The sequence below is a fragment of the Rhinopithecus roxellana genome, chromosome 17, assembly GCF_007565055.1.
Source record: "Rhinopithecus roxellana isolate Shanxi Qingling chromosome 17, ASM756505v1, whole genome shotgun sequence".
NCBI classification, from domain to species: domain Eukaryota; kingdom Metazoa; phylum Chordata; class Mammalia; order Primates; family Cercopithecidae; genus Rhinopithecus; species Rhinopithecus roxellana.
In genome coordinates, this window is record NC_044565.1 from 23,522,825 (window position 1) to 23,666,055 (window position 143,231).

At 43.4% G+C, this 143,231-nt stretch overlaps 4 protein-coding genes, 1 long non-coding RNA gene and 1 other non-coding gene across 21 annotated transcripts in view; 2 read left to right on the forward strand and 4 right to left on the reverse strand.

Annotated features, from left to right (window-relative positions):
- Positions 1-11,660: 11,660 nt before the first annotated feature.
- On the reverse strand, positions 11,661-47,567 carry TIA1 (TIA1 cytotoxic granule associated RNA binding protein). 14 transcript variants are annotated; one of them, XM_030920960.1, is made up of 14 exons: positions 47,260-47,522; positions 34,565-34,661; positions 30,622-30,720; positions 29,162-29,216; positions 28,957-28,989; positions 28,239-28,357; positions 27,630-27,717; positions 24,407-24,482; positions 17,413-17,521; positions 16,936-17,031; positions 16,743-16,827; positions 15,902-16,025; positions 14,902-15,047; positions 11,661-13,065 (listed from the first exon to the last, which is right to left on the reverse strand). In XM_030920960.1, exons 6-14 carry the CDS (start codon positions 28,243-28,245, stop codon positions 12,939-12,941), a joined length of 858 nt encoding a protein of 285 aa, XP_030776820.1. In that variant the 5' UTR covers positions 28,246-28,357; positions 28,957-28,989; positions 29,162-29,216; positions 30,622-30,720; positions 34,565-34,661; positions 47,260-47,522; the 3' UTR covers positions 11,661-12,938. The 14 variants fall into 14 exon arrangements, 11 of the variants coding, with proteins under 11 accessions (XP_030776820.1, XP_010360195.1, XP_010360194.1 ...); XM_010361893.2 differs by lacking the exon at positions 28,239-28,357 and having other exon boundaries at positions 14,902-15,044; positions 47,260-47,531; XM_010361892.2 differs by lacking the exon at positions 28,239-28,357 and having other exon boundaries at positions 47,260-47,529.
- A 307-nt stretch (positions 47,568-47,874) lies between these two features.
- TRNAG-CCC lies at positions 47,875-47,945 on the reverse strand. The gene has a single exon. It is a non-coding gene; the product is annotated as a tRNA-Gly (tRNA).
- An 8,691-nt stretch (positions 47,946-56,636) lies between these two features.
- PCYOX1 (prenylcysteine oxidase 1) lies at positions 56,637-75,578 on the forward strand. The gene is made up of 6 exons (XM_010361896.2): positions 56,637-56,820; positions 57,890-58,096; positions 59,739-59,913; positions 73,114-73,325; positions 73,667-73,819; positions 74,536-75,578. The coding sequence occupies exons 1-6, from the start codon at positions 56,703-56,705 to the stop codon at positions 75,192-75,194; spliced, it is 1,524 nt and encodes a 507-aa protein (XP_010360198.1). The 5' UTR covers positions 56,637-56,702; the 3' UTR covers positions 75,195-75,578.
- A 4,180-nt stretch (positions 75,579-79,758) lies between these two features.
- SNRPG (small nuclear ribonucleoprotein polypeptide G) lies at positions 79,759-92,985 on the reverse strand. Of its 3 annotated transcripts, XM_010361897.2 has the most exons (5): positions 92,849-92,950; positions 91,101-91,248; positions 88,310-88,332; positions 87,332-87,456; positions 79,770-80,081 (listed from the first exon to the last, which is right to left on the reverse strand). In XM_010361897.2, the coding sequence occupies exons 2-5, from the start codon at positions 91,145-91,147 to the stop codon at positions 80,031-80,033; spliced, it is 246 nt and encodes an 81-aa protein (XP_010360199.1). In that variant the 5' UTR covers positions 91,148-91,248; positions 92,849-92,950; the 3' UTR covers positions 79,770-80,030. The 3 variants fall into 3 exon arrangements, with proteins under 3 accessions (XP_010360201.1, XP_010360199.1, XP_030776832.1); XM_010361899.2 differs by lacking the exon at positions 91,101-91,248 and having other exon boundaries at positions 79,759-80,081; positions 92,849-92,985; XM_030920972.1 differs by lacking the exons at positions 91,101-91,248; positions 92,849-92,950 and adding an exon at positions 91,073-91,095.
- Positions 92,986-94,938: 1,953 nt separating this feature from the next.
- Positions 94,939-101,188, reverse strand: FAM136A (family with sequence similarity 136 member A). The gene is given in 4 exon segments (XM_030920973.1): positions 94,939-96,434; positions 99,833-99,973; positions 100,596-100,823; positions 100,825-101,188. Coding segments are annotated over 4 exon segments (879 nt in total). The 5' UTR covers positions 101,146-101,188; the 3' UTR covers positions 94,939-96,245.
- Positions 101,189-138,019: 36,831 nt separating this feature from the next.
- LOC104661321 overlaps positions 138,020-143,231 on the forward strand; it is a 5,421-nt gene continuing 209 nt past the window's right edge. Inside the window, exons 1-3 of the long non-coding RNA XR_747834.2 lie at positions 138,020-138,198; positions 142,249-142,375; positions 142,571-143,231. The exon at positions 142,571-143,231 is cut by the window's right edge and continues 209 nt beyond it. This is a non-coding gene — a long non-coding RNA (uncharacterized LOC104661321). The remainder of the gene's footprint in view (positions 138,199-142,248; positions 142,376-142,570) is intronic.

Sequence of the window (143,231 nt, forward strand, 5' to 3'; positions counted from 1 at the left end):
GCTTGAGCCACCGCACCCGGCCTTCTTTTGGTAATTTTCAAAGGCATCTTGAGATTAATGGAAGTACTTACTTAAGGGCACTTGACTACTTTTTGAGAAACCTATCTAAAGATGTTTCATCTTTTTCAAGTAGCAGTTTCCTGCAAGCACAGGAAGGAAAGCTGTGGACTACTGTGTTCCTTCCAAAGCAAAGTCCATTTCTTGAGCTGCCATCATCAGTACTAGAAGCTTCTATTTGTTATGCAAAATTTATATGCCATTTATTTCTGTATTTTCATCTTTTGATCCCTTACCAAATTGTCTCATATAAAAAACAACTTGGCTGGGGGCGGTGACTCACACCTGTAATCCCAGCATGTTGGGTGAGGCAGGATTGCTTGAACCCAGGAGTTTGAAACCAGCTTGGGCCTTTTTTAGAGACCCTGTCTCAAAATAAAAATAAAAATAAAAATAAAAATAAACAACAACAACAACAAAACTCAGACCAAAACTGAGCATAAGATAGAATGCACAAAATCAAATTTTCTTTTTTTCTCAACTTTTATTTTAGATTGGGAGTACACATGCAGCTTTGTTACCTGGTATATTGCACATTGCTGAGGTTTGGGGTATGAATGATTCCATCATCCAGGTACTGAGCATAGTACCTAATGGTTAGTCTCTCAAACTTCCCCCAGTAGTTCCCAGTTTCTATTGTTGCCGTCATTATTTCCATGAGTACCCAATGTTTCGCTCCCACTTATAAGTGAGAACATGGAGTGTTTGGTTTTCTGTTTCTACATTAATTCACTTCAGATAGTGACCTCCAGCTTCATCCATGTTGCTGCAAAGGACATGATTTCATTCTTTTTTATGGCTGCATAGTATTCCATGGTATATATATGCAAGGAAAATGGCTGCAGGGCAGTCAAGAGTAGGCTTAGGTAAACATCTGGTGCAGCATGACACAGCGGGATTGGAGTGCAGGTGCACAATCCTGTGCATTATATAATCACAGTTATGTAACCATGTTATAAGTGAGCTCATCACCTGGCTCTGAGGTGCATAAATGTATCACTGACACTGTGAGAGGGGGCACATAATAAAGCCATGTCCCACCTGCCTCCAGACCCCCAAGTGTTCTTTCAACTACTTGCCACCCATCCACCAACTCCCCTCAGACCCCAGCTCGGGTTGGACCCTGACAATTGGCGTAACTGGCAGGATACTGAAGTGAGTGAGTTCTCAGCACCTGATGATCCCTGGTTGGCCATGTGGCTCCAACATGGGTTGTGGTACCTAGTGGCAGCTGTGTTGCTCAGATGGGCCCTGGTAGAAACAGGGGTGGAGGTGGACATGTCCCCCGTGAGCATGGAGAAGGCGCTGAAGCACCTGGAAGCATACAGCACCAAGAAGGAGCGTGCCTTTGCTAGCAGAGTCGGATGGGCATTTTTGACTATGCTGTGGAAAGTGCATGCCCAGTCCCCGCGGGATGCAGCACAGGTAAGGAACCTCCAGGTGCTAGCTGAGTGCCTGGAGGCCCAGATACACAGCTTGGAACGAGAATTGGGAACTGCCATAAGTGCAGGCTTGAGCCTGCCTTCCTGGCCAGAAACTCCCATTCGATCTGATACCCAGGAGGAAGAACCCCTGCTGCAGGCTCACCCTGTTGTCTGCCAGAAAATAGAGCATGAACAGCCACTTGGGCCCCAAGGGCGGGCCCAGGGACCCCCTACTGTGGTGGAGCACACTTCATATAGTGCCTACACCCCCACTGAGTTGCGGGAGTTAGGCAAGTAGCAGGACCCCCTATCTGCCTGGATGCTCCACCTCTGGGACAAAGGAGCTGACAGTATTTCCCGTTCCACTGCTGAGATGGAAAAGTTGGCTTCTGTCACAGCTCACCCCTCCCTCTGTCAGTGGTTGCAGGTGAGCAGGCAGTTGGCACAAGGGAAAGGTGACCGCATCCTGATTGAATGGCTGATGGCAGCCATATGGACAGGGTGGAACGATGCCAGAGAAATATCAAAAACTGTGAGTAAATGGCAACCACATGCAGAGCTGGTGGAGGTAATTCGGAAGATGGGTATGTGGCAGGCTATGTTTGATTTGAATACCCAAGGGCCAGATGATGAACGCTTTACCTCCCACATGAGGGACCTTGTGTTGGGCTCTGCATCCTTGAGTGGTTTTAGCTCTCTGGCTGTTGTCCTTCTCTGTACATGGGGCATAAGGTGACCACCATACCTAAGGTGATACTGCCATGGCAGCCCTTGGGGAAGCAGAAAGCCAGCAGTGTGAGCAGGGAGTCTGTGCCATAAAGAAGGGGAAGGTATCCCTCCCATAGGGAGCCACCCGACAGGACAAAAAGGGGCCCCAGCGGGTGACCCCCATGCAGATGTGAATTGATCTGTTATTGGCTGGGGTTGCCTGAGACAAAATTGACAGGCAACCCAATGAGGTGCTGTTAACTTTGTGGAAGCAATTGTCCCTGGAGCAGCAATTCCAGAAAATGCCCAAGGCGGGCAGGATGATGCTGCTCGACCCAGTCCTGCCGGACACTCCAGCTCAAAGATTACTTGCAGATGGATGGAGGAATAAAGCCTTTTGTGTTTGATTAGGGAACTGGCCACGGTGCCCGGCTTGGCAGGACACCAGAGATTGGAGGCCACATGTGGAATTGGCAATCCACTGGTACTCCACCAATGTACGGAAGGTGTTGGTGCTGGTAGATACTGGCACAAATTGTAGCCTCATCTATGGGAACCGGGATAAGTGTTTAGGCAAGGCTGCATACGTAGGTGGTTACGGAGGCCAGTCAGTGAAAGTAACACCTGTATCTTTGCACCTCGGCATTGGCTGCTTGGCTCCCCGTTTATACACTGTGTATATGTCTCCCATACTGGAATACACTCTGGGGATGGATATTTTGCACGGTCTTAACTTACACACCACAGCCGGAGAATTCAGACTCCGAGTACATGTAGGAAAGCCGGTACTATTGGGACATACACATCACCTGCCCAGGTTCTGCCACAACCCCGATGGGTTACCTCCACTTATCAATACTGCTTGCCAGGAGGGCATACGGAGATAACCGAGACTATTAAGAAGCTAGAGGAGGGCCAGTTGTGGTGGTTCATGCCTGTAATCCCAGCACTTTGGGAGGCCAAGGTGGGCAAATCACGAGGTCAGGAGATTGAGACCATCCTGGCTAGCACGGTGCAACCCCGTCTCTACTAAAAATACAAAAAATTAGCTGGGCGTGGTGGCGGGCGCCTACAGTCCCAGTTACTCGGGAGCCTGAGGCAGGAGAATAGCGTGAACCCAGGAGGCAGAGCTTGTAGTGAGCCGAGATCGCGCCACTGCACTCCAGCCTGGGCGACAGAGCCAGACTCCGTCTCAAAAAAAAAAAAAAAAAAAAAAAAAAAGCTAGAGGAGGTGCAGATAGTGCATGGCACCCACAGCCCCTACAATTCTCTGGTATGGCCAGTCAGAAGGCCTGTTGGGACTTGGCAGATGACAGTGGACTATCGAGAACTAAATAAAGTAACAACCCCTTTACATGCAGCTGTCCCGTCAATCACGGATTTGACAGACCACTTGACAATGGAATTGGGACAATACCATTATGCAGTGGACTTGGCTAATGCATTCTTTTCAAATGATATTGCTCCAGAGAGCCAGGAACAGTTTGGTTTCACATGGGAAGGGCGACAATGGACTTTCAGTGTTGCCACAGGGCTATGTGCGTAGTTCTACCATGTCATGGTCTCGTTGCTATGGATTTAGCCGACTGGAAATGACCAAAGGGGATCCGCCTACTCCATTACATTGATATTATGTTAACCTCTGATTCTCTTGCAGATTTAGAAGCGGTGGTGCCCCTCTTGCAACATTTGGCAGCATGAGGTTGGGCTGTCAATGAATCCAAGGTCCAAGGACCTGGACTGTCTGCCAAATTCTTGGGAGTTATCTGGTCGGGTAAGACAAAAGCCATACCAGAGGTCGTCATAGACAAAATTCAGGCATATCCCAGCCCACTATGGTGAGGCAGCTGCAGACCTTTGTGGGCCTCCTGGGGTATTGGCGGGCGTTCATGCCCCATTTAGCTCAAATGACAAAACCGTTGTACTGGTCAATGTAAATGGGGGCTACCTGGGATTGGGATGATAAGGTTAAGACAGCCCTTCTGGCAGCCATGGGGGGTATTCAATGAGAACAGACCCTACAAATGATTGACTAGGGGCGCCATTTAAACTCTTCCTGCCTTGGCCTTCTAAAGTGTGGGAGTTACAGGCCTGAACCACTGCACCTGGCTGATGTTGAGAATCTAAGGCTAATATTAATTTCAATCCTTTTCCGTTTGGTAACTTTTAGAATATTGTCTGGTGTCCTAAAATTTCATGGTGGTATAACTTCGTATGGGTCTTTTTATTACTGTGCTAACTCAGTAATAGCCATTTTCCAGTCTTGAAGCTCATCATTTTCATATATATATATATATATATATATATATATATATATATATTTTTTTTTTTTTTTTTTTTTTTTTTTTTTTTTGAGACGGAGTCTCGCTCTGTCGCCCGGGCTGGAGTGCAGTGGCCGGATCTCAGCTCACTGCAAGCTCCGCCTCCCGGGCTCATGCCATTCTCCTGCCTCAGCCTCCCGAGTAGCTGGGAATACAGGCGCCTGCCACCTCGCCCGGCTAGTTTTCTGTATTTTTTAGTAGAGACGGGGTTTCACCATGTTAGCCAGGATGGTCTTGATCTCCTGACCTCGTGATCCGCCCGTCTCGGCCTCCCAAAGTGCTAGGATTACAGGCTTGAGCCACCGCGCCCGGCCCATTTTCTTATATTTTAAAGTAAACTCTAGGCCGGGTGTGGTGGCTCATGCCTGTAATCCCAGCACTTTGGGAGGCCGAGGCGGGCGGATCACGGGGTCAGGAGATCGAGACCATCCTGGCTAACACAGTGAAACCCTGTCTCTACTAAAAATACGAAAAAAAAAAATCAGCTGGGTGTGGTGGCAGGCGCCTGTAGTCCCAGCTACTCAGGAGGCTGAGGCAGGGGAATGGTGTGAACCCGAGGGGTGGAGCTTGCAGTGAGCCGAGATTGTGCCACTGCACTCCAGCCTGGGCGACAGAGCAAGACTGTATCTCAAAAATAAATAAATAAATAAAAATAAAATAAAATAAAATAAATTCTAGGCCAGGAATGGTGACTCACACCTGTAATCCAAGCCGTTTGGGAAGCCAAGGCAGACAAATCACCTGAAGTCAAGAGTTCAAGACCAGCCTGGCCAACATGGTGAAAACCAGTCTCTATGAAAAATACAAAAATTAGTAGGGCGTGGTGGCAGGCACCTGTAGTCCCAACTACTCAGGAGGCTGAGGCAGGAGAATCGCTTGAACCCAGGAGGCAGAGGGTGCAGTGAACCGAGATCGCGCCACTGCACTCCAGCCTGGGCAACGGAGCAAGAGCAAGACTCTGTCTCAAAAAAATAAATTCTACCCGCTCGATTTTCTCAGTTCTTTTCCTGGGATTCCTGTTGGTTGCTTATTAAACCTCCTGTATTGAGCCAACTTTATTTTTTCCCTTCACTTTTAATTTCTGTTCTAAAACTCTTCCTTGTCTTTTAATATTCTCACTGAATTCATTCATATTTTAAATTTCTTTTTCTGCTATTTTACTACTATCCTGCTCTAATGTTTTTTGTTTGTTTTTTGAGGCTGGAGCGCAGTAGCACGATCTTAGCTCACTGCAAACTCCGCCTCCTGGGTTCAAGTGATTCGCATGCCTCAGCCTCCTGAATAGCTGCAATTACAGGCACATGCCACCACATCTGGCTAATTTTTGTATTTTTAGTAGAGACAGGATTTCCCCATGTTGGCCAGGCTGGTCTTGGACTCCTGGCCTCAAGTGGGTGATCCACCCGCCTCAGCCTCCCAAAGTGCTGAGATAACAGGAGTGAGCCATAGTGCCCTCCCATATTTTATTTAATTATTTATTTTTTTGAGACAGAGCTTCACTCTGTTGCCCAGGTTAGAATGCACTGGGATGATCTCTGCTCTCGGCACTCCCAGCCTCCTGAGTTAAAGTGATTCTTGTGCCTCAGCCTCTGAATAGCTAGGATTACAGGAACGTGCCACCATGCCTAGATAATTTTTGTATTTTTGGTAGAAATGGAGTTTCGCCATGTTGACCAGGTTGGTCTCGAACTCCTGACCTTAGGTGATCTACCCACCTCGCTCTCCCAAAATGCTGGGATTACAGGTGTGAGCCACCACACCCAGGCCCTAATTTTATTTTTTGTAGACATGAGGTCTTGCTACGTTGCCCAGAATGGTCTCAAACTCCTGGGCTCAAGCAATCCTCCCACCTTGGCCTCCCAAATTGTTGGGATTACAGGACCGAGTCACTGTGTCTTGCCTTCTAATTTCTTTTTGTTTGTTGGTTTGTTTTTTGAGACAGTAGCGCTCTGTTGCCCAGGCTAGAGTGCAGTGGTGCCATCTTGGCTCACTGCAACCACTGCCTCCTAGGTTCAAGCGATTCTCCTGCCTCAGCCTCTTGAGTAGCTGCAATTACGCACAGCAAATTTTGTATTTTGTTTGTTTGAGATGGAGTTTCGCCTCTTGTTGCCTAGGCTGGAATGCAGTGGTGCGATCTTGGCTCCCTGCAACCTCTACCTCCCAGGTTCAAGTGATTCTCCTGCCTCAGCCTCCTGAGTAGCTGGGATTACACACATACGCCACCATGCTTGGCTAATTCTTTTTTTTTTTTTTGAGACGAAATCTCGCTCTGTCGCCCAGGCTGGAGTGCAGTGGCGTGATCACGGCTTACTGCAATCTCCTTCTCCTGGATTCATGCCATTCTCCTGCCTCAGCCTCCCGAGTAGCTGGGACTACAGGCGCCCGCCACCATGCCTGGCTAATATTTTACATTTTTAGTAGAGACGGGGCTTCACTGTATTAGCCAGGATGGTCTCAATCTCCTGACCTCGTGATCTGCCCACCTCAATTTTGTATTTTTAGTAGAGATGGGATTTCACCATGTTGGCCAGGCTGGTCTCAAACTCCTGACCTCAGGTGACCCACCCACCTTGGCCTCCGAAAGTGCTAGGATTACAGGCGTGAGCCATTGTGCCCCGTCTAGTTTTGTATTTTTAGTAGAGATGGGGTTTCACCATGTTGGCCAGGTTGGTCTTGAACTCCCGACCTCAGGTGATCCGCCCGCCTCAGCCACCCAAAGTGCTGGGATCACAGGCGTGAATCACTGAGCCCAGGCCGTAATTTCTTGAGTACACCATCTTCTCTTATCTGGGGATATTCCAGTTCCTGGAAATTTTCTGATTGAGAGTTGCTTTATGTTTGGAGGTACCTTTCACAATCAAAGTTTTCCTCAAATTTCTAGTGGTACTCTCCCATCCCTATGTAAAAGTGAAGCACTAAAAACCTGTCTGGAAGATTTGTGCACATTGGCAGGCCATTGACTGGCTGTAGAGGGAATGGTGGCCAGTTGGCGTTTTTGGTGGGTGCTCTTAAATGTCAGTGACTGTTGTCTCTCAAGAATCACTTAGTTTTACCACAGGATACTCCAACATCCTGCCTGGTGGGCATGTCTGGCTTTTGGCATTCTAGAGCTCAACAAGGATAAATAGCAAAGGATCTCATTTATCCAGTATACAAAATTGTGCTTAATCTCTCTTTTCTGAACACCATCACCTAGTAAAGAAGTTTGTTGGCCGGGCGCGGTGGCTCAAGCCTGTAATCCCAGCACTTTGGGAGACCGAGATGGGTGGATCACGAGGTCAGGAGATTGAGACCATCCTGGGTAACACGGTGAAACCTCGTCTCTACTAAAAATACAAAAAACTAGCCGGGCGAGGTGGTGGGTGCTTGTAGTCCCAGCTACTCGGGAGGCTGAGCCAGGAGAATGGCGTAAACCCGGGAGGCGGAGCTTGCAGTGAGCTGAGATCTGGCCACTGCACTCCAGCCTGGGCGACAGAGCCAGACTCCGTCTCAAAAAAAAAAAAAAAAAAAAAGAAGTTTGTTTTTTCCTTTTTAAAGTTGAATTTACTCTCTCAGTAACTTCACCCTCCAACTTTAGGAGCCATAGTATAATTAATTACTGGTCAATCTTGGGAATATCTCATCTCTGAAGCTAGTGCTGCAAACAGCCATTTGACTGAGCAGACATTTCAAATAACTGTAAGACACTTAAGAAATGCTACCATTGACTGGGCGCTGTGGCTCACTCCTGTAATCCCAGCACTTTAGGAGGCTGAGGCAGGGGGATCACCTGAGGTCAGGAGTTTGAGACCAGCCTGTCCAACATGGCAAAACCCTATCTCTACTAAAAATACAAAAATTAGGCTGGGTGAGGTGGCACATGCCTGTAGTCCTAGCTACTCAGGAGGCTGAGGCAAGACAATCACTTGAACCCAGGAGGCAGAGGCTGCAGTGAGCTAAGATTGTGCCACCGCACAATCTCTGTTGCCTGGGCAACAGAGAAATACTTCGTCTCAAAAAAAAAAAGAGGTTTTATACCAGAAAAATAAAGTGATTTAATCCTGTTAAAAAAAAAAAAAAAAAAAGCTGGACACGGTGGCTCACACCTGTAATCCCAGCACTTTGGGAGATCAAGGCAGGTGGATCACCTGAGGTCAGGAGTTCAAGACCAGCCTGGCCAATATGGTGAAACCCCGTCTCTGCTAAAATTACAAAAATTAACCGGGCATGGTGGCAGGTGCCTGTAATCCCAGTTACTCAGGTGGCTGAGGCAAGATAATGTCTTGAACCCAGGAGGTGGAGGTTGCAGTGAGCCGAGATCGCACCATTGCACTCCAGCCTAGGGGACAAGAGTGAGACATCATCTCAAAAAAAAAAAAAAAAAGTTAAAAAAAATCCCGTTACCATTGACACCTGTTGGTTTCCTGTTTGGCTAATACCTTAATTCATATTCTTATTCATATGAATTAATTCATACGAATTAAGGTCTCCAAATGAAGGTAGAAAAAGCTATTCAATTGAGACACACACATTTTATTAAGGCTCTAAATTGAAACTCATCATTTTGGATGTACGTTCAAATTCTAAACACAACAGTCACAATGCAATGACTGTAATAAAATATAATAACCTCGTATAAAGAAACGATTGGGGACTATCATTTTTGTGATTTAATAACACAGTGAAAATCCAGGAAGAATGAATTGAGGTCCTTCTAGGAGTTGTTTATCCCTACTCATGCTTAAGATTGATGATTTCGCCGGGCGCAGTGGCTCCGGCCTGTAATCCCAGCACTTTGGGAGGCTGAGATGGGCGGATCACGAGGTCAGGAGATCGAGACCATCCTGGCTAACACAGTTAAACGCCATCTCTACTGAAAATGCAAAAAATTAGCTGGGCGTGGTGGTGGACGCCTGTAGTCCCAGCTACTCCGGAGGCTGAGGCAGGAGAACGGTGTGAACCCGGGAGGCAGAGCTTGCAGTGAGCCAAGATGGCGCCACTGCACTCCAGCCTGGGCGACAAAGTGAGACTCCATCTCAAAAAAAAAAAACCAAAAAACCCCCCAAAACACCAAAAAGATTTCGTGAAATAAAGAACATTATTTAAGAGAGAAAAAAATATTTTTGTTTTTTTTTAAAGAAATCATCACTCTCATTTGAAAGGTTTGCTTTCTTATTTCCTATAAGTACATTTTGTTTTTCTAATTCAACTGTAACCTCAGGACCACTGTACAGCACTTAGTAAACCTGTCTTTGTACATGGACTCTAGTTCTTACCAACTGCCTTCTCAAATGGAATAGAACTATAACACACAAATAAAAGGAAGATGAGCAAGCACAAGGACAAAACAGGAGGAAAATAAAGACTAGAATGTGAATCTCATTTTCAACAAGTATCAGCAAGGAAAATGAGACCCTGGTTTCATAATTAATTAAATCTGCAGAATGTCAATTCTGTTTGGTGTTAAACAGTAACCCAATGTAAACCACTGATTCTAGAACAAGATTTAAAAAAAATTAACAAATACCTGAGTGAATATAACAATATGGCTAGACCAAAATGAAAAAAAATCTCACACACAATAATCACTGCAAGAAGATCCCACAGGTTATAGAAAACATAAAGGAACTTTAATATCCAAACATTCAGGGTAAAGAATACTGGATTAATGACCCATTAAGTGTGAATCACTTCAGGTTCTTTACAGTACCAGAAAGTAAAATCTAAATTTTGCATATTGCAGAGAATGAAACCATTTAAAAAACTTTTAATTTCCTTACCTGATACTAATACCAGTATGATTTTTAGACTGAAAAACTAAGAGTAAGATTTAAACCAAAGATAGATAGGTGTTCCTGAAATGTGAATTTGTTCAGTAGTAACCTTTTCATCATGTGTACTGATACCACTTTATTCTCAAAAAGTAGTCAATGTACATTTTAAGATTTGTGCAATAAGCCAATATGCTGGCTAATAAAAACTGTTGTTACTGGAGATAGTCAAAATGAAAGAAAACTATTTAAATTATTTATGCCCAAATAATTTACCCTGCAGTCTATGAGATGTACAGGAAATAATTTTTTTTAATAGGAGAAAAATGAGGGTCCTAAAATAGAAACATAAGCCAGAAGAAATCTAAAAATAGCTTCCTGATATTTTATTGTTTTAAATATTTCATTTAAGCTGCTTTTGGTTGCATGCCCTGATCTGTAGAAGTTAACAAGGAAATAAAATTTCCAAGTATTTAAAAAATTTACTCATCTTCCATAAAGCGACTTTTAATGTATCAACACTTAAAAATACACAGTGACGGCTGGGCGCGGTGGCTCAAGCCTGTAATCCCAGCACTTTGGGAGGCCGAGACGGGCGGATCACGAAGTCAGGAGATCGAGACCATCCTGGCTAACACGGTGAAACCCCATCTCTACTAAAAAATACAAAAAACTAGCCGGGCGATGTGGCGGGCGCCTGTAGTCCCAGCTACTCGGGAGGCTGAGGCAGGAGAATGACGTAAACCCAGGAGGCAGAGCTTGCAGTGAGCTGAGATCCGGCCACAGTACTCCAGCCCCGGCGACAGAGCGAGACTCCGCCTCAAAAAAAAAAAAAAAAAAAAAAAAAAAAAAAACACAGTGACTTAATGAAATAGCACAACTGCATAGAATTGAGCTCCAGAGAATTACACACTTGAGCTGTCTTTCCTGGACTCTGGTTTACAAGGGTATCGGCTTAGAGACCAGCTTGGAGTCATCTGCCCCTACCTGGGAAATGCAGGCCAGGAAACTTAAGATTTTGCAGGCCTTTTCTGTTTCTAGGTAAAATGCAGGGAGCTCTCTGAAGGTCTTGAAAACCACTGACCATTCAAATATATATACTGGGACCTTTCCTCTCTGAGTCAAGGAAGAAGGAGGTTTGTGACCTTCACCAAAAACAAAATGAAACTTCCCATACAAGTTTTCTAAGAGACTCTGAAATACAATAGAAATTTCAAAACTAGAACAATGCCATCAAAGATTAAACCTCTTAATGCTTGGAGCCACTCCAAAATAATAAAATTGGGAACTCCAGGAAAACAGGTACCAAAAGAATCAAAATAATGATTGCACTGAGGATTCTCTTATTTGAAGGCTGTTTAAAGAGGTAGGATTTTAAGTTTTTTGTTTGTTTGTTTATCTTTTGGCCTCTGAACATTTAAAAAAATGCTTTGCCCAGCTGGTCCTTCAGGCAAAATTTGGAGGTCACAATGAACTCCAAGCCTGACACATAGATATTCTACAGTTTCACAGCTATCATTTGTACATGTTAAGTTGATTCACTCTTTTTGAGCAAATCTACCTATAAAACGGCAAATTAATATATTCCTTTACATACAACTTTGTGTCTCAAAATTCTTGAAAAACAAGAGCAGATGACTTTGTATTCAAAGACTACCAAAGTATGTATTTGATTTTCACATGCAAACAACTTAAAACCTTATAAATTTCATGTAAACTCTGCATGATACCTTGAAGGAAATGACATACAAAGTTTGCTAACTGTGCAAAATATTAAATTGCTAAAACATTTTACATAATGAAATAATACATGTAAATGTTGAAGTTGACACATGAAATTAACATGGCATAAGAACTTATCACATTTCAGATATTTTCTTTAGTAACAAGTTTTTGTTTTTATAGTTCCTGGTACACAGCAAAGTTTATCACAGAAGATAAAAATTCTTTTAAACAAATCCAACAGGGAATTCTTGAGGCACCTTCTCATATAAAACACAAGATGAATGCAATTATCAATCCATCTGAGAAAAGTTTTCAATCTAAATGAACATCATTTTTTCCATTTAAGTATATTTTACAGAACTTTAATAAGGCAAGACAAATTTGTGAAAAAAGATGTAGATACAAAAACGACATAAACTAATAATTTATATTAAAAAACCCCAAAGGGTAACAGTGGAGATGGGACAGCTCAAACAATGCCTTTTTTTTTTTAACCTAAAACAGAATTGTGCACAAGCTGAAGATGACAGAGAACTTCTAGACTCTGCACTTTTGTTTTTTTTTTTTAACATCTTTAGATTACGTTTTAAATCATATCAGGAATGCAAACTATAACTGCACACTACTTTAGTGGAAAAAAGTTCAATATTGTGCAATTTTCTGCCTCTTAATAGTTAAAAAGTGGCAGCAATCCCTGCATTTGTGTTTGAAACAAGGATCTGAGAAACTTTATCAAAAAAGGTAATGAAGGCAAAAATTGGCAGACATCCAGCATCTTGTTTCTTTTTAAAACAATGTGGATAAGTAATTTTATGATTAAAAATGAATCTTTTAAATAAATACATTGTATCTGACATTTGCACTGACTGATTTGATAAATCTTTAAGTAAACAACGGCTTTACTACACTCCCTGTAGCCTCAAGCCACTGGCTTTAGATTCTGGAGTCCTTTTTCACTGGGTTTCATACCCTGCCACTCGATACCCAGAAGGCTGACTGGGCAACATGCTGCCATTTTGCCCTTGAGGCGGTTGCACTCCATAATTTGGTCCCATCCATGGTGCAGAAGACTGTGTCTGACTGGTGGAGAATGTGAAAGAAGCAGAGGGGAGAGGAAATCCACTGATTAAAATAAAGTATTGGCAAGAACAAATAACAAATATGGGAAATGGGAAACATACTTTTTCTTAAACCCAAATAGAATAACTTACACCAGGGAAAATGAAAGCTTTTACTAAAGTTTTTTTCTCTTAAAAACAAGCATCCCTGTATGTTTAATTTGGACAGTTTACTTTTGTTAGAAATTAAAGCTAAGAAAATACCCTGAACTTATCAACATTCATCTCCTCTGAATACAGAAAAACTTAACCCCATTTTTGGAAAAGAAAACTGTCCATCTCGGCCGGGCGCGGTGGCTCAAGCCTGTAATCCCAGCACTTTGGGAGGCCGAGACGGGCGGATCACGAGGTCAGGAGATCGAGACCATCCTGGCTAACACAGTGAAACCCCGTCTCTACTAAAAATACAAAAAATTAGCCGGACGAGGTGGCGGGCGCCTGTGGTCCCAGCTACTCGGGAGGCTGAGGCAGGAGAATGGCGTGAACCCGGGAGGCGGAGCTTGCAGTGAGCTGAGATCCGGCCACTGCACTCTAGCCTGGGCGACAGAGCAAGACTCCGTCTCAAAAAAAAAAAAAAAAAAAAAAAAAAAAAAAAAAAAAAGAAAACTGTCCATCTCATCTCTGTATCTTGGCTGAACATATTTGCTGAGGAAGCCACTATCTGAAAGAGTCAGGTAGGTTCCCCACAATGAAAAAAGGACTAATATTATACTACTCAAAGAAGAAATCAAAACAATTAACAAATATAAGCTCTTAAAAATTCATAACATTACAATATTTTTTCTTTTTTGAAACAGGTTTTCATTCTGTCACCCAGGCTGGAGTACAGTGGTATGATCTCAGCTCACTGCAACCTACATCTCCCCAGGCTCAAGCGATTCTCCCACCTCAGTCTCCTGAACAGCTGGGATTATAGGCACACACCACCATGCCTGGCTAATTTTTTTTGTACTTTTTTGTAGAGACGAGATTTCGCCATGTTGCCCAGACTGATCTTAAACTCCTGGACTCAAGTGATCCACCTGCCCTGGCCTTCCAAAGTGCTAGGATTACAGGCATGAGCCACTGTGCCCAACCACAAAATTCCCACCACAAATTTTTTTTTTTTTTTTTTTTTTTTGAGACAGAGTCTTGCTCTGTTGCCCAGGCTGGAGTGTAGTGGCATGGTCTCAGCTCACTGCAACCTCCACCTCCCAGGGTGAAGTGATTCTCCTACCTCAGCCTCCCAAATAGCTCGAACCTATTGGTAGTGTGTACCACTATACCTGTCTAATTTTTGTATTTTTAGCAGAGGTGGGGTTTCACCATGTTGGCCAGGCTGGTCTCAAACTCCTAGCCTCAAGTGATCTGCCTACTTCAGCCTCCCAAAATGCTGGGATTGCAGGCATGAACCACCACGCCCGGCCCACTAAATTCCTTTTTAACTTCCCAAGTATTTTTATTTTCAGTGTGTTTTTCAGAAATGTAAGTAAAATAATGTAATTTAGGGTGTATAAGGAAACTTGCAATATAACAATGCATGAAAAAACCCTTTGCACAGAAAAAAACATAATGAATACAACAACTAGCATCAAAGTCAGTGTATATAAGAATGACTAAGTGACCATTAGTCATGTGAAAACCTTAACAACTATTAAGCTCCTATTTTCTTACTAAAAAACAATTAAGTTCTTTGAAGGCTATAGTTACGCTTTACATAAGAGGCCCTATTATCTACTAATTCTTAAAATTTCTTCCTACATAAAATATCTTTAGACATTTTCAAAGGTTAGTAAAGGAAGAGATCAGATATGCTTACTTAAATCCTTGCTGGTTCCATGCCTGGCCATACATTCCATATGCAGGAACTTGCCAACCATTAGGCATATACTGGCCAATTTGTTGTGCATTTCCATACCACTGGCCCCACTGGCCATAAGGTTGTGGATATCCAATTTGATTCTGCTATTAAATAAAATTTAGTATTACTTGAAGTTAACTGTAAATATACAATCCTAATATGCTGATACCACAAATTCTTAGCAAAAACACACAGGGCCATCATTACAATTAAAATGACAGGATAAACAAGAGTTGACAGCTAAAAAAAAAAAACAAAAAAAACTGAGGTTATACTGCTGTAACTCTACATGATACTCTGAATGGCACAGTTTTTGGAAGGCATCAGTTGATACCCTAGTAATAAATGTTAAACTTAGTAGAATGTCTAAGTGTTTGGTATACTATCCACATGATTGTTTCCTTTAGATAGGGAAGATGTGATTAGTTATTTCTATATTCAGCTTACTTAAGAAACATATATAGTTTAGGATTTGCTTACTCCCATCTCTGTGCTCCGTTTACAGTTTCCTCATAGAAATCTTTGTGGAATCAAGTCTGAACCACTAAAGCTGCCTGGAAAAAAAAAAAAGGCAGCAAAATCTGGAAGAAAAATGCCAAGGCCCTAACTATATTTACAGCTTTATTTTTGTTTCAGTTGAGTCAAGCATGCTTGTGAGTTCTCCAAATAGTATGTGAATAAATCTACCAAGTATTAAAAAAAGATTTAATACCCTTTTAGGTTTCTCGGAGCATTTTAAAATCCACTCTGTGAGCATGAGTCAACTGAGGCGGTCACATTCATCATGTCACCACTGCAATCCATGAAACACCATTCTGGAACTATAATACATGTAGGAAAAGCCCTTACATACTATCATTTTAGCTAGAAACTTATTAACAAGGATTATCAACAATCTTCACTTTAAAATAACATTATTAGCCCAACAATTACTTCTCAAAGTTAAGAACCCTCTCACCTGTTGCACGGGATTTATCATATCAAGAGTTTCTTTGCCCCAATAGCATTTCACAACATGACCTTCAATGGTAGTACCATTAACAGAAACAATTGCATGTGCTGCACTTTCATGGGAATTGAACCTATTGAAAACAATATTAAGAATCACCAATACAAATTCTTTTAAATATTTATGAATAAAACGATTTTTTAAAAATCAAGGTGAGTCTGAGGTAAAAGTTTGCATAACATGGTGTATTTTCTTTGCTATTTTTTTCAAAGATCTTGTAGTTCTGGGGAAACCCGTGTTAATTGAGAATGTGTGTTTCACTGGCCTTGTGTTAGGGAGGGGGCTATAAAATCACAGAGGCAAATATGGTAGATGCTAGAGAAATGTCAAATTTTTTTTTTTTTTTTTTGAGATGGAGTCTGGCTCTGTTGCCCATGCTGGAGTGCAGTGATTATGATCTCAGCTCACTGCAACCTCCACCTCCTGGGTTCAAATGATTCTCCTGCCTCAGCCTCCCGAGTAGCTGTGATTACAGGCATGTGCCACCACGCCCGGCTAATTTTTGTATTTTTAGTAGAGAAGGGGTTTCACTATGTTGGCCAGGCTGGTCTCAAACTCATGACGGTGATCCACCCGTCTCGGCCTCCCAAAGTGCTGGGAATACAGGCAAGAGCCACCGCACCTGGCCGAAATTTCAACTTCTTTATAACCAAGGTAAATTTTTAAGAAAACAAGGTAAATATCCAAAAAATATTTTGGAGGAAAAAGTTTATTTTTTATTTTTATTTATTTTCTGGTTTTCCAGTTACATTACCAAGAAAAAAGCTTTTTTTAAAAAAACCATCCCTACCGAACAAACGAATATCCTTTATCTGGAAAGACTCGAATTTCCATTATTTGTCCAAATGGTGAAAAAGTCTGACGCATTAGTTGTTCTGTTAGACAAAAAAACAAAAACAAATCACACTAAGTTATATAAAAATCCTACAAATATTAAGCTTTGCACTTTAAAAATTAATGCCACACAGGGAAGGCTCCCATACCTGTTAGCCCAGAAGTAACACCTCCACAGTATACAGTACAGTTGCTTGGACTAGACTGATTTACAACCTCATCATATGATAGCTGTTTGGTATTTGCTGGTGAGAGAAAAGGTTTATGTCTTTAATTCATTAAATAAAATGTACAGAAAGAGAAAAGCAGTATTCACTACACTACTGTAAAGGTAACATTAACCTTGATCAAAATGCTTATATTATACATATTATACTTCGGGATTAAACCTCCCCCACGGATGTCTAAAAAATTACCCAGTATTTTCTACTTAATAGGAGACTTGACATTAGAAATAATATCATTTATAATTACAAAAATGAAAACTAAGTACATTTTTGAACAGTAGTCTTGATTTGCTTCTCATCTATTTTTGCAATAAGTCTCCGGGAACAGCTCTAACATTTAAAATCTAGTGTATTTTTCTCCAAAATTCCACATTTCCTTTTCTTCTCCAATACACCTACACTCATATGTACTCTTTGGAGCGGGAGGCTTTCGGGTTGCCCAGTTAGTTCTGATTTGTCTTCCACCAAGCCACTGGCCACCCATCTGTTGAATGGCGTTTTCAGCATCCTGTTCCGCACATTAGAAACAATAAAGAAGTCACTATTAGTTGATGTTAAACAACTTTTAGCAGTAGAGAAAACTTGGTGCTTTTCACAAATGTTTAAGTGAAAATGCTTTACAAAATACACAATATATGATAACTTTCCTAAAATGCAATGGTGCTTTTCATATTTTTAAATTATTTATTTTATTTACTTTTTGAGATGGAGTCTCACTCTCTCACCCAAGCTGATCTTGGCTCACTGCAACCTCTGCCAACTGGGTTCAAGTGATTCTCCTGCCTCAGCCTCCTGAGTAGCTGGGATTACAGGCGTCCGCCACCATGCCTGGCTAATTTTTGTATTTGTAGTAGAGATGGGGTTTTGCCATATTGGCCAGGCTGGTCTTCAACTACTTTTTTTTTTTTTTAAAGTCTCGCTCTGTGGCCAAGGCTGGAGGGCAGTGGTGCAATCTCAGCTTACTACAAGCTCCACCTCCTGGGTTCATGCCATTCTCCTGTCTCAGTCTCCCAAGTAGCTGGGACTACAGGCGCTCGCCACCACGCCCAGCTAATTTTTTGTATTTTTAGTAGAGATGGGGTTTCACCGTGTTAGCCAGGATGGTCTCGATCTCCTGACCTCGTGATCCTCCCACCTTGGCCTCCCAAAGTGCTGGGATTACAGGAGTGAGCCACTGCGCCCGGCCCTGGTCTTGAACTTCTGATCTCAAGTGATCCGTCCACCTCAGCTTCCCAAAGTGCTAGGATTATAGGCCAGCGTGCCCAACCCAATGGTGCTTTTAAATTATTTTTCTCTTATTTGAATATTAAACTTTGGGAACATTAATCATCTGAAAAGGTCCTGAGTCCAAAAGCCCTAATGAGGTAGACATCATAAAGTTCATGCAACTCAGACTATCATAGAAGAAAATCTTACTTTAAACAATCTAACAAGCTTGTTAACAATATTTGGTTTCTCACTCATCCAACAAATAAATATTGAACAGTTATGTTCCAGGCACGCAGTTAAGAGCTAGGGACACACTGGGAAACAAGCATACATGGTCTCTTACATTCTTTTGTGGGGAACAAATAAAGCAATTACAAATTGTGGTAAGACCTATGACAGAAACAAAAGGCTGAGATACGAGAATATGGGCACAAGAATCTACTACAGACAGCATAAATAAGAAAGGTCTTTCTGAAATGACATTTAAATTGAGCCTGAGAGCAATAGGAGATAGCCAAGTCAAAACAATGGAGAAGAAAGCTCCAGTGGAGAGAAAACTATTGCAAAGTGTGTTAAGGCATGAAAGAGTTTGGTATGCATCTGAAAGAAGCATGTGAAAGACTAGTTTCAGTGGAATCTAGTGAGCAAAAAAGAATGTCAGAGAATGAAACTGAAAGATTTTAAGCAAGGAATCATCATGACCTATGTTTTAAGAAGGCCATTCTTAGTGCTAAGAGGAGAATGGCTTCGGGTAATGGATAGTAAGGGGATAAAGATACTTTACGAAACTTGTGCAATATTCTAGATTTTTAAAAAGTGTTGGTGGCCAGGAGCATTGCAGTAACAGTGAATGTAACCTAAACTCAGGGCCAAAATAATGGGGGCTGGAGGGGACACCACAAGCAAAAGGAGAGAAATCGAAGGTAACTCTTAGGTTCCTCTAGAGAAATTGGAAAGACAGCATTTATTGAAATGGGGAGAAAGACTAGTAAAGAAAAGGGGAACAGGTCTGAGGAAGAATCAAAAAGCTCCATTAAGAAAAAACTTTGAGATGCCTGTGAGACATATAAATGACCATGTGTGAGTAAGTGTGGAACATAGGGAAGTAGACTGAAGACACAAAATTCATGCAGACTAGAGAAGGAGCCTAGGACAGAGCCCTGAAAAACAGCAAAACTTGAAAAATGGGTAAAGGAATAATCACTAGCTAAGGTGACTAGGGAAGAGTAGCCAGTGATGAAGGAAGAAACCACAAACGTGTACGGTCAAGGGAGCCAAGAAAACAGAGGTTAAGAGGTGACCTTGAAAATACAGTAGCATTGGTAGAAAGTGAGAGTGAAACCAGCTTAGAGTAGACTAAAAAGTAAATGGGGTATAACTTTTGTGTGCACACATCAAAGGTAAGTTTAACCTACTACTGAAGGAACAGGCAAATTCAAGGCCCTTCTTGAGATACGAAAAGGAAACGCTTTAAAAAAAAAATTAAACAGGGTCTTATTCTGTCATCCAGGCATGATCATAGCTTACTGTAGCCTTGAACTCCTTGGGCTCAAGTGATACTCCCACCTCAGTCTCCTAGTAGCTAGGACTATAAGCATGCACCGACACGGCTGGCTATTTTTTTTTACTATGGTAAGAACGGCCTTTACTGGCTGCAACAGGCAATGGGAGGGGATTCGGTGTCCACATACTAGGTTACCAGGCATTTTTTTTTTTTTTTAATTTAATGGAGACAGGGTATTGCTATGTTGCCCAGGCTGGTTGGTCTCTAACTCCTGGGATCAAGCAGTCCTCCTGCCTTGGCCTCCCAAAGTTCTGTTATTATAGGCATGAGCCACTGTGCCTGGCAGGAAATGTACATTCTTAACAAGAAACAATTATCATACTAACCTGTCTGAACTCCATGAGATGCTTAACTAACGTTATGTGTTGAATTGTGTCCCTCAAAATGATATGAAGTCCTACACCCTGGTATCTGTGAAATGTGGCCTTATTTGGAAACAGGGTCTTTGCAGAAGTAATTAAGATGAGGTTATATTGGATTAAGGTAGGCCCAAATCCAAGTCCTTACAAAAAGTAAAGATTAGACTGGGCACAGTGGCTCACATCTATAATCCCAGCACTTTGGGAGGCTGAGGCAGGTGGATCACTTGAGCCCAGGAGTTCAAGACCAGCCTGGACAACATGACGAAATCCTGTCTCTACAAAAAATAGAAAAATTAGCTGGGCATGGTGGTGCACACCTGCAGTCCCAGCTACTTAGGAGGTTGAGATGGGAAGATCACCTAAGCCTGGGAGGTTGAGGCTGCAGTGAGTTGTGATTATGCCACCACACTCCAGCCTGGGTGACAGACAGAGTGAGGCCCTGTCTCAAAAGAAAAAAAAAAAAAAAGGTATTATATGGATACACAAAGAGAGAAGATGGTCATGTGAAGATGAAGGCAGAGATTGGAGTTATACAGCTACAAGCCAACGAATGCCAAGGATTACCAGCAACCACCAGAAGCTTGGGAGAAGCAACAAAGGATTCTTCCACAGAGCCTTCAAGAGAGCATGGACATGCTGACACCTTAATTGTGAATTTCATGCCTCCAAAACATTGAGAAAATAAATTTGCGTCGCTTTAAGTCATCCAGTTTATGATACTTTGATACAGCTCCTCAGGAAAAAAATAAAACTTACTCACTCAAAAAAGTGGAGAAAAAACATAGATGTATCTATGTTGGTGGTTGTGAATGGGAGATAAAGGGGAAGCATATGCAAACAACTCTTGAGAATTACAGCCGAGAAATGGGGATATAGGTAGGGAAGGGATGTGAGGATAAACAGTGGTTTTGATTAAGAGATCCTAGATGGCCGGGAACGGTGCCTCATGCCTATAACTCCACCACTTTGGGAGGCCGAGGTGGGGGTACTGGTGGAAGCCAGGAGTTCGAGGACAGCCCGGGCAACAAAGGGAGACTGTTACTACAAAAAAAAATTTTTTTTTTTTTTGAGACGGAGTCTCGCTCTGTCGCCCAGGCTGGAGTGCTGTGGCGTAATCTCGGCTCACTGCAACCTCTGCCTCCTGGGTTCAAGCGATTCTCCTGCCTCAGCCTCCCAAGCAGCTGGGATTACAGGTGCATGCCAACATGCCTGGCTAATTTTTCTATTTTTAGTAGAGATGGGGTTTCACCATGTTGGTCAGGCTGGTCTTGAACTCCTGATCTCATGAGTTGCTCACCTTGGACTCCCAAAGTGCTGGGATTACAGGTGTAAGCCACTGCACCAGGCCTTTTTTTAGCTGGGCATGGTGGTGTACACCTGTGTTCCCAGCTACTCTGGAGGCTGAGGCAGGAGGATGGCTTGCGCCCAGGAGTTCAAAGATGCAGTGAGCTATGATCACACCACTGCACTCCAGCGTGAGTGACAGAGTGAGACCCTGTCCAAAAAAAAAAAAAGAGAGAGAGAGATCCTAGGTGTTTTTTGGTTGATGAGAATGATCCAGTAGAGAAGGAATAGAGTGATGACACAGGATAATAGTAATAACAAGAACAGCACATATTATGATTCCATTTATAGGAAATGTTGAGATCAGGGAAATCTAGAGACAGAAAGTAGATTGACAATTGTTCAGGGCTGGCAGGAGGGGCATGAAAGGAAAAGGATAGTGACTGCTAATGAGTCATGTAGCTTCTTTTTGGGGTGGTAAAAATATTCTAAAATTTATTTTGGTGATAGTTGCACAATTCTGTGAATTACCTAGAAACCACTGAATTGTATATTTAAAAAAAATATATATATATATTTTTTGAGACAGGGTCTCTGTTGCCCAGGCTGGAGTGCAGTGGCGCAATCTCAGCTCACTGGATCCTCAACTTCCTGGGGTCAGGTGATCCCCCACCTATGCTTCTCAAGTAACTGGGATTATAGGTGTGCACCACCATGTCTGGCTCATTTTTTGTAGAGAAGGGGTTTTGCCATTTTGCCTAGGCTGCTCTCAAACTCTTGGGCTCAAGTAATCTGCCCGCCTTAGTCTCCCAAAGTACTGGCATTACAGGTGTGAGCCACTGCACCCGACCACACTGTATACTTGAATTATATCTCAATAAAGCTGCTGTTTAAAAAAAAAAAATGAGGCAGTGGCAGCTCAAAGTCCTTGAAAAGGCAAGAGAGGTGGGGACACAATCATAAGTGATTTTGCCTTTGACAGCAAGGGCCTTTCCTGTACTATAATAGGAGGAAGAATGGGAAGGTGGACGAATTTTATGTAAATTTGGTGGTTGAAAGATGAGAAACATATGTTTGCCAAGACAGTACCCTGTACTCATCTAAAGTGTGTGACCATTAAATTAGGAGCAAAACCACTTGAACTCAAGTTTTTTTCCAGCAACATTCAGTTATTTTGGGGTAGGCAGAGAAGCTAAGCTCAATCAGTATTGTGGTTTTTCTAGCACGTAGAACACAGGATGAGAGGCTGAGGGTAACTGCAATCAGGGCTGTAGCACTGCATAACACAGCCAAGCACATATCACAAATTTTACATAAGTTGAAATTTATAGAAGATTTTATAGAAGATTATATTATTTGCTCAAAGTTATAAACATCTGTTTTAAAATGGTTGTCAGAATTTGTATACACAGGTATCAATAGACACCCTTTGCTATTTGACTCTAGTTCATACAACATACACATTCAATAGTGATTTTTATATAGCAGAACCCTATAGTCCACAATCTTGAAAATGTGAAAAACGAGTTCCTAGCCCACCAAACCCCCAATTTATTTCCCTAAGTTGCACTAAAACATCCTAAAACCTATGAATCAATCCTCTAAGGAACTCAAATTAATCATGGCTATTAATCTATTATAGAAGGTATTTTTCTACCTTTCTAAAATATTATGCTATGATTAATAGTAAAATTTTCAGAACCAAATAAATTCTCTTAATTTTTATTTTCTCATCCTACAGGAAAAAAAAAAAAATCTTTGGTAGATGGGACATGTACATGATTGACCTTGTATTGTTTTCACCTCTCAATATACTTTACCATTTTCAACTGTTCTTTTTTTTCTTGAGACAGGGTCTCACTTTGTCACCCAGGCTGGAGTGCAGTGGCTTCATCACGACTCACTGCAGCTTTGACCTCCTGGGTTTAAGTGATCCTCCCGCCTCAGCCCCGCAAGTAGCTGGGACTACAGGCATGCGTCGCCATGCCCGGCTAATTTTTTGTAGAGATGGGGTTTCGCCATGTTGTCCAGGTTGGTCTTTTGAACTCCTGACCTCAAGTGATCCACCCACCTTGGCCTCCCAAAGTGCTGGGATTATAGGCGTGAGCCACTGGGCTCGGCGGAATTTTCGGAATTTCCGGAAAAAAAAATGATAATAAATAAATTAAATTAAGTAAAATAAAAAAATACATATATTTTGTAGAGATAGGGTCTCACTATATTGCCAGGGTTTATCTCAAACTCCTCAGCCTCCCAAAGTGCTGAGGTTATAGGCATAAACCACTATACCCGGGTAATATATAATTTTTTAAAAAGTTCCTACCCATCACAGTATTTTATTTTATTTACTTATTTTTTGAGACAGGGTCTCACTCTGTCACCCAGGCTGTGCTGTGGCATGATCTCAGCTCACTGCAACCTCTGCCTCCTGGGTTCAAGTGATCCTCCTGCCTCAGCTTCCTGAGTAGCTAGGACTACAGGCGCCCGCTACCACACCCGGATAATTTTTGTATTTTTAGTAGAGGCAGAGTTTCACCATATTGACCGGCTGGTCTCAAAGTCCTGACCTCAGGTGATCCACCCACCTCAGTCTCCCAAAGTGCTGGGATTACAGGTGTGAGCCACCGCGCCCGGCCTCCTCACAGTATTTTATTAGCTACTTCTAAACTACCATGGGAATATAAACTAGGGAGATAATGAATTAAATCCATAAATGAGATTTTCAACATCTACCTTTGGCTGATAGTTTAAACAACTTTACTTTCTACATTCTGAAAACATCAGTACTCTGCATGCCAGCACTCATGTGCCAACAAATGTTAAATAGACAAAACAGAAGAAGATATTTTCTAGTGAGGGTTTATTTTAATTATCAGTAAAATAAACAACAGATTTAAAAAGATTAATAATTAAAACTGAGCATTTCCATTCTTTACTCTTTAAGCATTGTCCATGCACTTCTGATTGAGCTCACCCATTTGTTGAAAAAGGAGACAAAGCCATATCCCTTAGACTTTCCTGTTGCCATGTCTTTTACCACTCGGGCATCTCTGAAATCAGAAACAATCAGAAGTTTAGGTTTGCAAACTGTCCTCTGGATATCAAATGAGAATTTCACACACATCTCATTCTCATGTTTCGCCTTCATTAAAGTGAACCTTTAATGCAAATTCACCTTTTATTCTACAAAATTTATCATGTATTAGGAAATGAGGCTTAATTTTATAGACATGCAAATCAATAACTTAAGTATATATGTATATTTATATTGTACAGAAATTGCCTCTCTCTTCAAAACACTTTTTAAACTTTTAAATATTAAGCATGGTGAAAGTAGCTACTCACATGAACTACTGAACCACTTATAAAGTTCACAGGACATTAGATGAATGGCTTTCTTTAACCATGCAATTTATAACTTATTTGACACTATATTCTACCTAATCATTAAAAAAAAAAAAAAAAAACTGGAAACCAAAAGAATGAAAAAGTTGTATATTCCCTAAACTAAACTATTTCATTTTTTCAGATCAATTTATACCCCCCTTTTTGTCTAAATTCTGAGAACTTGACATTTTCAGAAATGTTAAATCATTGAAGAAAAATACTACACACACACACGTTTTAAGCTAGACAAGAAAAGATTTTACACTGAATTTTAAAATAGCATTCATATAAAATTGATTGGAACTACAAGATATAAAAGCAAAATTTTAAAAAGTCAGAAAGTAAAAAAGCACGCCAACATTTATCCACTGTGAACCGTAGCTTGTAGTTAGCCAGGGCAATTCTGTCCATTCTTCAGAGACACTCTGCAAAATAACCAGAGCCCTATTATTTGAGATTGAGTAAAAACCCAGCCATGATAGCTAAAACTCCATACCTCAAAAAATTGGACTCAAATTGTGCTTCACAGGCAATCTGCTTTTAAGTTAGTCAGGTATGTCACAATGCTTGCTCTCTCAGGACACATGAACAAAACAGGCACTTTTATAACAAAAACCCAAGTCAGAAAGCCATGCAATGTAATTTTCTATTGAAGTATACATAAGCATATTTTAGATCAATCTGAGTGATTTATTAAGTGTTCAGGGTCAAAATGACAAAGATGTGGTGGTGAAAAGGGAAAACTAATGTAAGTCAATGCTCAATAAGTAAAAATACTTAATAAATTATCTGTATGGTATGCATGCATTTAATTTGGTAGCTGACTCTCTTCTACACTGTAATTTGTTAGTCTACCCTTAAACTCAAGGAACAGGAAAGTTTATAGGCTGTATATAAGGGAAAGCACCATATTTTTTATACTAAATGCTTTTACAGACCACTGTTTATTACACATCTATAAATCAAGCACTGATATTTGCACTTTTTAGAGAATATCATGAGAACCCTTCAACATATAGTTATCAACTTATCTCCTTTAACAACAAAAAATCAGGAAAATATGCTACTGACTGCCAAAAGATTCCTTTAAATGTAGGAAAGCTAACTCCTTATATAGCCTAAAACTCAAACATTATACATTATCTCAATTGAAAATCATGAAACTTAAAGGTCTTACCAAGAAAAAAAAAAGCATACACCAATAATCATGGGACCATAAGAAAATCTACACACTAAAAATGTGATACAGAAATATATTTAAGAGAAAAAATTATAACCCATGATTTGTAAATCATGAAATTGCTAAAATTTGAAGGTCACTTAACTTAAACTCACCAACTGTTAAACAATCTTTGCCTAATTCCAAACTAAAATTCCCATGTTTTCAAAAAACTACCTCAATCAAAATCAAAGCATTTAATAAAATAGCTACTTAATCTGTTCACAATGTCAGAAAATTTTTTCTTGTTAAAGTTTCAGAAAATGTTTACCTTGAAAAATATTCAACTCATATTTATTTCTCTCTGAAAAGATTCTCTAGAGAAGCAGCAACAAAGATCTAGATCAGGCTTCTTTATCCTTTTATGGTCCTGTGACTACTCTGACAATAGGATAAAATTTACAAAGATTTTCCACACCAAAATGAAAACACAAAATTTTGCATAGAGATTTAGAGCCCTTGAGAGGCCAAAGGCTAAGACTGTCTAAGTCCAGATATTCAAAAGCAAGCTAATTATTATTAAAACTCTAAGATATTATTAGGAGGGATAATCAAGAAATGAAAGCTGTAGTTATTTTCCTCATCAGGTCTCACAAAGAAAAATTTCATCTGAAAGAAGTCCATTTATAAGCCCTAATTCTGTGACCACCTTTAAAGCTGGTAATCCCCTGGTCACATGCACTGTCATCCCCTAATCAACAAACTGTAACACTTCAAATGAAAGCTCCCAAAACTAATCACCAATACTACTGGCATTTACTTTCCATTCTCCTCATCTTATCTCTGCTGTTGGTCTATTTAAACCAAACCACAGCTAGCATTGCCTTTTTACTATTCTTCTAGGTGGAAAATAATAAAGCAACTGGAAATCCTGAAGAAGTTTTCTAAACTATTTACTCTAAAGTACTATAAACAACTTGTTATTCTTACTCTAATATGGCATGCTTTTCAAAATTTTAAAGTTCTTCTATGATTAATGCTATCTTAAGTAAGTATTTATTCATAAGGGCCTAAGTAAGGTATTTATTCATAAGGGCCTAAAATGTATGATTAATAACAAGTGCAAGCAAGGCAGTGCTTCATAAAATATTATTAAGGCACTATTATTGCTAGCAGTTTTTTTAAAAGGGTATAAATATCTAGGAAATAATATTCAACAACTGCTTTTTAAGTTGAATTGTTAAGGTTTCTTTTTGTTAAAATATATTAACACAAAATGCATGGTATCATAGAAGTGCCCAACAGATCTAAATTCCTTAGTTACAGCACAATTTTACTAAAGACTGTCACCAAGCTAGCTTGATACCTATATAATAAACTATAAAATGTACAATGGCAAATTTGTCTCTTAAGAGCTATGCTAATTGAAAAAGGATTTTAAGATAATTGAAAACCAAAGGTTTATTCATCAATGGGAAAACAATCTTTGGCTGTTAACTTCTTGAATGATCTCTAAACAATGTAATACATTATATTCAAGTGATAAAATTAATGTTTTATCACTCTTATCAAAATTCACAATTATTTTCAAGTTATGTCTACATATAATTGTTTCTAATTAAAAGGATTTTATTTATCTTCTGTTACTTACGATATTCTTCCAAATGGTGCAAAAGCAGCTTTTATATCTTCAGTTGTAATTTCTGGACTGAGATCACCAACAAAGACATGGAAATGATCTTATAAGGGGAAGGAAGGGGAAGTGAAAAGAAAAATAGAACTTTAGAATTTAAAAAGTACTAAAATCTATCCAATAAAATATTCTTAAAATGATTATGACTTATGATAAAGTATAAATAAAACACTATCCTATATCTATACAAATCCTATCAATTTTAAACAATGAATCAAGGTAACAATATAGGAAAAATTCTCCTGAAACGACTGTGATACATCTAACTGTAAAGTGACATTTATATTTCTATTTACAGTCAATTATTATACTGGTCTAAGAAAATAAACTAATAATATACAAGTTTCAGTTCTGCAAAAAAATTTAATGACTTAGTTACCATTCTAATAATAATTATTTACTTTTATTCAGTTTACCACTATATTAAGGCTTTACAAATTAAAATAAAATAGTGGTACTGTGAATTATGTAGACTAGATTTGCCTCAGTTAACACAATTTACTGAAGCTAGCTACATGATATACACTTGGTTTAACCATATTTTGTGAAGAACAATCAAAGAAATACCTTGCATTGCAACAGTTTGATGTTAAAGTATTTGACAGTTTTCTCAAAAGCCAACAGTTTTGGTTGCCCAGACATTACACCATTCAGTTTATGTGAATCCATGTGCAAGTGAACTAAGACTGAAGGCAACAGAATGAAAACAGTAATCCCTTCACTTTATATCAGAACCATTAAAAAAGCATTGGAGAGAAATAACCATCCCATATCTGAAGTTTTTAAGAAAGACAATTATCAAAAAAAGAAACACTTTAAAAATGCGAAATTGTTGGACCAACACTTTAAAATGAACATATACATCAATTTGACAAAGCATATTTGGAAAGAAAAATTACCCATATTTGACAGGCCTTAAACAACATTTTGGATTGCTCTTTGGGAAACAAAATTTGAGGAGCAACTCAAGCATTTGGAAGATCTGGGTATGAAGCCCAGATGGTGACCTCAAGAAAGGAGGGTATATTTTGCCCCTTAGTTGGTGAAAGTAGTTCTAAGGCATCAGCTGCTACCAAAGGGATCAGAAAGCTTGAACTAGCACCAAAGTAGCAGACAAGCTATACTTGATCAATACCGAGAAAGGAGAAAAATACTGCTAGAGAGACAAATAGAAATAATATCTCCTCCCACCCCCCCTCCCCCAAATATCAAACAAAAAAACCTCAGGTGGTTAGTGAATACCCTTTCAAGAGATTTCATTTTATGTTTAAGAAGATACAATTACCTTGTGAACGCTGTGTGCTGACAACGGTACTACCTGATGACAAAGATTAGATTTGTTCTTAAATTTATTAACACAAACACATTCAATCATATCTTAGGATAACGATCAAAACATTACTGCAAACATGTATGATGTTTATAGGCTTTACAATAAAACTACTGGGTATAATAAAAACAAATGTTCAAAGAGCATAAAATATACTTACTGCTTGTATCTTTCTTTTGACTGCTGGGGGTTGTTGCCCAATTCACTTTGACTTCCTAAAAAAAATTTCTACATTTATACTTCACAAAAATAAAACCCAAAATCACATTTACGTCTATAAAAAGATAGGAAGATATCTGTTTAAGATGAAACACTGAAGGAGATACCAGCTCTGGTCAAGTTTCAATACTTAATCTTCTGACCTACATTTAGGGAAATAATGTTGACAAATCCTAATCTTTATATGTCTATTAACATTCAATTAACCTTTCTTACCTAAAGTACACATATTTTTTTCCCTTTCATTCTTTTCCATTAGCATCCAAGCTTGAGTTATTCAGCAAATATTTTGGTATTTACCATGTACAAGCCACCATGGAAAACACTAATATAGGCTGCTGGCTCATGCCTGTAATCTCAGCACTTTGGGAGACCAAGACAGGTGGATCACCTGAGGTCAGGAGTTCAAGACCAACCTGGCCATCATAGTGAAACCCTATCTCTACAAAAATACAAAAATTAGCTGGGCATGATGGTGGGTGCCTGTAATCTCAGCTACCCAGGAGGAGGCTAAAGCAGAACTGCTTGAACCCAGGAGGCGGAGGTTGCAGTGAACAAAGATTGTGCCACTGCACTCCAGCCTGGGTGACAGAGCAAGATTCCATCTCAAAAAAAAGCCAGGCACAGTAGCTTATGCCACCGTGAGGCCGAGATAGGCAGATCATGCGGTCAGGCGATTAAGACCATCTTGGCCAACAAGATGAAACCCTGTCTCTACTAAAAATGCAAAAAATTAGCTGGGCGTGGTGGCAGGTGCCTGTAGTCCCAGCCATTCGGGAGGCCAAGGCAGAATGGCGTGAACCCAGGAGGCAGAGCTTGCAGTGAGCCGAAATCGTGCCACTGCACTCCAGCCTAGGCAACAGAGTGAGACTCTCCCTCAAAAAAAAAAAAAAAAAAAAAAAAAAAAAGAAAACACTAACATAAACACAGGCCTCTGGCCTCTAAAAGCTTTATCTCACCTTTTTAATATTATATGTGAATAACTGACCTTTTGCTATAAAGTGTTTAATGTCTCAGCCAGGCGCAATGGCTCACACCTGTAATCCCAACATTTTGGGAGGCCAAGGCAGGCAGATCACCTGAGGTCAGCAGTTTGAGACCAGTCTGGCTAACATGGTGAAACCCCGCTTCTATTAAAAATACAAAAAATTAGCCAGGTGTGTTGGTGCGCGCCTGTAATCCCAACTACTAGGGAGGCTGAGGCAGGAGAATCACTTGAACCTGGGAGGCAAAGGTTGCAGTGAGCTGAGATTGTGCCACTGCACTCCAGATTGGGCAACAAGGGCAAACTTCCGTTTCAAAAAAAAAAAAAGGTGTTTACTGTTTCCAAAAAGTAAACAAAATCATATGTAACTTAAATTTTGTCAGTGCAAGTCACCTTCTTTAATTACGACAGCTTACCTTACCCATTATCTTCCGTCCATTCATAGCAGCTAATGCTGCGGCTGCATGACGATGCTCATGAAACTCCACAAAACAATAGGGATCATTTCCAGCTGTCTGTGGGAGAAGAAACACAAAAGCCAATTTTAAGCTTTATTCACCCATTACCTTAAAATTATGTAAAGAAAAAAAAAATCTTAAACCAAGTTTTATACATCTAAGTTATCAGGCCATGGAGAATGAATGGTCCATTCCACAAGTAAATTTTAGATTTAAAAAGTAGGCCAGGTGAGGTGGCTCACGCCTGTAATTCTAGCACTTTGGGAGGCCAAGGCAGGCAGATCATGAGGTCAGCAGTTTGAGACCACCCTGGCCAACATGGTGAAACCCCATCTCTACCAAAAAAAAAAATACAAAAATTAGCCAGGCGTGGTGGCAGGCTTCTGTAATCCCACCTACTTGGGAGGCTGAGGCAGGAGAATTGCTTGAACCCAGGAGGTGGAGGTTGCAGTGAGCGGAGACCACACCATTGCACTCCAGCCTGGGCAACAGAGCAAGACTCCATCTCAAAAAAACAAAACAAAACAAAACAAACAGTAAACAGCCAGGCCTGGTGGAGAGCTCCTGTAGTCCCAGCTACTTTAGGAGGCTGAGGTGGGAGGAATGCTTGAGCCCAGGAGTTTGAATCCAGCCTGGGCAACACAGCAAGATCCTGTCTCTAAAATAATTAAAAAGCAAAAAAAAAAAAAAAAAAGCAAACACTTAAAATCACACTGCTTTTATACGTAGCTATTTTCTTCAACAGTACTATAATTAAATTATAGTACTATAATTTAATATTAATGACTAGGTATCCTAACTGGACATATAGCTATAAATACCCCATCATCATAAAACCATTTGTTCAAGCTACACAGATTAAGTTTGACTGAACTCCTAGGTTCTGAAGTCTCGCTTCAGCTTTTTATGATTTTCTATCCCCTCCCTGTTACATGTTACTTTCTACTGCTACAAATGTACATAGCTCCTTGCTGCTACTAGCCTGCTGAGCAGCAGAAAATCTTAGCCAGCCTTCTTAAACCTGTTTTAAAATACAGGTAAATAGGCTCTGAAAACTGAAGAGATTCTCTGGTAAGTAAAATTTTAGAATAGGTTTTAGAACATGAACTTTCTGACATCAATTTTTTGCTTGTTCAAAAGTCTTTAAAAAATTATCTTCCTAGCCAGGCATGATGGCTCACACCTGTAATCCCAGCACTTTAGGAGGCCAAGGTGGGTGGATCACCTGAGGTCCAGGAGTTCAAGACCAGCCTGACCAACATGGAGAAACCCTGTCTCTACTAAAAATACAAAATTAGCCAGGCGTGGTGGTGCATGCCTGTAATCCCAACTACTTGGGAGGCTGAGGCAGGAGAATCGCTTGAACCCAGGAGGTGGAGGCTGCAGTGAGCCAAGATGTTGCCACTGCACCCCAGCCTGGGCAAGAGTGAAACTCCGTCTAAAAAAAAAAAAAACTTCCCTTGGCCAAGCACAGTAGCTCATGCCTGTAATCTCTGCACTTCGGGAGGATGAGGCAGGCGGATCACCTGAGGTCAGGAGTTCAAGACCAGCCTGGCCAAAATAGTGAAACCCCATCTCTAAAAATACAAAAATTAGCTGGGTGTGGTGGCGTGCACTTGTAATCCCAGCTACTCAGAAGGCTAAGGCAGAGATTCACTTGAACCCAGGAGGTGGACGTTGCAGTGAGCCGAGATCGTGCCACTGGATTCCAGTCTGGGCACACAGCGAGATTTCATCTCAAAAAGAAAGAAAAAAAGTATCTTCCCTTTTCTGCTGGTGTTCCAGGTAGGTGAGGCTACGTGATAAATAGAATCTGGATGTTTAATTATAAATTAAAGTAGCAGGCCGGGCGTGGTGGCTCAAGCCTGTAATCCCAGCACTTTGGGAGGCCGAGACGGGCGGATCACGAGTTCAGGAGATCGAAACCATCCTGGCTAATCCAGTGAAACCCCGTCTCTACTAAAAAATACAAAAAACTAGCCGGGCGAGGTGGCGGGCGCCTGTAGTCCTAGCTACACAGGAGGCTGAGGCAGGAGAATGGCATAAACCCGGGAGGTGGAGCTTGCAGTGAGCTGAGATCTGGCCACTGCACTCCAGCCTGGGCGAGAGTGAGACTCCGCTTCAAAAATAAATAAATAAATAAAAATAAAATAAAATAAATTAAAGTAGCAGAAAAAAATTCCAATTTTTAAATCTATAGTGCAAAATACCAAATGACATTATAGGCCATTTTAAAATTCTTTCCATAACCTCCTAAACAGATTTTTTTTTTTTTTTTTTTTGAGGCGGAGTCTCGCTCTGTCGCCTGGAATGGAGTGCAGTGGCCGGATCTCAGTTCACTGCAAGCTCCGCCTCCCGGGTTTACACCATTCTCCTGCCTCAGCCTCCCGAGTAGCTGGGACTACAGGCGCCCACCACCTCGCCCGGCTAGTTTTTGTATTTTTAGTAGAGAAGGGGGTTTCACCATGTTAGCCAGGATGGTCTCGATCTCCTGACCTCGTGATCCGCCCGTCTCGGCCTCCCAAAGTGCTGGGATTACAGGCTTGAGCCACCGCGCCCGGCCAACAGATTTGTTAAAATAAAAAACTAATTCAAAAGACTAGAAAGCTACCAAAATAGAGGAATATACAATTTTATTTCAAGTACAATTAATACTTTTTACTTAATTTTTTTTTTAGAGATGTGGTCTCAGGTGTGAGCCACTGCACCTGGCTAAATAATTACTTTTAAAAATACCAAGTAAAAAAAAGTTTAGCTGGTATACAACAGGAAAGAAGGTAACAGATACACATACACATTGTCTTTTCTGGAGAAAAGAAAACTGAAAGTTTATAGCAGGCTGGGTGCAGTGGCTATTACCAAGACCCCGTCTTTCAAGACAAACAAACAAACAAACAAACAAAAACCCAAAAGTTTTCAGAAAGGAGAGACCATGGGACAAAAGGTTTCTCTTTAACATTGCCTTTCCAATCAAAAAATTTAGGCCGGGTGCGGTGGCTCATGCCTGTAATCCTAGCACTTTGGGAGGCCAAGACAGGTGGATCACCTGAAGTCGGGAGTTTGAGACCAGCCTGACCAACATGGAGAAACCCCATCTCTACTAAAAATACAAAATTAGCCAGGTGTGGCGGCACATGCCTGTAATCCAAGCTACTTGGGAGGCTGAGACAGAAGAATTACTTGAACCTGGGAGGCGGAGGTTGTAGTGAGCCAAGATCATGCCGTTTCACTCCAGCCTGGGCAACGAGAGCAAAACTCCATCTCACAAAAAAAAAAAAAAAAAAAAAAAGTGTTTTTCCTCCCCAGGAGACAAAGACTCCAGGGAAATAGGGTAACTGTTTCCTAAATGTCTTTTTATACATATTATGAATCAGGGTTAACACCAATTGGATGAATGAGTTCAATGTGTGTGTTTTTTTAATACATTAAGGTCTCATAAATAAGAATTGCCTAAATACAAGAAAAACTTGAATCATGACCTTTACTTTCACTGTATCAAATGCCTATTATTTTTAAACCTGTTTCCCAATTTAATTGTAAGAGCTGAATTTATTAGCCAACCAATTGACACCACATATAAACATTTCTGATGCCTCAATGCACCTGAAAGAGCCCACATATATACAGTTCCCATCTGATCTACAAATAACTAGTTCTATTCTCATCTTCCATCATTTAGTAAAACAAATTAAATTCAGCTGTCAAAACAAGTTCATTACAAATTCACTAAAATTCCTATTAATTTAGAATACAGTAAACTAAGACTATATTTAGACTACAGTAAACTAAGAATTTATACTATATTTAGACTATGGTAAATTAAGAATTCCTTCCAAGCAATTGCTTTAAGTATCGTCTTAAAAAAAAAAAGAATAAAGTTAACTAAGTAAAATACCCTTACATCCATAATCATTTTGCAGTTTTTACAAGGTCCAATCTGGCTAAAGAGTTGCAGAATTAAAGCTTCTGTCACATCTCTGGAAAGGTTACCGACGTATCTGAAACACAAAGAAAAACAATTGACCTTTTTTTTTTTGAGATGGAGTTTCGCTCTTGTTGCCCAGGATAGAGTGCAGTGGCGCGATCTCGGCTCACCGCAACCTCCACCTCCAGGGTTCAAGTGAGTCTCCTGCCTCAGCCTCCCCGAGTAGCTGGGATTACAGGCATGCGCAACCACACTCAGCTAATTTTACACTTTTAGTAGAGACAGGGTTTCTCCATGTTGGTCAGGCTGGTCTCCAACTCCTGACCTCAGGTGATCCACCCACTTCAGCCTCCCAAAGTGCTGGGATTACAGGTGTGAGCCACTGCACCTGGCCTTTTTTTTTTTTTTTTTTTTTTTAAGAGAAATGGTCTGGCTATATTGCTCAGGCTGCTCTCAAACTCCTGGCCTCAAGCAAACCTCCTGCCTCGGCCTCCTGAGTAACGGACTACAGGAACCACCACATCCAGCTCAATTTACCTCAATTTATTTATTTTTTTTGAGACAAGGTCTTGCTGGGTTGCCCAGACTGGAGTGTAGCGGAACAATCTCGGCTCACTACAACCTCCACCTCCTGGGCTCAAGGGATTCTCCCACCTCAGCCACCCAAGTAGCTGGGACCACAGGCATGTGCCATCATATCTGGCTAATTATTTTACATTTTCTGTAGAGAAGGGGTTTCACCATATTGCTGAGCTGGTCTCAAACTCCTGGGTTCAAGTGATCTGCCCGCCTCGGCCTCCCAAAGTGTAATCTTAAAGATTACAGGCCTAAGGCATTATGCCCAGCCCTCGATTTACCATTTTAAATTTGCTTATTCTCCACCAGTTTCTAAAGCTGTTTATTAAAAATTAAACTTGAGAAATAGGCAGATCTTTGCCTTATACTATAATATTTGGGAGTGACTTTTATGGTTTGCCAACACTTAAAAATCTCTTTGAAAACAGAGGTAAAGTATGTTATTTGAAAATATATTAGCTGGGTGTGGTGGTTCATGCCTGTAATCCCAGCACTTTGGGAAGCCAAGGTGGGAGAATCACCTGAGGCCAGGAATTGAGACCAGCCTGGTAAATATGATGAAACCCTGTCTCTATGAAAAACACAAAAATTAGCCAAGCGTGGTGGTGCACATCTGTAAACCCAGCTACTTGGGAGGCTGAGGCAGGAGAATCACTTGAACCCAGGAGGCGGAGGCTGGGTGAGCTGAGGTTGCACCACTGTACACCAGCCTGGGCAACAGAGTGAGACTATGTCTCAAAAAAAAAAAAGAAAATATATTACACTTTGCTAGTGAAGGGGAAGCTAGTATGGTGCATATCTGTTTTAGTCATGGTTTTGCAAATTAAACCTATTGCTTGTTTCTAAGTTTCCAGGCTTACCTTAGGAAGATAAACTTTAAAAACACTCAAATGAATCATCATTAGTTATATAAAATATCTTACACAATAATGGCTGGGCGTGGTGGCTCATGCCTGTAATCCCAGCACTTTGGGAGGCTGACGCAGGTGGATCACTTGAGGCCAGGAGTTTGAGACCAGCCTGGCCAACATGGTGAAACCCCTTCTCTACTAAAAACACAAAAATTAGCTAGGCGTGGTGGTGCCCGCCTGTAATCCCAGCTACTGGGGGCGGTTGAGGCATGAGAATTGCTGGAACCCACGAGGGGGAGGTTGCAACAAGCCCGGATCATGCCACTGCACTCCAGCCTGGGTAACAAAGCAAGACTGTCTTAAAGAAAAAAGAAGGCTGGGTACAGTGGCTCACGCCTGTAATCCCAGCACTGTAGGAGGCTGAGGCAGGCAGATCACGAGGTCAGGAGATCGAGACCAACCTGGCTAACACGGTGAAACCCCATCTGTAGTAAAAATACAAAAAATTAGCCGGGAGTGGTGGCAGGTGCCTGTAGTACCAGCTATTTGGGAGGCTGAGGCAGGAGAGTGGTATGAACCCAGGAGGTGGAGCTTGCAGTGAGCCAAGATGGTGCCACTGCCCTCCAGCCTGGGCAACAGAGCGAGATATCATCTCAAAAAAAAAAAAAAAAGAAAAGAAAAAAATTTATACAATCAAACCTAAGAAGCACTGCAATTATTTCTACTTTATGGTATTAATATTACTAAGAACACTCATGTTCTCTCATTTTTTTTTTTTTTAAACAAAGACTCGCTCTGTTGCCCAGGCTGGAGTGCAGTGGCATGATCTCCGATCACTGCAACCTCCGCCTCCCAGGTTCAAGTGATTCTCCTGCCTCAGCCACCCAAGTAGCTGGGACTACAGGCGCCTGCCACCACGCCCAGCTAATTTTTTTATATTTTTGGTAGAGATGGGGTTTCACCATATTGGCCAGGCTAGGCTGGCACCCCCAATTTTTAAATTAACATTATTTCCCTTATTTGTTCAATTTAGGTAGACTTTGGTTATGCAATGAACACATTTTTGAAAAGTTATAGGTAAATTATCAGTTGTTTTGAATGCTCACAGTGGGATGAGAAACCTTCCATTTAACATTACTGATCAGTAGAAGAGGGGTGAAAGGGAGTAGAAAGATCACAGATTATGAGTTGGTAATCAATAAAAATATAAATAGTGCATTACAAGACCATAAGACTGTGATGATCTTCATTTAAAGGGCTTAGGCTAGGGGTAGTGGCTCACACCTGTAATCCCAGCACTTTTGGAGGCTAAGGTGGGAAGATCACTTTAGTCCAGGAGTTCAAGATCAGCCCAGTCAATACAGTGAGACCCCCGTCTCTACAAAAAATAAAAATAACGATAAAAAATTAGCAAGACATGGGGGCACTATGTCCCATGGCATGGTCCCAGCTACTTCAGACACTGAGGTGGGAAGATCACTTGAACCCAGGAGTTAAGAGGCTGCAGTGAGCTATGATTATGCCACTGCACCAGGTGACAGAGCAAGACTCTATCTCTAAAAATAAAATAAAGGGTTTTTTTTTTTTTTGAGATGGAGTCTTGCTCTGTCGCCCACGCTGGAGTGCAGTGGCGCGATCTCAGCTCACTGCAAGCTCCGCCTTGTAGGTTCACGCCATTCTCCTGCCTCCTGAGTAGCTGGGACTATAGGCGCCCACCACAATACCCGGCTAATTTTTTGTATTTTTAGTAGAGATGGGGTTTCACCATGTTAGCCAGGAAGGTCTTGATCTCCTGACCTCGTGATCCGCCTGCCTCGGCCTCCCAAAGTGTTGAGATTACAGGCGTGAGCCACCGTGCCCGGCCAATAAAGGGTTTATAAAAAAGTTTTTAAAATGAGATTTTGAGAAGAGTTTACCTCTAGTCATGTTACAGAGTTAGAGGTTTACCAGTTCCGGAATCAGAGAATGCAGTCTCCCCAAAACGGTAGTTTCTCATTTGTCTCTCAGGTCCCCTTCAGAAAATTTGATATAAGGTACAGACTTTCTCCTCAGAAAAATAAATATTCATACATGCTCAAAAAGTGTGGATTTGGTTTCTTCTTTCCATCTACCATTCAACAAACACATATTGAGTACTTAACACGAAGCCTTCGGAAAAGGTTAAGATGGCAAAGGAAGAAATGCTGAGTCAATAACAAACGACATTTAAATATCAGGTAAAATAATGGTACTCAAAAGAGAAAGTAACAGCAACATTTACCCAACAGCAATTTACCAGTATTGGGAATTATTACTGCACCAAGTCTCTATTCTGAAAAAGAGACAGAATTAAGCATTTATCCTATTAAGTAGGAACTCCTAAATAGTGTAATCTAATATCTAGTTTAGAAAAATTCTCCTTTACAAAAGAATGCTAGTTAATAAATGTAGAAAGATAGTATTAAATTAACAATGTGTAAACCCTAATGAAACAACTGATTCAGGGAAGGATCTTTAATCTACGCTTAAATTACTACGTGAACGGTTGGTGTGGAAATAGTCACAAGGTGTCAAAGTTATCACATAGATTACTTAATTCATTGCAAAGGGAAAACCTTACCTCAAAAATGAGAGCTTTGGCTGTTACCACTATAACCCAGTGATAAAATTTTCAATTATTTTATAGTTGGGCAACAACCAATGAGACACTGCATATATATAATATGAATTACACAGTATCACCTATAAAATATTTACATAAAAAAGTCTAACCTAAATCTAACCAAGCTGAAAATTAGATTTAAGTTTATAGGATATCGGGCATATAAAACAATTCCACGAATCCAGATGTAGGACATTTTATAAGACAACTCAGTCTCTTCAAAAAATTGTTGTCCTAAAACAAACACAACAGATGACTGTTCTTGAATAAAAGGGAGCGGTGGCACAAGCCCGCAGTCCCAGCTACTTGAGAGGCTGAGGTGGGTGGATCCCTTGAACCCAGAAGTTTGAATCCAGCCTGAGCAACATAGCAAGACCTCATTTCTAGGCTATAAATAAGTAAAAGAAACAGAAAGTTGGGCACAGTGGCTCAAGCCTCAAATCCTAGCACTTTGGGAGGCTGAGGTAGGCGGTTCACTTGAGACCAGGAGTTAGAGACCAGCCTGGCCAACATGGTGAAACCTCATCTCTACTAAAAATACAAAAATTAGCCAGGCATGGTGGCGCACGCCTGTAATCCCAGCTCCCTGGGAGCGGGAAGCACAAGAATCACTTGAACTCAGGAGGTGGACATTGCAGTGAGCTGAGATTGCACCACAGTACTCCAGCCAGGGTGACAGAGCAAGACACTGCCCTCCCTGTCCCCCCACCAAAAAAAAAAGGACATAAAAAACACTGACAACCAAACACAATGAATAATGTTTAAACGGATCCTGGATAAGGGAAAAATAGTTTTTTCTTACAGAATTAATTAATAAATGTAAAAAGAATGAGTGAAATAGAAAATCACCATTAACATACCATAGTAATAATTTCTATAGGAAGATCCACCCATGGAAGCTCACATTAGTTGATGAAACCTTAAAAGGGGAAACAGGGTATCTGCATAGCCTCAAAGTACCACCTCTAATATATTTATTAAATATTGGTTTTGGGCCAGGTGCGGTGGCTCACGCCTGCTATAATCCCAGCACTTTGGGAAGCCGAGGCAGATCACAGGTCAGGAGATCAAGACCATCCTGGCCAACAGTGAAACACTGTCTCTACTAAAAAATACAAAAAATTAGCCTGGCATGGTGGCGCGTGCCTGTAGTTTCAGCTACTAGGGAGGCCAAGGCAGGAGAGTCGCTTGAACCCGGGAGGCAGAGGTTGCAGTGAGCCAAGATCATGCCACTGCACTTCAGCCTGGCACCAGAGCGAGACTCTGTCTCAAAGGAAAAAAAAAAAAAAAAAGGTTTTGACCAACGAACTAATGGTTTTAAATGACTATGAATTCTTTGGATATACCTCCCTCCAGGAAGTGTAACTTAATCTTCCTCTTCCTGAGTGTGTGAGCTACCCTTGGTGACCTACTTCTAACCAACAGAGTAAGTTAAGAAAAAATAAGTCATGGTGATTTTGGAGAAAAGGAGAAACAGTACCCTTCCAAAGTGTCGGCGGGGTGCAGTGGCTCACACCTGTAATCCCAGTGCTTTGGAAGGCCGAGGTGAGAGATTCACTTGAGGCCAGTAGTTTGAGACCAGCCAGGGCAACATAGTGATATGCCCCGTCTCTACAAAAAATAAGAAAAAATTAGCTGGGTGTGGTGGTGTGCACCTGTAGTTCCAGCTACTTGGGAAGCTGAAGTGAACAATGATTGTGCCACTGCACTCCAGCCTGGGCAACAGAGTGAGACCTTATCTCTAAAAAAAGAAAAAAAGTGTTAAGGTCAAGAAAGACATCTCACAGAACCAAGGAGAATAAAGAGACGATGATGAAATGCAATGTGGTATTTTCCTGAGTTAGATCCTAGAATATAAAAAGGATATCAGTGGAAAAATTGGAATAAAGCCTATAGTGTTAATTTCTTAATTTTGATAATTATAGCATGGTTATATAAGATGGTAACATTAAGGGATGCTAGATGAAGGTTATCATGCCATTCTTCCGCAAAACCCTTCCCCGCAAAAAAAAAAAAAAAAAAGTCTGTACCATCTCTGCATCTCTTCTGTGTCTACTCTCACCTGACTCTTGTGCCTGTAAGAAATTTTCAGGATTAGCCGGGAGTGGTGGCTCATGCCTGTAATCCCAGCACTTTGGGAGGCTGAGGTGGACGGATCACTTGAGTTCAGGAGTTCGAGATCAGCCTGGCCAACATGTTGAAACTCGTCTCTACTAAAAACACAAAAAATTAGCCAGGTGTGGTGGTGGGTGCCTGTAATCCCAGCTACTCAGGAGGCTGAGGCAGGAGAATTACCTGAACCCAGGAGGTGGAGTTTGCAGTGAGCCAAGATCTCGTCACTGCAGTCCAGCCTGGGGGACAGAGACTTCATCTCAAAAAAAAAAAAAAAAAAAAAGGCAGAATTTGATAAGGTCTCTGTGAAAATTTGAGTAAAAAGTATGAATAGTTTCTTACCTAATAATAAATTCCATAAGAGGTTTTCATTTTTATTCTTAGTTGGTATCTACCGTCCAGAACAGAGGTCCCCAACTCCCCTCAGGCCACGGACCATTATGGGTCAATGGCCTGTTAGGAACTGGGCCACAGAGCAGGAGGTGAGCAGCAGGGGAGGGAGCATTACTGCTTGAGCTCTGCCTCCTGTCAGATTAGCAGCATTTGTGAACTGGGCATGCAAGGGATCTAGGTTGTGTGTTTCTTACGAGAATTTATCTAATGCCTGATGTTCTGAGGTGGAACAGTTTCACCCTGAACATTCCGCCCATGGAAAAATTGTCTTCCATAAAACTGGTCTCGGTGCCAAAAAGGCTGGGGACTGCTAGTTAGAATACTGCCTGGAACACTGCAATATCATTGCAGTGATATTTATTGCTCTACAAATATCTGTTAAAGAGTTAAATGTACTGTCTCAGAACGACTTCTGAACATTTGCAATTTGCTAGAAAATTCTCTCATTTTGCTTAAGTTACCCTAGGGGGAAAAGATTAGTTATGTCTTTTACTAATGAAGAAATTATGTAGACACCAGGCACGGTGGCTCACACCTATAATCCCAGCACTTTGGGAGGATAAGGTGGGAAGATTGCTTGAGCCCAGGAGTTCGAGACCAGCCTGGGCAACACAGTGAGATCGCTTCTCTACAAGTATTTTTAAAAATTAGCCAGGCGGCCGGGCGCGGTGGCTCAAGCCTGTAATCCCAGTACTTTGGGAGGCCGAGAGGGGCGGATCATGAGGTCAGGAGATCGAGACCATCCTGGCTAATACGGTGAAACCCCGTCTCTACTAAAAAAATACAAAAAACTAGCCGGGCGACAAGGCGGGCGCCTGTAGTCCCAGCTACTCGGGAGGCTGAGACAGGAGAATGGCGTGAACCCGGGAGGCGGAGCTTGCAGTGAGCTGAGAGCCGGCCACTGCACTCCAGCCTGGGCAGCAGAGCAAGACTCCGTCTCAAAAAAAAAAAAAAAAAAAAAAAAAAAATTAGCCAGACACAGTGGTACATGCCTGTAGTCCCAGCTATTCAGTAGGCTGAGGTGGGAAGATCCCTTGAGCCTGAGAGGTCGAGGCTACAGTGAGCTGCGATTGCACCACTGCACCAGAGCCTGGGCAACAGGACGAGACCCTATCTCAATTAAAACATAAAAATAAACTGTGTGGAATAGTAAGTGCTTGTGTATATACTATACATCAGCAACCTAACCTTATTATTATGTAACAAATGTATACCCATCACAAAGAATAATCTGTTACAAGAGATGGCTGAAACTGCCTCATTAGTTGGGACCTCCTTCACTAGGAAAACCAGCTTTAACAAATGTATCCAATACTATGCCTGCAGACATCTTAAGGGTTATCGATCCTCAAGACTTTTCGTTTTTACTTATATTTTGCAACAAACTATAACATTTTAGATAACTGATATTACGCATTTTAAAATAAATCCATTTATTGTCAACATCATTCTCACATGCCACATCTAAGCCACTGGTAATTCCTGTTGCCCTATTTTCAAAACATATCCGTAATTCAACTACTTTCCATCACTTTCACCAGCACTAACTACAATTATAGGCACTGCTTTCTCTCAAACCTGGATTGGCTTCCTGACTAGGCTACTTGCTTCTGCCAGTTTCAAGGTTAAGATAGGCTATACCACTACTATGCTTGAAACCCACTTACAGCTTCCATTCCTACTCAGATAAGATAGCCCTCTTTAGGACCCATATAATCTGGTATTTTCTATCTCCCCTAACATTCCTATTTATCATTCTGACCTCATTTCCTACTCCTCTACTACATTTACTCTCCTCAGGCTAACCAACCAGCATGCCCTGCCCCCAAGGGCCCCTTGCACTAGCTCTTTCTAGGGTGCTCCTCCTTCAGATAGAAGCATGGCTCTCCCTTATCTCCTTCACTTTTTTCCTCAAATGTCACTTATCAAAGGATGACCTTCCTTTATTATTCTCTATAAATATTCACCCCTTCCTCCTTACCATGCATACCCTGCATTATTTTTCTCCATGGCACTTATTACGATCTAACATAATTACTTACGTAAATTCTTTTTTTTTTTTTTTGAGACGGAGTCTCGCTCTGTCGCCTAGGCTGGAGTGCAGTGGCCGGATCTCAGCTCACTGCAAGCTCCGCCTCCCGGGTTTACGCCATTCTCCTGCCTCAGCCTCCCGAGTAGCTGGGACTACAGGCGCTCGCCACCACGCCCGGCTAGTTTTTTTTGTATTTTTTTAGTAGAGACGGGGTTTCACCGTGTTAGCCAGGACGGTCTCGATCTCCTGACCTCGTGATCCACCTGTCTCAGCCTCCCAAAGTGCTGGGATTACAGGCTTGAGCCACCACGCCCGGCCACTTACATAAATTCTTAAAAAGCCTACTACATGTACTACCGTATCCCCAGTTCCCAGAAGAGTGACAGCCGTGTAGTATGCTCTCAATATTACTGAGTGAATGTAATGTTTCTAGCATATTCTTAATTACTAGCAGTTATCTGGAAACATAAGTATTATCTAATAAATATCTCATTTTAGTCAACCTTGCCTTCAATCTAATCTTTAAGATAGGTCTGATTCTCAATCCAAGAGATTTTATTTCATACAAATTACAAAGGCCAATACTATTTGGAGAGTGGGGTAGACAACAAGAATGAAAGATAAGCATGGAGCAGAAGAAAGACAAGACTCACATTAGTATATAGCAATTAATTGGGCTCTGTCTCGCTCTGTTGTCCAGGCTGGAGTGCAGTGGCGTGATCTCGGCTCATTGCAACCTCCACCTCCTGGGTTCAAGTGATTCTCCTCCCTGAGCCTCTGGAGTCCCAAGTAGCTGAGGCTACTGGCATGTGTCACCACACCTAGCTAATTTTTGTATTTTTAGTAGAGATGGGGTTTCACCATGTTGACCAGGCTGGTCTCAAACTTCTGACCTCAGGTGATCCACTCACCTCGGCTTCCCAAAGTGCTGGGATTACAGGTGTGAGCCACCATGCCTGGCCAGCTGCAGGCTTTTAAAGATGGTCTATAATTTATAGATCTGCACTCTTAGCAAATGTGAAAGCCACACAGTAATAGTATAGTTATCTCAAAAGAGAGCACTCCTGCATTTGAGAGTAAACCACACAAAGGATATTAAGGTGTCTGGATTTGAGGGACTTAACTTTCATCAACTAACACCACCAATGTTTTTCTAGTCTAGTGTGTAGCTTTTAGTTCACAAGTTGAATATTTTTAAAGTGACCAGGGCCAATTCAGACTCACTATACACGTATTTTTATTTTTTATTATGGAAAATTTCAAATTTATACATGAATAGAGAATAGTAGTATACATCACTCATACGCTCACTACAAATGTTTGAACTTATTAATTGTACCTTGAATACTCCTCAAAATAATCTTGCAGTATAAACTTTAGGGAAGTTTGTCTCAGAATATGTTTTCAAAGTATTGGTGACAAGAAATCAAATACTGGTATTCTCTAACTTAACATGGAGATGCTGAACACTCAGATGTAGCAAATGAAGGAATTTCCAGTGAGCCATTTAGGTATGCGGGTGATAAAAACTTAAGACTCTATTTTATCCTCAAGAAAAATCTTAATTCACTGCTTGAAATTCTACCAGTTTTTTTTTGGGGGGGGGGATGGAGCCTCCCTCCTGTCGCCAGGCTGGAGTGCAATGGCGCAACCTCAGCTCACTGCAACCTCCACCTCCCGGGTTCAAGTGATTCTCCTTCCTCAGCCTCCCGAGTAGCTGGGATTACAGGCATGCGCCACCATGCCCAGCTAATTTTTGTATTTTTAGTAGAGACAGGGTTTCGCCATGTTGGCCAGGCTGGTCTTGAACTCCTGCCCTCAGGTGATCCACCCGCCTCGGCCTCCCAAAGTGTTAGGATTACAGGCATGTGCCACTGTGCCCAGCCAATTATATCAGTTTCTTAAACAAATTTATTGATCACTTACCATGGACCAGACTAAGAACATATACTAAGAGGCTCTGTGTTTTTAATGTGCTAAGAACTGTGTTAAGAACATATATTAAAAGCCTCTGACTTCCAGGGTCATTAAACCAAAAATCTTACATTAAAATTAAAAACACTACTAGGAAAACTTAGGGATTAGTACCCTCATGTTTAGCCAAGGTTTGCCTGACTGGAAAAATGGGAGTTTGGGTTGAGGGAGGTAGAAACAAGAGAAGACTTTTACAGTATGACTACTTTGAGGAAGAGTTTCTTGGATGGGGTGTTTTAGTGAGGGATACAAGGCAAAATAAGTCATAAATGTAATAGTTAAGAGTTGAGGACAGGCCAGGCGCTGTGGCTCACATCTGTAATCCTAGCACTTTGGGAGGCCGAGCTGAGCGGATCACCTCAGGTCAGGAGTTCGAGACCAGCTTGGCAAACATGGTGAAACCCCGTCTCTACTAAAACTACAAAAATGAGCCGGGCGTGGTGCCCACCTGTAATGTCAGCTACTTGGGAGGGTGAGGCAGGAGAATGGCTTGAACCCAGGAGGTGGAGGTTGCAGTGAGCCTAGATCGCACCACCGCACTCCAGCCTTGCAGCCTGGGTGACAAAGTGAGACTCCATCTCAAAAAATTAAAAAGTTAAGTGGTCAGATGCTTCTGGCAGTTTTTAAAATTAAACATTTTCAAACGAAGAATATTAAGTTTACATTATAAAACACGAGCAGTGCCTTAACCCAAAATGCTGATGGCTGTCGTAGCTAAGAGGCAAGGGGGAAGAGACTCCACCAACACAGTGAGGCTAGTTTTGTAGGGAGTATTCATCTACAGATACAATCTTTCCTAAAACAAAGGTCATGCACTAATTGCTACGTCCTATTGAAAAGATACTTTTTGAGCCTCAAGAATACAGAAAAGAAATTTCAAGGTTACTAACAGATTAACTGACAATCTATTAAGAAAACAAGTGCAATCACATTTCCAATATAGATAAGAAATAGCAACTTAGAAGTGGAAAAATTTTGGAGGTGAAAAAAACAACGACATCGTACTTCAGAGCAACTTCATTATCTAGAAAGCTGCAAAGAGAAACCTAAAATTGCATTTTTAATGCATGGAGCTCACAAACTGCCAGTATTCCAAGAATATAAACAAAAAGCTATGTCATCCAAGAAAAAACAAAAAGCTATGTCAAGAACTCATTGAGCTTTTCTCTTTCCAAGAAATGCCAACAAAGGCAGGATCAACTCATCCGATAATACTCTGAAAAACAAAGAACGCAGTGGGGGAAGCCACACGACAAAGAAAATATCCACGCTCCGATAATTTAACGCTAACTCTAAAAATTCTCTGTAAATATGTTAGGGCATTTATCAATTGTTGCTTCATAAAAACGGCCCGCTCGTTCAATACCATGTCAATCACAACAGTAGCAAACGACTATAAAAATAATATTAAATCAATTTCCCCTCAATTGATATATCCCTTCTGGGTGAGATTTCCAAATCCTTGGAGTGTCTGGTTAGGCTTTTTGGTCGGTGGGGGCTACAGAAGGAAAGCCAGAGGTTAAAGAAAAATGCTTGGCTTTTTTCCAATGGCAACTGCAAGAATAAAGTTTACCGCACTGAAAATGAGTACAAGCAGCCTCAGGGGGGAAAAAAAATCTTATCACCGAGAAGAAAATGAAAGGAAGAATTTCAATAGGAAATCAAAAGTAAAATTAAAGGAAGACGACTGTAAAGATAAGAAGAGGTTAATTAAAAAGGGGGAGAAGCGGGAAAAGAGAAGGAAAGAAAGCATAGGACAAAAGGAAGGTTCGACAAGTTCTAAAAAGAGATCTGAATGAAAAAGTCTTTTCTCCAGGTCTAAGACCACAGAGGGCCCGCGGCGAGAGCAAAGGTCAAGCAATGGTGTAGCTAAAGTGAAGGGATTAATTGAAAGGGTTGAGACCGGTCTCCCTTCACCTTGTCCTCTCACAGATTGGGTCTTGGTTCTAAGCATCCAGGTGCATGCTAAGGAAACAAAAACCACGATATCGCGGTGTTCACGGAGAACAATAGGCTGGGAGCGGCGCAGGCCCGAGGCCTTCCCTCCGGGACGACCACCATCCCGCCTCCCTCATCGCTGCCCCAGACTCACAGAGTCTTGGGCATCTCGTCCTCCATGGCTGCTGCTGTCGCGGCGCCGCCTCCGGGTCCAACTCCCTGCCCTTCACTACCTCCTAAATCGTTTGAGCGGTTATGGCTACGGGATAGCGGGGTTTCTCGGCTGACCAAAGGTTACTCCGCCTCCTTCTCCGGCGGCAATTACACTAAACCGCCCGGCCCAGCGGGAACAATGAAGCCCCAATACAAGATGGCGGCGAGCCGGGCGCCTAGGAGCACCCAGGGAAGTTACCCGGGCCGCGCAGGCGCAGAATAATCTTGCACTCTCAACCTCCCGGCAGCCAGGCTACACCTTAATCCATAGGTTCACTTGTTGCGCAGCCGCTCTTCCACCCGACGCTAGGGACGTCTCAGGCTGCGCAGGCGCAAGGATTAACTACTTCAAGACTTGCGTGAACTTTTTTGTCTTCTGACTGCGGATTCTAGTGTTTCGACCGCGAGTTATAATGGAGTGGAAACCTCCAGGGACAGTAAAAAGCCTAAATCTTTCCAAAAGAGGAAAGATATATAAAGACTCTTCAAGCTATCTGGTTTTTATAAAGAGTATTCAAGCTATTTGGTTTTTGGAGAGCGAGAAGCAAAAGCCTCCTGCGCCGCCCGGGAATCGAACCCGGGTCGCAAGAATGGGAATCTTGCATGATACCACTACACCAGCGGCGCTGTTGGCATGCAGGGCCGCCAGAGTATTTTAGGAGGAAGTAAAAGCAGACGTTGGTTTTCATGTGAAAAGAATTGTCATGTATTATTTATTAATTTAAGAGTAAAAGTTTATTGACAGTCTATAATCTTGTTTTCCAGTAACATAATTTATTTTCTCTCATCCCAAACATGGGAATGGATGTTTCAACTTTGTACAGAAAAAAAATTTCAATTTAAAATGTTTACTTAAGATTAAGAAAAAAGAAAAAAGTTTTACTTTAAAAAGTAAGGATTTTATTAAGAATTTGCCTCGTTGGTGCTAGCCAAATTTTTGAGAGCAGGGAAGATATTTCCAGATGCCAGATTTTTACTTATATTTGCATTTCTTCCGTGTATTGAATGCACATTGAAAACAGAATTTCAGAAATATCTGTTTAGGCCAGGGCAGTGGCTCACGCCCGTTATCCCAGCACTTTGGGAGGCTGAGGCGGGCGGATCACCTGAAATCAGGAGTTCGAGACCAGCCTGACCAACATGACGAAACCCTGTGTCTACCAAAAATACAAAAATTAGCCTGGCATGGTGGTGGGCACCCGTAATCCCAATTACTCAGGAGGCTGAGGCAGGAGAATCGCTTGAATCCGGGAGGCAGAGATTGCAGTATCTTGACATTGCACTCCAGCCTGGGCAATAGAGCGAGGATCCTTCTCAAAAAACAAACAAACAAAAAACCACTATTTAACGCAAATTGGTCACAAGAATCTTAAAAGTAAACAAGTCAAAAGATACATAAACTTCAATCCAACTTTAGGAGGCAGAGAAATTAGAGCTCTGAAATGTGGCTCAGTATACTCAGTATGCATTTCATATTGCTTATTACATATATGTCACTAAAGTAATCCTATAGGAATCTATCCTACAGAAATAAAAGAATTAAATTATAAAGATTTATGTGCCAAGATACAACTAGTTGCAGCATTGTTTGTGGTAGAAAAAAATGGAGTAACCTGAATATCCATCAATGCCACTTGTGGTAATTTATTCAGTTTACACCGAATATGTGTGGAACTTTTTCTTTTTCTTTTCTTTCTTTCTTTCTTTCTTTCTTTCTTTCTTTCTTTCTTTTTTTTTTTGAGACAGTCTCGCTCTGTCTCCCAGACCAGAGTGCAGTGGCACAGTCTTGGCTCACTGCAACCTCTGTCTCCTGGGTTCAAGCGATTCTCCTGCCTCAGCCTCCCCAGTAGCTGAGATTACAGACGTGAGCCACCACCTAAATTAGCCTAGCTAATTTTTGTATTTTAGTAGAGACAGGGTTTCACCATGTTGGCCAGGCTGGTCTTGAACTCCTGACCTCAGGTGATCCGCCTACCTCAGCCTCCCAAAGTGCTGAGATTATAGCCATGAGCTGCTGCCCCTGGCCAGAACATTCATTTTATGGACTATTTTGCAGCTATTGAAAAGCTGTTAATCAGATCTGCAGTGTTGAACTGGAAAATATCTATGATGTAAGTTTAAGTTGTAGAAATATTTTTTTAAACATAGGAGAATCTACACATCGAAAAATGTGATGTCGCCCGAGTGGGGCAGCTCACGCCTGTAATTCCAGTCTTTGGGAGGCTGAGGTGGGCAGATCATTTGAGCCAGGAGTTCAAGATCAGCCTGGCCAACATGGAGAAACCCCATGTCTACTTTAAAATACAAAAATTAGCCAGGTGTGGTGGTGCATGTCTGTAATCCCAGCTATTTAGGAGGCTGAGGCAGGAGAACCACTTGAAGCCGGGAGTCAGAGGTTGCAGTGCGCCCCTGGGCAACAGAGCAAGACTCCTCAAAAACAAAACAAAACACCAAAAAAACCAAAAAACAAAAACGTGATGTCCTCTTTAAAGTAGTTTGTTCAGACTGGATACACTCTGGATTTTCATTTTTTGGAATTGTCTTTAGAGTCTCTGGCACATTCTTCAGATTATTTTCAAAGATACCAAGTACTAGTCTTTTGATGGTGAATAAAACAAATGTTAATGGTGGTTGGTATTTTTAAAACACCTTTTTGGGACATCCATATAAAGTGTTTTTCAGTTTAATAGTTTTTAGTTTATTCACAGAGGTGTGTGTGCAAGAATCACCACAATCAATTTTATAACATTTTCTTCACCTCAGAAAGGAAACCCTTAGCAATTAGCAGTCACTCCTTGACCCTCATCCCATTCCATGTCCCAGCCACTAGTCTTTCTGCCCCTATAGATTTGCCTATTCTAGACATTTCATATAAATGGAAGCATGCAATATATGGTTTCTTGTGACTGACTTATTTCACTTAACATTATGCTTTTCAGGGTCATCCATGTTGTAACATGTATCATTACTTCATTCCTTTTTATTCCCAAATAAAACTCCATTATATGGATGTTGCACAAGTACTTATTTATTTATTTATTTGAGAAGAGTCTTACTCTGTCTCCCAGGCTGGAGTGCAATGGCACAATCTTGGCTCACCGCAACCTCTGCCTCCTGGGTTCAAGCGATTCTCCTGCCTCAGCCTCCTGAGTAGGTGGGATTACAGGTGCCCACCACCACCCCCAGCTAATTTTTGTATTTTTAGTAGAGATGGGGTTTCACCATGTTGGCCAGGCTGGTCTCGAACTCCTGATCTCAGGTGATCTGCCCGCCTCAGCCTCCCTAAATGCTAGGATTACAGGTGTAAGCCACTGCTCCCAGCCGTACTTTTTTTTTAAGTAGAGTAGTTTTTCAGTTACAAAAGTAAAACGTGCTTAGTGTTACAAACGAAATGGATACATAAGGAAAATATTAAAAATGTATCTTCTTCCCCTTCTGGAGGTAAGTAATATTAATAGATTCATCTGTAATGTTCCACATTTTACTCTGTACAGATGCACATGTATACACTTGGGATTTTTAGGGTTTTTTTTGTTTTTTGTTTTTTGTTTTTACAGAGTGTCATCCAGAGTGACAGTGTCTCGGCTCACTGTGAACTCTGTTTCCTGGGCTCAAGCAATGCTTCTGCCTCAGCCTCCAGAGTAGTTGGGATTACAGGTGTAAGCCACCACAACTGGCTAATTTTTTTTTTTTTTTTTTTTTTTTTTTTTTTTTACAGAGTTTCGCTCTTGTTACCCAGGCTGGAGTGCAACAGCATGATCTTGGCTCACTACAACCTCCACCTCCCGGGTTCAAGCAATTCTCCTGCCTCAGCCTCCCGAGTAGCTGGGATTACAGGCATGTGCCACCATGCCCAGCTAATTTTGTATTTTTAGTAGAGATGGAGTTTCTCCTTGTTGGTTAGGCTGGTCTCGAACTCCCGACCTTAGATAGTCTGCCCATCTCAGCCTCCCAAAGTGCTGGGATTACAGGCATGAGCCACTACGCCTGGCCCTTTTTTTTTTTTTTTTTTTTTTTTTTTTTTTTTTTTTTTTTTTTTTTAAATGTGGTTGCACCAGGCCGGGCACGGTGCTGTAATCCCAGCACTTTGGGAGGCCGAGGTGGGCGGATCACCTGAGATCAGGATTTTGTAGACCATCCTGGCCAACATGACGAAACCCCATCTCTACTAAAAATACAAAAACAATTAGCTGGGTGTAGTGGCAGGCGCCTGTAGTTCCAGCTACTCAGGAGGCTGAGGCTGGAGAATCACTTGAAACTGGAAGATGGAGGTTGCAGTGAGCCGAGATTGCGCCACTACACTCCAGCCTGCCTGGAGTTTTGCGAAAGAGCGAAACTCCATCTCAAAAAGAAAAAAAAAAAGTGGTTACACTATAGGTATTACTTGACAACTTTTTGTTTTTTTGTTTGTTTTTGAGACAAAGTCTCATTCTGTTGCGCAGGCTGGAGTGCAGTGGCCTGATCTCTGCTCACTGCAACCTCTGCCTCCCAGGTTGAAGCGATTTTCCTGCCTCAGCCTGCCTAGTAGCTGGGATTACAGGCGTGGGCCACCACGCCCCGCTAATTTTTGCATTTTTAGTAGAGACGGGGTGTCACCATTTGGCCTGTCTGGTCTCGAACTCCTGACCTCAAGTGATCCACCCGCCTCGGCCTCCCAAAATGCTGGGATTATGGGTGTGAGCCACTGTGCCCGGCTTCAGGGTCTCACTCTGTTGCATAGGCTGGAGTGCAGTGGCAGTGATCTTGACTCACTGCTGTCTCTGCCTCCCAGGCTCAGGTGTTTCTGCCACCTTAGCTTCCTAAGTAGCTGGGACTACAGGCGCGTGCCACCATGCCTGGCTATTTTTTTTTTTTTTTTTTTTGAGATGGAGTTTCACTCTTGTTGCCCAGGCTGGAGTGCAATGGCTTGATCCCAGCTCACTGCAACTTCCACCTCCCGGGTTCAAGCAATTCTCCTGCCTCAGCCTCCTGAGTAGCTGATATTACAGGCACCCACCACCACGCCCGGCCAATTTTTGTATTTTTAGTAGAGATGAAGTTTCACCATATTGGCCAGGCTGGTCTCGAATTCCTGACCTCAGGTCATCTGCCTGCCTCGGCCTCCCAAAGTGCTGGGATTACAGGCATGACACACCGTACCTGGCCCAGCCCGGCTAATTTTTGTATTCTTTGTAGAGATGGAAGTCTCACTTTGTTGCCCAGATTGGTCTCAAATTGCTGGGCTCAAGAGATTCACCAGCGTTGGCCTCCCAAAGTGTTAGAATTACAGGCGTGAGCCACTGCGCCCAGTCCTGGCCTAATAGTTTTTTAATAGTTGCAAAATCATACATCGAATGAAAGTTCCACAATGTATTGGATGGTAAATTGAATAAATTACCATAGTGACATTGATGGATATTCAGGTTACTACTTTTAAAAAACCTATTGTATTACAAATAATGTTGCAGCTGTATCCTGGTTCATATATCTTTTTTTTTTTTTTTTTTTTTTTTGGAGGTTGGGGGCAGAATCTCCCTGTGTGCCCAGTCTGGAATGCAGTGCCGTGATCACTACTCACCTCAGCCTCTACCCTCCGGGCTCAGGTGATCCTCCTGCCTCAGCCTCCTGGGTAGCTAGGACTACAGGTGCACACCACCATGCCAGGCTAATTTTTTTAATATTTTTTCATATAGATGGGGTTTTGCCATTTTACTCATGCTGGTCTTGAACCCTGGGCTCAAACCATCCGCCCACCCTGGCCTCCCAAAGTGCTGGGATTACAGGTGTGAGCCACTGAGCCCAGCCTCTTTCTCGAAGTTTAACTTTATTTTGTATCCAACCTATTTTCCCCTCATCTATATTGATATTCATGTTCATGTACTAGTTATTCTTTTTTGTTTGTTTGGGTGAAGTATTGTAATTACAGAAATGAGATCATTTTATACCCATCATGCAATCACAAGCTTTTCTCAACTGATAATACTAGGACATTAGTTATAGACCCAATTTTTTTTTTTTTTGAGACAGAGTCTCACTCTGTCACCCAGGTTGGAGTGCAGTGGCATAATCTTGGCTCACTGCAACCCCTGTCTCCTGGGTTCAAGCAATTCTCCTGCCTCAGCCTCCTGAGTAGCTGGGATTACAGGTGTGCACCACCACGCCTGGCTAATTTTTATATTTTTATTAGAGACAGAGTTTCACCATGTTGGCCAGCCTGGTCTCGAACTCCTGACCTCAGATGATCTGCCTGCTCCGGCCTCCCAAAGTGCTGGAATTACACGTGTGAGCCACTGCACCAAGCCCCAGCATTCTTTTTTTTTTTTTTTTTTTGAGACGGAGTCTTGCTCTGTCGCCCGGGCTGGAGTGCAGTGGCCGGATCTCAGCTCACTGCAAGCTCCGCCTCCCGGGTTCACGCCATTCTCCTGCCTCAGCCTCCCGAGTAGCTGGGAATACAGGCGCCCGCCAGGTCGCCCGGCTAGTTTTTTGTATTTTTAGTAGAGACGGGGTTTCACCATGTTAGCCAGGATGGTCTTGATCTCCTGACCTCGTGATCCACCCGTCTCGGCCTCCCAAAGTGCTGGGATTACAGGCTTGAGCCACCGTGCCCGGCCCTTTTTTTTTATTTTTTAGTTTTTGAGACCAGCCTGTCAGGTTGGAGTGCAGTGGCACGATCTCAGCTCACTGCAACCTCGGCCTCCCAAGTTCAAGTGATTCTCCTGCCTCAACCTCCCAAGTAGGTGGGATTACAGGCATGCACCACCATGCCCAGCTAATTTTTGTATTCTTAGTAGAGGCAGCATTTTGCCATGTTGGCCAGGCTGGTCTTGAACTCCTGACCTCAGATATTCTGTCCGCCTCTGTCTCCCAGAGTGCTGGGATTACAGGAGTGAGCCACGGTGCCTGGCTTCTTTTTAATGCATGCATAATGTTCTACTGTATGGTATGTAGGGGAGAAAAAAAAGTTTTCCTCTACACTTCTGAGTTTTTGGTTGTGATAGACCCCTGTAACAAAAGACAGATTAACAAGAAGAAAACAAACAGGACCAGGCATGGTAGCTCATGCCTGTAATCCCAACACTTTGGGAGTCCAGAGTTCCAGACCAGCCTGGGCAATATGGCAAAAAACCATCTCTACAAAAAGTGTAAAAATTAGCTGGACATGGTAGTGGATGCCTGTGGTCCCAGCTACTCTACTCTGGTGGCTGAGGTGGGTGGATCGTTTGAGCCCAGGAGCAGGAGGTTGCAGTGAGCCGTGATTGTGCCATTGCACTTCAGCCTGGGTGACAGAGCGAAGCCATCTCAAAATAAATAAATGAAAGAAAGAAGAAAAAAAGAAAAACAGAAATTTAAAAACATGTACGTCATGTATTCAAAAGAGAGACCAGGGAAATGAGCGAATCTCCAAGAGGTGGCTTTGAATTCAGGATTATACAGCATCTTCAAAAAAGAACAGCATATGTTTAGAGAAGTGTTAAGAGAGCCAGGCGCAGTGGTCACACCTGTAATTCCAGCACTTTGGGAGGCCAAGGCGGGAGGATCACCTGAGGTTGGGAGTTCAAGACCAGCCTAACCAACATGGAGCAACCCCATCTCTACTAAAAATACAAAATTAGCCGGGTGTGGTGGTGCGTGCCTGTAATCCCAGCTACTCAGGGGGCTGAGGCAGGAGAATTGCTTGAACCCAGGGGGCGGAGGTTGCCGTGAGGCTGCGCCATTGCACTCCAGCCTGGGCAACAAGAGAGAAACTTCGTCTCAAAAAAACAAAAAAAAAAAGAGAAGTGTTAAGAGAAGGAAAATGATTCTGAGTCTCTAGGGGTGGCAAATAAGCAATAGAAAAAGGCTCATTAATGAAGTTTGTCATGTAGATTCCTGGCTGATAAAGGTTTGTCAAAGACAAAATTACAACTAATTTAAAGAGCATAACTGGCTTTTATGCGATGGTAGAATTGCGCAACACCTCATTCTATAAAACAGAATGAGTGGAAGAGATTGACTTTCAGAAAGGGCCGAAGAAAGCAGAAACAGAAAAGTGAATTGGTTGTTTCGAGGTTACTTTCCTTGTAAAGTTTAAAGCAGAGGGTATTTCCTTATCATGCCACTTAAAACTGGTCTGTTTGGGAATCTGGCTATTGTTTTTCTTTCTCCTGATTTCTTTTTTTTTCTTTTTTTTTTTTTTTGAGACAGAGTCTCGCTCTGTCGCCCGGGCTGGAGTGCAGTGGCCGGATCTCAGCTCACTGCAAGCTCCGCCTCCCGGGTTTACGTCATTCTCCTGCCTCAGCCTCCGGAGTAGCTGGGACTACAGGCGCCCGCCACCTCGCCCGGCTAGTTTTTTGTATTTTTTTTAGTAGAGACGGGGTTTCACCGTGTTAGCCAGGATGGTTTCGATCTACTGACCTCGTGATCCGCCCGTCTCGGCCTCCCAAAGTGCTGGGATTACAGGCTTGAGCCACCGCGCCCGGCCTCTCCTGATTTCTTAGAAAGTCGGATTGACAACTTAGTTTTGACCTTGTGATGTGGAACATGTGTGACATGAGTGCCTCCATTTTGGCTTAGTCTGTTGGGCCTAGTCTGGTGCAGGAGCTCAGTCCAAACCAATGGCTTCCTATACATTTTATTTAACAGGTGTAAAATTGTCTTCAGTGATTAACCTTTGTCCTTCCAGGCAGTGCAGGAAGAGGGATACCTTTGCCTTTTAAAATTTTATGTCCTGCTTTTAGGCAAATGGGGGAAGGCGGAGAAATTTCTACGTATCTACATCTTCTCAATTGTCTTCGTATTGAAATAATCCTTAGGCTAAAGAGGCGTATTTTGGGGTGGCACATTCTGGTGTCCTTACAGGTACACTACTTTTATTCATGTCTGTTACTATTATTCCACCCCCTTCACCTTGGGCCACCCCATCTTCAGTCTCCCTCATTTTTCTTTTCAACTAGCACCATTTACCCATTCACTGCGTACCCGACAGTTCTCCCAACAGGGTGATCACTCAGTAAGTACTGTTTTCCCTTTGGTCTGTTTCTGGCAGCGATTAGCTGTGTGCATTCTTAGGAGCGACGGAGGGGATAGAAGAGGGCACTAGTGAAGAACTAGGGTGCTTCAGCCAAATAGGGAGGGAGGAGGAGAGCTGAGGCGAGCCTCAGCTTCTGCCTTCGACGTCTTCTGAAGGAGGGTGGGCTTCGAGGCGGCAGGGTGTGCTTAGGGGACTCAATAGCCCAGAGCAGGGAGCTCCTGCAGGAGGACTAAGGGGACTTGCAGGGCGAGGCGCCTGAGCGGGGTCGGGGCGGGGCTCGCAGGACCTGGGCGGGGCTCGCAGGGGCTGGGCGGCTTGGGGGCGGGGCTGGGCGGAGCGCGCAGCCGCGCAGCTGTGGGAGGACTGCGGGGTTCTCGGGGCTAGCTGCAGCGCTTATGGAGGCCATGGGGCGCGCCGTCGCGGAGCCAGTCTGGTTGCTGGGGTTGTGGCTGCTGCTGTGCAGCTGCGGATGCCACGATGGCGCCGAGCTGCGTGCCCCGCCAGATAAAATCGGTAGGCGAGAAGGTGGAGGCGCGGGAGGGAGCTTTAGCGCGCCCCGCGCCAGGCGGCCGCTGCGCAGTGCGCCCAGATCCCACAGCCGCGACGCAGGCCAGCGGTGCAGGCCGAGTCAGCCGCGCAGGTCGCGCTTTCCCCCATTCACATCTCAGGGCGGCTTTCGGCTCTGCTCGGAATAGGACTGTGCATTCCCGGGCGTGGAGAGGTGCCCACTTGAGGAATGGGAGAGGACGGGGACGGGCGGGAGGGCAGGCAGGCGCCTAGCGTACCTGTAGCTCCTGTCTCCTAGGCCTGGGGCTCCTTGGAGGCCTAGGTTCCTCTTTCTATCTTCCCTTTGAACACTGACGGTGAAGAGTCCAGTGTTCTGGCTCGACCTGGGGCGCTCGGCCAGATTGCAGGCTCACGCAGACAGCACAGGGAGGAGTGAAAACAAGCTGACCCTGTCTGCTTCCCTTGGGAGGCTGAACCCCCTTCCCCCAGCTCCGCTTTGCTGAGGTCGGCCTGCTCTCAGAGGCGCCTGGCTTGCGCAATTTCTCTGCCTAGGACTAACATAGCCACAGAAAGAATCTATATTCTCTTTCCAGTGTCAGGAGCCTTGGCTTTTTGCTTCCTGTCTCCCTCCCGCCCTCCTTTAAAGTTGTGTTCTTCGATATCATTAACTTCTCTACATTGAATTTAGATACAACAAAGCTAGGCATAAATGGCCGTCACTTTATTAAAAATACGTGCTGGAAAGGTCGACCTCTAATGTGCCCGTGAGTTGGGCAACAAGAAGGGTGTGCAGGCCCCTTGATTCCTCCATAAAGACCTGTGAGAATCTTTGAGCTTCTGGAAAAAAAATCGAATTAATGTCAATATGTTAATTAATCTACTGCTTTTGTCTGGGGGCAGTGTCTGTCCAGATTCAGGGAGTTAGACCTTTGCTGCAGGTGTCACTCTTCCTCCACCGAATTGTTGGTAATAGTTTTGAGTAACAACCTCCGCTATTCATGGTCTTTCAAAAACAAAAGAACTCACAGAGCTGGTAAAAGGGGAAAAAATAATCTTCTGTTTTTTTCCCTCATAGCGATTATTGGAGCCGGAATTGGTGGCACTTCAGCAGCCTATTACCTGCGGCAGAAATTTGGGAAAGATGTGAAGATAGACCTGTTTGAAAGAGAAGAGGTCGGGGGCCGCCTGGCTACCATGATGGTGCAGGGGCAAGAATATGAGGCAGGAGGTTCTGTCATCCATCCTTTAAATCTGCACATGAAGCGTTTTGTCAAAGACCTGGGTATGTAATTTTGGTCTTGGAGCTCACCAGATTACTGTATGACATCCCCGGATATTTTTATCAGATGGAGAACTGAAACTTCTGCCTTGTTAATTGCCTTACAGAGACGTTGGTAAAACTGTTTTCCTCAATTTCTCGTTAGTTGGTACTGCCTTAGTTAGGAGCAGTTCTGCTGTAATGGGACACTAGTTATCTGTATCACTAGTTATCTGGAATTACAGCCATGGGGTGGGGGTGGGAATGGCTGCCATTGTCTTTTTTTTTTTCTTTTGAGACGGAGTTTCGCTCTTGTCGCCCAGGCTGGAGTGCAATGGTGCGATCTCGGCTCACTGCAACCTCTGCCTCCCGGGTTCAAGTGATTCTCCTGCCTTAGCCTCCCCAGTAGCTGGGATTACAGGTGGCCGCCACCATGCCCGGCTAATTTTTGTATTTTCAGTAGAGATGGGGTTTCACCATGTTGGCCCGGCTGGTCTTGAACTCCTGACCTCAGGTGATCTGCCTGCCTTGGCCTCCCAAAGTGCTGGGATTATAGGGGTGAGCCCGGCTTCTGTTGTCTGTTCTTAAACTTCTTAAACTTGTGTTAAAGAATCAGAGAAGGTTTGGAGATAGTCACCTCATTGTGATCATTTTGCAGCTGAGTAAATGAGACCCAGAGTCTTGAAGTGTCTGGCTCAAAGTCACTCACATATGGCGATGGCCGGAGTCAGTGGCTCATGCCTGTAATCCCAGCACTTTGGGAGGCCGAGGCAGAGGATCGCTTGTGCCCAGGAGTTAGAAAGCAGTCTGGGCAACGTAGTGAGACCCTGTCTTTACTAAAAATAAAAAAATTAGCCTGGTGTGATGGCATAAACCTGTAGTCCCAGCTACTTGGGAGGCAGAGGCAGGAGGATCCTGTGAGCCTGGGAGATAGAAGCTGCAGTGAGCCTTGATTGTGCCACTGCACTCTAGCCTGGGCAACAAAGTGAGACCCTGTCAAAACAAACCACCACAAACAAAACAAACTCACTCACACAGCTGTGGATGCAGACATGTGCCTAGAACTTGGGACATGCAACTGCTGCCCTGACAGCAGAGGAGCTGGATAGGTCATGGGGAAAGTCTGACAGGCCACTGTAGGCCCTTTCGGCAGAGAGTATTTCATAACTTTGGCTTCCCTCCAGTTATCTGAAATATCCAGTTTTGCAAAATAGGATTCTCACAGGAATGGAAGTGCCTCTTTCCCCTCAGCTGCCTTCCACATCCTCTGGAGATGCTGCCTCTGCTTCCTCCACGAGGGCAAAGGTATACCCAGAACAAATTATGCCATGAAGATACATGTCTGACATCTTTGTTTTTAAATTGAATTCAGTTGCTACTCTGGCTTTTTTCCTTTGACTATCCAGTTTTTTTAGACTAAAAAATAGCCAGGTAAAAATATATCTACTTTTGATATATTAATATTTACATGATCATCTGACCCATCGCCTAGCACATCTGCTTTTGGACAGTGTAGTGAAAGTATAGTGTTTCACACTGTTCCAAAGATAGAGCTCCTTTATGTGTCTCCTGAGAACTGAGGGAAGCCCCAAATTCACTCAGATTACGTTCTTTCATTTGGTCAGCATAGACACCACTGACTTAGCTGTGCTTTATGTTTTTGCAGGTCTCTCTACTGTTCAGGCCTCTGGTGGCCTACTGGGGATATATAATGGAGAGGCTCTGGTATTTGAGGAGAGCAACTGGTTCATAATTAACGTGATTAAATTAGTTTGGCGCTATGGATTTCAGTCCCTCCGTATGCACATGTGGGTAGAGGACGTGTTAGACAAGTTCATGAGGTAATTTTTTTCCTTCCATTTAACCTAAGATCTTTTAATTTAGGTTAAATTAAACTTGATGAACGTCAGGAATTATAATTTCTTGTAAGCATTTGCTACCTCACTGCAAGGCCTGTTTATAACATTGTTAGGCAAAATGTTTTGTAGAAACCATGCAGACTATTTGCTTGGAAATTGAAAGGTTGGTTTATTTTTGCTTCCGAAGTGTATTTTGCAAATGTTTTTTTAGTGTTGCCAGATGCTGTTAGATGCCTTGAATTCTTATGACAGCTTACTCAGGTAGGTACTGTTTTTAGCTTCTTTAAACAGATGCAGAAGGTGGTGGTGCAGAGAGGTTTTAAGAGGCAAGTTCACCCACATAGTAAGTGGTATAGCTGGAGTTGCCACCCAGGCAGTCTGGCTTTAGAGTCTTCACTCTTAATCTCTATGCTGTGCTGGTCATTGTGTATATGAATGAGATAATGTGTGTAAGAGCTTGTAGAAAGGATCAGAAAACTTAAATGGGCTTTAATAGTGACATGTTTTCAGTGAACCAACAGCCTGAAGTAGAGTAAAAGTTCCATATTCCAAGAATTTACATTCTAGCACTGTTCTGGGTAGTAAGAATTCAGGTGCTTCCTTTTCGTCCTTATGCTTTTCTATATTTAAACTATTTTTTTATGTGTGTGAATATGCATCGCTTTGGTAATCAGGAAGAGTAACATAAAATAGCCAGTCTAATTTTGAAGGGTACAATCTGTTTTTTTTAAAGCTGTTGGCATGTGCTAGTTTTTGTTTTTTTTTGAGACAGAGTTTTGCTCTGTTTCCCGGGCTGGAGTGCAGTGGCGCCATCTTGGCTCACTGCAACCTCCGCCTCCCCGGTTCAAGTGATTCTCCTGCCTCAGACTCCACAGTAGCTGGGATTACAGGTGCCTGCCACTGCGCCTGGCTAATTTTTCATATTTTTAGTAGAGATGGGGTTTCACTGTGTTAGCCAGGATGGTCTCCATCTCCTGACCTCGTGATTCGCCCGCCTCAGCCTCCCAGTGTTGGGATTACAGGTGTGAGCCACTGTGCATGGCTGGCACATGCTAATTTTTATGCTGGTTTATAGTTGTAGATACTGGAGGCCAGTATCACGCCATTACACTCCAGCCTGGGTGACAGAGCAAGACTCCATCTTGAGGGAAAAAAAAAAAACAAAAAACAAAAACACCCAAAAACATATCATATGACCAGGTATTGAACAGGACAAATATGAGTTAAACAGGGCTGAGGCTGGTGGATCACCTGAGGTCAGGAGTTTGAGACCAGCCTTACCAACACAGTGAAACCCTGTCTCTACAAAAAATATAAAAAATTAGCCAGTGTGGTGGTGCATGCCTGTAATCCCAGCTACTTGTGAGCCTGAGGCAGGAGAATTGCTTGAACCCGGGAGGCAGAGGTTGCGGTTGCAGTGAGCCGAGATCGTGCCATTGCACTCTAACCCAGGGGACAGAGCCAGACTCTGTTTCAAAAAAAAAAAAAAAAAAAAAAAAAGAGTTAAGCAGGATATACCTGGTTTCTCTAACTTATGTTAGTTTGGGTTTTCTTTCTCAACATCATTGTTAGGTCAGTTCCTTAATTGCCTTACCCATGGGTACCTTAAGTCCAGCTACAGTGCATGTGGTTTTTAAATAGCCATTCATTCATTCACCCAATATTGAGTGCCTGTTAGGTGCCAGGCATTGTTCTATGTTGAGAATATAGGACCTACAACATGTCCTTGTCCTCAAAGAATATATATTCTAGTGGAGAGACAGGCAAGATACAACTAAGGAAACATATAGAATTTGCATAGAGACAGCCAGTCACTTTATAGAAGGTGGGTGGCATGGTACTGCATACTCAGCAGGCAGATCAAGTTCCGATGGCATCAGCCCTGCTTGTGTGTATCGTTTTTCTTTTCTTTCTTTCTTTTTTTTTTTTTGAGATGGAGTCTCACTTTGTTGCACAGGCTGGAGTGCAGTGGTGGGATCTCGGCTCACTGCAACCTCCGCCTCCCGGGTTCAAGTGATTCTCCTGCCTCAGCCTCCTGAGTAGCTGGGATTACAGGCGCATACCACCATGCCTGGCTAATTTTTTGTATTTTTAATAGAGATGGGGTTTCACAGTATTAGCCAGGCTGGTCTTGAACTCCTGACCTCATGATCCACCTGTCTCGGCTTCCCAAAGTGCTGGGATTGCAGGCGTGAGCCACCATGCTCGGCCCTCTTTTTTTTTTTTTTTTTTGACACAGGTTTCACTCTCACCCAGGCTGGAGTGCAGTAGTGTGATCATGGTCCACTGCAGCCTGGACTTCCTGGGCTCGGGTGATCCTTCTACCTTAGCCTCCATGTAGCTGGGACTGCAGGCACGTGCCACCAAATCTGGCTAATTTTTTGTATTTTTTTTGTAGAGAGGAAGTTTGGCCATGTTGCCCAGGCTGGTCTTGAATTCCTGGGCTCGAATGTTCCACTCATCTGGGCTTCCCAAAGTGTTGGGATTACGGGCGTGAGCTCCTGCTCCCAGCCTCGTTTTTCTTATCTGTGGCTTGCTTGACATGTACAGAATTGCCCTTTGAGAAATTAAGAAATTGCTTTTTTTTTTTTTTTTTTTGAGACGAGTTTCACTCTGCTGCCCAGGCTGGAGTACGATGGCGCAATCTCGGTTCACTGCAACCTCTGCCTCCCGGGTCCAAGTGATCCTCCTGCCTCAGCCTCCTGAGTAGCTGGGATTACAGGCATGTGTACCATACCCAGATAATTTTTGCATTTTTAGTAGAGATGGGGTTTTACCATGTTGGCCAGGCTGGTCTTGAACTCCTGGCCTCAATTGATCCACCCGCCTTGGTCTCCTAAAGTGCTGGGATTACAGGCGTGAGCCACCGCTGGGATTACAGGCGTGAGCCACCGCACCTGGCCTAAGAAATCACTTTTGTAGTGAATTCAAGGTATTACAAAACTGGGAAAAAGAACCAGTGGGGGGATATATCGGTTATACTGTTTTTGACTTTAAAAAACAATTTACGGGCAGGGCATGGTGGCTCACGTCTGTAATCCCAGCACTTTGGGAGGCCGAGGTGGGTAGATCACGAGGTCAGCAGTTTGAGACCAGCTTGGCCAACATGGTGAAACCCCATCTCTACTAAAAATACAAAAATTAGCAGGGCGTGGAGGTGCACACCTGTAATCCCAGCTACTTGGGAGGCTGAGGCAGGAGAATCGCTTGAACCCCGGAGGCAGAGTTTGCAGTGAGCTGAGATCTCATTGCACTCCAGCCTGGGTGACAGGGCGAGACTTGTCTCAAAAAAAAAAAAAAAAAAAAGACAATTTACAAATTTCATGGAATTAACCCCATTTTAAATATTTGATTATATGGCACTGACTTTTATGTTGCTAATATTGCATTATACGTTTCTGTTTATTTCAATAAATCAAGATTATGTAATCTTGTTTGATAATTTTATCAAATCCTATGAGATAGTTGGAGAGGTTGTTGCTATTCAGCCAATATGTACCTAGTTGTTAAAAGTAGTGAAATATGGGCAAGTGCTGTGGCTCATGCCTGTAATCCCAGCACTTTTGAAGGCTGAAGTGGGAGGATCACTTGAGGCCAGGAGTTGGATACCAGCCTGGGCAACATGGCCAAACCTTGTCTCTACAAAAAAATAAAAAAAAATTAGTCAAGTGTGGTGGCACGTGCTTGTGGTCCCAGCTACCTGGAAGGCTATGGTGGGAGGATCACTTGAGACTGGGAGGTTGAGGCTGCCGTGAGCTATGATCATGCCACGGCACTCTAACCTGGATGACAGAGTGAGACTCCATCTGAAAAAAAACACAAAAAACAGGCTGGGCATGGTGGCTCATACTTGTAATCCCAGCACTTTGGGAGGCCGAGGTGGGTCAATCACCTGAGGTCGGGAGTTCGAGACCAGCTTGGCCAACATGGTGAAACCCCGTCTCTACTGAAAATACAAAAAATTAGCCGAGTGTGGTGGCGGGCGCCTGTAATCCCAGCTATTTGGGAGGCTGAGTCAGGAGAATCACTAGAACCCAAGAGGTGGAGGTTGCAGGGAGCTGAGAATGTGCCATTGCACTCCAGCCTGGGCAACAAGAGTGAAACTCTGTCTCAAAAACAAAAAACAAACAAACAAAAAAACCCCACAGAAAACAAACATAAACAAACATAAAAAAATTAGCTGGGCATGGTGCTGTACCTGTGGTTCCAGCTACTCAGGAAGCTGAGGTGGGAGGATTGCTTGAGCTTAGGAGTTCGAGGTTATAGTGAACTACGATTGTGCCACTGTACTCTAGCCTGGGCAACAGAGCGAGACCCTGTCTCTAAAAAAGAAAAATCAAATAAAAAACAGTAGTGAAATACTGCTGGAGTGGTGAAACTGTTGCTTCCTTTAGTGGGGAGGCATCTCCCCTACCCAAAGAACCCTCTTTCCTTCCCTCAGCAGGAAGCCTTGGTTTAGTTCCACTTCCACAGCCAGTGTGCTTTCTGTTTCATGTGTACCACTTAAATATTTTTAATATCACCCCATGTTAGAAATACTCTGGAATGTCACAAAAACCAGGATTAGAAGTCACAGAGCTTACCAAAGAGGAACTTGGAACCAGTTACCCTCCATTTCAATTAAAACAGTAGTTCTCAGCTGGGCGCAGTGGCTCACGCTTGTAATTCCAGCACTTTGGGAGGCTGAGGTGGGTGGACCACTTGAGGTCAGGAGTTTGAGACCAGCCTGGCCAACTTGGTGAAACCCCATCTCCTGGGCTCAGGTGATCCTTATATATATATGAGAGTACAGTTAGTACTCTCAAAAGTAGCTTGTGTGATCTTCTGCAGAAACCTTCAGGGGGTTTGTTGACCAGCCTTGTGGAGTCACATTTTCATTTTGCACCTCCATTTCAAAGTATACACAGGGTGGAAAAAGACCTATGTAACAGTAGTAAACCATGACACTCAAAAGAGGGCTCAAGCTTGTGGTAGGCGATACTCGAAAATAATGCATTCATTCATTCTCTGCTGTTGGAGGTACTTGGGTGGAAATCCTGCAGCCCCTGACATTGGCACTAGCTAGCTTAATTTCCAGTTCTGCACATACATTTATGTAGTTGCTCTGGTTGGATGCCATTCTTACTAATTTTTTTTTTTTTGAGACCAAGTCTTGCTCTGTCACCCAGGCTGGAGTACAGTGGTGCAATCACAGCTCACTGCAGCTTTGACTTCCTGGTCTCAAGTCATCTTCCAGCCTCAGCTGGTACTATAGGCATGTGCCATCAGTGCTTGGCTAATTTTTTAAATTTTTGTAGAGACAGGGTGTTGCCATGTTGCCCAAGCTGATCTTGAACTCCTGGGCTCAAGTGATCCTCCCACCTTGGCCTCCCAAAGTGTTAGGATTACAGGTGTGAGCCACCGTGCTCAGCCGGATGCCATTCTTTACTCCCGAGTCCAACCTCTTATCTCATTTTTCAACAAGGCATTTCCTTAATACTTCAACATTCATCTTTCTTTTCAAACATCCCTTATTATATGGTGCATAGCATGTACTTGTGTTCTATACTATGCACAGTAACTAGAATGTAGTAGATGTTTACTCAGGTGTTTGTGGAATTGAAATCTCTGGTCCACTGATGGCTTCCTGTTGAGATATCTTGGCTTGTAGACTAGGTTAAAGCTTATTCTTCTCTCTCAGGTTAGTGCATTTCTGGGGACTTGTAAGATCCTTAACACTTCTTGATCTGAGACTGGTAGGACTTACAGGGAAAGGCTTTATAAACACCCTTTCTTCCTTCCAGTTACTCCTACCAGATTTTTGAGTCAGTTTTTGTTCTTTCATTTCCCAAACCCACTCTATCTTGAATTCTATCAGCCTTTAAAATATGTCCAGAATTCCACTACTTCTCTCCAGGATTACTGCTACCACTTTGTTCCAAGTCACCACCACTGTTTCTTGTCTGGATTGCTAGAGTAGCCTTCTGTTATAGGCTGAATAATCCTCTCCCCTGCCCCCTGCCACAAGATGTCTATGTCTTAATCCCTGGAACCTGTGAATGTGTTACCTTTTGAGGTAAAAGAGACTTTGCAGATATGGTTAAGGATGGGTAGATTACTCTGGATTATCCAGGAGGGCCCAATATAATCACAAGGGTCCTTAGAGAGGCAGGAGGAGGATCAGGGTGGGTAGTAGGAGATGTGATGATGGAAGGAAGAGATCGGAGTGATGCTAGGAAGGGGTGTGCATCCACGAACCAAGGAATGCAGGTGGCCTGTAGAGGCTGGAAAAGACAAACAGTCTTCCCTCAGAGCTTCTAGAAGGAACCAGCCTTGTGCACACCTTGATTTTAGCCTAGAGAGACTGACTTTGGTCTTCTAACTTACAGAACCGTAAGATTATAAATTTGTGTTGTTTTAAGCCACTAAGTTTGTGGTAATTTGTTACAGCAGCAGTGGAAAACCAATACACCTCCTAAATCATCTGCCATTACTGTTATATTGCTACCATTTGTTCTCGGGTTAGCAGCCAAAGTAGTTCTTTAAAATCTAAGGCTCATTACATCACTCCACTGCTCAGAAACCTTCAGTGGCTCTCTATTTCATTGATAGAGATTTATAGCCAAAATCTGTTTTGTGACTGAGAAGGATTCTGTACTCCCGTCCCTTATTTTTAAATTTATTTTCCCCAAATTTCATAGGTTGAAACACTAGCCATCCAGTACTCAGAATGTGACTGCATATGTAGATAGGGCCTTTAAATATGTGATTGAGTTAAAATGAGGTCATTAGGGTAGACCCTAAAACAATTTGATGGGTGTCCTTAAGATTAGGACACAGAAGGGAGGCCAAGGTGGGCGAATCACCTGAGGTTGTGAGTTCGAGACCAGCCTGACCAATATGGCAAAACCCCTTCTCTACTAAAAATACAAAAAATTAGCTGGGTGTGGTGGGGCATGCTTGTAATCCCAGCTACTCAGGAAGGCTGAGGCAAGATAATCACTTGAACCTGGGAGGTGGAGGTTGCAGTGAGCCAGGATTGCGCCATTGCACTCCAGCCTGGGCAACAAGAGTGAAACTCTGTCCCAAAAAATAAAAAAAGATTAGGACACAGAAGAAACATACAAAGACCATGTGAGGACACAGCAAGAAGGTGGCCATCTGCAAGCCAAGGAAATAGGCCTCAGAAGAAACTGAACGTACTCACACCTTGATCTTGGAATTTTGGCCTACAGAACTGTAAGAAATAAAGCTTCTTTTGTTTAAGCCATCCAGTCTCTGGTACTGTGTTATGGCAGTCCTGGCGAACTAATACACTGTTGTCATTTCAGTAACTGTCCATTATTGAAAATGGGATATTGAAGTCTCCATTATTGTTGAATTATGTATTTCAGTTCTGTCAAGATCATTTGATCATATTCATGAAGGTTTATTTCTGGGTTTTCTTATTTGTTCCAACGATCTGTATGTCTGTTATTTTTTTATTTCCAGATGGGGTTTTACTCTGTTGCCCAGGCTGGAGTGCAGTACATTTACAGCAACTTCTGGCTCCTGGGCTCAAGCAGTTCTCCAACCTCAGGCCCCCTGAGTGGCTGGGACTGCAGATGTGCATTACCATGCCCAGCTAATTTTTTTTTTGTTTTTGTTTTTTTTTTTGAGACGGAGTCTCGCTCTGTCGCCCAGGCTGGAGTGCAATGGCACTATATTGGCTCACTGCAACCTCTGCCTCCTGGGTTCAAGCAATTCTTGTGCCTCAGCCTCCTGTGTAGCTGGGACTACAGGCATGCACCACCACACCTGGCTAATTTTTTGTGTTTTTAGTAGAGATGGGTTTTCGCCATGATGGCCAGGCTGGTCTCGAACTCCTGACCTCAAGTGATCCTCCAGCCTGTGCCTCCCAGTGTGCTGGGATTACAGGTGGGGAGCCACTGCACCTGGCCTTTTTTTAAAAGTTTTTTTCGTCAGCCTCTTTTAGCCTCAATTGATATCATAGCCTCCGGCGTCTGTGATGTTAAACAATTGTCACAGATTTTTTTTTTTTTTTTTTGACACATGGACACGTGCCCTCAGGATGGGGTTGTTGCATAGAGTGAACTCTGAATCAGGTCGAATAAAGACAAGCCCTCAGGATAGAGCTTTTTGGGAGCTGCCAGATAGGTCAAATATTGACAGTTCTCTGAGGATAGTGCTTTTTGGGAGCTACAAACTTGTTGAGTTCTTTCCAGTGGCTTCTAGCTTGCTGGTTTCACATTGCAGTTGAAAGTGTGCTGGTTTTATTTTTTATTTTATTTTTTTTTCCTCTCTCTCTCTTTCTCTTTCTTTCGACGGAGTCTCCCTCTTGTCGCCCAGGCTGGAGTGCAATGGCGCGATCTTGGCTCGCTGCAACCTCCATCTCCTGGGTTCAAGCGATTCTCCTGCCTCAGCCTCCTGAATAGCTGGGATTACAGGAGTGTACCACCACACCTGGCTGATTTTTTATATTTTTGGTGCAGATGGTGTTTCACCATGTTGGGCAGGCTGGTCTCGAACTCCTGACCTCAAGTGATCCACCTGCCTCAGCCTCCCAAAGTGCTGGGATTACAGGCGTGAGCCACCATGCCTGGCCAGACATTTTTCTTAAATAAATACTCCTTGGACTTGGAAAGGCTTTGGTTTATCTGCAGTGCTTTGAAAGAGTCAATGTTGATCATTTTTGGCAGTATTCTCATAGCTTTTATGGAGGAGCAGATTTCCAGAGGTCCTTCCTCTGCCATTCTGGAAGTTTCCTCTCCCCAGTAACATTTCTGGCTGTACCACCCACTGTTCTCCCAGATCACTCTGCTTCAGCTGCTCTTGCTTCATTATTTCTTGAATGTGCCAGGCAAGCCTCTGTCATGTGACCTTTGCATTGCTTTTACCACTACCTGAAATATTTTCCCCCAGGTGTTTGCCTGGTTTGCATCCTCATCTCCTTCAGGTCTTTGCTCTATATCACCTTCTCAGTGAGGCTTTTACTGACCACTCTTGTTTTTGGACTGTCTTATTTAGAATTTCAACCCTTCTACCCCCATGCATTTCTAGTCTTCCTTTCAGACCTATTTTCTCCTTTTTTTTTTTTTTCCTTTGAGACGGAGTCTCTCTCTGTTGCCCAGGCTGGAGTGCAGTGGCACGATCTCGGCTCACTGCATCTTCCGCTTCCCGGGTTCAAGCGATTCTCATGCCTCAGTCTCCTGAGTAGCTAGGATTACAGGTGTGCACCACCATGCCAGGCTAATTTTTTTGTATTTTTAGTAGAGATGGGGTTTCACCATGTTGGCCAGGCTGGTCTTGAACTCCTGACCTCCAGGTGATCCACCTGCCTCAGCCTCCCATAGTGCTGGGGTTACAGGCGTCATCCACTGTGTCTGGCCTTATTTTTCTCCTTAACACTTCCATCCTCCAACCTGTTAACTGTTTCTCCAACTAGAACCTAAGATGCATGAGGGCAGGATTTTTTTTTTCTCATGTTGGCCTCTGTATCCTCAGTACCTAGAATAGTGCCTGAGAGTTGATGCTCCACAACATTTATTGAATGAATAAATGAATGAATGAATGAATGAATAAATAAATAAATATCAGGGGTTATACAAGTGTAATCTGAAATGAAAAAAAGCTGTTTCAGCAAACAGACTAGCAGAAACTACAAGATTTTATATATAATATATAAAACATATATAATATATATAAAATATAAAATATATAAAAATGTATAATATATAAAATAAAATATATAAATATATTTATATATTATATGATATATATTATATATGATATATATGATATATAATATATATGTAATGTTATAACATAAAACATATATTCTATATATAAAATATATATATTTATATATATATATTTTTTGAGGCAAGAGTTTTGCTCTTGTCGCCCAGGCTGGAGTGCAATAGTGCGATCTCGACTCACTGCAACCTCCATCTCCCAGGTTCAAGCAATTCTCCTCCCTCAGCCTGCTGAGTAGCTGGGATTACAGGCATGCGCCACCATGCCCGGCTAATTTTGTATTTTTAATAGAGACAGGGTTTCTCCATGTTGGTCAGGCTGGTCTCGAACTCCCGACCTCAGGTGATCCACCTGCCTTCACCTCCCAAAGTGCTGGGATTACAGGCATGAGCCACTGTGCCTGGCCCCAGTTATATATTTTTAACAATTATTATTATTTTTTGTTTTTGTTTTTGTTTTTTTAAGACAAGGTCTCACTCTGTTGCCCAGGCTGGATGGAGTGCAGTGGCGTGATCACAGCTCACTGCAGCCTCAACCACGAGGGCTGAAGTGATCCTCGTGCCTCAGCTTCCTGAGTAGCTGGGACTGCAGGCATGCCTCACCATGCCTGGGTAATTTTTAATTTTTAATACATATATTTTTTTGAGACGGAGTTTCACTCTGTCATCCAGGCTAGAGTGCAGTGGCATGATCTCAGCTCACTGCAACCTCTGCCTGCCAGGTTCAAGCGATTCTCCTGCCTCAGCCTCCCAAGTAGCTGGTATTACAGGCATGTGCCACCATGCCCAGCTAATTTTGGTATTTTTAGTAGAGATGGGGTTTTGCTGTGTTGGCCAGGCTGGTCTCAAACTGCTGACCTCAAGCGATCTGCCCACCTCAGCCTCCCAAAATGCTGGGATTACAGGCGTGAACCACTGTGCCTGGCTAATTTTTATATTTTGTGTATAGTCTTGAACTCCTGGCCTCAAGGTATCCTCCTGTCTTACTCTGTCACCCAGGCTGAAGTGTGTTGGCTCGCTGTTCACAGGTGCAACCATAATGTACTACAGCCTTGTGCCCCTGGGCTTAAGTGATCCTCCCACCTCACCCTCTTGAGTAGCCGTGACTACAGGTACATGCTACCTCACCTGGGTGCTGTTTTTTAGTAGTATTTATTCTATTTTTTCATTTATTGTTATTATTTTTTTGAGATGGAGTCTTGCTGTGTCACCCACGGTGGAGTGCAGTGGTGTGATCTTGAGTCACTGCAACCTCTGTCTCCTGGGTCAAGCAATTCTCATGCCTCAGCCTCCTGAGTAGCTGGGATTACAGTCATGCACCACCACGCCTGGATAATTTTTGCATTTTTAGTAGAGATGGGGTTTCACCATGTCGGCTAGGCGGTCTCCAACTACTGACCTCAAGTGATGCCGCCCCACTTTGCCTCCCAAAGTTTTAGGATTACAGGCATGAGCCACCACACCCAGCAGTGTATTTATTCAAATGCAGTTAGTTGTATCATGAAACAATTAGAGTGCTCTCTGTTTATATTGTGTATATAGTTTCATCTCACCCCCCTCTAAGGAGACTTGCTTGAGTGAGGTTGCAGCTCTGGCAGGAGCAGGTGGGGAATATGTTTCTTATAGCATCATTAGTAGCTTATTTAATTGACTGCTGTTTTCTCATTGTTGACCATTAGCCAAAGATCACTCTTCTTTGGATATGAGATATCCAGGCTATTATTTTTCTGAAGAATTCAGTGTTTCCATCCTACTTTTTCCAGTCTCCTAAAGACTGGGACCCAAATGCTGTGGTTAGAAGGTGTTATTTTAGTTTCTCAGTTTTGGCATAGATACCTAATCAATTTTTCCAATAAAAATGTATTTAACATTTTTACACTTATACTGCTTTTAGTATGCTTTTAGTAGGTAATACTGAAATGGTTATAATACTGTCCCTTGTTCTGTAAAAAAAATATAGTTCATTTTGAGAGAAGAACCTTGATGTGAAAGTTTCCCTCCCATGATAGTGATAGGGATCTTTCCTTGGCTCTTAATTTCTTATTTTCTTATACTTATCTCTGCATGTGCCTTATTACTTATCCCTAACTGTAAGCCCCTTAAGGGAATAAGAGATAAGCCCCTTATTACTTATCCCAAATTTAAGCCCATTTTCTGTCTTTGTACCATTTGCAATGTGAAAAATTGTGTTGGAATTACTGAATGTACTAATTTATGTGAATGTTGTTTTAAATCCATAAAATGGAGAGAAATATTGGGTGATATTTTTCTTTTTGTTTTTGGTCAAGTGATCTTTTCTAAAAAATAAATAATAGAAAGCATCTACTTGTTGAATGAGTGGCACTGGTGCTGTTTTAAGAGGCTTTTAGAGATGATATAACTGTGGACTGGGAAGCTGAGCAAGACTTTTCAGAGAATGTGGGATTCACATTCTGTTAAGGAAGAACAGATGTTCCATGGTTAGGAATGGGAAGTGTATTCAGGTTGGAGAGAAGAGCTTGTGCACTGGTGGGGATACAACATGTAAGGATATTTAGAGACCAGTGAATGGGTCACATGTGCTCCAGTGGAGACTGTGCATGTGTGGGTGACTGAGAGCAGAGCTGTGCAAGGGCAAGAGAGCAGGGCAAGTTGTGATTGAGCCTTATACTTGCCATGTGACCTTTAGACAAAGTCTTTTACTTCTTTTTTTTTTTTTTTTGAGATGGAGTCTTGCTCTGTCACCCGGGCTGGAATGCAGTGGTGTCATCTTGGCTCACTGCAACCTCTGCCTCCCGGGTTCAAGCGATTCTCCTGCCTCAGCCTCCTGAATAGCTGTGATTACAGGTGTGCGCCACCACGCCCAGCTAATTTTTGCAGTTTTAGTAGAGATGGGGTTTCACCATGTTGGTCAGGCTGGCCTCGAACTCCTGACCTAGTGATCTGCCTGCCTCGGCCTCCCAAAGTGCTGGGATTACAAGCATGAGCCACCGCGCCTGGCCTTACTTCTACTTTTTATTTTTCCTTTTTCTTCTTTCTTTCTTCCTTAGTCTTTTCTTTTTTTTTCTTTTCTTTCTTTTTTTTTTTTTTAAGAGACAGTCTCACTGTCTGGCCCAGGCTGGTGTGCAGCAGCATGATCACAGTTCACTGCAGCCTTGAACTCCGGGGCTCAAGCAGTCCTCCTGCCTCAGCCTACCCAGTAGCTGGGACCACAGGCACACACCACTATGCCCGGTTAATTTTTGTACTTTTAGTAAAGATGGGGTTTTGCCATGTTGGCCAGGCTGGTCTTGAACTCCTGACCTCAGGTGATCCGCCCACCTCTCCCTCCCAAAGTGTGGGGATTACAGGCATGAGCCACTGCACTCAGATGTCAGTTTGATCTTATGACGCCATTTCCCTTCTTTATACATCCCCTTCCCCACATCTTGTTTGGTATTTAATGGAAATTTCTCTTTTTCTAAAAAAGGATCTACCGCTACCAATCTCATGACTATGCCTTCAGTAGTGTTGAAAAATTACTTCATGCTCTAGGAGGAGATGACTTCCTTGGACTGCTTAATCGAACACTTCTTGAAACCTTGCAAAAGGCCGGCTTCTCTGAGAAATTCCTCAATGAAATGATTGCTCCTGTTATGAGGGTCAATTATGGCCAAAGCACGGACATCAATGCCTTTGTGGGTAAGCCAGGGCTTGGAACAGTGGTGGACATGAGTTCACAAAGGGGCTTACTTGATGCTATGGTGGTTCCAGACTTTACGCCATGGATCGGAGGCTACTTTTCTCTGTGAACCTCAGACATTGTTGGCAAAATTGTGCTTATATAGACGTTGATTTTTAGGGGCAGAGGGTCTTTAGCTTTCATTAGTTCAGTGATTCTTCATTGGGGGAGATTTTGCTCCCAGGGGCCATTTAGCAATGTCTAGAGACATTTAGAGTAGAACATGTAATTGGGAAGGGAGAGTGGGTAGAGAGCCTCTTAAAAGTCAGAATTAAAACACATTTTTTCTTCCTGTTGACAGGGGCAGTGTCACTGTCCTGTTCTGATTCTGGCCTTTGGGCAGTAGAAGGTGGCAATAAACTTGTTTGCTCAGGGCTCCTGCAGGCATCCAAAAGCAATCTTATATCTGGCTCAGTAATGTACATAGAGGAGAAAACAAAGACCAAGCACACAGGTAAGCTTGAATTTCTGTCTTATTGTTCCTGATTTCCCCTGCAGAAAATGATTGCTGTCTTCTGTCATCTCTTACTCAGTTCTAAAATGATGAAACTTAAAATTGTATATATTGTGCCATATAGAAATATTCCCCAATGGGCTGGGCACAGTGGCTCACGCCTGTAATCCCTGTACTTTGGGAGGCCAAGGAGGATGGATCACCTGAGGTCAGGAGTTCGAGACTAGCCTGGCCAACATGGTTAAACCCTGTCTCTACTAAAAATACAAAAAATTAGCTGGGCTTGGTGGTGGGCGCCTGTAATCCCGCTACTCGGGAGGCTGAGGCAGGAGAATCACATGAACCCGGGAGGCAGAGGTTGCAGTGGGCCAAGATCACACCACTGCAGTCTAGCCTGGGTGACAGAGCGAGACTCCATCTAAAAAGAAAAAAAAAAAAAAAAGAAATATTCCCCAATGTAGTTAAGTGCAGTGGCGTGACTCCTTGGATTTGAAAAATAATCTAATCTTCAAAAGTAAAAATTCTGTATTTTGTACTTATTGACATTCTGAGTAAGAAATTGGCCTCAATGTAATAAAAATGCAAGGGACAGCTATCTTAAGGGATATAACTTCTTCAATTCTTTAGAATTATAGAGAAATTATGAAGAAGGTATAGAATTATTTTTAGAAAATATGTTAAAAACACTGAACAAATAAATGCCTTATTTCCTCTAGGAAATCCAACAAAGATGTATGAAGTGGTCTACCAAATTGGAACTGAGACTCATTCAGACTTCTATGACATCGTCTTGGTGGCCACTCCATTGAATCGAAAAATGTCTAACATTACTTTTCTCAACTTTGACCCTCCAATTGAGGAATTCCATCAATATTACCAACATATAGTGACAACTTTAGTTAAGGGGGAATTGAATACATCTATCTTTAGCTCTAGACCCATAGATAAATTTGGCCTTAGTACAGTTTTAACCACTGATAATTCAGATTTGTTCATTAACAGTATTGGGATTGTGTCCTCTGTGAGAGAAAAGGAATATCCTGAGCCATCAACAGATGGAACATATGTTTGGAAGATCTTTTCCCAAGAAACTCTAACTAAAGCACAAATTTTAAAGCTCTTTCTGTCCTATGATTATGCTGTGAAGAAGCCATGGCTTGCATATCCTCACTATAAGCCCCCAGAGAAATGCCCCTCTATCATTCTCCATGATCGACTTTATTACCTCAGTGGCATAGAGTGTGCAGCAAGTGCCATGGAGATGAGTGCCATTGCAGCTCACAATGCTGCACTTCTTGCCTATCACCGCTGGAATGGGCACACAGACATGATTGACCAGGATGGCTTATATGAGAAACTGAAAACTGAGCTATGAAGTGACACACTCTTTTTTCCCCTCCTAGTTCCAAATGACTATCAGTGGCAAAAAAAGAATAAAATCTGAGCAGAGATGATTTTGAACCAGATAATTTGCCATTATCATTGTTTAATAAAAGTAATCCCTGCTGGTCATAGGAAAACACACAGTTCTCATTAAGTGTGAAGGTATAGCTATTGCACTTATGCCATCTCAAAGTATTCTTTTACTATCCATTAGGAGTTTTTCTTAAACTTGTCTGATAATAAGAATCACCTGGAGTTAGGAGGTGGCGGTTGCAGTGAGCTGATTGCGCCATTGCACTCCAGCATGAGCAACAAGAGCAAAACTCCATCTCAAAAAAAAAGTAAATAAAAATAATCACCTGAAGTTTGTTAAACCATATGGATTCTTAAGCTCCTCTCTTGAAGATTCTGATTCAGTAGGTCTGGGGTGGGGCCCTGGATTTTGATCAAAATTGTAGAACATTTTAAGGTGAGTACCTGAGGGAGAACTTAAAGACGTCTTAGTTGGGGAGTAGTCCTTTTGAACTTTACAGCTAGATGTAATCTTCAGTCAGATAAAATTTATGGGAGCTGGTGTCTTATGCCTGACTCAGTAATTTCATACCTGTTTGAAGTATATGTGCCCATGCCTAAAGCCTTGACTTTCAGAATGTTGTCTTTTGATTCTTCTGTCTTGATTTGATTAGGGGTGAAATTTAGAAGTCTTAGTAATGTAACTTGAAGATGTTAAACAAAAATCTCAAGTAAAATGAAAAACAAATATGGGCTACTGAATTAAGAAACTGGCATTCTATTATTAAATCCTCATTTCAGGAGCTTTTAAAAATACGGAGAGACCCCCGTAACCAGAGATTCAGATTCAAAGATTGAGGATAGGACCTTAGCATTGTAGCTTTTTAAAGTTTCTAATGTGCACCCAGGGTTGAGAATCATAAATGTGGGTGTGAAAATGCCTACAAAGGGGTTTTAGTGCCTTAGAAGTCCTAAGAAACCCAATCTGTATCAAAGCAGATCCATTTTGCAAGGATCTTTCTCTTACAACTTTAGAAGTAATCTTGATAAGAAGCACAGACAGCCTAACAGTTGGCGCTAGAACAGAATACTTGGAATGACACCAGAGTTAACCAAGTCCAGCATATGTCCAAAGAGTTAAGTGTTTCAGTTACTGTAGCATTCTGGGTGAGAAATTGGTTGCTGAAATCTTAAGACAGTGGCTCTCAACCTTGGCTGCACATTGGAATCACCTGTAGGGTTTTTTTTTTTTTTTTTTGAGACGGAGTCTTGCTCTGCCGCCCAGGCTGGAGTGCAGTGGCCGGCTCTCAGCTCACTGCAAGCTCCGCCTCCCGGGTTCACGCCATTCTCCTGCCTCAGCCTCCCGAGTAGCTGGGACTACAGGCGCCCGCCTCGTCGCCCGGCTAGTTTTTTGTATTTTTTAGTAGAGACGGGGTTTCACCGTATTAGCCAGGATGGTCTCGATCTCTTGACCTCATGATCCGCCCGGCTCGGCCTCCCAAAGTGCTGGGATTACAGGCTTGAGCCACCGCGCCCGGCCACCTGTAGGGTTTTAAAGCATCCAAATGGTAACTAACATGCAGCCAAACTTGAGAACTAGTTCTGCATCTACTGTACAAAGATCATGATTAACTGTCAAGACACTGGTAGAACAGAACAAGCAAAAGATTAAGAATTCAAAAGTAAATGCAACCAATTTAACGTGTACTGTTATTAAAAAAAATAAAAGGCTTAGACCAGCCTGGGCAACATGGTGAAACCCCATCTCTACAAAAAATTTTCAAAAAGTTAGCCAGGCATAGTAATGCACGCCTGTGGTCCTAGCTGCTCAGGAGGCTGAGGTGGGAGGATCACTTGAGCATTGGAGGTTGAGGCTGCAGTGAGTCATGATCATGCCACTGTACTCCAGCCTGGGCAACAGAGACCATCTAAAAAAAAAAAATCCCTCTATTGAATAGAAAAAAAAAAAAAGTCCTTCATAAAATCATGGCATTAACTACTTTAGCAAAATAGTGTTAACTTTGGTTCTGAGTAAAAGTGACTTCTTCCCTACCACAGTTGTGAATGTTAATATGCTGACAAAACTGCCAAGATATATGTGATAGGGGATTAAACTCATGGTTTGTCAAAAGGGTGTTTTTTTCTAGTTTTATTCTTAACAGGTATGTTAAGAGGTATTCATATTTGTTTCCTTTTGTGGTTTTAATGACAATTTGTAAAGAATGTAATACTGTTATGTATATGCTAAATATTGGTAAATACTAATTTCTATCATACGTAGACTTGTTTTGCAATGAGATATATTTTTACTTATAATACCAATTTAGGCTGGGTGCAGTGGCTCATGCCTGCATTCCCAACACTTTGGGAGGCCAAGGCAAACGGATCACGAGGTCAGGAGATCAAGACCATCTGGCCAACATGCTGAAACCCCATCTCTACTAAATATACAAAAATTACCTGGGCGTGGTGGCGCCCGCCTGTAATCCCAGCTACTGTAATCCCAGCTACTTGGGAGGCTGAGGCAGGAGAATTGCCTCAATCGCAAGGCGGAGGTTGCAGTGAGCCGAGTTCGCACCACTGCAGTCCAGCCTGGCAACAGAGCAAGACTCCGTCTCAAAAAAAAAAAAAAAAAAAAAAAAAATTTAGGCTGAGTGTGGTGGCTCACGCCTGTAATCCCAGCACTTTGGGAGGCCGAGGCAGGTGGCTCTCTTAAGGTCAGGAGTTTGAGACCAGCCTGGCCAACATGGTGAAACCGTCTTTACTAAAAATACAAAAATTAGCCAGGCATGGTGGCGCACGCATGCCAGTAATCCCACCTACTTGGGAGGCTGAGGCGTAAGAATTGCTTGAACCCTGTTGATGGAGGTTGCAGTGAGCAGAGATCGCACCACTGCACTCCAGCCTGGGCAAGAGTGAGACTATGTCTCAAAATAAATAAATAAATAAAATAAAATGTTGCTGGTATTACATCAAACTTACTCTGGATAAATTTTCCAGTAGGGCTTCTGAAATTGCTTTGGCAAAACCAAAACAGTTTATCAATACACCAAGGACATTAGTAGTTTTAATGCAACTACAGTATTGAATACTTTTTTTTTTTTTGAGACGGAGTCTCGTTCTGTCGCCCAGGCTGGAGTGCAGTGGCCAGATCTCAGCTCACTGCAAGCTCCGCCTCCCGGGTTTACGCCATTCTCCTGCCTCAGCCTCCCGAGTAGCTGGGACTACAGGCGCCTGCCACTTCGCCCGGCTAGTTTTTTGTATTTTTTTTTAGTAGAGACGGGTTTTCACTGTGTTAGCCAGGATGGTCTCGATCTCCTGACCTCGTGAGCCGCTCGTCTCGGCCTCCCAAAGTGCTGGGATTACAGGCTTGAGCCACCGCGCCTGGCCCCTGAATACTTTTTTAATGGGAGAAAAATTCTAGCAGAACCTGCTACTCCAAGCGCATTAGGTAGTTTTTTTAGGCAACTATAGTATTAAAGAAGAGTTTTATTGGAAGAAGAACCACTGTCAGAGCTTGCTGCTCCAGACCACTGTTTTTTTTTTTTTTTTTTTTTTTAATAGAAGAGACTGGTAAAAATGATGCAGGGGCTGAATGAAAGCCAACTCTGCTCCAGTGGTTTTCTGAGTTGAGCATGTATCAGTTACCTGAAACGCTTGTTAAAACATCACTAGGCTCCACCCTGTCTATTCAATAAGTTTGTTGTGGGACATAAGAAGTTGCATTTTATTAAGTTCCCCGGTGATGCTGCTGTTCTACTATAGGAACCACACTTGAAGAACTAGTTCTATAATTCAGCTCTATGTTGTTGCTAAAATAAAAGAAAAAGTCAACGAAGATTTACAAAGAGCTGCTGAAAAATGGAGTAACAGTGTATGGGACTTCACATCAGTTCTCCTTATTGTGATTGTTAGTTTGATCCCTCTTGTTCTTTTGTTGTAAACATTTTCTATAATTAGGAAATGCCATTTAAGAGTGAGAGAGGTATATATCTGTGAGCCATTGTGTTTGGTGTTTTACAAGAACTTTACCATACTTGTGTGTATTCCATTCTGTATAGTTTAAAACTGATTCACGATTTGCAGGCTTTTTATCAGATCACACAAAAAAAATCAGCCTTAAGCATTTGCTTGGTAAAATTTCTTGAGATTAGGTTTATAATACAACTATCTGTAATGTATCTCTTCTTTGAGCTTGTGGGCCATGCAGTTCATTAACTAGATGAATACATTGTGGACAGCATCCTTGCTACCCTTCTCTACTCACAAAGAACCACGATACACTGGAATGTTTTTCTCTGGAATCCTCTTTCTACTCTTGTATTAAAATTTTCCCCCACTTAATGATTATGTTCAAAATAAACTACATCATTACTTCCTGTCTTTTCTTCTGTTATACTATATTTGGAATGTAGATGTACTTGGGAAAGTCAGACTAGATCAAAGTTACTACTCTTAAGTTTTGAAAATTAGTGTTTTAGAAGAAACTCATTCATGTTTGCAACTTCTTTATCTGTTTAGTGTTGAAAGATGGACAAAAGGAATCCTTGCCATGTTTCACATTTAATAAGATTTTTCCACTTTAATGCATAAAACCCTTTGAAATCATTGTCAACCAGGAAAATTCATGTTAGAAAAAATTGGAATGAGAGCTAATATTCTATATTCAGAACATTTGAGAAGGCATTTTTGACTATTACAAAAGTTTATTTAACAAAAAGTCTAATATGAAAATGTATATGACCTAATTTTTACATCATAGTAAAACAGGCCCTATGGAGAGAGGACATGGGTTTCTCTGCTGAACAGCCATTATTTATACTCGTTCCAAGGCTTCTAACATGATGATACTATTTCCTCGTATTACCTAAGAAAGAGAAAAATAAATTTGAAAAGAACTCATGTAACAACGTAACTATGATGATTTAAGAATTTTCACCAAATCATTAATGGTTTTTCAATACTGCATGTCAGTGTGTTTTGTAAAGCTTTGTTCAAGCCACAGGGTCACCAAACAACTCTAAGCCCTTTGTAAGACCGATATCTTCTAGATTTAAGGCTAACAATTAGCTTTGTGAGATTCTAATGCCAAGTCTCCAATGACTAATTTCACCTTTCTTTTTTTTTTTTTGAGTCAGAGTCTCACTCTGTTGCCCAGGCTAGTGTAGTGGCACAATCTTGGTTCACTGCAGCCTCTGTCACCCAGGTTCAAGCGATTCTCCTGCCTTAGCCTCCCAAGTAGCTAGGATTACAGGAGCCCCTCCACCACACCCAGCTAATTTTTGTATTTTTAGTAGAGACAGGGTTTCACCATGTTGGCCAGGCTGGTCTCAAACTCCTGACCTCAAGTGATCTGCTCACCCAGTCTCACAAAGTGCTGGGATTACAGGTGTGAGCTATCGCACCTGGCCCTAATTTCTTCTTTTAAAATGCAGGACTCTAAATGCCCATCCCTGACTCTATGGGATCCAAAAATTAATGAGTAAAATATGTACAGTAGAGTATGTTAGGTACAGTTTGGAGGTATAAGATCATTTAGGGAACAAACCAGGATGGGAAATTGTGAAAGGCATGCTTTATGAAAATGACATTTTACCTGGGTCTTGGAAATTGGGTAGAATTTTGAAAAGGAGATTTTAGGAAATTCTAGACAGAACTGAGATGAAGACAAAGTATAAGAGGATAAAGAAGTAATCTAATTTGAATGCAGTAAAAAGTTCATGAAGACAATCAGGAAACAAAGATAGTTGGCACTCAATCTTGGAAAGCTTCAAATGCCAATCTTAGTGTTTGGAGGACATCAGAAACTAACAATGAGCCAGTGAGAGTTTCACATTTGGGGGAATGACATTCATAAGTGTCCTGGCAACAAGATATATAAATACACCAAAGTTTGAAAAGGACAGAACCTAGACGCAGAGAGGTTATTAAAAAAGGGCCCTAGGAGAATAGTGCTTGACCTAGTAGATAAGCCATAAATGAAGGTAAGAATACTTATCAGGGGGTGCAGTGTCTCACGCCTGTAATCCCAGCACTTTGGGATGCCAAGGCGGGTGGATCACCTGAGGTCAGGAGTTCAAGACTAGCCTGACCAACATGGAGAAACCCCCATCTCTACTAAAAATACAAAATTAGCTGGGTGTGGTGGCACATGCCTGTAATCCCAGCTACTCAGGAGGCTGAGGCAGGAGGATCACTTGAACCCGGGAGGTGGAGGTTGTGGTGAGCCAAGATAGTACCGCTGCACTCCAGCCTGGGCAACAAAAGCAAAACTGTCTTTTGTCAAAAAAAAACAAAACAAAAACAAACAGAGTATAGATGAATCAGCTGGTAAATGAATTCAAGAGGGGTAGAAAAATAAGTGAAACTGGAAGGCTAGGGGACTAAAAACAAGAAGTCCCTAATAAACCATAGATCGTAATAATCGATAGATCACCATTCAGTCAAGTAGAATTGGATAGGTGAATGGAGGGGTATAGGAGGAAAAGGATAGGTAATGTAATAATTTTGAGGTGTTTATTAGAAATGAAGGCATTCTAAAAAGATTCAAACTGGAGCTATGCTTATAGGCACCTAGAGTAAAAGTAGTTGTAACTTGTTCTTTTCTCCCCAGATCATGCTTGTTTTATTTACACATACACTGTGATTTATTGTGTTCTCCATGCAAATGTAAATTTTATGAGGCCAGGGGCTTTGGTGCAAAACCCTAGTGCCTAAAATAGTAGCAAGCACACAGAGGGCTCAAGTACCTGGTAAATATGAATCAAAGAACTCACATGTGAATACAGCAGCTGACAGAATAGAAGGGAACACAATTGGTAGGAAAAGTGTCTTGGAACCTGGCAGCCAATTATCAGCAATAAGTATGATAAGGTAGTAAAGAGCAGATTTAAAAGAGAATGGCTAGGCACGGTGGCTCACGCCTGTAATCCCAGCACTTGGGGAGGCCCAGGTGGGCAGATAGCTTGAGCCCAGGAGTTTGACACCAGCCTGGGCAACACGGTAAAACCCTGTCTCTACAAAAAATACAAAAATTATTTGAGGGTGGTGGTGCACACCTCTGTTCCAGCTACTCTGGAGGCTGAGGTGGGAGGATCAACTTAGCCCAGGGAGGTTGAGACCACAGTAAACCAAGCTCCATGCTACTGCACTCTGGCTTCAGTGACAGAGTGAGACCTTGTCTCAAGCCAACAACAAAAACCAGTAAGAATACAGCTCCCCTCCATTTTTTTGAGACTGGGACTAGCTATGCTGACCAGACTGCAGTGCAGTGGCTATTCACAGGCACAATCACTGCATACCGCATCCTCAAATTTCTAGGCTCAAGTGGTTCTCCTGCCTCAGCCTCTTGAGTAGCTGGGACTACAGGTGCACATCACCGTGCCCAGAATAAGCTAGGAGTAGAAACATGCTTACCTAGTTATCAGAATTTTATTTTAATTATTATTATTATTATTTTGAGACAGGGTCTTGCTCTGTCAACCCAAGCTGGAATGCAGTGGTTCTATCACAGCTAACTGCAGCCTTGACCTCCTGGGCTCAAGTGATCCTCCCACTTCAGCCTCTCAAGTAGCTGGGACCAGAGGCATGAGCCATCAAGCTGGGCTAATTTTTAAATTTTCTGTAGAGACAGGGTCTCACCATGTTGCCCAGGCTGATCTCAAACTCCTAGTCTCAAGTGATCCTCCTGCCTTGGCCTCCCAAAGTGCTGGATTACAGGTGTGAGCCACTGCACCTGGCCAGTTATCAGACTTTTAAATTCCCTATTTTTTTTTTTTTTTGGGCAACAGATGTTGAACATCACATCTCACTGACCAAAGCAAGAAGTTAGTCTTCCTGCTTACCTCCCTGCTAAATTTACACACTTGTCTTGTCAGATATTATTTAGAAAATAAGGTTAGATGGAGAACTTTGTCCCATCTTATCTGTGGTCCAAAAATATTAAATGTATAATCCCAGAAACAGACAATCCGTAAGTTTTACATTGCATGCTGTTCTGAGCAGTGTGATGATACTGTCCCTGGACGTGGATTATCCTTTGTCTAGCATCTCCATGCTGCCCATTAATCAGTTATCTCAGTTCTGATTGTTGTGCTATCAAAGGATTACCTGTGTTCAAGTAACCCTTATTTCACTTAATAATAGCCTGAAAGTATAAGAGCAGTGATGCTGGCAATATAGATATGCCAAAGAGAAGCTGTAAAGTGCTTCCTTTAAGTGAAAAGGTACAAGTTCTTGACTTAATAAGAAAAAGAATCATATGTTGAGACTGCTAAGATTTATGGTAAGGACGAATCTTCTATCTGTGAGATTGTGAAGCAGTAAAAAGAAATTCATGCTGGCCAGGGGTGGTGGCTCATGCCTGTAATCCCAGCACTTTGGGAGGCCAAGGCAGGTGGATCATGCGGTCAGGAGTTTGAGACTAGCCTGGCCAACATACTGAAACCCTGTCTCTACTAAAAATACAAACATTAGCTGGGTGTGGTGGTGTGTGCCTATAGTCCCAGCTACTTGGGAAGCTGAAGCAGGACAATCGCTTGAACCCAGGAGGCGGAGTTGCAGTCAGCTGAGACCACACCTTTGCACTCCAGCCTGGGTAACAGAGTGAGACTCTGTCACACACACACATACAAATTTGTGCAAAGGGTTCACTACTATCTGTGGTTTCTGGTACCTACGATAAAGGAGGCCTACTGTAGTGCTCTTCCTCTTTGCCACTGTGTTTGAGGCCTAATTCTCCAAATCAAACTTGAACCATCAGGTCCAGAATTACATACTGCTCCTTTTGTTGTGCTTCAATGATGCTACAGAAGCACAACTCTAGCAAGAGTGCCTGAATTATGTAATATAATAAAATGTAAGATAGAGGCGATGCCACTGACAACTCTGGGGATGTCTCAGAAAATAGTTGAGATTTATCATTAGGTAATGATCCAGCTGACAGGTTAAAAACAAACAAACTCCTGAAAACACACACATATCCTTTTTATTTTTGAGACAGGATCTCGCTTTGTCACACAGACTGGAGTGCAGTGGTGTGATCTCAGCTCACTGCAGCTTCGACTTCCTGGGTTCAGGTGATCTTCCTGCCTCAGCCTCCTGAGTAGCTGGGACTACAGGTGCACACCACCATGCCCAGCTAATTTTCTAAATTTTTTGTAGAGATGAGGTCTCACTGTGTTGCCCAAGCTGATCTTGAACTCCTGGGCTCAAGTGATCCTCCTGCTTCAGCCTCTCAAACTGCTGGCATTATAGATGTGAGCCACTGTGCCCAGCCAATACACACATTAACTGCAATAAAACAGTATTAAGTAATTTCAATGGCCTCAATGGATCACTGACTTGGACAAGGTAATATTGAAACCAACTGTCCTTTGTCAAACTTCTAACAAAACGAACAAAATCTTTTTTTTTTTTGAGACGGAGTCTCCCTCTGCTACCCAGGCTGGAGTGCAGTGGCCGGGTCTCAGCTCACTGCAAGCTCCGCCTCCTGGGTTTACGCCATTCTCCTGCCTCAGCCTCCCAAGTAGCTGGGACTACAGGCGCCCGCCACCTCGCCCGGCTAGTTTTTTGTATTTTTTAGTAGAGACGGGGTTTCCCCGTGTTAGCCAGGATGGTCTCGATCTCCTGACCTCGTGATCCGCCCGTCTCGGCCTCCCAAAGTGCTGGGATTACAGGCTTGAGCCACCGCGCCCAGCCAAAACGAACAAAATCTTAACCTATGTGTTTCCCTTCTTCCAACTTTAGAAAAGTCAAAAAGTTAATCTCTGTTCTTGCCTTTTATTTTATTATATATTTTATTTTATTTTATTTTTTGAGACCGGAGTCTCGCTCTGTCGCCCAGGCTGGAGTGCAGTGGCCGGATCTCAGCTCACTGCAAGCTCCGCCTCCCGGGTTTACGCCATTCTCCTGCCTCAGCCTTCCAAGTAGCTGGGACTACAGGTGCCCGCCACCACGCCCAGCTAGTTTTTTGTATTTTTTAGTAGAGATGGGGTTTCACTGTGTTAGCCAGGATGGTCTCGATCTCCTGACCTCGTGATCCGCCCGTCTCGGCCTCCCAAAAGTGCTGGGATTACAGGCTTGAGCCACCGCGCCCGGCCTGTTCTTGCCTTTAAAAATTTTTTTTATTAAAGAAGACTGATGTATTATTATTTCTTTTTCAAAGTGAAGACTCAGCAGCAAGAATCATTGTCTGTTGATGAAAACTTTTTTTTTCTTTGGCTGGGGGTTGGGGGGGTGTGTGTCACATAAACCTCAGAGATGGAACAGGAGGCTGCCCAACACACTAAGTAGGTAATCATTACTTAAATGACTTGGGATGGCAGTGCTTTCAACTAATTTCTGTGCAAAGGAAATTAAGTCCATCAAGTTTTGGGGGAAAATTGACAGACGGATGCTCTATTCCTTCTCTGATAAAATTCCAATGAGCAGTGTGTTATATAATTCTCTAATCTTCTCAAAGCAGAATTGACAATTAGGATTCCTTCCTGAATCCTTTTCAGCAAATTTGTTGCAAGGAACTAAAAACCGAATCCACCTTCTATTAGAATGAAAATTTATTTGTCAAAATAAGGGCTTAGAGGAAAATCTTGGGGTATCTAGAAAGTGTTTTTACAAGGACTTGTCTACTAATGATGCTGGCAACCTTATTCAACAGAAGCTCACAAGCGAATATACCTGAAAGACAAGTCAATTTACAAGGAACTTGGGGGTACACTGTGGTATCTGGAGACTCTAAACTGTTTTTTCAGTCATGACTATTGATTTGCTTTTCAAAATACAGTAATGAAAAAGTATCTGAAATAAGTATCCAAAAAAAGTATCTGAAATAAGTATCTGAAAAAAGTATCTGAAATAAGTAATAACACAAACCTTGGAAAGAATGGTATGTAGGCCGGGCGCGGTGGCTCAAGCCTGTAATCCCAGCACTTTGGGAGACCGAGACGGGCGGATCACGAGGTCAGGAGATCGAGACCATCCTGGCTAACATGGCGAAACCCCGTCTCTACTAAAAAATACAAAAAAAAACCTAGCCAGGCGAGGTGGCGGGCGCCTGTAGTCCCAGCTACTTGGGAGGCTGAGGCAGGAGAATGGCGTAAACCTGGGAGGTGGAGCTTGCAGTGAGCTGAGATCCGGCCACTGCACTCCAGCCTGGGCGACAGAGCGAGACTCCGTCTCAAAAAAAAAAAAAAAAAGGTATGTAAAAAAATTAAACAGGCAGAGATGTCAAAATAGGTCTATCTTCAACTGTACTGCTCAAACTTAAAAATCAAGGTTAATAAATCAAGGTTAATAATTAGCAACTCTTAACACTCCTTGGAGGTCTTTATGCTTAATAATTTGCTAAAAGTAAGTTGTCCTTTTTGGCTCACCTTTTTCAATAACTGGGTTTACCACTTTATTAGGTATGTTGTCCTGTGTTAGACAAAGAAGGACTCAAAGTGGGGGTATCAAAACTCTTCTTCAGTAATCACTAAAACTACAGCCCAATGAATATAGGAATGTTTAATGCTATGAGGGCTCAGTATGTGCTTTTTAATTTTTTCCTGCTTTTTCTCTCATGTGAATAACTGTCACTGTGATTATCCCTTGTAACGTTTACCTTGGCTACCTTAAAATTTTGGGTATGTTAAACCAGAAAACCCAGGTTAACGAAGTATACAAGTAAAATCAGAAAGTGTTATCTGTGAACTGGCAGATCTGCATTAGGCATTAGCAGAAATGCAAAACCTTAATTAAGTTCTGCCCCACACCTACTGAAGTAGAATCTTCATTTTAACAAGATTCCCTGGGGATTCATATATACGTTAAGGTTTCAGAACTCCTGCTCTAATGAAGGACCAACTATGAGCCTCTATTGTAGAATAAAGCTCAAAAAGGGTTTCCAACAGCTATTTCAAGCCCTAAGACCTTAGGTTCTGTATAGTTGAGATACTACCTACAGGGAACCAAGATATTACCACTCTGAGTAACTGCCATATGTTCAACTAAAAACGAGATGGAAAGTCTAATCTTGCCTTTTATTTGCCATTTCTGGGGGTTACTAACTAGGAAAGTTAATACACATTCCAAAAGAAAAGTGAAACATCCAAGAGAAATCTTGTATCTTTAACTTACCACCATTCCAATATTGTTTTGTTGCCCACTAGTCGCCATCTCCACACATTCATCTATCACAAGGTTCATAAAGGGATCAAATCCCCGCAATATTCCTTGGACATGTCTGCCACCATTTAATTTCACTATTAAAAAGGGAAAAAGACGTTTTAGATAAACTGTCCATTAGCTACCAAGCATTCACTAGAAATCAGGTGGGATAAAACACAAGTATTTGAGATGTTTGACCCACTATCCTTACTGTATGCCAAGAACTGGGTTAAACATTTTTGTATTTACTTCCACATTTTAATTTATAAGAATCCTAAAAAGTAGTATTATCCTTATAGGACAGAACTAAACTTTAGAGCTTTTTTAAATTTTTTATAAAGATGGGGGCTCCCTATGTTGCCCAGGCTGGTCTCCAACTCCTGAGCTCAAGGGATCCTTCTGCTTTGGCTTCCCAAAGTGCTGGGATTACAGGTGTAAGCCACCATGCCCAAGCTTTTAAGTAACTGGGTTCATGGTTATACAGCTACTGTATGGTAGAAGTGAGACTCAAGCTGAAGGCTGCTTACTTCTAACACTCACGGTTTTTTTCCCCTACATATATTTCAAGTACTGTGTGGGTCAGATGTTTAGATAAATTGAACAAATCTGTTATTCCTACACATTCCCAAGAAACAAAATAATTGTTCCTTGTCTAAGCCCTTTGTAGCTTGTTTAAAGAAAAAAGGTTGATAAATCCTGTTAATTTTGCCAGAGTGAAGAAAGGCTTATATAAGATAAAGTCTGAAATGCTGTTAAATTCATTAAATATCAGAAATTAGGTAAATAAAATTGTCAAGTTAGGATTAAGTAATCTGTTTAATTAATGGATGTGAATTAGAGGTCCTGTGTGCTTTAAATTTTTATAAAGTTGCTCCAAACATATTGCTAAGACGCACGTAAAAAGCAATTGAATGATTTAAAAAAACTCCAAAACAACAACAAACTTACATGATAACTTCTTGTCCATAAATCTGAAAAAGGAAAAGGGTAAAGATTATATAACCAATTAAAAAAATTTAAGCATAAACAAGTACATAAATAGGTATAGTTACGATAATTTGCTAAAATTTATACAATGGGAATAATGAAATTTAAAATAGTAAAAATACTGTATTGCTGTAAAGAGTGAGGCAGTAGGGCGAGGTAGCTCATGCCTGTAATCCCAGCACTTTAGGAGGCTGAGGTGGGTGGGCTGCTTGAGCTCAGGAGTTGAGACCATCCTGGGCAACATGGTGAAACCCCATCTCCACCAAAAATACAAAAATTAGCTGGGGGTGGTGCCACGTGCCTATGGTTCCAGCTACTTGGGAGGCTGAGGTCGGAGAATCACTGGAGCCTGCGAAGTTGAGGCTGCAGTGAGCCATGAATGCGCCACTGCACTCCAGCTTGGGCAATAGAGTGAAACCTTGTCTCAGGTTAAAAAAAAAAAAAAAAAAAAAAAGAAAGGGGGCATAAAGGGTTACCTAAATTAGACATTCTACGACGCAAAGTAACTTGGGAAGAGGAAAGACAATAAAAATGAAATATATTTAAACTATATTAATCTACATTAAGTATACTAATGTGAATTACGAAAACATTCTTATTGTTCAATACTATGTTGTTTCATTGACCGAAGTTTTTTTTTTTTTTTTTAAAGAGATGGAGTCTCACTATGTTCCCAACCTGGTCTTGAATTCCTGGCCTCAAAAAAATGCTCCCCCTCAGCCTCCCAAAGTGCTGCTGGGATTACACAGGCATGAGCTACCACATCTGGTCTCACTGACCTAATTTTCAATGATTGGATTTTATAGTCATAATAGAAAAACAAAGACTTGCCTACATTTGGTTATTTCCAAAACTAAGTTGTAAAGACAGCAAACAGTAATCAAATCATATCCAATTCAACAAGTATTTTATATGAGATAAACTGTTCATTTAATATTAAAGCATCAAGCATAAATGTTCAGGGTAGTCTTCAACATTTTACTTTAGTATAATAAATGCACATTTGAAACTTCAGGCCGGGCGCGGTGGCTCAAGCCTGTAATCCCAGCACTTTGGGAGGCCGAGACAGGTGGATCACGAGGTCAGGAGATCGAGACCATCCTGGCTAACACGGTGAAACCCCATCTCTACTAAAAATGCAAAAAAATTAGGCGGGCGTGGCGGCGAGCACTTGTAGTCCCAGCTACTTGGGAGGCTGAGGCAGGAGAATGGTGTGAACCCGGGAGGCGGAGCTTGCAGTGAGCCGAGATCGCGCCTGGGCGACTGAGCAAGACTCCGTCTCAAAAAAAAAAAAAAAAGAAACTTCAAACAATATGAATTAAAATTCTATTTTAGTGGAATATGAGAATACTAAGCCGTGCAGTCAAACCAGTTTTTAACCTCTTCCATTTATAGGCCAGAAAACATGAAATTTCATTCAAATTTTAAAATATAAAAAAATGGAAAAAAAAAGTTTAGTATATGGGCCATGAAGTGGGACACTTAGTCAATTTTAACGTATAGGATTATCACGGGAGAATGTAAATATAAAACAAGGAGCATGACTGAAGGAGGGAGTAGATACATTTACAAGTAAAAATATATTTATGGGCCACGTGCAGTGGCTCACACCTGTAATCCCAGCACTTTGGGAGGCTGAGACAGGTGGATCACCTGAGGTCGGGAGTTCAAGACCAGCCTGACGAACATGGAGAAATCCCGTCTCTACTAAAAAAAAAAAAAAAAAAAAAAAAAAAAAAATTAGCCGGGTGTGGTGGTGCATGCCTGTAATCCCAGCTACTCGGGAGGCTGAGGCAGGAGAATTGCTTGAACCTGGGAGGCAACGGTTGTGGTAAGCCGAGATTGCGCCATTGCACTCCAGTCTGGGAAATAAGAGCGAAACTCTATCTAAAAAAAAAAAAAAAAAAAAAATATATATATATATATATACACACACACATATTTATGAAGTATGATGAACAAAACTATTTTAATAAGATACATAAAACATATCAAATATAACACAAGATCTTATACAATCTTTTTTTTTTTTTTTGTTGAGACAAGAGTCTCGCTCTGTCGCCCAGGCTGGAGTGCAGTGGCCGGATCTCAGCTCACTGCAAGCTCCGCCTCCCGGGTTTACGCCATTCTCCTGCCTCAGCCTCCCGAGTAGCTGGGACTACAGGCGCCCGCCACCTCGCTCGGCTAGTTTTTTGTATTTTTAGTAGAGACGGGGTTTCACCGTGTTAGCCAGGATGGTCTCCATCTCCTGACCTCGTGATCCGCCCGTCTCGGCCTCCCAAAGTGCTGGGATTACAGGCTTGAGCCACCGCGCCCGGCCTACAATCTTTACAACCACTTTGAATGCAATTATGGTTTTTACAGATGGAGAACTAGGCTTGGAAAAGCTAAATCAATTTTTCGAAGTCACACAGCAAGTGAGAGCAAACAGAAATAGTTCAGTTTGACTGGAGAAGGGAACATGTGAGTATTAGCAGCTGTAAGGTTTGGCGTTTGAATGCTGGCTTAAGTATAGATTCAATTTTGCATACTGTGATAAAATATTAAAGATGTCACTGGCAAGACCACTGTGGCAGCGAATTTTAAGAAGTGGAAGGAAGAATTCAGTTAAGCCAGTGTATCTCAACTTCTGCAATAATGACATTTGGGACCAGGTAATTTTGTATTGTTGGGGGCAGTCGAATAACAGTAGGATGTTTAGCAGCATCCCTGGTGTCTACTCACTAGAAGCCGGTAACACCAGAGTCCTTACCCCCCTTTTAAGAACCCCTGAGTTACGCTAAGCCAGAAGGAGGGCATAATGGTGTAAAAGAAGATGCTATCTTTGAGAAAGCAAAGGAAGAAAAAATTTGAAAGTCATTTTGGCGGCAGATCTCACGGGATTTCACAATTCATGAAACCTATGGATGAGAAGAGAAAGGTATTAAAACTAGCTTCCTTCTCTGAAATTTTCAAAAACTATGTTATGAATCACAAATAAAGTCTTAGATTACAAGTAGAGAATGATCCTTTTGTTTAAAAAAAAAAAAAATCACCATTTCACCAGTCCCTGATGATACTTACATCACCAACTCACCAATAAAATAACTTTCATATAAAAAGAATAATTTTCACAATAATTTCTGACTAACTTCTATTTTTCTAACGTTGGGCTATGTTTTAATAATTCCTTAACAGACCTAACTAAAATATACATGAAAGTAGTTTTCATACAAAAGATGGCTTTGATACAAATGCACCTTTAAATGCAAAACTATTATTATTATTTGAAACAGTTTTGCTCTTGTTGCCTAGGCTGGAGGGCAATGACTCACTGCAACCTCCACTTCTCGGGTTCAAGCGATTCTCCTGCCTCAGCCTCCCGAGTAGCTGAGACTACAGGCGCATGCCACTATTCCTGGCTAATTTTTTGTATTTTTAGTAGAGACGGGGGTTCACCATGTTGGCCAGGCTGGTCTCGAACTCCTGACCTCAGGTGATCCACCCACCTTGGCCTCCCAAAGTGCTGGGATTACAGGCGTGAGTCACCGCCCCTGGCCACAAAATTATTAAGTAGGAACTTTTCCTTATGTCTGACTTCCATGGGCCTGGTAATAAATGAACTATACACAAAGCCAACCACATGCTACACCAGAAAAAATTGATTCCTGTAAAAATTTTGCATCCTTTGTGCAATCCAATTAACACATGTAGAATTCCAGCATCAGGGAGTACAAGCAAAACAGAAACGTACTGATGCAACGTACTGATGAGGAAACACGTAAGCTGTTAAGTCCAGTCAAAAAGTATTTGAGGAGTTTAAAGTTTTACGTTGAGTCCTACCTAAATTAAGGCTCTCCTCCTTAAAGTTGTTTGTCTTTACTGGGTGTGTAAAAAAAACTTCAAAAAATTAGCCTTCTCTGATTAGAAAAAAATTAATGTTCTAAAAAAATAAAAAAGAAATGAATGTTCTTACATAGTTTCAGTATCAGAGCAAGATAACACATGACATTCAAGCTTAATGTAAAAATAGGCAAGAAAAAAGAATGAAGTTTCTAAGTAAAAGCTCAAAGAAACACCTACAAACACATTCTCTAAGGCTAAAGTGGCTTTTGGATTCCAATGCCTCACGTAGTTTTAGAAACCCTTCCCTTCCATCCCCTCCTTAGTTCCTTTAGAGAATTTTCTCCTCTAGCCGTCTATCTAGAACATGATGCTATTAGAGATGTTCAACAAAAGATGGCATTGGAGATCTTCAAGGAACGAGGGACAGCGCCGGGTGACCAGGGGCCGGAGCGCGGGACAGAGAGACTAGTCGGCCAGAAGGAGGTGCGGTGGCTGCCGGCGGTAACCACGCCGACGCGCGAGCTCGGCGCGGGCTTCACGTCTCATGCGCCGGAGCCTGGCCGGACCCGAAGAAGAAATAAGGTGAAGCGGCTCAAGCCATTCAGCTTGAAACACCAAGGGACTCGGGGGACGCAAAGAAGCGACCACTTCGGTTTGGCTCTCACACATACTTACTTTTTCAACTCGGGAGGGTGAGCTTTGCTCATGGCGTATACTCAGCTGGCTCACAGACGCCTTGGAACGGAATGCACGGCTTCCCTCAGGCTCCCGCGGTAGGCCCGGCGTCTTGCGTTTGGCGTCATCGACCTAGTTAGCCAATCGATTGTTGGCAGTTTTTAACACTTCACCTCGCGATATCTGAGCGCCTCGGTCATCGCTGAGCTTCCGGTTGCGTCGTCAGCGATTGGCCAGGACAGAGGGGTGGGCCCTCTAGGCACCTTTCTAAATTCGGTTTTCCTTGTGCAAAATTGAGATAACCGGTATTCTGATGATAGGGTATCCGTGTTCTTGTCTATGGAACAGCCAAAACAAAACAAAACAAAACAAAAAAAAAAAAAAAAAAAAAAGCCGGGCGCCGTAAATCCCAGAACTTTGGATCTCTTGAGCCCAGGAGTTCGAGACCAGCTTGGGCAACATAGCGAGACCCCCTCCTCTATTTAAAAAATAAAATTGAAATATTAAGATAACAGTCCCCTCTCTAACTTCTGGGCAAACCCGGCAAATCCCGCATGTCTGTGGATCGTATCGCTTGTTTTCTTCATATATACCAATATACCAAATAATGTTCCCTGGAGGAATGGGCCTCTATATTTCTTTTTTTTTTTTTTTTTTGAGACAGTCTCGCTCTGTCCCCCAGGCTGGAGTGCAGTGGCTCGGTCTCGGCTCACTGCAAGCTCCGCCTCCTGAGTTCCACGCCATTCTCCTGCCTCAGCCTCCTGAGTAGCTGGGACTACAGGCACACGCCGCCACACCCGGCTAATTTTTTGTATTTTTAGTAAAAATGGGGTTTTACTTTGTTAGCAAGGATGGTCTGGATCTCCTGACCTCGTGATCCGCCCGCCTCGGCCTTCCAAAGTGCCAGGATTACAGGCGTGAGACACCCGCGCCCGGCCGGGCCTCTATATTTCTTTGGCAGGTATCCTACAACATTCTGTCAGACCAAGTAGGGTTCCGGTAACATGCAAATTAGCAGCCTCTGCACCATTGGAGAGTAAGGTGACTGGGCCTGTCTCCAAGAATTTCAATCTATTTCCGACTGACGGGTCTTGCAAAAAAAAGTTTTTTGTTGTTTTGAGATGAGGTCTTGCTCTGTCACCCAGGCTGGGGTGCATGGTGTGATCATGGCTCACTGCAACCTCGAACCCCTGGCCTCAATCAATCCTCCCACCTCAGCCTCCTGAGTTATTTAGACTACAGGTGCAAGCCACTGTACCCAGCTAATTGTTTTTTTTTTTTGTAGAGACGACGTCTTGCTTTGTTGCCCAGGCTGTTCTCAAATTCCTGGCCTTAAGAGATCCGCCTGCCTCCAGCTCCCAGAGTGCTGAGATTACAGGCATGAGCCAGCATGCCTGGCAGTTCTGCAATTTTTCAAACACTACCTCCAGAACTCACTGATGTGCCATTGCCCCGTATATAAAACGTGAAGTGCAGCACACAAACATTCTCTAATACAAGGTATTCCTTTTTCATGTCAAGATGTGTAAAAAGTGGCCTCGGACTTGTTCCCAGTTATGTTACCCCAAAATAGGAGAATGCACGGATTATAGAAGACTAAACCAAAATAGAACGCCGTGTTCATTTTAAATAGGGGATGGTTCTCAAAAATTCAGCTAATTCCTGATATTCTGGAATGGCTCTATTTAAATACCAATGATAGTAAAGACTTCAACTCATCACATATTTAGCACTCTCTTAGTACTCAAAATCCTAGACATTCTATTTTTTTCTAGCAGGGTCATAGCTTTGTACCTTTACTACCACTTGCTATTAGTGTTTAGTTGAAGCTAGAGACTGACATAGATAATGAATTTCTCTTTTTAGCCTCATAGATAGTTTCTTTTCTACATTAATGAACTTCAAGTCACAATGTCCTAGTCTCCTCTCAAAGTTTTTCCCATTTACAATGAACCAGTTCTGAATCTGAACCATAACAACTAATTTCTACTCTTCTGGACATTTTAAACTCATTTAACCTTTTAAAAGGAGAAGCATCCTGAGAAAGTTATATATTCACTGCCCAGATATAAGGAAAGAAAACACAATAGTGGGGAGAAAATTAAACCTTATTTATTTTTAAAACCAAACCACTAAGAAAATATGTCACAGCCTAGAAACAGCAAACGGACAGGCTATAATTTCAAGTAATAAGTTGGTGAAAATACAACGAAGTTGCTATCAAAACAATAAGTTGCCACGCCAGGGCAGGAACACTGCCAGCTGCACAAGCCCCAGGCAAAAATGGTATTTGGTAATGGGGGCTGCCTCTCCTTTGCTCTAAGGGAGTCAGCTCATCCTAGCCCAAGTTGCTTACTTTTTCTCCCTTGAATTCCTGTTGTCGGGGGTTTGTCTCAATTGGGCTCTGTTAATTCAGGGGGCTAAGTAGGCAATGCTAGGTTTAGGCTTTCATTCCATCTGTTCTAATAAAACCAGGTTTTTCCAAATCCAGTACTTCATTACTCTGTTATAATCAAGTAGCCAACTGCTCCTCTTTTACTGTTCATTCCTAGATACTAGTATGTATCACAGTCAAAACCCCCTTCTCTTCAAGGGAGAAGTGTTACTGCAAGATTGTCCTGTCATTTTGCTACACACAGCCTCAGGGGCCATCAGCCAGTAATTCTGCTTCCCATAATTAGTGTGTCATCACCTCTCATGTTTCTGCACGGTCTCCAGGCTGAAAGATGCAGCGTGTAATAATTTTAAGAAACATACATCCACATCTTGATGACCAGAAATGGGGATCCACAAGGAACCTTTCAAAGTTCTTATCCAAACTAGTCTCCCTCCCAATTCCACATCTTAAGATCAACCTGTATGTCCTTGTATAAATTACCCAAAACCAACAAAACAAAGACCCAGAAAACTTTCTTTCCCTTCTAAGTTAGTGACCTCATTGATTTTGTTTCACAGCTTATGGAAAATGGTGTGGTGACACTTCTGGCAAACAGGATGTTGGCAACAAAGAGAAAATATGTCTCCTCAGACTCCACCAACTCTAACCTGCCAGCCTGTTAGTACCTGTGCAGTAAGAAGAGTCTGGTACCTTGGAAGGCTCTGGCTTGTTACAGGGGAGAGCCTTATTGCCAGGACAAGCGCTGGCCACAGGAAATAATAAGCTCTAAAACTCTCCTGTAATCTCTCTGACCTGATTTAGCACCACTTTTTTCCATTTCATTTTTTTTAGGACTGAAACATAAAATAAGCAGTGTCCAGAGGCAAGTGACATATGCCTTACACTTGTGGCCATCCTTCATTTCTTCATTTGTAAACCTTGCTTAAAAGACTAAAGTTCCCAATTCCTTATAAAAAATATATTCTTGCCCTTAGCCCCGATGGCCACTGGCAAAGACTTTTATTTCCCAATGGATAAGAGAGCCTCCTTCATCTTTTTGGTCATAGTTGGGATGAGGTGCATGTGGTCATCCACACACTTGGTCACACAACTGTCCAGCTGCTGCTTCACCTGAAGCTCCTTACTCCCAGCATCTATTGAATCTTTGGCTTTGTCGTTGCAATGCATGGTGCACCGGGCCAGGCGGTCCTGTGGCAAGAAGGAAGAAGGCAGAAAAAGCTGAGTAAGGCCTCCATCTACTTACTGTGTGCTCATTATGTGTTAGGCCCTGTGGTACAGGTTTAATATGTATTATCTTGGTCAATTAAAGGGACACGGTAGTGTGATTGGCCAAGTTTTTTTTTTTTTTTTTTTTTTTTTTTTTTTTTTTTTTTTTTTTGAGACAGAGTCTCACTTTGTTGCCCAGGCTGGAGTGCTGCGCTGCAGTGGCACAATTATGGCTTACTGCAGACTCAACGTCCGAGGCTAACACTATCTTTCCACCTCCACTCTCAAGTAGCTAGGACCACAGGCACATGCCGCCACTCCTGGCTAATATTTTCTTAGAAATTATTTTTGTAGAGATGGGATTTCCCTATGTTGCCCAGGCTGGTTTCGAACTCCTGGGCTCAAGTGATCCTCCCTCCTCGGCCTCCCAAAATGTTGGGATTATAGGTGTGAGCCTCTGTGTTTGGCTTTCCGAGACTGTCTTGACTCAAACAGAAGATGGCACCAGGAGGGCTCAAACTATTCCTAGAAAGCAGGTGAATGACAGAATAAATTGTACAGAACATTCTTCCAGGAAATGAGAGGTCCCTAGAGGTTATTGTAAGACTTACAAACATCTTCTTTTTTTGTTTTTTAATGGAGTTTCGCTCTTGTTGCCTGAGCAGGAGTGCAATGGCATGATCTCGGCTCACCACAACCTCCGCCTCCCAGGTTCAAGTGATTCTCCTGCCTCAGCCTCCTGAGTAGGTGGGATTACAGGCATGCGCCACCATGCCCAGCTAATTTTGTATTTTTAGTAGAGAGGGGGTTTCTTTATGTTGGTCAGGCGGGTTTCAAACGCTTGACCTCAGGTGATCCGCCTGCCTCGGCCTCCCAAAGTGCTGGAATTACAGGTGTGAGCCACCACGCCCGGTCTAAAGTCTGTTCTTTCTACAGGAAAACATTCAATTCAACAAATATTTATTGAGCATCTACTACGTGCCAGGCACTCTTTTAATGTTAGGGAATATAGCAGTGAGTAAAACAAAGTTCTTACCCTTACAGAACTTATATTCCAGTGAGAGGAAAGAGACAAAGTAAATGGAGATGTTGAGGAATTAGTTGGATATGTGAATGTGGAGTTTATGAGTGAGGTCTGGCCTATAGATATAAATGCAGGAGCTGTCAGCACAGAGATTATATTTACAGCTATGAGGCTAGAGGAGACTAGAGAAGTAGTCAGAAAGGAGAAAAGAAACAAGGACAGCCCTGGGCACTCTGATGCTCAGAGGCTGGAGCGGGGAAGAGATAGCAAAGGAGGGCAAGAAAGGGAGGCTAAGGAAGGAGGCAGAAAACAAGGCGAGTGAGACATCCTGGTGACCAACTGAATAAAGTGCTTTAAGAAGGAGAGGGATCCATTGTGTCAATGATGCAGACAGAGTAAGATGAAGACTGAGAAATGACCCCCGGATTCGGCCCCATGGAGGTGAGTGGCCGGAGCGGTTCTGGCCCAGTGAAGAGTGAAAGTCCACTTGGAGAGGACTAAAAAGATAATGCAAGGAGAGTTATAGAGCAATCCAAGAATCAAATTTTCAAAGACCCCATCTATAAAATTAGCTGTCAAAAAGAACACAAAGAAACCCTTTGGGGTTCCATGATCTTGAAGAAGTTATTCCTTCATAATGGCAGTAACTTTGAAGTTTTGAATGGAAAAATGTAAAGATGTATTACATTAGGTATAAGTTTTCCATGTGGATGGAACCTCAGGCTATGAAAGGCTGGCTTGGAAGTAGGTTTGCTTCCCCCAGGTTCCAGAAAAATATACTTAGAAGATGGGAGTAAAATGAAGTTGTGGATACTCTTTGCTCCAGAGAAGGAAAGAGGGAGCTCTTTTAGTAACCTCAGAGGGGCTTGTGAGCCAGAAATCAGTGAGTCAACAGTAATAATGATTCACATAAATGACTGCTCCATAGTGACAGAGGGGCGGCCCTCTGGGTATAGCAAGTAGGGGCAGTCCTGGGTGGGTGTATAAGTCCACAAAATGGTGGAAGGGTGTTATTCTAATCTTTACCTTTTCAAGGCTATCCTACCTTTCTAGAGATTCTGCTGTTTTAAAAATAAATTAATATGTTTTAGGAAACTTTATTTATTTTTATTTTATTTTATTTTTTGAGACAGAGTCTCTGTCGCCTAGCTGGAGTGCAGTGGTGCAATTTCAGCTCACTGCAAGCTCCGCCTCCCAGGTTCATGCCATTCTCCTGCCTCAGCCTCCCGAGTAGCTGGGACTACAGGTGCCCGCCACCATGCCCGGCCAATGTTTTGTATTTTTAGTAGAGATGGGGTTTCACTGTATTAGCCAGGATGGTCTGTATCTCCTGACCTCGTGATCCGCCCTCCTCAGCCTCCCAAAGTGCTGGGATTACAGGCGTGAGCCACCGTGCCCGGCCATTATTTTTTTTTTTTTTGAGACAGAGTTTCACTCGTGTTGTCCAGGCTAGAGTGCAAGGGAACGTGATCTTGGCTCACTGCAACCTGCGCCTTCTGGTTTCAAGCGATTCTCCTGCCTCAGCCTCCCGAGTAGCTTGGGATTACAGGCACCCACCACCATGCCCAGATAATTTCTGTAGTTTTAGTAGAGACGGGGTTTCACCATGTTGGCCAGGATGGTCTCGAACTCCCGACCTCGAGATCCACTCGCCTTGGCCTCCCAAAGTGTTGGGATTACAGGCGTGAGCTATGCGCCCAGCCAGGAAACTTTATATTATACAGTATACATACTATATTTGGTGGTTATAGCAAAAGGAACAAACAAACGCTTCCTCCCCAACAAACTGTATAAGGGCTCTGGGTCATGAACTCCCCTGGTAACTCCCCATTACATCATTTCTTTTTTTTTTTTTTTTTTTTTGAGACAGAGTCTCACTGTGTTGCCAGGCTAGAGTGCAGTGGTGTGATCTTGGCTCATTGCAACTCCGCCTCCCAGGTTCAAGAGATTCCCCTGCCTCAGCCTCCCTAGTATCTGAGACTACAGGTGCGTGCCACCACGCCTGGCTAATTTTTTGTATTTTAGTAGAGACAAGGTTTCACCATGTTGGCCAGGATGGTCTTGATCTCTTGCTCTCATGATCCACCGGCCTCAGCCTTCCAAAGGGCTGGAATTACAGGCATGAGCCACTGCATTTGGCCTACATCATTTCTATAGGAAATGATGTTCAACTTAAGGCACTTGACTGCCAAGACTTTTTGCAAAATTTCAAATCCTGTGAAAACTGGTTGGCCATGACTATCACAACTGTTAACAGAACCAAGACACTAAAGCCAAGAGTTTTGAACAAATGCTTGTCATCTCCTGTAAAAGTCTGTATCAAAGACTAGAGTGCTCTGTCTAGGATATTTCTCACCTGGAACTTCTCCAACTCACTGGTGACCAAAGCCTGGGCTTGAGCCAAAGGCACATGGCAGCGCTCGATGCACTGGTGCACCTGCTTCATGGAGGCCTGGCTGTCCTCACAACAGCTGGCGCTGCATCGGAACATGAGACCCTGGGGAGAAAGGGCAGAGAGAGATTAGGTAGGAAAGCCTCTGGGGACACAGATGACTATGGAGCACTACAGGAGTTAGAAGGCCATGTGTATATTTGCACCTCCTTCTCTACCTTCTGCTTTCGCCTTCCCTGAGGATAGATACCAGGACCTTAAAACCACCACTGGGGAAAATTATCCTCAATGTCTAGTGTAGTGTTTCATGGTCTCCTTGCTGCTAGCTCATCGGCACCTGTTGCACCGATGGTTGGGTGACCAGAGGTATGCCCGAGTGGGTGAGGGTAGGGTGGTCTGACGAAGCCAAATTCTGAAAACTAGGTGCTTCTTCCACGGGGTTCAGAGGTCAGCAACCTAGTAATACAAATTCCACCAGAGAGCAGCCAACCTTCTAATCAATGACTCAAGGGGCACTATCTGGGAAACGCATACTCCGTGAGAGAAGCAGGACTGACACACACACAGGCATTGCGGGGCTCAGAGAACAGTGTAGAAACCCGCGCTGTGTGAAGCGGGGTTGGGCGCAAGAGAAGAGGGTATGACCCGGCTATCGGGGAGGCCGGAAGCCCTCGCCTTTCTGGTCTTTCACCTTGGCAGCGCCTCTGCTGGGCCTCGGGCAGCTCACTTGCGGAAGGGGCCGCGTAAGAGGGAAAGGTGGTGGGACAAGCGCCTGCCACCAGGGGCTTCCCACCTGCCGCTGGGGACGCTCCTGCCCCGGGCTGGACGGGGCAGAAAACAGCCTCGCGCATGGCGAGGGCACACAGATTTCATCCGATCCTCCAAAGCTTCCGAAGTCCTGTCCGAGACCGCCGCGGCGACCCCAGGGCCGCCCACACCCGGTCTGCGGGGACGTGGGTTGCTGTGCCAGGCGTCGCGTGGTGGCTGAGAGAAGGGCCCGGAACCCACCCGCTGAGAAGAGGATCCCGGTTCGGCCCCAACCTCGCTACCTGCATCTTCCGGATGTTCTCTCTTTCCAGACTCTTCACCATGGAGTCCACCGCCTCCTGCACCCGCAGCTGCTGCAGCTCCGCCATGGCTACCCTGCGCTGTCCCGCGGCGCTCCGCGCCGGCGCCCATATAGAATCGGCGTACGGGCCCGCCCCCTCACCGCCCTCCGCCGCCCGCCCTTCCCGGGCCCACGCCCCCCACCTGGCGGCCGAACGGAGCCACTGCATGCTGGTGTCTGTGAGCCCACCGTCGTCCTCCCGCCTGGGAACCAGTCACCGGGACACCTGCCCTGCGGTTGCTGCCTGCCTTTCCTCCTCCCCTCCCTTGATCCCTACCTTTACATTCTTTAAAATAATTTAATGTAATTTACATATGGATAAATGCCAGATCTTAGGCGTGCTGCTTGATGAGTTTTAACAAACCCTGTCGGCCGGGCGCGGTGGCTTACGACTGGATTGTAATCCCAGCACTTTGGGAGGCTGAGGCAGGTGGATCACCTGAGCACAGGAGTTTGAGACCAGCCTGGCCAAAATGGCGAAACCCCGTCTCTACTAAAAACACAAAAATTAGCCGGGTGTGGTGGCACATGCCTGTAGTCCCAGCTACTTGGGAGGCTGAGGCAGGAGAATTGCTTGAATCGAGAGGGAGAGGTTGCAGTGAGCCGAAATCACACCATTGCACTCCAGCCTGGGCGACAGTGAGACTCTGTCTCTAAACAACAACAACAAAAACCCAAACTCTGTCTTGTCCCAGTCTCCGTCCTTTCTTCCCCATCTCCCCACCCCTGCCCTCACTGGTCTGCTTCTGTCACTGTAGATTACATTTTCTCTTTCTAGAATGTCATATGTATGTTATTATTCAATAAGTACTCCTTTTCTGTCTGGCTTTTTTTTTTTTTTATAGCATATTGCTAAAAATTGCTTAGCATAATGCTTTTGATATTGAACTGTGTTGTTGGTTATTTTTTGCTGCTAAGTAGTATTTTATTGAATGGACATATCACATTCGTTGTTGTTGTTTTTTGAGACAGGGTCTCATTCTGTCACCCAGGCTGGAGTGCAGTAATGTGGACTCGGCTCATTGCAGCTTCCACCTCCCTGGTTCAAGTGATTCTCATGTCTCAACCTCCTGAGTAACTGGGATTACAGGCATGCACCACCATGCCTGGCTAATTTTTGTATTTTTTTGTAGACACAGGGTTTCACCATATTAGCCAACAGGTCTCCAACTCCTGGGCTCAAGGGATCCACCCACCTCGGCCTCCCAAAATGCTAGGATTGCAGGCATGAGCCACTGGGCCCAGCCTACATTTGTTGATCCATTCCCCTGCTGATGGGTGTTTGGATCTTTTCCAGTTAGTAGCTATTATGAATAAAGTGGTGACTGTGAACATCCTTGACCATTTTTTTTTCTTTTGGAGACGGGATCTTGCTATGTTGTCCAGGCTGGTCTCAAACTCCTGGCCTCTAGCTATCCTCCTGCCTCTGCCTATCAAATGGTTTATGGGCATGCACCACCATGCAGTCCTTGACCAAGTCTTTTGTAGACACATATTTTCTTTTCTTTTGGGTAAATATCTAGAAATGGGATTGTTGGATCACAGGGTAGATGTATGTTTATGCATTTATTTCTAATAAAAAATGAACCTTAGAGAAAAGCAGGGGCTGCAGATCATCAATGAAGCACTATGTGCCAGCAACATGAAACTTTCTGAATTCCTGAAGCAGTTTTATTCGGAATGCCTCACTGTCCCACCCATAACAGTACTGTCCTGTGCATTCATTTATCGAATACGTCAGCTAGGGGTGCGGGTCCAGAGGGTAGCGTCAGTAGAGAAGGGAAACGCACACTCCATGGAGAAGGGGAAGGGGCAGTGTTGGAAGAGGTGTGCTGGAGGAGGTGGCCCAGGCTGGCAAGAAGGGAGTGAGCCATCAGGGTTCCTCAGGAAAGCTTTCTTAGAGGAGATAAGGCTTGAATTGAGGCTTTGAATTGAACTGAGATGAGTGGGTGTTTGTTTGGCATATGGGGCTGAAGAGAAAGCCATGTCAGGCATGGGGGTGCAAGATGGGGGTGGGGTGGAACAAAGGAATGGGGCCGTCATTGGAATTTAACCATTTTCTGCCATTGGGCACTAGATGGCAGGAGAACTCTAGTTTGAGGGCAGTGGGGCGTTTGACTCAACCCAAGCTTCTTTGAAGACAGCTGTGCTCTGACTGGGCGCGGTGGCTCGTACCTGTAATCCCAGCACTTTGGGGAGCAGAGGCAGGTGGATCACCTGAGGTCAGGAGTTTGAGACCAGCCTGGCTAACATGGTGAAACCCTGTCTCTACTAAAAACACAAAAATTAGCCAGGCATGGTGGCAGGGACTTGCAGTCCCGTCTACTTTGGGAGGCTGAGACAGGAGAATCGCTTGAATCCTGGAGGCAGAGGTTGCAGTGAGCTGAGATCATGCCACTGCACTCCAGCCTGGGAAACAAAGTGAGACTCCGTCTCAAAAAAAAAAAAAAAAAAAAAGAAAGAAAGCTGTGTTCTTCCAGCACCAGGCCCTCTCTAGTGAGTACAAGTATGAGTATCTCCCCATAAATCACAGTTCAGGGTCTCGAGACCGCCTGTTCACTTCAAACTCGACTACAGGTGGCTCCCAGCAGCAGCTGGAAAAAGGGTGACGCCAACTATTAAATAATGTGCCAGACAGTGTTTTAAGTGCCTTCTACAGGATGATCTCATTTAATTTCCGTGACAAAGTACCCTATGAGGTGGATACTTTACTCTCCTCTTTTCTCTCACTCAGGGCAGAAAATTGAGGCCTAAGGAGGTGAAACCACTTGCCAGGAATTGCACATTTTTAAACTGGTGGAGCTAGAATTCCAATCCTGATGGGCTAACTCCAGACTAGAAAAAGTAGGAAATCTCCATTGTGACTGACTTAGTGTTTATACTTATGTCCCATGTTCCACAGAAAGTTCTTTCTTTCTTCTTTATAGCACAGTCTGAAACTACTCACCTTTCCCTCTTATTCCTAAAATTTCAGACAGAACCTCTCCAACAGCTCCTACTTGTAGGAACCAAGTTAATCACGCTAAATGAGTTTAAAAGTCCTTGAGTAATTCAGGCTTGTTCGTTTGTATACACAAATTGAATGGTACTTTTAATATTTATGAAAAATTATTCTTGGCTGGGGTGGTGGTTCACATCTGTAATTCCAGCACATCGGGAGGCCGAGGCAGGCAGATCACTTGAGGCCGGGAGCTTGAGACCAGCCTGGCCAACATGGTGAAACCCCCATCTCTACCTAAATTTAAAAACATTAGCTGGGCATAGAGGCACACACCTGCAATCCCAGCTACTCAGAAGCTGAGGTGGGAGAATCACTTGAACTCAGGAGGTGGAGGTTACAGTGAGCTGAGATGGTGCCACTGCACTACAGCCTAGGTGACAGAGTGAGACTCTGCCTAAAAAAAAAAAAAAAAGAAAGAAAAAAAAGAAAAAGAAAAATGATTCCTGACTTCCAGTTAGCTGGCTGTGGAAATCAGATGGGAGTCATGGTGGAAGCGGAGTTTAATGTCATGTTAGGAAGCTCAGATACCTGTCTGTGGTATATTACCCTGGTACTTTGAGGGTGGGAAAATGAGGTTTCAGGATTATCTGGCTCAAGCCTGGGCTGATTCACTGGAAACAAGTCACAGCTCTTTCAGGATCCTGGTTAGTCAGTTCTGTCATCTTGATTCTTTCCCACCTCTCCTGCCTGCCATCCTGTGAACGCCGGCCCAGCAGTGGCAGAAGCACTCCCAGCCTCTCTGCCAGAGACAAACAGTGGCATAAGAGGGACTAGGGTTCTTTCCTATTTGCTCATGTTCAGGATGTGGGTGAGATAAATGGGGGCCAGGAGGCCCGGGATGAGGGGAGGAAGTGAATTTTGCTAATTGCTGCTACCTTTTCTAACCCTCAGGTTAGCTATGGGTGATAGCCAGAAACCCAGCTATGGCCAACCTTGGTTGAAGACTTCCAGATGAACCTTTATAAATCAAACTGATAATTTAGAAAGCAATTCTCATGTTATCAATTTTTAAAAAATTAATGCCAATAAGAATGAGCCTGAAGTGTTATGACTCTCTAGTCATGATACTCGTTGGTCAATTATGATGCCTTGGTGGGGAAAAGAAAGCTCACAAGCAAAGAACACTGTCTTCTGCAGAATGAAGAATTCAATCAACTTTTTGGAAGTCATGAGTACTTTTAAAAAATATATTCAATTGCTGGCTGGGCATGATGGCTCACGCCTGTATTCCCAGCACTTTGGGAGTCCGAGGCAGGTGGATCACTTGAGGCCAGGAGTTCGAGACCAGCCTGGCCAACACGGTGAAACCCTGTCTCTACTAAAAATACAAAAATTAGCTGGGCGTGGTGGCGAATGCTTGTAATACCAGGTACTCGGGAGACTGAGACATAAGAATCACTTGAACCCGGGAGGTAGAGATTGCAGTGAGCTGAGATCACGCCACTGCACTCCAGCCTGTGCGACAGAGACCCTGTCTCGGATTTAAAAAAAAAAAAAATAAATAAATATATACAAACACACACACACACACACACAATTGCTTCAGAGCTCTCTGCCAAAAAAATACATATATATTCAAAACTTTGGTTGAATAATTATTTTATATAAGTATATTATTAAATATAAAATAAAGCAAATGTTTTATGATTATAAATATCCAATTATGTGAATATCTCTTGAATCTATTCACATCTCTCTATCTTACTGTTATCACCCTAAAGCCACCATTATTATTATTATTGCCTGGCCTACGATAATTGATCCTGTTTAAATCTTCCTAGTGTGGCTGGGTGGCGGCTCACGCCTATAATCCCAGAACTCTGGGAGGCTGAGGTGGATGGATCACTTGAAACCAGGATTTTGAGACTGGCCTGGCCAACATGGTATAACCCAGTCTCTACTAAAAATACAAAAATTAGCCAGGCATGGTGGCACAGGCCTGTAACCCCAGTTACTCAGGAGGCTGAGGCAGGAGAATGGCTTAAACCTGGGAGGCAGAAGTTGCAGTGAGCTGAGATTGCTCCACTGCACTCCAGCCTGAGCGACAGAGCAAAATTCCATCTCAAAAAAAAAAATCTTTCTATTGAGTGGTCATTTACTTGTTGGCTTGTCGAGTACTTTTATTTTATTTTATTTTATTTTATTCTATTTTTTTGAGATAGAGTCTTGCTCTGTTGCCCAGTCTTGAGTGCAGTGGCGTGATCTTGGCTCATTGCAACCTCCACCTCCCAGGTTCAAGCAATTCTCTGCCCCAGCCTCCTGAGTAGCTGGGATTACAGGTGTGTGCCACCACGCCCATCTAATTTTTGTGTTTTTAGTAGAGACTGAGTTTCACCACCTTGGCCAGGCTGGTCTTGAATTCCTGACCTTGTGATCCACTTGCCTCAGCCTCCCAAAGTGCTGGGATTACAGGCCTGTGCCACTGCACCCGGCCTGTCAAATATATTTACATAGTATTGTAATGGCTCTTTGTCAGTTATATGTGTTACAATATTTCCTCCTACTTTGTGGACTTTTCAGTTTTTAAACAGTATCTATCAATGAAAGAAGTCCCTAATTTAAATGTAATCCTATTTATATTTTTCCCCATTACGGATAATTCTTTTTGTGTTTTGGTTTAAAAGAATCCTTCTGACTGGTCAAGAGGGCTCACAGCTGCAATCCTAGCACTTTGGGAGGCCGAGGAGGGAGGATCACTTGAGGCCAAGAGTTTGAGACCAACCTGGGCAATATAGGGAGATCCTGCCTCAATAAAAAATAAAAAAATTAGCCGGGCATGGTGGAGCTGTTGTCTCAGCTACTCAGGAGCCTGAGGTGGGAGGATTGCTTGAGCCCAGGAGATGGAGGCTCCAGTGAGCTATGATTGTGTCCCAGCACTCCAGCCTGGGTGACAAAGTGAGACCCTGTCTCAAAAAACAAAAAACAAGTTTCTTAACTCCAAGATTTGAAAGTATTCTTGAGAAGTTAAAAAATTATATTTGGCTGGTGCAGTGGCTCACACCTGTAGTCCCGGCACTTTGGGAGGCCGAGGTGGGTGGATCACCTGAGGTCAGGAGTTCAAGACCAACCTGGTTAACATGACGAGCCACTGCCTCCCAAAGTGCTTGGATTATAGGTGTGAGCCACCATGCCTGGCTGGCATAATGATTTTTTAAAAAAGACTTTTCTGATTGCCCCCTTCCCACTCTGTATGCTCCTCTGTCATTATATTTTCTTGGCACCCTGTACTTGTCTGTGATGGTGCGCATCATTATTATTCATACTTGTCCCATGTTTATTTTCTTTGCTAGATTAAGAACTCTATGAGGAGAGGGACCATGTCTGTTTTATTCATTGCTTTTCACCAATTCTTTGCCTAGTGTTTGGCACACACTAACCCCTCATTAATTTCATTATACAGGTAATCAGATTGCTAGAAATATTTGGAAACCAGAGAAAAGCAACAATAAATAGATAAAAATGTAAAAATCCATAATACTATCCTACAACTAACTTTATTTATTTATATATTTATTTTTATTTATTTATTTAGATGGAGCCTCACTCTCTTGCCCTGGCTGTAGTGCAGTGGTGCAATCTTGGCTCATTGCAACCTCCACCTCCTGGGTTCAAGTGATTCTCCTGCCTCAGCTTCCCTAGTAGCTGGGATTACAGGCATGCGCCACCATATCTGGCTACACTACTACTTCAAATACCACTGTTAAATTTTTGATTTCTTTCTTTTGCTGAAACATGATAAATGTTTGTTTCTCATATATCATCTGAAGTAAGCATTCTAGAGCTCATATGGCAGCTCCATGTCTCTTTTTTGTAGGTGTTCTGTCATCTCCAGGGTCACAATCTCATCTATATGGTCTTGAATTTATTTCTTTCCAGTCTTTTTTTTTCTATATGGGTTTTAAAAAACATTGTAGTAGCCCGGGTGTGGTGGCTCACGCCTGTAATCCCAGCATTTTGGGAGACTGAGGCAGGTGAATCATGAGGTCAGGAGATTGAGACCATCCTGGCCAACATGGTGAAACCTCGTCTCTACTAAAATACAGAAAATTCGCTGGGCGTGGTGGCACGTGCCTGTGGTCCCAGCTACTCCTCGGGAGGTTGCGGCAGGGGAATTGCCTGAACCCGGGAGGCGGAGGTTGCAGTGAGCCGAGATTGCGCCACTGCACTCCAGCCTGGGAACAGGGCAAGACTCCATCTCAATAAATAAATAAATAAAAATTGTAGTAATAAAATATATATACTTTGGTATCTTGCTTTTACAATTATATTACAAATGTTTCCATGTCATATACAAGTAAGAGGAAACATCGCATACAGCTAGTGATCAATGTTAAGCAGAAAAGGGCTGAAATTATAATTCAAATGTAAAGATTTGAGTAAGTCCTGGGATGGCGGTTGATAGAACCCCCTAGCTAGGCTAAGCAATCTAGAAGCAAAGGGGTCATGTCTGCCTTTGTAGAGTCTCAGGGAGTTGGCCAGGTTCCAGAGGGGTGATGGCTGCATGGTGGGTCTAGGCAGACAGGGCCTTAGGCAGTCCACAGGGTTCTCCAAGGCTCAGTGTGAGTAGGAGCTGGCCCCAGAGTAGCATGAAACTAGATAGGACCAGAGACAGCCCGACGATATCTCTTTCCCATGGCCCAGAATGGGAATTGCCTAATGATCTCCAGGCAGCTGAGAGGAGCCCAGAGCCCAGAAGTATCTGAGAGAACCGGACCTGGAGAAATCTTGTCCTTGGGAAGAGGCAGCTGGTATGAACCAAGAATGGTGACCTTTTCCCTCATAGATGCCAGTGTGGACAGATGATTCTACCCACCTACCCACCAGATGAAACTTGGGGATTAACTCCCAAATTGATTGAGATTATGTCCTTGCCACCCAGCAGAAGGGAGCTCACATTAGAAATTCTTTCCCCTTTCCCTTTCCTTTCTTTTTTCTTTCTTTTTTTGAGACAGGATCTTGCTTTGTCACCCCGGCTGGAGTACAGTGGTGTAATCACGGCTTACTGTAGTCTCAAATTCCCAGGCTCAAGCAATCCTCTTGCCTCAGCCTCTCCAGTAGCTGGAACTACAGGCCTACACCACCACACCTGGCTAATTTTTTTTTTTTACTGAGCTGGGATCTCTATGTTGTCTAGGGTGATCTCGAACTCCTGAGCTCAAGTGATCCACCTGCATTGACCTGGCAAAGTGTTGGGATTACAGGCAGTGCCCGACTAACTTTAAAATTTTTCTTTTGTAGAGACAGGGTCTTGCTATGTTAACCAGGCTGGTTTAAAACTCCTGGGTTCAAGAGATTCTCCCACCTTGGCCTCCTGAAGTGCTGGGATTACAGGTGTGAGCCAATATGCATGACTAGAAATTCTTTAGTCTTGGAAAAATAAAGTTATATTTCTTGTACATTTGAGTTTGCAGATTGAGATTTGTGTTCCTTAGATAAAGAATCAGTTAAAAAAATAAAAAATAAAAACGAGCTGCATGGGTCTCCACAGTGACTAAGAAATTGTGAGTTCTAGTTCTCTGTCCAGGGTACCACTATCAGCTATGGGACATGAGTGACAGTAACAACTGCCTTGGTTTCGCACCTTTATCATTCCAAGACTATTGTAATATTAGTTCTTTGTTTAATGCTCCCTTGTACAGTCTGCCCTCCAAATTTTAGTGAGCTTTCTAAACTGTAAATCTGGTATTATTTATAGAGTTCTCCTTTATCCGTTGTCTGCTCAAAGTCCCTCACTAGCCTACAGAAGAAAGTTCTAACTTCTTAGGATGGACAGCCAGACCCATCAGCATCTGCCTGTAACCTACCTTCTGGATTCAAGTGATTCTCCTGTCTCAGCCTCCCGAGTTGCTGGGATTACAGGCACATGCCACCATGCCCAGCTAATTTTTGTATTTTTAGTAGAGATGGGGTTTTGCCATGTTGGCTAGGCTGGTCTGGAACTCCTGATCTCAGGTGATCTGCCCGCCTTGGCCTCCCAAAGTGCTGGGATTACAGGCGTGAGCCACTGCTCCCGGCCTTTTTTTTTTCCTTTTTTAATTTGAGACGGAGTCTCGCTCTGTCACCCAGGCTGGGTGCCATCTCGGCTCACTGCAACCTCTACCTCCCAGGTTCAAGCGATTTTCCTGCCTCAGGCTCCCCAGTAGTTGGAATTCCAAGCGTGTGCCACCATGCCCAGCTAATTTTTGTATTTTTAGTAGAGACGGGGTTTCACCATGTTGGTCAGACTGGTCTCAAACTCCTGACCTCAAGTGATCCACCCGCCTAGGCCTTATAGAGTGCTAGGATTACAAGGCATGAGCCACCGCACCCAACCTGCCTGTAACCTACCTTTCCACACCATCTCTTGATTTCTTGCCATGTGTAGGCTGTGCCACCACTCACAGTCTCTTGAGTGTGCCATCAGTCCTTTCCATGCCTCTACATCCCTGCACGTACTGTGCCCTCTGTCTGGGATGTGCTTCCTCACTGCTCTTCTGTGCCTTGTGGGCTCCTCCTTAAGACTTGGATCAGATGCCACACAATTGGTGTTCCCTCCTGTATGCCCCCATAGTGTTTTGTGTTTTCTGCCATCCTCCATCATAATACCCTTTTTATTCCATTGGAAAGCAGGGGACTCAGACACACTCCCTCAGCAGGGGTCCTGGAGGGAACACGAATGGTTGAAGTTGGTTTGGTGTAAGTACTAAGGCATGCAGAGTGATGGGAACTGTGATTGACTGAAAAACACATTCTTAATTTTGTTTTGTTTTGAGATGGGGTCTTTCTGTATTGTGCAGGTTGGAGTGTAGTGGTATGATCTCAGCTCACTGCAGCCTCTGCTTCCCAGTCTCAAGCAATCCTCCCACCTCAGCCTCCCGAGTAGCTAGGACTATGGGTGTGGTCCATCCTGCTTAGCTAATTTTAAAAATTATTCCTACAGATGAGGTTTCACTATATTTCCCAGGCTGGTCTTGAACTCCTGGACTCAAGTGAGCCTCCCACCTTGGCCTCCCAAAGTGCTGGGATTACAGGTGTGACCCACCACACTCAGCCCATACATTGTCAATTATTTCCTCAAATGCCATTGTTGTAGGAGTTATTAAGAAATTATTTTAGGCAGGCGTGGTGGCTCATGCCTGTAAACCCAGCACTTTGGGAGGCCGAGGCAGGCAGATCACGACATCAGGAGTTCAAGACCAGTCTGGCCAACATAGTGAAACCCTGTCTCTACTAAAAATACACAAAAAATTAGCCAAGCATGGTGGTGTGCACCTGTAATCCTGGCTACTCGGGAGGCTGAGGCAGGAGAATCACGTGAACCCAGGAGGCAGAGGTTGCAGTGAGCCAAGATCGCACCACTGCACTCCAGCCTGGGCAACAGAACGAGACTCTGTCTCAAAAACAAAAAGAAAAAAAAAAAAAAAAAGAAATTATTTTAGGCCAGGTGCAGTGGCTCATGCCTGTAATCCCAGCACTTTGGGAGGCCGAGGAGGGTGGATCACCCGAGGTCAGGAGTTCAAGACCAGGCTGGCCAACATGGTGAAAATACAAAATACAAAATACAAAATACATCCCTACTAAAAATACAAAAAAATTAGCCAGGCATGGTGGCACATGCCTGTAATCCCAGCTACTTGGGCGGCTAAGGCAGGAGAATTGTTTGAACCTGGGAGGTGGAGGTTGCAGTGAGCCTACATCATGCCATTGCACTCCAGCCTGGGCGACAGGGTGAGTGAGACTCTCTCTCAAGGAAAAAAAAAAAAAGAAATTATTTTAGGTTGATAGAGAGGAAAAGGGGGTCTTGGGGAAGTTTTCATTTTTAAAGCAGCTCTTAGAGGCAGGCGGGCAACCTCTGATATGCAAGTGCCAGCCATTATAAACTGGGTCCACCCAAATATGGCAATTCCGGTGGCCTTCTTGCCCTTGCCCCACATGTTCCTGGCAACATGGCTGTCCCCACATATCCCCCCGTGTGTAGAACATCATGGCGCCCTATATTTGCATATTAAAAGACTAGAGTGGGAGGGCCAGTTTTTTTCCAGGACTACGTGAATGATATGACTGTTCAAACCAATCCCCTGAGCGCTATGCAAATCAGACACTGCCTGCTCCAGCCTCTATATATACCTGGCTGGTTTCTGCCCCAGTTGGGGGTCCCTCTCTTGGCTTTGGGGCCCGCCATCCCTCTGTCTCTGTACAAGGGGGCTTTTTTTTTCTTTCCCCTTCTTTCTTGCCTATTAAATTCTTCGCTCCTTAAAACCACTCCACGTATGTCCTTGCTGTTTTTTCCAATTCGAAGTGGGATGAAGAACCTGGTGTTCCTCCACTCATTGGAGCCATATCACCATGGGCCCAGACATAACGTGGGAAACCTAGCCCTTAACACTCTACAGTAAAGTAATTCTCTCTTCCTTTTTCGTTGTCCCTCCAAGACAATGAGTGTCCAGAGAATGTCAGATTGTTCTCTGTATCTTCTTTGGCACCAGTTACTACAACACACATACTTCATTAGGAAATATTTGCTGAATAAATTGATGAATAGGAAGGTGATATCTCACATTTCTGTAAATTGTCTCCCCTTCCAAGATTGCCCTGTGGGCGGCATGGCCTCTGGCTTCTTCTATGTGCTTGAGATGGTCCTGGGTAACTTGTGAGGGGTTCTTGGAAAAATGGAGCAAAATCAAGCCCCATGTGGAGAAATAACCTTAACTAGAATCTCAGAGGGGAAAGACAAGTCTCAATCATTATAGGAAATTTGTTTGCCAAAGTTAAGGACGTACGCTCGGGAGCCAGGTCTATGCCTTTCTCCGAAGGTGATTTTGAGGGCTCTAAATTTAAAGGGGAAAGGGAAGGATATTGAGAAGTACACAGTTTTCATGTGAGAGGGGATAGGGAAAAATAGTCATTCATGACTTTATTTGGCTCAGTGAATCTGTATTTATTTATTTATTTATTTATTTATTTATTTATTTATTTATTTATTTATTTTTTTTAGACAGAGTCTCGCCCTGTCTCCCAGGCTGGAGTGCAATGGCATGATCTCAGCTCACTGCAACCTCCTCCTCTCGGGTTCAAACGATTCTCCTGCCTCAGTCTCCCGAGTAGCTGGGATTATAGGTGCCTACCACCATGCCCAGCTAATTTTTGTATTTTTAGTAGAGAGGAGGTTTCACCATGTTGGCCAGGCTGGTCTCGAACTCCTGACTTCGTGATCCACCCACCTCGCCCCCCAAAGTGTTGGGATTACAGGCGTGAGCCGCCACGCCTGGCTGTGTATCTGCGTTTTTAAAAATAAGATGACATAGACAAATGGGGCAGAGGAAAAATGCAGGGAATCTGCACTTTACGTAAGATAACATAGACAACATGGTGCAGGGGAAAAATCAGATATGCATTTGTGTCTGGGGTGACTGCACCTGTAAACATAAGCTCTCAGTTTACATTGCCTTGGTGAAATTTTAACAGAAACACCTTAAAATATCTTGCAGCTCACTAGAAAAATTACTTGTGGGCAAAATGTGGAGGAGGTGTGTAGCTTTTCATCTTGTAACCATCTTACTTAGGAACCAAAAGGGGAGGCAGATTTGTGTGACCCAGTTCCCAGCTTGACTTTTCCCTTTGGCTTAATGAGTTTGGGGTCCCAAGATTTAATTTCCTTTCACAGGGACCAGCCTGGAAGGCTACATGCTTCTGGCTGAAACCCTTCCTCTCTCTGGGCCTCAGTTTCCTACTCTGAAAATAGAAAAAAAAAAGGATGCAGTTTCAGGGAAGTAAGAAGAAAAGAGTATTTTTATATTCTTGGAAGAAAATGTCTTTTCAATACCAAGGATTATTGTTATGAATCAAATCATTGAGCATATGAGCCACTGCTCATCAGAGAGAATAAGGTGAAATGTGGGGAATTTTATGATTCACTTATGACAAGCCCCAAAAGACTGAAGGGATTTTCACCCAAAGCAGCTTCTTGTCTAATTCACCCCTCCTAACAACCCCTGTGGGGCAGAGAGCAAGTTTTCCCTGGAGAGACTTGGAGCCCAGTTCCAAGGGGATAATGTGGATTTCCATGCACGTGGCTTCTGAAATATCCCCTGTGATACCTTTTCTCTATTGTATTTGCAATTACGAGTGCTGAAGTCAGTAGAAATTCAGAGTAATGGTCAAGAACTTGAGGCAGGTCTAGATCTGAGTTCTGCTTTGCCAGTTACCAGTGATGTAAACTTAGACCAATTATTTAATAATTTATATCTGTAAAATTGGTAATTAAAATGCCTACCTTGCAGCAGGGTCTGTGACTTTTACTCCTGGGTGATGGCTGGATCCATTCAGGATATGCAGAATGAATCTAGTTCTTTCTTTAAATAAGAGACTTCTTGATATTTTAAAGAGTGAGGTTTCCAGGGAAGATTTTTCTTCTCCAGATTAATGATCATGTGTGTCTTTGGACAAGAATTATAGAATTTAAAAGACTCTTAGGGATCATTTTGCTTATAACATTTTAAAAAGAAGAATTCCTACTAGGTGCGGTGGCTCAAACCTGTAATCCTAGCACTTTGGGAGGATGAGGTGGGTGGATCACTTGAGGTCAGGAGTTGGAGACCAACCTGGCCAACATGGTGAAACCCATCTCTACTAAAAATACAGAATAATTAGCTGGGCGTGGTGGTACACACCTGTAATCCCAGCTACTCTGGATCCTGAGGCACAGGAATCAGAGGAGGCAGAGGCTGCAATGAGCCGAGATTGTGCTACTGCACTCCAGCCTGGGTGACAGAGTGAGACTCTGTCTCAAAAAACAACAAAAAAAGAATAATTTTCTCTTTGGTTAGTTTTCAAATTTAACAACTAGGTGTGCAGCAGGGTGGGGGGACAACTCCAGTATAAAGAACGGATGATGTTATTTTAACGATCTTGATTAATTTTTTAAGTTTACATTTCAAAGTTTTATTGTAAATAGACTATCTACTGTGCCATCCAGGATGGCAGCCACTTAGCCGCCTGTTGTTACTTAAATTTAAAAGAAAAGTAAATAAAGGCAGATGTGGCGGCTCATGCCTGTAATCATAGCGCTTTGGGAGACTGAAGTGAGAGGATCCCTTGAGCTCGGGAGTTTAAGACCAGCCTGGGCAACACGGTGAGACCCCATCTGTATTTTAAACATAAAATTTTTTGACCAGGCGCAATGGCTTATGCCTGTAATCCCAGCACTTTGGGAGGCTAGGGTGGGTGGATCACTTGAGGTCAGGAGCTCGAAACCAGCCTGGCCAATATGGTGAAACCCTATCTCTATTGAAAATACAAAAATTAGCCAGGCATGGTGGTGCTTGCCTGTAATCCCAGCTATTCAGGAGGCTGAGGCAAGTGAATCGCTGGAACCCAGGAGGTGGAGGTTGCAGTGAGCTGAGATAGTGCCACGGCACTCCAGCCTGGGTGACAGAGCAAGACTCCATCTCAAAAAAAAAAAAAAAAAAAAAAAAAAAATAGGGGTCCGGGCACGATTTCTCACGCCTGTAATCCCAGCACTTTGGGAGGCCGAGACGGGCAGATCATGAGGTCAGGAGTTTGAGACCAGCCTGGCCAATATGGTGAAACTCTGTCTCTACTAAACATACAAAAATTGGCCAGGCGTGGTGGCACACACCTATGGTCCTAGCTACTCGGGAGGCTGAGGCAGAAGAATTGCTTGAATCCAGGAGGTGGAGGTTGCAGTGAGCTGAGATCATACCACTGCACTCCAGCCTGGGCGACAGAGTGAGAATCCATCTCAAAAAAAAAAAAAAAATTAATATAAAGAAATTAAAGAATTCAGCTTAGTCACACTAGCCACATTTTAAATGCTCACTAGGATATGTGGCTTATGTAGATACACAGTATTTCCATCATTGCAGAAAGTTCTGTTGGCCAGTATAGCTCTAGAACAGCAAGGTCATTTCAATCAACACAAAAAAATTGAAACTGGGTTATGAATGACGTACCAGTCCTAGGGCAGTCTCAGCTTCCATTGTACATCTCAGTTTTGCTCTATTTACACAGAATCAAGACAACCTTGATTTTACCAGGTAAGTAGTTACATATGGTGGCCTCTTCCCACCACTTCCTCTTTCAGTCTTGAGATACTCTTTTATGAAGCAGAGGTGGCAGAAGAAGCTTCAGTCTGAGCCTGGATTAAAGTAAGTTAACCTGGTAGCACAAGAAAATTCCCCAGTGATGTCTCCTAGGCTAAAACATGGCATATAATATACTTGAGCAGGTGTTTTTTGAAGGGCAGATAAAAAAGAATTTTAAAACATTAAAAAAATTAAAATTCTCACATATCTTGTGGAACCCTGAATGCATCTCTATGGAGCCCCAGAGTGATGTGGGGCACAGCTTGAAAACTCTTTAAAAAAATAATTTACCGGGTGCAGTGGCTCACGCCTGCAATTCCAGCACTTTGGGAGGCCGAGGAGGGCAGATTGCAAGGTCAAGGGTTCAAGACTAGCCTGACCAATATGATAAAACTCCGTCTCTACTAAAAATACAGACAAATTAGGGCCAGGCACAGTGGCTTACGCCTGTAATCCTAGCACTTTGGGAGGCTGAGGTGGGCGGATCAGGAGGTCAGGAGTTTGAGACCAGCCTGGCCAACATGGTAAAACACCATCTCTACTAAAAATACAAAAATTAGCTAGGTGTGGTGTCACATGCCTGTAGTCCCAGCTACTCTGAGGCAAGAGAATTGCTTAAAAAACCCGAGAGAGGGCCGGGCGCGGTGGCTCAAGCCTGTAATCCCAGCACTTTGGGAGGCCGAGACGGGCGGATCACAAGGTCAGGAGATCGAGACCATCCTGGCTAACACGGTGAAACCCCGTCTCTACTAAAAAATACAAAAAAACTAGCCGGGCGAGGTGGTGGGCGCCTGTAGTCCCAGCTACTCGGGAGGCTGAGGCAGGAGAATGGCGGAAACCCAGGAGGCGGAGCTTGCAGTGAGCTGAGATCCGGCCACTGCAGTCCAGCGTGGGAGACAGAGCTAGACTCCGTCTCAAAAAAAAACAAAAACAAAACAAACAAACAAAAAAAAACAAAAAAACCCCCGAGAGGTGGAAGTTTCAGTGAGCTGAGATCTCTCCACTGCACTCCAGCCTGGGCGATAGAGCAAGACTCTGTTTTGGGGGGGAAAAGAAAAATTAACCAGGCATGGTGGTACGTGCCTGTAATCCTAGCTACTTGGGAGGCTGAGGCAGGAGAATTGCTTGAACCTGGGACGTGGAGGTTGCAGTGAGCTGTGATGGCGCCACTGCACTCCAGCCTGGGTGACAGAGTGAGACTCTGTCTCTAAATAAATAAATAAATAAAAATAGAAAATACTTATTTTGGCTTGGTGCAGTGGCTCACGCCTGTCATCCCAGCACTTTGGGAGGCTGAGGTTAGCGAATCATGAGGTTAGGAGTTCGAGACCAACTTGGCCAACATGGTGAAACCCTGTCTCTACTAAAATTACAAAAAATTAGCTGGGCATAGTGGCGGGCACCTGTAATCCCAGCTACTTAGGAGACTGAGGCAGGAGAATCGCTTGAACCCAGGAGGCAGAGGTTGCAATGAGTTGAGATTGTGCCACTGCACTCCAGCCCAGGTGACAGAGCGAGACTCCGCCTCAAAAAAAAAAAAAAAAGAAAAAGAAAAAAAAAAAAGAAAATATTTATTTTTAGGTCAGGCACCGTGGCTCATGCCTGTAATCCCAGCACTTTGGGAGGCCAAGGTGGGTGGATCACCTGAGGTCAGGAGTTTGAGACCAGTCTAGCCAACTCAGTGAAACCTCATCTCTACTAAAAACACAAAAATTAGCAGGGCGTGGTAGTGCGCGCTTGTAATCCCAGCTACTTGGGAGGCTGAGACAGGAGAATTGCTTGAACCTAGGAGGTAGAGGTTGCAGTGAGCCGAGATCGCACCACTGCATTCCATCCTGGGCGACAGAGCGCGACTCCATCTCAGAAAAAAAAAAGAAAATATTTATTTTTAGTAGAGACAAGATCTTCCCATGCTGCCCATGTTGGCCTTAGGCTCCTGGCCTCAAGAGATCCTCTTGCCTTGATCTCCCAAAGTGCTGAGAATGAAGCAGGAAATTAGGGTCCGGGGGCTGGGAACATAAGGCTGATTCAGAATTCAGCTATGAGAAGAAATATTCTCTCCACAGGGCATACACTGAGTAAACGACTTTGTAACTTTACTTCATTTACATTGGGCGTACCCCAAGTAGAGGGTATTTAAACTCACAAAAACTCTGTAACAGGACCCTTGAGTCCCTATGCTCGGGTCTGCTCCTACACCGTGGAGTGTACTTTTATTTTCAATAAATCCCTTCATTCCTTCCTTGTTTTGTTTGTGTGCTTTGTCTAATTCTTTGTTCAAGACACCAGAAACCTGGACACCCTCCACTGTTAACAAGGTTATAGGCGTGAGCTACCATGCCAGGCCTGAGCTTGATAATTCTTGATCCAAATCAACCTTCTCATGAAACTGGGCCCTAGAAAGACATGGGTTTCATGTCATCACACAGTGAGTGTCAGAAATTAGAATAGACATGGATATCTCTGACTGTCATTCCAGTGTGTTTTCTATACACCTCTGAAATGACATGGCTTGAATACTCCAGCCTCTGTCCTCCTCATCCTCTGGGTCACATTCTCCTGAAGCCACTTCATGATAACACTCCTTGTTGCCAGGTAGGCCGTGGAGCTGAGTGCAAGTGGGGGCTGAGTGGGGCCTCACTTTCCTCATCTGGGATTTTACCTTCAATGATAATAACAGTAGCTTCTGTTTACTGACCACCCACTGTGCACCAGATATACCAGGCACTTAACTTAAAGATAGGACTTCTAACCCTCTCCACAGCTTTGCAGATGTTACTGTTATCCTTATTTGACAGACAAGTGTCAAATAAAAACCACATTCAGACGTAGTAAGGAGACACTTTAGTCCAAAAGGATTGTTGCAGCTGGACATGGTGGTGTACAACTGTATGGACAGCTACTCTGGAGGGCTATTTGGGAAGCAGGAGGATCACTTGAGCTCAGGAATTCTAGTTCAGCTTGGACAACACAGCCAGACCCCATCTTTAAAAAAAGAAGATTGTTGCAAAAGGGGAGGGGACTATTGCAATAGAGGGAGAAGGACTGTTGCATTAGCGGGAGGATACAACTGAGTAGGAGGAGGGGAGCATCGCACTGGGGTAGGGGACTGTTGCAATCGGGGAGAGAGAATATTGTAATAGTGGAGGGGACTACTGCAATGGGGGCAGGGACTACAACAGTAGGGAGCACCTTGTGACCATAACGTCTGCAAAGATCTTGAAAGTTAGACAAAGAAGAGGAGTTTTTTTCTTTTTCTTTTTTTCTTTTGTGAGACAGAGTCTTACTTTGTCACCCAGGTTGGAGCACAGCAGTGTGATCTCTGCTCACTGCAACCTCTGCCTCCTGGGTTCAAGTGATTCTCATATCTCAGCCTCCCGAGTAGTTGGGATTACAAGTATGTGCCACCACGCCCATCTACGTTTTTGATTTTTAGTAGAGATGGGGTTTTGCCATGTTGGCCAGGCTGGTTGAGACCTCAGGTGACCTCCTGACTTCAGGTGATCTGCCCTCCTCAGCCTCCCAAAGTACTGGGATTACAAATGTGAACCACTGTGCCTGGCCAAGGGTTTTTTTAGAGGAGTAAAAAAGCTAGAAAAGAACCAGGTGTTGGGAAGCAGGAGAAGAGGATGATGTGATCAACAAGATAGTAGATCAGAGAATGTTTTACCGTGAGGCTATCAAATTTTCTGGGAGGTTTCTCTCGGGAGTGTTGTGCTGGCTCAGGCTGAGGGTGGCCAAACCTCAGAGGTCTAGAGAGAGGAGGAAAGCGCAATCCAAAGTTTGGTTAACCAACATCTTGTTCCTTTTGATCAATGGGAGCAAGCAATTCAGGTAATTATTTATAAGGCAAAGAATGGGAATTTGGAATCTGTGTCTGGCCTGGTCATAAGTAAACAAGGGAGGCATCTGTGAGTTTTCTCTAAGTCATACGGACAAGTGTGGATCCTTGCAGTAAGCGTTTTCCAGAACACAAAGAGTTGGGGATTTCTTAACCTTCACTGTTTTTCAGAATCACTGGGTTCAGGTAAAATTCAACATTGTCAGGAGGAAGTGCTTTTAGAGGTCAAGTACATTGTTTAAGGTCACACTGCTAACACACAGTGGAAAACGGACTCAAATGAGATCTATGGACTCCAAAACTCACATACTGTCCCCTGCTCCTGCTGACCTCGCAAGTCAAAATTGTATTGTCAATCAGAGCATTTCTCACAGCATCTGGTGGAGTGCTGGTCAGATGTACCTGGTACATACTTATTGAGTTGAACTGTCCCATTTTTCCAGGGTGGTAAGGGTAGGGTGAGAGTGTGAGAATGTGTAGGTTGGTTCATAGCTATTATATCTTTTTTTTTTTTTTTTTGAGATAAGGTCTTGCTCTGTTGCCCAGGCTGGAGTGCAGTGGCAAAATCATGGCTTACTGCAACCTCCCACCTCAGCCTCCCAAGTAACTGGTACCACAAGCATGCGCCATCATGCCCAGCTAAGTTTCGTATTTTTTGTAGAGACAAGGTCTTGCTATGTTACCCAGGTTGGTCTCGAACTCCTGGGCTCAAGCAATCTGCCTGCCTTTGCCTCTTAAAGTGCTATATGCATAGGTGTAAATGTGAAATTACATTTCCTACTGTGGATAATGATCAAAAGAGTTTGGAAAGTCCTGAGATGAAGTACTGTGTAGGTTGCATATCTAGTTTCTGTTGAAAACATTGGTTTACAGATTCAATCTTGGGCTGAGCATCAAACTCTTCTGTGTTCTTAGCCTACTTCTGCCAATTTATCCTTCAGCTAACTTAGTGGTAGAGCCACTCCCTTTTCTCTTCCTTACTTCTCCCTTTTATAAATTGTGGACAATACCATTAACTCTCAGGGGTGTGGTGGCAGGCCGTGAGTTAGTGTCTCTGAGGTATGAGGTAAATAATTATTATTGTTCCTGGGAATCCTGTATTTCCCTCTCTCCCCCTCTTATTACTGTGGTTGTTATAGCAAAAACAACAATGGTGATAATAATAATAATTTGTGGAACCTGTTGTGGGCCAGGCCTTGGGAGCAGAGGTGCTGAGGAACCCCTTAAGGAAGGTGGCTTGTGGGCTGGGCTCTGTTCTACCACAGGAGGCGACCTCAGGCCTGTCACACACACTCAACCCAAAGGGTTCTGCTTCTCCTTACAGTAAAGGTCCATTCGGGGAGCTTTGGTTGAAATCTTTGGATCTGGGTTGGTCTTAGGCATTCCTTTTTCTGGGATTCAGTTTCTTTATCTGTAAAATGAGCTCGACTGGATTAAACCATCTCTCTGGTTTCTTACCAAAGAGGCCAAGAGTCCCTTCCTAATTAGGCAACATCCCTGGCTCCAAATTGTGAAGAGTAAGAAGAGAGGAGAGATCCATTCTGAGGCATTGACGAGACTGGGTGGGGTGGTGGGATTTGAGGAGATATTGCCAAAGCTGTGGACAGTTAGAGGGCTGAATGTGGAGACTGGGCTCCTGAGAGGACCAGGGATTAGGAGAGAAGTTTTAAGAGGGAATCCTGAGTTGCCAAAGACTTACTTCATCTACTGTAAATACTGAATACTTTATCCATGTAAACACCATGCCACACAGATATTAAAAATATACCCGGCCGGGCGCGGTGGCTCAAGCCTGTAATCCCAGCGCTTTGGGAGGCCGAGACGGGCGGATCACGAGGTCAGAAGATCGAGACCATCCTGGCTAACATGGTGAAACCCCGTCTCTACTAAAAAATACAAAAAACTAGCCGGGTGAGGTGGCGGGCGCCTGTAGTCCCAGCTACTCGGGAGGCTGAGGCAGGAGAATGGCGTAAACCCGGGAGGCGGAGCTTGCAGTGAGCTGAGATCCGGCCACTGCACTCCAGCCCGGGCGACAGAGCGAGACTCCGTCTCAAAAAAAAAAAAAAAAAAAAAAAAAAAAAATATACCCAAGCTTGGACGGGCGCGGTGGCTCAAGCCTGTAATCCCAGCACTTTGGGAGGCCGAGACGGGTGGATCACGAGGTCAGGAAATCGAGACCATCCTGGCTAACACGGTGAAACCCTGTCTCTACTAAAAAATACAAAAAACTAGCCAGGCGAGGTGGCGGGCGCCTGTAGTCCCAGCTACTCCGGAGGCTGAGGTAGGAGAATGGCGTAAACCCGGGAGGCGGAGCTTGCAGTGAGCTGAGATCTGGTCACTGCACTCCAGCCTGGGCGACAGAGCGAGACTCTGTCTCAAAAAAAAAAAAAAAAAAAAAAAAAAAAAAAAATACCCAAGCTCAACAAGAAGAGTGAAACTAATGGCTGGACATAGCTTCTCTTGGTGATAGTAGAACATCAGTAGCACTTCACATAAAATCAGACATCTCAGTTCTGACAGGACAAGTATCTGGACCAGGACCACTGTGGGTCATTTAATCCTGGAGGAATGAAAAGGTTGCCGTCAACTTTTCTTCTTTTTTTTTTGGCAGGGCCTTACTTAGGCTGGAGTGCAGTGGCACGATCACAGCTCAAGTGATCCTTTCACCTCAGCCTCCTGAGTAGCTGGGACTACAGGTGTGCTCCACCATGCCCGGCTAATATTTTATTTTCTGTAGAGATAGGGTCTTACTGTGTTGCCTAGGCTGATCTCAAACTCCTGAGCTCAAGCAATCCTTCCACTTTGGCCCCACTAAAGTGCTGGGATTACAGGTGTGAGCCACCACCTCCAGCTTGCCTTCAACCTTTAAAGACAAGATCTGTACACTTACTTCTGTCATTAAGTTAACGCAACTTAGTGGGGTGTAGGGAGGGTGATGGTGGACTGAGAAGGGATAGTTGCCATTTAGGTGGTCTGTGTTGAGAGGGGATGAGGGATGCTTCAGGGAATGAGAGGGGACCTATCATTGTATCAGCAGCACCACTGGGCTTGGGACCTCTAGCCATGGCTTGTGGCTCCTGGTCAGGAACCCAAGAGAGGCAAGACCATCAGGTTCCAGCTGAACTTTTAGCGGACATGCAGGGTGGCTCCACCAGACACCAAAGGAGGTGGGACGCATTTCTTCTGCTGACTTAAGGTTATGCTGGCCATGACCAGAAAGAACATTAGTGGGATTTTCTCTCTTCCCTGTTAGAAGCATGGAGAGTAACTTAGCAGAGGGCCAGCTGAGCACATTCTTAATGGAAGAGCAGAGGGGAGGAGTAAATGCCCTTGGTCCACCTGTGCAGTGGAACCCCTACATGGGAAGACCTCAAGCCACCCAGGGCAGAACTGTGTGTTCTTCACAGGAGCGAGGCACAGGGCATGGCCAAGATTGGGTTTCTGTATCATTTGTGCACAGGAATAATAATGCTTAAATGTATTCAACAGGCAGATATGAAGGAAACAAGATATTGTATCTGGACAACTGCAAAGGGGTGAGTTGTGGGTGGGAGGTGTGGGAAAGCCAGCTGGTATCCAGAGAGTTGCCTGGAGTGTGGTCAGGTTGTATGTACACGAACCTCAAGTATATTTGAGCACCAGATTCTTCATACCTGGTTGTCCCCATCACTACTCCACTGGAGCTGCCATCTCCTGAAGGCACCCTGGGCCTCTGCAACCTGGAGAGGTGGACATCATGTGGAGTGGTCATCCCTTGGGACAGTGGAAATACACAAAGACCAGCTGAATGAGAAAAGCAAAGCCTATTTACTGTGAACTTGCTATAGCAAGGGAGTCAGCCACCATCACTTCTGCTTAGTGAAGGCTCAAAGGCAAGCAGAGTGGGAAAGCTTCACAGTGGAAGAAAGCAAAGGCATCAGGTGTGCTCTGGTGTGAGGCAATTAGTATGGGGAAGCTGTAGGGGCCACTAAGGTGAAGTGAATGCGATCAATCCTCTGTGATTCATAAGAGGGGTATATTTGACTTTCTTTGGTTTGTTTTAAATTGGATGTGTGGGCCGGGCGTGGTGGCTCATGCCTGTAATCCCAGCACTTTGGGAGGCTGAGGTGGGTGGATCGCTTGAGTCCAGGAGTTTGAGACCAGCCTGGACAACATGGTGAAAACCCATCTCTACTAAAAACACAAAAATTTGCCCGTCGTGGTGACGGACACCTGTAATCCCACCTGTTGGGGTGGCTGAGGCAGGAGAATCACTTGAACCTGGGAGGTGGTAGTTGCAGTGAGCCGGGGTCGTGCCACTGCACTCCAGCCTGGGCAACAGAGTGACACTCCATCTAAAAAAAAAAAAAAAAAAAAAAAAAATGAAACAAATTGGATGTTGGGACAAAAATTAGGGAGGCTGCCTCCTGGATCGTCACTAGAGACAGCAGGCTGGCTTGCTGCAAGTCTGATTTATAGCAGTCTGGTCTCCTAGTTTGTTTATAGTGGATGAAGGGGATGGTTTCCCGGTGGGCTGCTGCCGGTTGCAGGGCAGCATCTCATCTCCCATATGTGCTATTCCATTTTTGGACCTTGTCATCCTACACTAGGTTTTTCTCTGATTGCTACATGCCCTCTCAGTACCACAAACACAATGGAGCGAGTGTGAGTGGTGGTTGTTGACTGAAAGTTTGAGGCAACAAGAGAAGTCATACAGCATCATGGCAGAGCAAGCAGCTTTAACTTGAACATAGGATCGTGTGGTTCAGAAAGGCCTCAGCCATTCCTGCTTCTGTGGAGAAGAACATTCTACTCACTATGAGGTTTGGCCTTTCTTTCCTCCACCCTTATCGTATCTTCCTTTCTGGATCCAGTCTCCCAGGCTTCTTTGTGTGTTTTCTTTTCACCTGTCCAGCCCAAGTCCTAGAAGCTTCACTTTTATATCCAAGTTAAGTAAAAGAACTCGTTTCTCCGCAGGCAGAACTCTGTCTCTATATCTTAGAATATTACACACACACACACACACACACAAACACACATATTTCTCTCTCTGTTACACAAATATTTTAAAAATTAGTCTGCCTGATAAGCACACTAGGCATTGGCTGTATTAGTCTCTGTGTTTACTTTCCTGTGTGCTCAAAAATATTTCAAATTAAAAAATTAAAAGGAAAATGAATGGAGAAGACTAGGGACACCATGATCAATGCTGGACATAAGGGAAATAGCTCCGTTGGTCCAGAGAGTCTCATTTATTTATTCACAAATGCCTGGCTTACGATGTGCCAGGCATTATTCTAGGTGCTTTGGAAATATGTCTTCAAATCCTCATTCTAATCTTATGGCATTATTATTATTGTCTGCATTTTACAGATGAGGAAACAGAAAAGTTAAGCACCTTACACAAGGTCACATGTTTGCAAGTAGTAAAACCAGGATTCACACCCAGGCTGTCTGGCTCCAGAGGCTGTACCTGTAACCACCATGCCTTCCTGCTTCTTGACAAGAGTCCCTTGTAGGCCAGTGGGATTCAAGGGCAGTGGAGACTCAGGGGGCAGTAACAAAGCAGCAAGTTCTTAGTATTTTTTTTTTTTTTTTTTTTTTGAGACAGGGTTACACTCTGTCACCCAGGCTAGAGTGCAGTGGCATGATCTAGACTCACTGCAACCTCCACCTCCCAGGTTTAAGCGATTCTCATGCCTCAGCCTCCCTAATAGCAGGAATGACAGGCACCTGCCACCACATCCAGCTAATTTTTGTATTTTTAGTAGAGATAGGGTTTCACTGTGTTGGCCAGGCTGGTCTTGAACTCCTGTCTCCAAGTGATCTGCCTGCCTCAGCCTGCCAAGTGCTGGGATTACAGGTGTGAGCCACCACACCGCATCTCTTAGTAGTTTTTGAGGAGCAGTTTAGAGTGCCAGCAAAGTTCTTCACAGATCCAAGAGGTGTTGACTGATGTAATCCGGCTGGATGGGGCAGGTAGAGAGGAAGGGAAGAGGTCATGGGTGGCTGAAGGCTGTTGCCTAACATCTTGACTGTGGCAGCAGACACAGTGGAGGTTGCAAGATTTGTTCTGGATGTTAAGAAGGGCTGAAGAGCCACCAGGTGACCATAGCTCACTGTAGGCCAGATACAGTGACTCATCCCTGTAATCCCCAGCACTTTGGGAGGCTGAGGCAGAAGGATCATTTGAGCCCAGGAGCTTGAGGCTGCAGTGAGCTATGATGGTGCCACTGCACTGAAGTCTGGGCAACAGAGTGAGACCCTGTCTCTTAAAAAAAAAAAAAAAAGCTCACGATAGCCTTGAACTCCTGGGCTCAAGTGATCCTCCAGGCATAGCCTCCCTAGTAGCTAGGACTACAGGCACATGTCACTATGCTCAGCTAATTTTTAAATTTTTTGTATATACAGGATCTCACCATGTTGTCCAGACTTGCATTGCATTGTTCTTTTTTCTTTTCTTTCTTTCTATTTTTTTTGAGACAGAGTCTTGCTCTGTCACCCAGGCTGGAGCACAGTGGCACCATCTCTGCTCACTGTAACCTCCACCTTCCAGGTTCAAGGGATTCTCTGGTCTCAACCTCACAAGTAGCTGGGATTACAGGTGTGTGCCACCAAGCCTGGCTCATTTTTGTTATTTTCAGTAGAGATGGGGTTTTGCCATGTTGGCCAGGCTGGTCTTGAACTCCTGACTTTGGGTGATCCACCATCTTGGCCTCCCAAAGTGGTGGGATTACAGATGTGAGGAGGCTTGCATTGTTCTTTAGATAAAAGAAAATACAGTTTCTAGGAAATGAAAAAGAAAGATAATGCAATAATAGAAATGAAGATAGATCTGCCTACTGGAGCACCTAAAGAGGAAGGAAGATGAAATGAAAAGGAAAGAATACTTTGAAATGAAATGTGGTAGAGGTTTCCACAGAATTTAAACATGTTTTAGAAATGGGGATCTTCTGGGAAAATCTAGGTTTCAGTTAAGGCAGGGAGGTGAAGGCAGTATGGGGGCATTTATTACACTCAAAACTAATTCTGGTGGGCATGGTGGAAAAGCTTGAGAAAGAAACAGAAGGAAGTGGAGTCAGGGCATGGAAACCCTGAGTGCTATGATGATGAAAATACCAGAGGCTGCAGATGGCCAGAGAGCCTTGTGTTATGGAGTCATGGGTGTGGGGCAGGGTGAGTTTACTTGGCCACTCAGGGCAGGACACAAACAAACTAAGGCTCTGGAAGTACACATGCACCTTTCGCCAGGAGCATATCCCGCTGGTGTATGTGCAGCAAAGTACAGCCATTGTTAACAGACACTCAAAACAAAGGCAACCCAGAAAGGCTTTAAATAAGAGAGCAGCCTTGCAAAGGCAGACCCAAAGAAATCAGGGATTGCAGCATCAGTACCAGGAAAAATGAATCCAAGATAAAAACACACTGAAGTTCTTTTAGACCTTCAAGGAAAAAGATGAGTCCCACGTTTAATAAATCCAACACTGACTAACTGAAATTAGTAAAGGAATTTATTGGTTTAAGTCATCAAATCAAAGAAAGAGCAGAGACAGGGCTGGCTTTGCCCGAACCAAAGGACCCCAGGGCAGTTTGAGTGGTTTTTGGTTTTCATTTTTGCATTTCTCTGGGTGTTGGGTCTGTTTGATCCTCCACATGGAGAAGAGCATGGATCTTGGCAGCTTGAGGGTCACATCCTTTCAGCTTGTGCCCAGAGAGGAAAAGAAGGCAGCTCTTACTGCTAGCTTTTACAAGAAAAAGCCTGGGAAAGAGCTCTGATTGGTCTGGCTTGGGTCCCATGTATACCCTGGAAACAGCAATTATGAGGTACCTGATTGGCTCGACCTCACATGTGTGTACCGAGGTCAAGGCTGCGGAGTCTCTTAACGGAGAAGGGGTTGGGGAGAGGATTAACAGAGAGCTTTGCAAAATATAGCCACTACCATAAGGAGATAAGCAGATTCAACACATTGTTATTAAAAACAAAGCAATACCACACCTAATCGAATAAAGGCAAAATGAGTAATCAGAAAAAGAACACAGATACCATGCTGAACAAAAATTATTAGGAGAATATAATGCATAATGCTATGCTAATGTTTTTAAACCTGATGGAATTCTTTTTAAAGATAATATAAATTATCAATATATGTTCAAGATGCTTCTTGCATACTGAGTTTTTTCAAGTCTTCAAAGGAAAGAATTCCTGGCTGGGAGCGGTGGCTCACGCCTGTAATCCCAGCACTTTGGGAGGCCAAGGCTGGTGGATCACTTGAGGTCAGGAGTTCGAGACTGGCCTGGCCAACATGGCAAAACCACATCTCTACTAAAAGTACAAAAATTAGCCGGGCGTGGTGGCACGCACGTGTAATCCCAGCTACTCAGGAGGTGGAGGTTGTAGTGAGCTGATATCGCATCATTACACTCCAGCCTGGGTGACAAGAACGAGACTCTGTCTCAAAACAAACAAACAAACAAACAAAAAATAAAAAGAAAAGAATTCCTATGACATATAAATTATTGGATAGTAGAGAATTTTATTTTAGAAAGCTAGCATGAAACAAAAAGAGAACAAAACATCCCCTCAACAAGCTAGGCATGGTGGTTCATGCCTGTAATCCCAGCACTTTGGGAGGCCAAGGCAGGAGGATTGCTTGAGCTCAGGAGTTCAAGACCAGCCTGGGCAATGTGACAAAATCCCACCTCTACAAAGTATACAAAAATTAGCCAGTGCGGTGGTGCACACCTGTAACCTCAGCTACTCAGGAGACGGAGGCAGGAGAATCGCTTGAACCTGGGAGGTGGAGGTTGCAGTGAGCCAAGATTGCATCACTGCACTCCAGCCTGGGTGACAGAGTAAGAGTCTGTCTGAAAAAAACCGAAAAACTCAAAAAACATTCCCCCAACAAGCATACAAAACATGTAGACTGATTTAATGAATGAATGTGGATGCAAAATGATAATGTACTTTCAAATAAAAGCCAGGGGTATATTTAACGAATAAACATCACACTCAGGTAGGGTTTATTCCAGGAATGTTGATATAGTTCAAAATAAAGTGATATATCAGTATAAACTATTCATTTCATCACATCAACAGGTCAAAGGCAGCAAAAGCGATCACTTCATTGTTGAGATATAATTCAGTGATGCCCATGTTGAAAACACAACATGGTTTCCTATATAAAGGCAAAACGCCTTAGTACACAATGCCCTGTATGTTGGGCCCTCCTGTCTCTCCAGGCTTATCTCCCCTGTGCTCTGTCTGGTGCTCTGTGTTAAACACACACACTGGCCTTTTTATTTCTTCATGTGCACCAGGCTTCCAGCACCACAGGGGCTTTGTGCGTGCTTTTTCCTCCACCTGCAACTCTTCCCTCTCTTTTTGACTTAGTGCCTTCTCTCCTTTCAGATCTAAGTTTACTCATTGCTTTCTTCAGGAACCTTTCCTTACTTCTGTAATCAGTCAAATCCTCCCTACTCCTGGGCTTCTCAAACTATGAAGCATCCTGGTAAGGTGCAGATTCTGGTTCAGAAGGTCTGGAGATGCTGTGTTTCTAACAAGCTCCCAGGTGAGCCCAGGCTGCTGGTACATGGACCACATGTTAAGTATTGTAACCCTTTTCTTCCCAGCACCAGTTGTGGTTGTACTTTTACCATTTTTTTTTTTTTTGAGATGGAGTTTCTCTTTTGTTGCCCAGGCTGGAGTGCAATGGTGTGATCTTGGCTCACCACAACCTCTGTCTCCCAGGTTCAAGCGATTCTCCTGCCTCGGCTTCCCAAGTAGCTGGGATTACAGGCATGCGCCACCATGCCTGGCTGATTTTGTATTTTTAGGAAAGACGGGGTTTCTCCATGTTGGTCAGGCTGGTCTTGAACTCCCGACCTCAGATGATCCACCCGCCTCGGCCTCCCAAAGTGCTGGGATTACAGGTGTGAGCCACCACGCCCGGCTGTACTTTTACCGTTTTTAGGGGATGATATTACTACATATATGGCAGAAAGTGTACACCCCCCAGGGGTATTGTTCCCATGATCCTGGAGGGAAGGGGATGATATTACTTTAAATATCACAGAAGGTGTACACGCCCCCAGCGATATTGTTTCTAATTTCCACGTGGGAGAGGAGGATATGACACCCAATACTGCAGGAAGTAGAAACACTCCTGGGATACTGTTCTTAATATTCAGGGAGGAAGAGGATGATATTACCCCCAATACAGATGGGTGTACACCCGTCTGTGAAAGAGTTCATAATATCCAGAGGGGGAGATGATATTACTCACAATATCGTAAACAGGCTGTGAGTCCACCATGGATCGTAATAGCCAGGCGGGGAGAGGGGGTGGCTATTACTCCCCATATCTCGGGGGGTGCCTCACCCCCCTGCAATGTGGATTGTAATAGACGGGGGGAGGGGGGTGGCTCTTACTCCCCATATCGCGGGGGGTGAGGTGTACACCCCCTGCGATATTGAAAGTAATATCATCCTCTTCCCTCCTGGATCATGGGAACAACATCACTGTAGGGTGTACACTTTCTGCGATATTGGGAGTAACATCATCTTCTGTGCCTTGGAATATTAAGGACAATATCACAGGGGGGCGTGTACAGCTTCTGCAATATTGGGAATAATATTATCCTCTTTCCCCCTGCATATTAGGAAAGATATCACGGAGTGGGTGTTCACCTCCTGCGATATGGGGATTAACACCATCTTCTCCCCTTCCGGATATCAGGAAGAGTATCACACGGGGGTATACAGTGTCTGCGATACTGGGAGTAATATCAACCTCTCAGCCTTGGAATATTAAGAAGAATATCACAGGGTGGATGTACACCCCCTGCCATATTGGGAGGAATATCAGCCTCTCCTCTCCATGGATATTAGGAACAATATCCCAGGCTGGGTGTACGCCTCCTGCTCTACGGGGAGTAATATCATCCTCTCCCTTCCAGGACATTAATAACGGTATCACAGGGCAGGTGAACACAGCCTGCGATACTGGAATTATTATCATCCTCTCCCCCTCCGGATACTAGGAACAATATCACAGAAGAGCTGTACCCTCCCTGCGATATTAGGAGTAATATCATATGCTTCTTCTGTGAATATTAGGAGAAATATCACCAGGTGACTGTCCATTCATTGCTATGTTGGGAGTCATGTCATACTCTACCCCCTGAATATTAGGATCAGTGTCACAGGGTGAGTGTACACCTCCTGAGATATTAAAACTAAAGTCATGCTCTCTGTCCCTGGATATTAGGAATAACATCACAGGTAGGTATACACCCCCTGCGGTATTAGGAATAATAATATGATTAATTATTAAACATCAATGATCGATTTTAATAATTATCAATGATACTATTAATTAATAGGAGACCATTATTAATTATGGATAATTATTATAAATATATGATTATGCACGCTTAAAATTAATTATTAATATTAATGTCATTTAACAATATTATTAATTCTTAATATTAATTATGATTTTATTACCAACATCACTTAGTATTGATTTAAGTACACTAATTGCTGATATCATTATTTTATTATTAATAGTGATATTACTATTATTAATACTAATTGTTAACTTTTTAACTAGTGTTAATTTTTACTATCTTTATTGTGATTATTAATATCGATGATTACTATTTATTTTTATTATATTTATTAGTATTTATAATTAATAGACTTGTTCCTGATATCCGGTGGGGAGAGGATGATATTACTCCCAATATCGAAGAAAGTGTACCCTCCTCTATGATGTTATTCCTAATAGCCAGGGAATAGAGGATGACATTATTGAAACTATCGCAGTGGGTGTACATCCCTTCGGTCATCTTGTTCCTTATACCCTGGGTGGAGAGGATGATATGACTCCCAATATCGCAAGGGGCATAGACCTCCCCTGTGATATTGTCTGTAACATCCAAAGGTGGAGAGGATGATATTTCTTCCGATTTCGCAGGGGATGTACACCACCCCTGTGATATGGTTCCTAATATTCGGGGGTGAGAGGATGATATTAGTTTCAATATTGCAGGAGGTGTACACTCCCTAGTGATATTGTTCCTAATATCCAGGGACGGAGAGAACGATGTCACTCCCAATAGAGCAGGGGGTGTACACCCCTTCTGTGACATTGTTCCTAATAGCCAGCGGGGGAGAGGAAGATATTACCCCCAATATCGCAGGGGCTGTACACCCCCTTGTGATATTGTTCCCTATATCCTGGGAGGGAGACGATGATACTAGTGGCAATATCGCAGGGGTTGTACACAGCTACTGTGATATTGTTCTGAATATCCAGAGGGAGAGAAAATGATATGACTCCCAATATCACAGGGAGTGTACATCCTCCTGTGATATTGTTTCTTATACTCAGGGGGAGAGGATGATGTTACGCCCAATATCGCAGGGGTTGTACACACGTCCTGCGATATTGTTCCTAATATCCCGAAGGGGAGAGCATAATATTACTCTCAATATCGCAGGGGGTGTACATCTCCTTTGTAATATTGTTCTTAATATCCATGATGGGAGAGGATGATATGACTCTCAATATCGCAAGAAGTGTACAGCCGCCTGTGATATAGTTCCTAACATCTAGGTGGGGAGAGGATGATATTACTGCCCATATCGCACGAATTGTAAAACCCCTTCGATATTTTGCCTACAATCCTGAGGGGAGAGGATGATATTATTCCCAATATTGAAGAAGGTGTACAGCCCCCTGTGACACTATGCCCAATATCCACATTGGGAGATGATGACATTATGCCCAATATCGCAGGGGATGTACACCCACCCTGGGATATTGTTCCTTATATCGAGAGAGGGAGAAGATGCTATTACTCCCAATAAGGCAGGGGCTGTGGCTGTACACCCCTCCTGTGATATTGTTCTTAATATCCTAGGGAAGAAAGGATGATACTACACCCAATATCGCAGGGGCTGTACACCCACCCAGTGATATTGTTCTTAATGTACTCCACCTCCCACCACCAGGGATATCGTTCCTAATATCCAGGGGAAGAGAGGATAACATTATGCCCAATACCGCAGGGGAGTGTACACACCCTCTGTGATGCTGTTCCTAGTATCCAAAGGTAGAGATTATGATATTACTGGCCATATCACAGGGGGTGTACACCCTTCTGTGATATTGTTTTTGACATTCAGTGGGGGAGAGGATAACATTAATCCCAATATCGCAGAAGGTGTACAGACCCCCGAGATGTAGTTCCTACTGTACAGGGGAAAGAGAAGAATATTGCTCTCAATATTGCAGGGGGTGTAACCACCCTGCCCCCCGTATATTATTCCTAATATGCAGCAGGTGAAGGCTGATAGTACTCCCAATATCCCAGAAAGCGCACACACACCTGTGATATAGTTCCTAATATCCAGCGGGAAAGAGGCTGATTTTACTTTCGATATCGCAGTGGGTATACACTGCCCCCAAACCCGGGGTATTGTTCCTAATATCCAGGCGGGAAGAAGATGACATGGTTGACAGTATCGAAGGGGGTGGACACCTCTTCAGTGATATGGTTCCTGATATCCAGGGGGTGAGTGGGTGATATTACTCCCAATAAAGTAGGAACTGTACAGACACCCTGGGATTTTGTCCTTAATAACCACAGGGGAGAGGTGATATTACTACCAATATTGCAAGGGGTGTACACCCCTCCTGTGATATTGTTTCTTATATCCAGGAAAGGAGAAGATGGTCTTAGTACCAATATTGAAGGGATGGACAGCCCCCATGGGATATTTTTCTAAAGACACATGTTGAAAGAGGATGAGATTCCATCCAATATAACAAGGAGTGTACACCCCGCCTGTGATATGAATCGTGAAACCTAGAAGAGAGAATGACATTGCTTTCAAAAACACACGTGGTGTATACCCACCCTGTGATATTGTTCCTGTCATCTAAAGGAAGAGATGATGATACTACTCCCACTACTGGAGAAGGTACACACACCTCTGTGATATTGTTCCTCATCACTTGTGGTTGAGAGCATGATATTACTTCCAATATGACAGTGGCTTAACACCCAGTCTGTGATATTGCTCCTAATTTCCACTAGGTAAAGTATGATGTTCCTGCCAAGAGAGTAGTGGGTGTACAGTTGCCCTGTGATATGTCTCCGAATATTCAGGGAAACACAGGACAACGTTACTCCAAATCTCCCAAAAAGTGTACACCCATTGTGTGATATGGTTCCTGATATCTGGAGGTGCAGAGGATGGTATTCGTTCTCCTATAGCAGGCTGTGTACACACAACCTGTGAAATTGTTCCTAATGTCCTGAACAAAGAGACTGCTAATAATGGACACGCATTGCAGGGGGGAGTAATTATTACGATCCACATAGTAATGAGGAGTAATAGCCATCCCCTCTCTCCCCCTCGCTGTTAGGATCCACATCGCAGCGGGGTGAGGCACCCCCTGCGATATGGGGAGTAAAAGCATCCCCCTCTCTCCCCCTGGCCTTAAATAAGGAGGCTGGCCTTATATACGTGCTCCCCAAAGCCATCGTAGGCTTTAATGTATTCACTTAAAGTTTTTTCCTCATTTAGATCTGCCTTTCCCTTAATAGGTCTAATTGCTGCCTGAGATTCTGTATTAGCGGTTGCATGAGCAAGCAGCTGAACGATCACTTTCTTGGCATGAGAATTGGAAATAACCTTTTGAGCCCCATCCTGCAAACGGGCGATAGAATCTGGATAAGGCTCCCTTGGGCCCTGTTGAACTGTGTTAAAAGAAGGATAAGCAGTAGCAGGGTCGTGAATCTTTTCCCAGGTTCTTAGGCACGTAGTTCTGAGCTGATCGACAACCTCATCACCCATTACCATCTGTTGATTTAGAGTACCCCATGCCTGTCCGATTCCAAGCAATTGATCAGATGTGATATTAACGGGACGTTGGGCTTGAGCATTTCTGCGTGCCCGATTTGTTGCTTCATCCGTCCACCAGGTTTTAAATTGGAGAAATTCAGAGTTGAACAGAGTGGATCGGGCTAATGCCTCCCAATCCATAGGCATTCAACGTCTGTTATAAGCCACACATTGTAACAAGGAATGAATATAAGGAGAATTTGGCCCATATTGTCCAATTGCTTGCTTTAAGTCTTTTAATATTTTAAAAGGAAATGGCTCCCAGTATGCTTGAGCAAGTTCTCTGGGCTCCTCAGCTGGCGAAATAATTACCAGAAACTGCCAAGCATTCAAATCCCCCATTTCTTGTGCCTGGCGAGTGGATGCCTGGATTGTCCCTGTGCCATAATTTGTGCTTGGACCGGCTCGCAGTATTCCTCTACCATAACTAACAGGTGGGCAAGCCTGGATCATTCCCTCATCGTAATTGGCTGTTGGACAAGCCTGAAGCTTCCCTTCGCCATGGTTACTGGCGGGGCCTGCAACAGTGGGAGCCACAAGGCGCGTCTCAGGCTACCCTTCCAAAAATTCGTAAGGCTGGCCTGGGGGTGGCCATTCCAGACCTTCCCCTAAAGGCGCAGTAGATGGCACTGTTTCTTTTATAAGTTTTTGGAGATTAGCATATATACCTTCCCGTTTCTCGCCCTTTTAAAAACTAGACTGTCATGGTTCACTTTGCTGATAATTAGACTCCTGATTATGCAACTTTCCTATGTCATCCTGAAACTCCTCCTTCTCCTCCTCAGTGTGGAAGGGCTCCAGTGCTGTTTTAATTGCCGACCACACAGACCAAGCAGAGACGGGAATATGGTGGCCCTCTTGTGCTCGTTTTAAGTCTGATCTGACCTTGTCCCAATCTTTTACATTCATGGTTCCATATTCCGGGAACCAAGGAGAATACTTGTCTACCAGATGGAACAAAGATGTGAGATTTTGGGTACTCACAATTACCCCTCCGCGGCGCAGTAACTGCCGCACGAGGCTTAAGTAATTAGCGAACTTTCTCTCAGCCTGACCCATATGTTCCCGAGGTTTCCCTGGAATTCTCCGAGCGCTCTACTTACCCTAGAGCTGGAAGTGAAAACCTACTCGGGAGTCCTTTGTCAGTCGTCCTCCGCTTTCTGCGCTCTGGTGTTCCTTCACTGGATTATTTGTAGAGATTACGCGGAGCCCCGCGTTGGGCATCAGAGACCAGCCCGGGCAACCGAGGGAGACCCCCGTTTCTACAAAAAAAAAAAAAAAAAAAAAAAAAAAAAAAAAAAAAAAAAAATTTAACCAGGTGTGGTGGCGCGCGCCTGTAATCCCAGCTACTCCATGAGAAATCAGACAAAACCTGGCACGAGAGACTGATTTTCTTCTAAAATGCTTTCTCCAAAACATTTTTAAAACAAAAGGGGGAAATTGTAAAGGAAAATATTTTGGGCCCCCCAAATCGCTAAGATAAAGGGAGAAGTCAATCTGGGAACCGCTTAGGGCAAACCTGCCTCCCATTCTATTCAAAGTCATCCCTTGCTCACTGAGAAGAATGCATATCTTATTGCCTCCTTTGGAAAGGCTCATCAGAAACTCAGAAGAATGCAACCGTTAGTCTCTCACCTACCTGTGACCTGGAAGTCCCCTCCGGGCTTCGAGGTGACCCACTTTTGCTTCAGGTTGTACCAGATTGAACCAGTGTTCATCTTACATATGTTGATTGATGTCTCCTGTCTCCCTAAAATGTATAAAACTGTCAGATACAGTCAGTTTCTCTTCCAAGGTTTGGCATGTTAACGTTCTTGTTTTTTTGTTCTGGAACTCAACTTTCTTGTTCCCCCATGCCTCCTTGCCCTTAGTTACTGTAAACAACCTTCCCATCAGTTCTAACCAATAACTCACATCTGTTCCTTTGGTTACCTGCTCTGCACCCATTTCTCCCTTCGAAACCACACGTCTCACCATTGTAACTCACATCTCCCTTCCCCCTTCCTTATTTGGGGAAATATTCACAAATAACCAAGTGGGTCAGTTTAGATCTTGAAGTCCGGCCCCAGCCCATGCCAGAGGTAGGGACTGCGTTAGGAATAAAAACCCCTGCTTTCCTTTGTTCCCTGTGCTCTTGCAATTGTGATTGATGCGAGCAGCAAGCTTCTGCAGAAGTAAATTGCGTTGCTGAGAAAACTTTTTCGCTTGAGTGCTGGTTTCACTTTGTGGCACCGAGCATTTATCTCCAACAAAACCAAGCTGTGCTCTGACCACCTTGGGCAACTGTCATCAGGACATCCTGAGGCTGTGTCATGCACAAGCATCCCCAACCTTGGCAAAATAAACTTTCTTTCTTTCTTTTTTTTTTTTTTTTGAGACGGAGTCTCGCTCTGTCGCCCAGGCTGGAGTGCAGTGGCCGGATCTCAGCTCACTGCAAGCTCCGCCTCCCGGGTTTACGCCATTCTCTCGCCTCAGCCTCCCGAGTAGCTGGGACTACAGGCGCCCGCCACCTCGCCCGGCTAATTTTTTGTATTTTTTTTAGTACAGACGGGGTTTCACCGTGTTAGCCAGGATGGTCTCGAACTTCTGACCTCGTGATCCGCCCGTCTCGGCCTCCCAAAGTGCTGGGATTACAGGCTTGAGACACCGCGCCCGGCCAAAATAAACTTTCTAAATACTCTTATCCCCAAATGCTCAGGAAGACTGATTTGAATAATCATAAAACTCCGAGGCTGCACTCCAGCCTGGGCGACAGAGCAAGACTCTGTTTCAAAAAAATAAAATAAAATAAAAAACTCCGGTCTCCCGCACAGCCGACTCTGCGTGAATTACTCTTTCGCTATTGCTATTCCCCCGTCTTGAGAAATCGGCTTTGTCTAGGTAGCGGGCAAGGTGAACCCACTGGGTAGTTACAGAATTGTCGTTATATTGCTTGCAATTATATATACATATATTATGCACAAATAGCTATAACCTTGTATACAAGGTTAAATGCGAATATCCTCCTTGTACGGTCAGATCCCAGCGCAGGAAGGAGGCACCCTCTACAAACCGCTAGGCCAAAAAGGTCATTCTGGCCTCATTCAGCCTCAGGTGAGATCGCAATGTCCTGTCACTCAGGGCCTGAGGTGGTGGGGCCTGAAGCCCCATACAATCAGGGGCGCTGGGGTGGGGACAGTTCAATCAGGAGCGCCGCCGGAAAGGAGAGGGCGGCTTCCGGAATCTGGCTGGCGGGCGCTTTGTTTCGCCTTCGCTACAGTAGGCTCTTTCTGTTAGTCTCCGCTGCTACTTCTTGGCTCTGGGAGGCCCAGGTGGCTCTGCAGCAGCCTCTGCCACCCTGTGACCTGCGGGTATTGGGACATCCCTAGCTGACGCCAGGACACCCGGGAAGCCGAGGAGTGGTGAGTGGACTGCGCCTGACTTCCCGATGTGGGGAAGAGGGCTGGTTGAAACCTGCTGGAACCAGCCATCGGCTGCGGAACCTGCAGACCGAGTCGCCGCGGCGCAGCCAGGCCTCAGTCCCCTTCTGTGCAGGCCCGGGCGGGGCGGGCAGCGGGACCCCTGCGTCCTGTCTGTACCCGTTGGCGCCACTTCCGCCGGCCGAAGCCCTCTCGGGAACCCCGCGCCTCCCCGACCCAGGTGGTGCGGTGACCACGGGAGGGTGATCCGGGAGAGCCCCGACTCGGTGTGCGGGGTTCCAGCGTGGGAGGAGCTGTGGTTCACGGAGCTTCCAGTCCCACCTTTCTCCCCCTAAAATTAACCTGAGGCTTTGTTAAAACGTTAAACGGTGTGTTTGAGCAAATGGCGATTCATAAACCAGGTACTGCAGTCATGGTTTGTGGTTTGGGATCCACAGGAGGGGCGTAAATGAGAGGCTTTGATAAGGTTAATGAGGAAGCAAACCATACATATATATACACACACACACATATACATATATACATATATACACACATATATACATATATACACGTGTATATATACATATATACATATATACATGTGTAGATATACATATATACACTGGAGTGCAATGGTGCAGTCTCAGCTCACTGCAACCTCTGACTCCCGGGTTCAAGTGATTCTCCTGCCTCAGCCTCCCAAGTAGCTGGGCTTATAGGCGCCCACCACCACGTCCTGCTAATTTTTGTATTTTTAATAGAGACAGGGTTTCCCCATGTTGGCTAGGTTGGTTTCAAACTCCTGACCTTAATTGATCGCCCACCTCAGCCTCCTAAAGCGCAGGGATTACAAGCTGAGCCACCTTGGCCAAAATATTTTTCTGTTTCCAAACGTTTTACATGAGAGGAAAGCGGAGAATAAATCATTGACACTCTACTGTAAAAAAAATCTTTGTGCCTCTCTTCTTTTCATCTTTCCTAAGTGTACGTATTACCAAAGTGTCTTTAGGTTGAGGTCCCCCCGTGAAAACGTTACAGGGTGTTGTGTCCTCAGCCACCCTCCTGTCTTTTCCTAGTTCTGGCATTTTAGAACTGTCTGGGGATGACCCAGGATACCCACAGTGGCCATGTCTATTGGAGGGTCTAGTGAGTATCAGCCCCGGGGTCATCTCATCCCCAAGGACAGCCTGAGGTAGGGGGTAGAGTCTCTCAGGGGAGCAGCTGGATGCTCTTGGCCTTAGGGGAATCTCCTGGTATAGTTTCATCTAAAATGGTGACACCTTAGGGTCATTAGAATTTTAGGACATTAAAATTAATGGACAATACAATGTAATGTCATTAAAGTTAGGTCATTAAACTTGTTCCTCCAGCCCGAGTTTTTATTCCTCGGAGACACATTGATGGTCTGCCAATTGGATGCTGATATTGAGAGGAAAAGGCAGAAATGTTTTCTGCTCTCTAGATTCCACCCCAGAGAGGATGTGCAAGAACCTGAATATTAAAATGCACTTAAGGCACACAGGAGGACAAAGAGCAGTGCCAGTGCCTCCTAGGTGGTCACTGAGTACTTTACTGAACAGGATGGGTGTCCTGAGGGATAGAATGGCCTGCTGTGACACTTAGAAAGGTCTATGTTGGAGTCAGCACTGCCTCTCCCTGAGTTTACCTTGAAAAGGCTTGTCCGCTTATTTGAGTTTCAGTTTTTCATTGACTATAAGATACATTTTGTCAGTACAGCTTGAAAGATAAAAATACTATTTCCAAAGAGGCAAGGTAAAATGATGTATTTTATTTGCTAAAAATTTGTATTTATTTCTTCCCCAGAGTGAGTGTAGTAAGTTTTAAAGGTCTGTTCTTTTTAAGGGTAATTTCAAATGGAATTGTAGGACTTAGCTTTGTAAATGCTACTGGTGAACTAAAAGTGTGATAGATAACTTGATGATTTACAAAGATTCACCAAAATGTCAGTTCCCTTCTTGTAGCATGGTGAAGAATTTATGACAGTGGACACATCTGTCTCCTCTTATTTGGATATCTGAGGGTTTTTTTGTTGTTGTTTTTTGCTTTTTGGAGACGCTGTCTTGCTCTGTAGCCCTGCTGGAGTGCAGTGGCGCCGTCTCTGCTTACTGCAACCTCTGCCTCCCGGGTTCAAGCGATTCTTCTGTGTCAGCCTCCCGAGTAACTGGGACTATAGGCACCCACCACCATACCCAGCTAATTTTTGTATTTTTAGTAAACACGGGGTTTTAGGTCTGGCACGGTGGCTCATGCCTGTAATCCCAGCACTTTGGGAGGCCAAGGTGGGCGGATCACGAGGTCAGGAGTTCCAGAGCAGCCTGGCCAACATGGTGAAACTCTGTCTCTACTAAAAATACAAAAAATTAGCTGAGCGTGGTGGCAGGCACCTATAATCCCAGCTACTCAGGAGGCTGAGGCAAGAGAATTGCTTGAACCCGGGAGGTGGAGTTTGCAGTGAGCCAAGATCTTGCCACTGCACCCCAGCCCAAGCGACAATGCAAGACTCCGTCTCAAAAAAACAAACAAACAAACAAACAAACAACAAAAAGACGGGGTTTTGCCATGTTGGCCAGGCTGGTCTCAACCTCCTGACCTCAGGTGATTGCCCGCCTCAGCCTCCCAAGGTGTTGGGATTACAGGCGTGAGCCACCACCCCCGGTTCACTCTATTTTCTTTTTATGCCCTAAATTTTAATATGTTTGAGTTTGTTTGTTCCTTTATCACTTTTTTCCTACATAAAAAAAATTCTGCCTAATCCTTCGTAAAAAAAAAAGTCTTCCTGTGACTTCTGAAAGTGTTCTGGTTTTATCTTTCATATATGATATATAATAAGTTGATTATTATTCATGGAATAGAGAAGAATGCAGTGCATTTTCCCAAGTAGATGCCAGCCTGGTTTGCCTCATATTTTAAAGTGCATGTGATTTCTTTTTCTATTCTACAGTGCCTACTCTATCATTCCTCAGCTTTCCATGTAAATGCTGGGTCATTAAGACTTTTTTTTCGCTTGGTCTGCTTGCTCATCTCTCTGCTAATACTGTGCTGTCCTGAATATTTTCGTTTGAAAATCTTAGAAGTATGTTAGACAAGCCATCACTCTTTTTTTAGATGACTAAAAATCATTAGATATTTGTCATTTTTGCTACATGTGAAAAAGTAGTTTTTCTTGCCTAAAACAACCTGATTTGGGAATTTATGTGATTTCATAGGAACAGCAACTGGAAGTGGTGACATTAATGTCATTTTAAAAAACGTGTCATATTTCCTCTTATTCCTTTCTGCCTTGAGATTGTGCAATAGAAATTTAAAAAATTGTTGTATTAGTATTGTTAAATATCAATTATTGGTTTTATTTACTACTCAAATTAAATTTAATAAGCCTTTTCTCTCTTGGTGTAATCACATGGAATGGGCTCAACTCCCCAGTTAACTACCAGGGAAACTCATTGAACACTTGTGTTCAGACTGTGTTTTGGTGTCTGGTTCCCTAAGCACCACTGCAGTGACACAAAATAATAGACCTTCAGCAGAAAAAGTTTTGGCAAATATATTGCATAAGCCATTTAGATGCCGTGAGTCGTTCTTATTACTTGGGTTGGTGGAATCCCTTTCAAAATGTAAGTTACTAATACAAACAAAGATTGAACTTTACGAGCAGGCATTTTTAAGAATAAATAGTCTCAGGACTATTAACTCACTTATGCACATCAGGTGGGACTTTATTATGACAGATACTAGAAATGTACAAAGTGAAGTTAAAAGGTAACTCCTAGCAGCACATCTTACTCCCTGGATTCTCTAATGAGATGGGTGTTTCTACTTTGCTGTTGCCTTTTTGAATAGTTCAATTCTAGCATTAGTACTGCTGTATGGAAGGGAGTATGTGTGAACAGAGTAAGAGTTGTGACAATCAAGTCATAGAATAAATGCTTGAAAATTTTAGAATCATGTAAACAGCTTATGAATTGAGTATAGATTCCCAGTGCTGTCAGTCTCACCCATCCTTCTATCCACATGTGTGGAATGTTCTAGGACTCCGTGGCTTTTGAGGATGTGGCTATGAACTTTACCCAGGAGGAATGGGCTTTGCTAGATTCTTCTCAGAAGAATCTCTGCAGAGAAGTGATGCAGGAAACCTGCAGGAACCTGGCTTCCGTAGGTAAGAATGACAACACATTTCACTTAATTACAGAAGTATTTCCCTATCATCAGTGCTGTTTGTGATTTGGAATGTGGCAAGGGAATGATTTGGTGAATAAATTAGGCATGGGCACTGTGTACAATGAACATGAAATCTAGTAATGTTTCTATAGTTTGTAATAATTCATGATAATTTTGTGGGTCTGCATTTTAGGAAACAAATGGAAAGACCAGAATATTGAAGATCACTTCGAAAAACCTGGGAAAGATATAAGATAATTTGCACTGAGAAGAGGAAATAAAGTCCTCTGAAGGAATCTTAGCATGGAAGCATTCATACTGGAGAGAGACCCTGTGAATGTAAACAATGTGGCAAAGCCTTTAGTCATTTGAGTTCCCTTTGTAACCATAGAAGTACTCATACTGGAGAGAAACCCTATGAATGTAAACAATGTGACCAAGCCTTCAGTCGCCTCAGTTCCCTTCACCTCCACGAAAAAATTCATACTGGAGAAAAACCCTATGAATGTAAGAGATGTGGTAAAGCCTACACTCGTTCCCGTCACCTTACTCCCCATGAAGAAGTCATGATATAGAGGCTGGGTGCAGTGACTCAGCCTATAATCCCAGCACTTTGGGAGGCCAAGGTGTGTGTATTGCTTGAGCCCAGGAGTTCATAACCAGCCTGGATTAAAACAGTGTGAAACAACCTGGTCAACATGGTGAAACCCTGTCTATGCAAAAAATAAAATAATGCCGGGCGCGGTGGCTCACGCCAGCTACTCAGGAGGCTGAGGCAGGAGAATGGCGTGAACCCGGGAGGCAGAGCTTGCAGTGAGCCGAGATCGCACCACTGCACTCCAGCCTGGGCGACA

Excerpts from the sequence above, each read along its gene's own strand:
- SNRPG (XM_010361897.2), bottom strand. The coding sequence starts at position 91,147 with ATGCCCTCCTTCTGGCTTAGCGTAACTCAGGGGTTCTTAAAAGGGGG. Across the intron at positions 88,333-91,100 it reads CAGGGGTTCTTAAAAGGGGG|ATTTATGGACAAGAAGTTAT; the intron begins GTAAGGACTCTG and ends TTCCTTTTTCAG. Across the intron at positions 80,082-87,331 it reads AAAACAATATTGGAATGGTG|GTAATACGAGGAAATAGTAT; the intron begins GTAAGTTAAAGA and ends TCTCTTTCTTAG.
- TIA1 (XM_010361892.2), bottom strand. The coding sequence starts at position 47,285 with ATGGAGGACGAGATGCCCAAGACTCT. Across the intron at positions 29,217-30,621 it reads GACGGAAGATAATGGGTAAG|GAAGTCAAAGTGAATTGGGC; the intron begins GTAAGCTGTCGT and ends AATTTTTTTTAG. Across the intron at positions 15,048-15,901 it reads TGATAAATCCCGTGCAACAG|CAGAATCAAATTGGATATCC; the intron begins GTGAGAGGGTTC and ends TTTATTTAATAG.
- PCYOX1 (XM_010361896.2), top strand. The coding sequence starts at position 56,703 with ATGGAGGCCATGGGGCGCGCCGTCGCGGAGCCAGTCTGGTTGCTGGGG. Across the intron at positions 58,097-59,738 it reads GCGTTTTGTCAAAGACCTGG|GTCTCTCTACTGTTCAGGCC; the intron begins GTATGTAATTTT and ends ATGTTTTTGCAG. Across the intron at positions 59,914-73,113 it reads GTGTTAGACAAGTTCATGAG|GATCTACCGCTACCAATCTC; the intron begins GTAATTTTTTTC and ends TTTCTAAAAAAG.